The following is a 113775-nucleotide window of genomic DNA, read 5'->3' as shown; positions in this document are numbered from 1 at the left end:
AATTGTCCTATACAGCATGCCTCGGTGAACATACAAGGCATGAAAACATCTATGAATTTCATGCAGAGAGTAATTGGGGACTTCAGGACTCAGCAATACAAAGGAGACCCCCCAGTGTTGTGGAATGACCATTGCTTTGGAAATGAGGGAATCTGGGGTTTCCAATCCAGCTCTCCCACCTACTGGCCTTGTGAGAGAGAAAAGATGCTTCACTTTTAAATGCTCAGTGTTTTGGCCTATAAAATTGCAGGTTTAGGAGTGCAATGGTTCCCAAACCTGTGGAAGCCCCAAATTATTTGTACCTCGTCCCCCTAAATGATGAAAGCAAGGTGGAACAGGTATGAAAAGACCCAGAGGAGGATAGGTTATAGAACTGCAAATGTAGATTTCCCAGAACTCACTAGAAAAGTAAAAGAACAGGAAACCGCAAATTAAAATGGCCAAGAAATTATCCCAGAAGAAACAAAGGGCCTGATTCTCAAGTGCTCCACAGGCAGCACATTATTAAGCCAGAGTAAAACCCACAGAGCAAAGGGCAGTGAAAGAACAATGTCGTGGCAGGGGGACTTGTGGAACAAAAACACTGCATCTCAAAGCCCTAGAGACCCTTCGGTTTGGGGTAAGCACCAACTGCTCTAAGAGCTAAAGCATACAACCCAACTCCTTAAGACAATTAGAAGAATCACACACAAGGCTATTGGATTTATTTTTGGGATGCTTTGGAATGGAATGCTTTCTGGCTGAATAAGGAAACACAGAATGCCTCCAAAGGCAAGGGCTTGGGTAACAGTCATTTGACCAACACCCAAAACTGTAAGCACTTCTCCCAACTGCCAATACTTCCAAATTTTTATCTTCAGTTTTTACACATGGATGATTGCCATACTGTGTGTTGAATGCATTCTGAGAGGAATCTGGGCACACCCTTGGGGGCAGAATGGGCTTATTATAAGCCTCAGTCTGTCTCATTTCCTGGAAGGTTTATCAGTACAAGGTTTTAAGAGTAGCATCACTTCAGTGTCTCAAGGTAAAAAGAAAAGTGCAGGAAAATGGATGAGGCTGGGCAGCTCAAGTCTTCAGTGAAACCAATTCCAGGTTATCGGAAGGCTACTGCTGAGGTTCAAGAGGCTTCCTAGGGAAGTGGACAGCCGTGTCTAAGCGGCAACTTGACTCACATTCAGGGCAGCAAATAGCTTGTCAGATTTCTGGGTGAGCCTCTGCCACTCCTACCCTGTGCACACATGCAGTAGTCTTACTATAACTTGAACCTTGCTTTAATTCTGGCAAGCAAAAAATCACCCTAGGAATCAGAGTGTTTGGAATCACAGGCCGCCCTCCAATTCCTTTCATTTGGAAAAACAAGGCAAAAACCATCCTTGAGAATCCTGTGTGTTTAATGAGTAAACACTGTGGGTGCATGACCAGCTACAGAACCACCTACACTGGTGAGTAGCCTCGGGCTACTACTCTCCAGCCTGCCCCAGAAGGGATCAGTTTGCCCAGTCTGGGCAGTAGTTGTGTTATGATGAGCCCACCAGTTACACTAATGGTTTACCACTCTGGGCTGGCAGCTTCCCAGGAGCAAGTCTTGTGATCACTTAATTCCCCTCTTGGAATATGTCTGTTGAGGGCCCTGCAGGCAGATAAAGATCCTCATCTACTGGTTTTCTGGCACGATTACTATATAGCGGGAGAGCTCAAGTTCAGCATATTAACAACCTTCATTCAGTTTTGTGACTTTTACATATCTAGTTGCCCCAGGCGAAAGAATTCTACCAAAAGAAAAGGCGTATCAAATATACTTCCACATCCACACCTTTATCTCAATATTTACATGGCCTCTGCCAAAGGTTAATTTGATTATACAGTTTCAGCAATATTGTACTTATCTGACTGAACTATGTATTTTGAGGGAAATGGAACACCCAAATCAGAAGGTGTGATAGATCATACATGACCCTAATGCACAATAAACACAGCACCTACCTTGATCCCAGGCAAGTAGCTAGAGGTCAATAAATACTTGAATGTTAATTAAAATAGGTCCAGTAGAGGATTATAGAACATTAATTCAGATCTCTACTTGTGAAACTAGTGCTACAGATTAATTAGTATTCGTCTCCTTGGGGGAACAAGACAAATAGGTGGACCACCAAGTAATATTAAACTCCACTTAAACTCTTTGTATTCGGATTTCTAGTACCATAAAAAACAGTGGAATCTAAGAAACTGTGACTTATTTTTTTTTATGTGTTCTTTGACTTGCTTCTCTAATGTTCCACTATGAAAAGGTCAATTTTGTGATTACTTGGTTTTCATCTGCATTTTCATGGTGGCTGGAATTGAACTGAGAATGAACTAATCTTCCATTGCTCCTACTATATACAGAAACTTAGCAAAACAGCAGCCACAAGAACATAAGAATGAAAAAGTGAAAGAATTTTGAGCAAAGCAGCACACATTTTCATCTAATAAAAGTGCAATGTTTGAACTTTTATTTTTAAATCAATTTATTTTTAATTGGTGTTAAATTTGCCAACTTACAGAATAACACCCAGTGCTCATCCTGTCAAGTGTCCACCTCAGTGCCAGCCACCCAGTCACCCCCATCCCCCGCCCTCCTCCCCTTCCACCACCCCTAGGTTCATTTCCCAGAGTTTGGAGTCTTCCATGTTCTGTCTCCGTTTCTGATATTTCCCACTCATTTTTTTTCTTTCTCCTTTATTCCCTTTCACTATTTTATATTCCCCAAATGAATAAGACCATATGTTTGTCCTTCTCCAATTGACTTATTTCACTCAGCATAATACCCTCCAGTTCCATCCATGTCGAAGCAAATGGTGGGTATTTCTCATTTCTAATGGCTGAGGAATATTCCATTGTATACATAGACCACACCTTTATCCATTCATCCATTTTTTTTTTATCCATTCATCTTTCGATGGACACCGAGGCTCCTTCCAGTTTGGCTATTGTGGACATTGCTGCTATAAACATCGGGGTGCAGGTGTCCCAGCGCTTCATTGCATCTGCATCTTTGGGGTAAATCCCCGGCAGTGCAATTGCTGGGTTGTAGGGCAGATATATTTTTAACTCTTTGAGGAACCTCCACACAGTTTTCCAGAGTGGCTGCACCATTTCACATTCCCACCAACAGTGTAAGAGGGTTCCCTTTTCTCCACATCCTCTCCAACATTTGTGGTTTCCTGCCTTGTTAATTTTCCCCATTCTCACTGGTGTGAGGTGGTATCTCATTGTGGTTTTGATTTGTATTTCCCTGATGGCAAGTGATGCAGAGCATTTTCTCATGTGCGTGTTGGCCATGTCTATGTCTTCCTCTGTGAGATTTCTGTTCATGTCTTTTGCCCATTTCGTGATTGGATTGTTTGTTTCTTTGCTGTTGAGTTTAATAAGTTCTTTATAGATCTTGGAAACTAGCCCTTTATCTGATACATCATTTGCAAAAATCTTCTCCCATTCTGTAGGTTGTCTGAGTTTTGTTGACCGTATCCTTTACTGTGCAAAAGCTTCTTATCTTGATGAAGTCCCAATAGTTCATTCTTGCTTTTGTTTCTTTTGCCTTCGTGGATGTATCTTGCAAGAAGTTACTGTGGCCAAGTTCAAAAAGAGTATTGCCTGTGTTCTCCTCTAGGATTTTGATGGACTCTTGTCTCACGTTTAGGTCTTTCATCCATTTTGAGTTTATCTTCGTGTATGGTGCAAGAGAGTGGTCTAGTTTCATTCTTCTGCATGTGGATGTCCAATTTTCCCAGCACCATTTTTTAAAAATTTTTTTAAAATTTATTTATGATAGAGAGAGAGAGAGAGAGAGAGAGAGAGAGAGAGAGAGAGAGAGGCAGAGACACAGGCAGAGGGAGAAGCAGGTTCCATGCACCGGGAGCCCGATATGGGATTTGATCCAGGGTCTCCAGGATCGCGCCCTGGGCCAAAGGCAGGCGCCAAACCGCTGTGCCTTCCAGGGATCCCTTCCCAGCACCATCTATTGAAGAGATGGTCTTTCTTCCAGTGGATAGTCTTTCCTCCTTTGTTGAATATTAGTTGACCATGAAGTTGAGAGTCCACTTCTGAATTCTCTATTCTGTTCCATTGATCTATGTGTCTGTTTTTGTGCCAGTACCACACTGTCTTGATGACCACAGCTTTGTAGTACAACCTGAAATCTGGCATTGTGATGCCCCCAGATATGGTTTTCCTTTTTAAAATTCCCCTGGCTATTCGGGGTCTTTTCTGATTACATACAAATCTTAAAATAATTTGTTCTAACTCTCTAAAGAAAGTCCATGGTATTTTGATAGGGATTGCATTAAATGTGTAAATTGCCCTGGGTAACATTGGCATTTTCACAATATTAATTCTTCCAATCCATGCGCATGAAATATTTTTCCATCTCTTTGTGTCTTCCTCAATTTCTTTCAGAAGTGTTCTATAGTTTTTAGGGTATAGATCCTTTACCTCTTTGGTTAGGTTTTTTCCTAGGTATCTTATGCTTTTGGGTGCAATTGTAAATGGGATTGACTCCTTAATTTCTTTCTTCAGTCTCATTGTTATAGATATGCCACTGACTTCTGGGCATTGATTTTGTATCCTGCCACGCTGCCAAATTGCTGTATGAGTTCTAGCAATCTTGGGGTGGAGTCTTTTGGGTTTTCTATGTAGAGTATCATGTCATCTGTGAAGAGGGAATTTGATTTCTTCTTTGCCAATTTGAATGCCTTTTATGTCTTTTTGTTGTCTGATTGCTGAGGCTAAGACTTCTAGTACTATGTTGAATAGCAGTGGTGAGAGTGGACATCCCTGTCTTGTTCCTGATATTAGGGGAAAGGCTCCCAGTGTTTTCCCATTGAGAATATTTGCTGTGGGCTTTTCATAGATGGCTTTTAAGATGCTGAGGAATGTTCCCTCTATCCCTACACTCTGAAGAGTTTTGATCAGGAATGGATGCTATATTTTGTCAAATGCTTTCTCTGCTTCTATTCAAAGGATCCTATGGTTCTTGTTTTTTCTCTTGCTGATACGATGAATCACATTGATTGTTTTATGAGTATTGAACCAGCCTTGCATCCCGGGGATAAATCCCACTTGGTCATGGTGAATAATTTTCTTAATGTATTGATGGATCCTATCGGCTAGTATCTTGTTGAGAATTTTGGCATCCATGTTCATCAGGGATATTGGTCTATAATTCTCCTTTTTGGTGGGGTCTTTGTCTGATTTTGGAATTAAGGTGATGCTGGCCTCATAGAACGAGTCTGGAAGTACTCCATCTCTTTCTATCTTTCCAAACAGCTTTAGTAGAATAGGTATGGTTTCTTCTTTAAACGTTTGATAGAATTCCCCAGGGAAGCCATCTGGCCCTGGACTTTTGTGTCTTGGGAGGTTTCTGATACATGAGCAAAAATTCCATGTAACCTGGAAGACGTTACCAATTAAAAGCAAAAAAAAAAAAAAAAGTCTTTAATTTCTTCTTTGAGTCGGTGACAACATCTTAGGTTTGTTGGAGTCTGATACTTAAATCATGGAAAAATTCCCAAACAGAAACTTACAGGCTAGCAGGAAAGTCAGTTGGTCCATAATTCTGCACATGAGATTACCTTATGTGATTCAAGAAAAATAAGTACTCTTATTTTTAACTTAAGTTGTTAACCATATATTTTGGGAAATATAAATCCTACTGACAATAAAAAAGTCTAAGTAGCTGCAGATTTGGAAGGATGTGGATAGCAGGAGCAGAAAAGAGCAAATTCCTTTCCCTCAGAGTGGTTAAGAGCCTACGGACAGACTGGTACCCTAAGGCCAAAAGCAGAGAGATCCAAGTCAGGGTTAAGGGAAAGCAACTGATGACCTCACAGAGTGAACAGGAAAAGAGGAGCCAGGACTAAAGCAACAACAAGCCAAAGAACATTTATTACGTGGAAGAGGCAGATGACGACAAGGAGAGCAGGGCACATTTTATTACCAAGTATTTCAAACATACAAACAAATCCAAAAAAATAAAACTCCTACACATAAAGTAGATTTATCTTCTAGTAACATGAAGCTCGTATTTTCTTCAATACCTTTAAGTCCTAAAAACTTATATATACAGTAGAAAGTCCCTGTGTATCCCTTCTTGATATCCCCATAAACACGGTATGAAACTTTCATGGCAAGATTTATTTGGGAGGAAGAACTCAGAAAAATAAAACTACCCAACCTAACAGAAGAATGGCAGGCAAACAAAGACAGAGGCACAGGAGACAACATTCCCAATAAACAAAAAAAAAAAAAAAAAAAAAAAAAAAATAAGATGCTGTGCTGCCGGGAAGTCTAACCTTCGCTGTCTCCTTTCTTCTACATATTTATCTCTGAGAAAGACTGCTTCTGAAAGAGAAAAATCAACTCTCATTATGCCTTATATAGAAACTCCATCACTATGTTTTTTTAATTTATTATTTATTCATGAGAGACACAGAGACATAGGCAGAGGGAGAAGCAAACTGAACACTTTTAACTGAAAGTACACATTCAAGTCAGGTCTGACAGTTAAAGAAATCCGCCCCGTGCTGTGTGTTAACTACAGCCATTTGTACTATCCTTGGCCAATGTAAAACATAGTTGTACTCTCCCTTTCAGATAGAAAATTTTCTATTAACTTGTGTGTTGAAGTACTTATTTATCATGTCTAAGCCACAGATACCAGTTTTCTCTTCTCATCACAATACTACTTGGGGGGGGGGGCAATTTTACAGTTATTAACAAATTTCTCCAGAAAAAACTAAACACTTCCATTTGAAATCTATTTTCTGTGTGTCTAGGAAGAACAATTTAAAAGGGTAAATTGTTCAACTATACTTTCACCACAACGAAGTATGCTTAAGCAACCGTGTATGTAATTTTTTGTAATATAACCCCCTGGTACCCTGCCCTCCACAACTGATCTAAGAACACTGTAATGGGAAGAGAGCGGCTTGGGGTCTAAGACCTGGTTCCATGTGTGTGCATCCTGTGCAGCTGTTCAACCTCTCTGAGCCTCAGCCTCATCTGTACAAGGGGGTGTGCTTTCTTTTCAGGGGTACTGTGATGATTAAATACGTGACTAGATGTTAAAACGCTTTTAAGATAATATATAAAGTGTTTCACTATATTCAGATGTGGATATAATATTTATTCCCACAGTAAGGGAAAAGTCAGTTCAACTACTATGCTTTATTTAAAACAGCTTTTTTTTTTTCCTTAAAGCAATCTTTGGGGAGCTCCCTGGGTGGCTCAGTGGTTCAGCGCCTGCCTTTGGCCCAGGGTGTGATCCTGGGGTCCCAGGATCTAGTCCCATGTCGGGCTCTCGGAATGGAGCCTGCTTCTCCCTCTGCCTGTGTCCCTGCCTCTCTGTGTGTCCATCATGAATAAATAAAATCTTTAAAAAAAAAAAAACAATCTTCATAGAAACAAAAGAAAATCTACCTTTCATCTTGTGTGTTAGCACTCTCAAAACCCTTATGGAAAAGATAAAGATTAAAAAAAATATGATAATTTGGCACTAGGACTAAATTCTAGAAGTTCGTGTCATTGTATATCCCTTCATCTATGAAGTAATCATTAAATTTAAGATTCTACCTTATTTTTTATTTTTTTAAATTTAAAATTTTAAACTCAAGTATACAAAGACAGCATTCAGTATTGAAATTGCATGTATTAACAAGGACTAAAGGTTGTAACTGCAACTATAGGTCAGCGTTTATTAGAAATAACACAAAACTTGTAAAGGAAATACATCAGGAGGCTCAAAATTGCTGCTCTAGCATTAATGACACGCAACTTAGAATTCAGTTACACTTTCTTAGAAACAACACAACTGCACTGCCACAGTGAACTGAGAAGACGGCTCACAGCAGGCCCTGCTAGAGAGCTATCCCACCCCTGCAAGGCACTACCACCCGCAGAGCCACTCAAAGGGGCTGACACAGGCTGTGCTTCAGCCAACAAGAATACACATACTAAATCATAGTAAATCAAAAGATCATTTGCTTTTGGCAGGAATTTTATCAGTCAGACAAGGCAGGAAGGATGATTTCATTTTAATCAGAAATTCTAATTGGCACGAAGTACTTTCTGAGGGCTATCTTGGAACAAAGCATCCCAAACAGTACAAAAGCAGGGGAACTCTTGTTTAAAACACATTAATTATTGCCTGTAAGCACCAGAATCACCATGGCCAAAGGCGAAGAAGTTTTGTTTGGAAATGAAATACACTATCAGTGCAGCCCCCTTTCTATTCTTGGCCCTTTAGAACTGCTTCACAAAAAGTGCTAAACAGGGGGTGCCTGGGTTAAGAGTCCAACTCTTGGTTTTGGCTCAGGTCATGATCTCAGGATTGTTAAGACTGAGCCCCGAGTCCGGCGCTAAACTCTGTAGGAAATCTTCGGGAGAATTTCTTTCTCCCTTTGCCCCCTCCCCATCCCACTTCCATGCTAATACATAAATCTTTTTTTAAGTGCTAAACATTTTTATAGCAGTATGCGCAAGTGAGAGTTAATTCCACACCTAGATACACAGAATTTAAGGCAGAGCTTCATCTCACAATGTTTACAAGTCCCTCCAGGTTTATCAGTAATGTGAGCATTCAGAATTGAATAACAGTAAGGTGAGTGGCTGCAACCTGAACAGCCCTGGACCCAATCCCATTAGCAGTGCCAAAGTAAGAGTATCAAAACCTAGAAGACAGCGAAAACATTACAACCAGACCTCAGATCATTAGGTCACAAAATAAAGAACCACTGCATGATGTGTTTCACACCATCAATTCTACCCTGACATGCCTGGAGATGTCCTGTTGATGGTTACAGAAGTGGTGAAAACATTAAACTTAACTTACTTAACTTTTTAACAATTTTTTCATTTCAATAAATTTATTTTGATTTGTTGGATTATTTAAGAGGAAGAGAAGAACCTGTTCATGTTTTTCAACCTATGGAAGAAGAAAAAATAGTATTATTTCATTTCTAAAAATGTAATGAGTATTAATTTCACTTCAAGGAAATTCTACCCACTTGTTTCTGTAACTCTGTGCAACAGCAATTCATCCTGCATGTCTTTTCTAAAAGCAAGTACAAAAGACTATTAAAGAATATACACCATAAAGAATTAAAAAATTGAGTCGTCTGAATACACACAGCTCTACCCCTTAGGCATGGGTTCTAACTATAAAAGACTTAATTAACTTCTCCCTTGGGCTTTAATATTTTCTACTACTGAGCCCTGGGTTTCACCAAAGTAACGTCCCCATCTCCAAAATTCTAGGTCTTTTGCCTATCATATGTGGGATATCTCTTCAGCCAAGGGCAAGCCTTCCAAATAATCATCTTAAGAGATAACTATGAGATCCAATCTCATACAAACTCTTCTCACTTTGGTCAGGATCGAATGTAGTTGGAAGTCATTCTGAATGCTAGACATTTCTAAAACTCTCAGAATCAATGCTATCTCCAATGGGATCACTCAACTCTGCTGAGCCTAAGCTAAGGAAAATCTGGACGGGGAGGCCTGCTTCTATCCAGTGGCTCCCCTGAGGTGACAGCATGAGTCTTACAAAGGGGGAGGATGAAAGAAACATGACCACAGAGACTAAGGAAAAACCAAGTCACCTACACTGATTACATCTGTTCTTAATTACGCTTATATTTGTCATTAAACTTGAAAAAATATACGTACTTAAAGTACTTTGCTTTTTAGATGTGATGCTTTTTGCCAGACCATATGTCACCAGCTTATCAGCTAGATTGACAATAACATTTCCAGAGAATTTCTCAACTGACACTGTATGGACATTCTTGGTAATTCCTTTTACAGAAAGCATTACACTCTGATTCAACATGAAATTTTTTAGTAGTTCCATTACTAATTGAGAGCAGCTTCCATTCAATTCCATCAGTCCTGGGGAAAAAAACCTGAATATTAATCTTTGAGCCCCTTTAAACAAGATAAATATTTACATATATCATCTAAAGATAATAAGCAAAAGTCTCACTTTAGCTGGCTTGGGTAAGCTTTGATGTACTACTGCTGTTGCATTAAAAAAAAAATCACTCAATAAATACTCATTGGTCCCTATTACCTGTCAAACACTAATCTAGGTCTAGAGGGAATAAAACAGACAACTGTCTGTTGCCGTGGACCTATGTCCATTATAATGGGAGAAGCAAACAATAATAGTATGTTCCAACTCTCTCCCTGAGTCAAAACCAAGCAAACTAAGAGGCAACGAGTGAGTTTTTATCTGCTAGGACCACTATGTAATGAAATCAGGAGTAAGAGTAAAAAGCTACTTTAACACTCATTCACTTTATTCAACCACCAACTAAAGAGCTAAACATGTGCAGATAGAGTACATAGTAAAGTACTCCCAAGTGGTATTATCTCTGTCTCCAAAGAGAGCACCATGACAGAGCCTAGAAGCTCTTGGATAAGGCTCAGATGGCCTACTTCTCCCCTGGCCTTGCCACTTCTAGCTGTGCAATCTGGGGCCAAACAATCTCTGAACAAATAAGCTACCAATGTAATTTCTGTGACAATGAAATAAAGGATGAAAGATAGGGTTTTTTTTTTTTTTTTTTGTTAGCTCTGCTTGATATTCAGAAGTCTGAGCAGTTTCTGAAATGCCCATTTGATTCAGACAGAGGCTATAAAACAGAGGAGAAAAAAGAAAAATCACACAGATATCCCAATCGGAAAGTGACTTGACTGCCTACCTTCAAGTGAACATTTAATAATTTGGAAAGGAAGCTCCAGGTGCCTGATAGAAATTGGCTGCACTCTGGAAAGAGGCAGAGTTTCAAGGTTTCCATAATCTGCATAGAGCACTTTCACTTCGGCATCTGATGTCCCCAGAACAATGGCACGGTACCAGAAATCATCATCTGAAAATATGATGGAAGCTCAGGTAAGAAGTTACATACAATGACCCCCTCCCCTCCCTTAAGATGGTTATTCACATTTACATCAGTGAGAAATTCATGCCAACATTTCTGGTTAGAGTCCAGATGAAACACAAGCATCACTTCCATTCTTTCCAGATGCTACTAAAAAGATAACTACATGATTAAAAAGAAAATGGCACAAAACCACAAGGATATAGAGGACAAGAGAGAAGACAATGTAATATTGGAAGCTGGAAAGCAGATGGCAGGAATGGAAATGATTTAGCAGAGTTCAACCAAAGCTGGCTATGGGAAAGCAAAGAGGCATCTTCATTTGCATCCTGAATCCCAAGCCCTAATAATTAATGCATTCCAAGATAGTAGTGAGGATGGAGCTGAAAATGAGGGCTGAGTAAAGAAAGCAAACTTACTTCCCAAGACATCTGAATAGTTTATAAACACATTTACACAAAGAGGACGATCAGTTTTATGTTCACGTGTTTTAATAAAGCTTAGAATGTCCTCCCCATTTCCAGGCATCTGCTCCTACTCAAGGGCAAAAGACTAGAGGTTTCTTCTCCAGAGAGGATGAACCAGATAGACTACTAGACTCAATAAGAGGAAGAAATTTACCAAGAACACTGTTGGGCAAGCTATGCACACCAACCAGGAGACAATGATTCCACCAAGTGAAATGCACTTCAAGATACCAACAGCAGGAGCCTCAGTGAAATGGCACAGCTCCATGACCCAACAGTGAAGGCCAGCAGTGTACAAGCTCTGCCCACAAAGAAGCTTCCAATTAACTTTTAAGTGCCCCACTGCAAGTCAACAGCAAAGAATCACCAGACATTTGAAGAAAGCTTCAACGTGACAGAGTAGAACAAAATAGGAACTCAAGAAAACAGGGAGAAGACAGGGACAATTAGAAGAATGATACTAAAATCTGCTAACAAAATCGCCTTCCATCCTTGAAATAAGAGCAAGTCAGCATTAAAGACACACATTTGAAAAAACAAAAAAGCTACTGAAACTAGATATGTGGTATCAAAAGTGAAATACTCAATAAATTGGAAGATAGAATCAAGGAACTCTTATAAAAAAACAAAATTGAAAGAGAACAGGAAACTTAGCAGAAGAATTTCAAGTCCAATATTAGAATATTTGGAGTTCCTTGGGGTACCTGGGTGGCTCAGTCAGTTAAATATCTGACTCTTGGTTTTTAACTCAGGTCACAATCTCAGGGTCTTGAGATTGAGCCCTGTGTGGGCTCCATGCTCAGCAGGGGGTCTGCTTGAGATTCTCTCTATCCCTCTCTCCCTCTACTCCCTCCCCATTGTTCTCTCTCCAAAATAAATCTTAAAAAAAAAAAATTATCTGGAGTTTCTAACAGAATAGGAAAGAAGGTAATAAAAAAAATTTCAGAAAAATTTCTCAAAACCGAAGCTCATCAATTTCTAGACTTCAGGGCCCACCCAGTATGAGTGCCCAACACAATAGTGAAAACTAGTACCAAGTCACATTATGAATTTCAAAACATGTAATAAAGAGATTACCAACAGGTCCAGAAAGGGGAAAATAAAATACAAAGTTTGGAGACTCTAAATGACCTCTCTCTTGACCAGCAACATCAACAGCTAAAAAACAATAAAAGCAGGACACATGGCTGGCTGAGTTAGTGGAGCTTGAGGCTCCGGATCTTGGGGTTGTGATTTCGAGCCCCATGCTGGGTGTAGAGATTACTTAAAAATAAAAAATCTTAAAATAACAAAAGCAATGTTTTCAAAATTTTAAGGGAAAGATGATTTCCAATCTAGAATTCTGTATCTAGGCAAGCTATCAATTAACTATCAGGGTAAAATCAACATTTTTTCAAACATGGAAGTACATGGGGAGATAACAGAAAATTTATCTTACACGTACCTTTTTTCAGCTTCTGGAGGATGGATATAACCAATTATTATAATAAATCCAAAGTAAGGATTTCAGAAAACAAGGTGACACGAGGAAGGGAGAAACGGAGCCAACATGGTGGGATGGGAGAGAAATCTAAACACAAGGGAGTGGTGTTGAAACAACCCCAATATGAGGATGAAGGAAAACTTCCAGGGTGATCACTCAAGTCTGGAGAACAAGCAGTCTAGATAGGAGGTCAGAAGGCTGCAAGCACTAGCAATGTAATAAAAGCTGACAAAGTACATGAAGTGTTCACTAGGAGAATTTTTTAAATTATTTTATTTATTAATGAGAGACAGAGAGACAGAGAGAGAGAGAGAGAGAGAGAGAGAGAGAGAAGCAAGTTCCATGCAGGGAGCCCGACATGGGACTCGATCCCGAGTCTCCAGCATCAGGCCCTGGGTTCAAGGCAGCGCTAAACCGCTGAGCCACCTGGGCTGCTTCTCTAGGAGAATTTATACCAATGCAGAGAACTGGAGATAATCAGTGAGAATATACAAAACACTAATAACAACAAAGGCTGCAAAAGAGATACGTAACCATGAATCTCATAGGTCACGGTATACTATGTAGCTAGGCTGTGAATAGTGTTTATGCAATTCCAATAAAGTAATTGTAAATACTCATCTAACCAAAAATTGCGACACATTTCTATCAGGAAGAAAGGGAGGGAAAGTATAGATCCAGGTATCATACAAAAGAAAAGCAAAACTAAAAATACATTTAACTGTGTATCTAAATTTAAAGACTTTTTTTAAAATTTTTTATTTATTTATGATAGAGAGAGAGAGAGAGGGAGAGAGGCAGAGACACAGGCAGAGGGAGAAGCAGGCTCCATACACCGGGAGCCCGACGTGGGATTCGATCCCGGGTCTCCAGGATCGCGCCCCGGGCCAAAGGCAGGCACCAAACCGCTGCGCCACCCAGGGATCCCAAAATTTAAAGACTTTTTAAATGAATTCCATGTGGGCAACAGATCAAAAGCATTTTAAATCCATTGCTGGCAAGAGAAAGATGACATGGGCCCACTCACACACTTTTGGTACATATGGACATTTCTTTAAGATGCCTACAGACCAATATGCTTCTGAAACTTACAAAACAATTTACATCCTTTGACTCAGGAATTCCCCAAATTTCTGTCCAAGAATTTTTACTCTATTATTTTTATTCCTAAAACATATTTGTTAACTTTTAATATGAAATATTAAACAACAGGATAACGGCTAAAGCATACCTGATTTAACAAGTCTAAGGCACTCATTCCTTTTTTAGCAAATTCATAAAGTTCTATAAATTATTTGCAATTCCTCCACATATATTATCAGTCCACCATATAGAGTTATCTAAAGCTAACTATCTAGAAATACTGATAGATTTGTAGATATCTACCTATATCCTTACCTAAATATAATCTATAATTATAGAACAGAAAAGCTAAATGACCCCAACACATGAATCAAACCTATAATCTTGCTGTTAATCTAACAAAATACACAAAATTTCATGAAAAAGAGAACCAAATAATTCTAATTCCTCTTTAATATTTTACCTAAAAGAACCTTACTTGTGTATTTGGCACAGCACACATCACCAATTTTGGGTCTGTAAGACAATTGGCTTTTCTGAGTATTGCAATATTCTAACAATTCAGCTGTCAATATTTTCAATCTTTCTTGATCTCCTGAAACATAAGAATGCAATCTTTTGTGAAGAAATTTGCAGTGCTGTTTAGACAGTATGTAAAAAGAATGTCAAATTGAATCACTAAAAAAAAAAAAAATCTGTTTACATTTATATTTTAAGAATATATAAAACCAATAGTGCTTACCTTATACAAAAGGGATGTAATACTGGGAGGGAGTAAGAAGGAAGCCTCTGGACAGCTAACTTCTAGATCAGGGTGGTTGTACCAGTGTGTTCACACTACAGAAACTTATTAAGTCATCCTTTGACAATTTTTCAGTATACTTTTCATTTCGGTATGTTACAGTTAATAAGATAAAATGAAATATTTCCAATTCATCAGGATTCAATAACCCTAAGTCCCTGCTTTCCACTACACAAATTAAAGATGATGATTTGGATCCCAGATATAGATTTAAGAGCACTTGTTGGCATCAAAATTTGTGGTTTTACCATTTGAAACAAAGATTCACTTTCTCAGCCTTCAAGTACCTGCAATTATGTTGAATAGCCATCATCCACCTTGCATTAACTCTCCTTCTGACACTACTAGGATAAACTCAAATATATTGAAGAGATTTCTTAATTATAAACTTCCATGAAACAAGAAAGAAAACATTTATATGCTATTTTACTAAGGAGTAGGTCCAGTATAAAACATTTCTCTAAGTTTCTAAGCTATAAAAACGCTGATTATAGACTGATTACAAAGTATTTTCAATATACCAAATTTTTTTTAAAAGGTCATAGAAGGTTAGCTTTGTAAATGCAATTCAACATAGATAGTATCTATTTTTGTGGTGGTATATTTTTAAAAAATAAATTTTACAGTGGTTAAGGACACCATTTCCTTATAAAAAGCTGTAGATTTGACTGTGTTGGGTAGGTGCTAAATGCAAAAGCATTTCCCTTCATGCTCTCATTTGTGTTTGTATAACTAAATATGCCTGAAATATTATAATGGCCAATTTTTCCTTAAAACACTGAACAAAACAAAAATCACTAGCCTTCCCTTCTCTATCACTTCCTAAAGGGTTCAGATAAGCGTTTTATTATACAGTTAAAAAGAGGAGCATAAATGTGTCTCAAATTTTGGTTTCTTACCTGGCATCTCACTTGGTAGAGCATAAAATAAATGTGGGCTTACAATTTCTAATATGCTTGCTTGTACAGTTTTATTAACTGGCAATTCTATCGTCCTCCACTGCTCAGCTAAAGAGATGGCTGAAAACATACAAAACAGATCTTGTATAAAACAGATCAAAGTTGTTATTCTCTTCCAGTTATATATTTAATCACTTAATTTACTCATCAACTAATAACGTTCACAAATCTCTAAAATGACAATCTGTAATTTCACAAAAACAATCTATTCAATTTGAGGGATTCTGTTAAAAAAAAAAAAAAGTCCAACCTAGAATGAGAACCTTTGACCTACCACACTCCATTTCTGTAAGTATATTTAATGTAGTATATTTCCATTTCTGTAAGTATATTTAACTCTTACAAATGATTCACTTTAAGGGCTATGTAACTGTATGATGCAAGATTATCTGATAAATAATTACAGTGTTTAATAAAGCCATGTTTCAATAAATACTATTTTCTTTAAAGACTTATTAATTTGAGAGAGAATGTGCATGTGCAGGAGGAGCAGAGGAGGAGACTCCATGCTGAGCACAGAGCCCAATGTAGGACTTAATATCCAGGCCCTGAGATCCCTCCCAGCCAGAGCTGAAAACAAGAGTCAAACGCTCAACCGACTGTACCACTCAGCCACCCAATAAATACTAATTTTAATAACTTACTATTAACCTACTTCCACAAGCATGTATTCCTTTGGAAAAACTGCATCACTTGGATAGAAAAGGTTTTGTAGCCCCAAAAGCAAAGGATAACATAAATTTAAATAACAAATCAATGGTTTAAATGTTACCTTGAAGCCCGACATCAACTTGAAGATTATGTTTACCCACAGATCTATTATTTGTCAAGTCTTTATGTCGTGAACTAGTTCTTAAAACCAGATATTCATCAATCAGAACATCATTAATTATTCTGGGGTAAGAAGTGGAGAGATCAGTGAGCTCGATTCCCAATCCCTGTCCAGTGATTTCAACCACTCGGGCTTGGAGTTTTATCCCTGCAACGCACATCTGAAATCTTGCTATGGCTTCTTCAGTCCAATGCTTGTTTCTAGGCTGTATATCTGGCAAATAAGAATAGCATTAAAAAGAATTCTGTGCCCAAGCTGCATTTTTGCTTCAACAGTGTATGGAACTGGCCTTGACCAGTTTGGGCCAGGCATTTTGAATATCTTTTTTCAATGTTCGATTACATTTCTACACCTTTCATGCCTGAGTTACAGATAACACATTTGTAAACATACTAACTAGAGTTTTAGGAGGCTCAGAAACTTCCCTTACTTTCTGCACTAGTGTATCTTTACCTGGCATTTTTCCAATAGGCAAAAAATATGGTTAAAAGCCATCACTGTATTCTGTTACACAGACAATGATGAGTTCCTAATTATTCTGGTAGAAGACATCAGCCATACATTTTCACTTCTCTGGACAGTTTTCTAATGATTTCAAAATGTTAAACAACTTAACCAAAAATTATTTTTCTGATAATTTTGGTTTATCCCCTTATTTTAATAATAGCAATCCTCAAACTTGAGTGTGCATCTGAATTACCTACAGGGCTCATTAAAACAGATTTCAGGGCCATATTCTAGAATTTCCAATTTAGCGGATCTTGGTTGGGAACTAAGAATCTGCAGTTTAAGTTCTCAAGTTGATGCTGCTTGTCTGGAGGCCACATTATTTTTTTTTTTTTTTAACATGGAGGCCACATCTTTTTTATTTATTTATTTATTTATTTATTTATTTATGATAGTCAGAGAGAGAGAGAGAGAGAGAGAGAGAGAGGCAGAGACACAGGCAGAGGGAGAAGCAGGCTCCATGCACCGGGAGCCCGACGTGGGATTCGATCCCGGGTCTCCAGGATCGCGCCCTGGGCCAAAGGCAGGCGCCAAACCGCTGCGCCACCCAGGGATCCCTGGAGGCCACATCTTAAGCACAGACATAAAACATGGTAATTAAAAATAATCTGAAACATAGTTAAGTAGAAAGAAAACATGCAAAAGGAAAGATAAAAAGCATCTATGCTTCCAGACATAAGCACTATTAACATTTTGCTATCCAATCTTCCATAATTTTCATGTGCATATGCAAAGATCCACAAGCACATACATACATCTTTTATAAAGAAACCTTTGCAATAATAACAGCTATTATGGATATAATGCCAGGTAGCGTTAAGTGCTTTATATTTTTATCTCTTCTATTCTTAATGACTCTTTGAGGAAGAGGATAGAAACAGATGAGAAAACAGATGCCCCAGAGACTTTGAATCACTTGCTAAGATTCTCACAGTAGGTAGGAGAGTAGGTTCCAGAGCCTGTCCTTATAATTATAATGCTGTCCTGTATCTCTTTTGTAACTTGCATGCTTCATGTACCTCATGAACAATTCTTTACATTAATAATACTTGGTTAACATCCCTTTAATTTCTGGGTGATAAGAGGAAACAATTAAAATCAAACTCTGCATGCCAGAAAAATTGTTTCTAAGCATTCATTTAGCCCTCACAACAATCAACTGAAATAGGTGTTACTATTGTCAATTATATGGATCATCATCTAACCAATCCTCTGTAATTGGCTTTTTAGGTGGTTTTGCTATTATTAACAGAAGTATAATGAATTTCCTTGTAGGTAAACTTTGGGATAAATTGTTATGAGTAAAAATGTGGAAACAAAAAGGAATATTTGAAACTCTTAAATCCTGCAAAATGCCTGCAAGAAAACACACTGGTTTTTACTATCAAGCACAGAAAAGTAGCTGCTTCCCTACTTTAACATCAATACTGAACATTTCAGCAAATACCTTCAAAAATACATTTCTAAATGTTATGAGGCAGGACCTTCTAATTCAAATGTAAAATTATAAATGTTAATACTTAAAAGTGCATATACTCTAAGAATTAGAAAACAGTTGAGAAAGTTTCTTATTCTGCACCATACCTACTAACCAGCACCGTATCCCTTGAAATGGAAGTTTTAAAAATTTGGATGGGATCATTTGGAGTTCATCTGCAGTAACTTCTTCCATGTTCCCATAATCCACAAAATGGACTTTAATGTTTCCATCTGCTAAGATTTCCTTGACTAAAGCACGATACCAATTACCATCACCTATATTTAACACAAAGTTTGTAACATGGAACATTATTTCCCTTCTATTAACATTTGAACTTTCAATCTTCAACAACAACAAAAAACTTGTATCTAAAGTAACCAAGTAAATTTGCTCTCTTCTCCAGATGATGGCTTTATTTTTCATTCAGAAATCCCCAGGAGAGTTCTCAAAATCCATTTTTAGAATACATCCAAAATTTTTACAGCACCACAACTTTAACATCAGATATAAATTAAATATTTCATTTATCACTCATCCAATAATTAAGAACATGAAAGTGAATGGAAGACTTCATAACCTTGAACATATCTGTCATCTGGATGCCTTATAATACTCTTGTAACTAAGGACAATTTTTTTTATTGGTTTTAGTAAAATAATACAAAAACTCATACAGTGAAATTAAAGTGTTTAATAAAATATACTTTCACACTAAACATGCATGGGGTGACCAGAAGAAACAATGAACCTGCAGTGAACAGGTTCCGTTACCTAACTTTAATATCAGAAATTTTGAAAGAAAAGCATTTAACAAAATTTAACAGAGCTGAGGTAATAAAATTTCATTTGTTACAAAGAGAAGACAAAACATGGTATTCTAAGCATTCATTTAGTCTTGATTGTGAGAAATATTTGCTTAAATATAAGGAGGAAAATAAGCATTAAAAATAAGAGATGAATGTCAGGAAACAACAATTTCTATCAAAATCAAGACTGTTTCAACTGCAACTTACCTGCAAAAGAAGCACAACATGGTCTCCCTATTTCTGCCTTAAAATCACTGGGCACCTTCTGCTGGCAATATTCTGCTAATGACTTGTTCAAATCATTGAGTTTCTTTAAGGCTGAAAACAATACACATATTGCATTCAATATTTAAAAAGCATGCAGAATACAGATTTTCCTTTAAAGTTAGGAAATGTTTTGATCATACAATCTCAGGTACATTCCCAAACAACTATTAAGTATAGACGAGATGCTTTTCTCTTTTCCTTATTAAAAAGTTAACTGGGAAAATAAGTCATTATTAGTTCATGCTCTTGGTAATCTCCTACTATGGCACTATTACCAGCCTATCAGAGCATGCACACAAGCCTGTACAGAATGTGACATACAAGCTGTCCTGAAGGAGGACACATAATTACTATGTGGACGCACAGATGTCTGCTAAGGAAATTTAGAGGGATGACCTATGTGTGCTAAGCTTTTATAGGAAATAGGAGAGATAAGGAGAGGGTGCTCCAGAAGGAAGAAATGGCTCTGAGGTAAAGTATACAATTAAGCAGTCAAAACTTACTCGGAGGGAGCAGTTTGGCAAAGTCGGGAAATGGAAGGTGAATCACTCAAACACACCAGCCAGAAGCTGGAGAGCTTTAAAATGCTGAGGGGTGCCTAGGTGGCTCAGTCAGTTAAGCATCCAATTCTTGATTTCAGCTCAGGTCATTATCTCAGGGTCTTAAGACAGGTCCTCCCTCCCCGCTTCTGGCTCCCTGTTCAGCTCAGAGAATGCTTCTCTCCTTCTTCTCCCTCTGCCCCTCACCTGGCTCACACACTCTTTCTCAAAATAAATTTAAAAATTAATCTTTAAAAAAAAAAAGAAAAGAAAAAACTATGTAAATTTGCCTCTCAGTCCAAGACCTAGTGGAGAACGAAAGTGCCTAAGTCATTTACAGTATTTTATCATTTAAGCAAACAGGGATACATACATTCACACAAGCATATGCATAGACTACCCTTCTATTTTTTTTTGCATAGATTTTTTAAAAAATTTATTTATTCATTCATGACAGACACAGAGAGAAAGAGGCAGAGACACAGGTAGAGGGAGAAGCTCCCTCCAAAGAGGGAGCCTGATGTGAGAGTTGATCCCGGGTCTCCAGGATCACACCCTAGGCTGAAGGCAGTGCTAAACTGCTGAGCCACCCGGGCTGCCCTCATAGACTACTTCTAAAAAGATATTTAGAAAATTGAGAGAGGGACTGAGAAACTTACTTCCCACTATATACTCTTTTTAATTTTTGAATTTCCTACAATATGCTTGTATAATCACCTATGAAAATAAAAACTTCAAAAATTTTTAATTTTATATGAAATTGTGGCCTATCTACCAGATGATTCCAAAAAGAGGAATGACAATCTCACAAACTGGGAACCAGACAGGGACGTAGGCACCTAGTTTAAAGTCCCCAAGTGACAGAGAAGAAAATCAAGGTTTAGAAATGTTAAAATTAATAATGCCCATCAGAATACCTCAAATAAAAAGGAAGGAAAATACAAGTATGAGAATGTGGAGCAGCTAAAACTCTCAAACTGACAACTGTCATAATCACCATGGAAACTTTTTAGCATTCATTGGTCAAAGCTGAAAATATATATGCCCTTTAGGATATGGGCCAGTAATTTCATTCCTGGGTATGTATTCAAAAGAAACACATATACACATGCACCAAATTTACATGGAAATGTTTACACCAATATCATTTTATAGCTCAGAACTAGAAATAACCCACATGTCTAACTTTATAAAAGAAACAAATTTGCAATATAGTCAATGTGACAAGAAACAGGATACTGCTACATGTAAAAATGAAGAAATGACCTCACAATGTGAAAAAAAGATGACAAGGCACACAGGAGTACATATTGTATGATTACATTTATGTAAAGTTCAAACCCAGGAAAAACTATGCTATTAGAAGGCAGGAGAGTATTAACTTTTTAAAGTGAAGGTGTAGTCATCAAAAGAGGCACACGGAGGTTTGAAACTTCTGGATTACTGGTAATACTTCACTTCTTGACCAAGATATTGGTTATTCAGGGTTTTGCCTTAGTGTAGTAATAACACATTATCACAATGTGCACTTATATATATGAACGTTATGCTTTAATAAAATCAACCATTATATTTAATTTTCAAAAATGAATTTAAGGGACACCTGGGTGGCTCAGTGGTTGAGCATCTGCCTTTGGCTCAGGGTGTGATCCCAGGGTCCTGAAATTGAATTCCACATCAGGTTCTCCATAGGGAACCTGCTTCTCCCTCTGCCTATGTCTCTGCCCTTCTCTCTGGGTCTCTCATGAATTAAAAAAAAATAAAGAATTTAAAAGACATTCTGTGGAATCCAAACTGATTTGATTACTAAGAGATTTTTTAAAAGATTTTTATTTATTTATTCATGAGAAACAGAGAGAGAGAGAGAGAGAGGCAGAGACACAGGCAGAGGGAGAAGCAGGCTCCATGCAGGGAGCCCGACTTGGGACTCGATCCTGGGTCTCCAGGATCACACCCTGCTGAAGGCGGCGCTAAACCACTGAGCCACCTGGGCTGCCCTGATTATTAACAGATTTTTGAAAATAGAAATAATGGCTTAAAATGGAATAAAAAGCAATTAAGTATAACCAAATCTTTCTTGGAAGTAGAAATACCCACTTGACCCTTCTTGAAAAGACAGTACTTCTATTATTCAGTAAACTCCTCTTCAGTTAGAAGCTATACCACTGTATTTGTAAGAAAAAATAAATGAGAAGAGTCCACTTACCATCCTCTTGAAGCACATGGCAATAAAATTCTCCAGGACTGTACATCATACAGACCACAACATCTACTGTTTGGTCAACAGCAAGTTCAACCCATGTCCACTCCAATGGATTTGGTTTTTCTTCTACACCCAAGGGATCTGTGAAAATAAGTGAACTTATGCAAAACAGGGTCAAAGTGAGGATAAGAGATGGGGCTGGTGAGGAACCTGCTTTTGAAGAACTGAATTTCCAGTGACTTTTTTAAGTGACTTTACAGTAAAGTTCATTGGTATTACAGTTAGCCATAACTACACCTCACTGAATTTCAAATTCACATTTCTGACTGATCCTTCAGCTCTAGTGACCCACAGTTGTTTTGCTTTTTTCAGTTTTCCAACATACTCATAATGTATTTAAATGAAGGCTTGATGCAAAAAGACACAACATCCATTCTTTCTGAGAGTGCAAGAATCCACACATACACAAAACCATCTGAACTCCAGCACAGACATCATCGAGTAGACATTTTACTTACCGTTGGCTTCTTTCATGACACTGGGTTTTTCTGCCAACATCCCTGTCTCCCGAACAGCAAAGCCAGCATCTCTAAGAGCCTGAGCAATGCTGACATGAGGCGTCACAGATTTATCTACAAGCTCCACCAGGGAGCTGTTTTCCAGCTTGTCTGCCACTCTCACCATGATTATTTTGTTCTGCACAATTTTTTTCATCAGACAAATAGCTTCTGGAGTCCAAATTCCTAATGATGGCTTTACTCCTAGCAAGGAATTTTTAAAAGAATATTAAAATCCTTCTTATAACAGGCATAGGAAATTTAGATCCTAGTTTCCAAAAAGTTAAACCTAAGGAATCTGACAAACACCAAAACCAAAAAGTCCCACCTGAGCAGAAGGATTTTCTAATTAAAATGAAGGCAAAATTACAAAGAAAAAGCCTATAGAAAACTGTTGTACTTCTATGTAAACAAACCGTAATTCCATCGATATAAAATGTCCAGAAAAGCAAATCTCGAAGACAATAGATGAGTGATTTCCTGGGGTGCTAGGATTAACTACCACCTGGCACAAGAAATTTCATCAGGGTAATGTCTATACAACTCAGTAAATTTACTAAAAATTACTGAATTGTATACCTAAGACTGAGAATCATAGGTATATAGATTATATCTCAAGAACTTTAGAAAGTTATAAACAAAAATATCAAATGGTCCAGGAAGAAATATTGGTCCTTACAATGACATAAAAAACATCTGCAGCACTTATTGCAAAGGCACTTGCAAATCAATAACCCAAGGTTATGCCTAGTCTTTTCATAAGAATACAAGTAACTCAGGAAAAAAACGTTCAGCCTCACAGTAATAAAGTAATTGAAACGATTTAGTTTTAACTTCCCAAAACTGCCAACATGAAACAACAAAGAGGTGTATTTATTTGGTGTACAAACACATGAAGGAACAGGCGCCCTGCTTGCTACCTTTCTGGTAGATGTGTAAACTAGTTCTACCCTTTTTGGAGAACAATCATAATATATATCAGAAACGTGAAAAGAAACATATCCACAGACACCTCCATTTCACCTAAGGAGGAATTTTGTAGAACGACATTTTGCAGCCAATCCTAACGAAAGGATCTTGGACAGGTTGCAAAATGTAGTTAGAAGAACACTGCTATGGGACGCTTGGGTGGCTCAGTCAGTGAAGTGTCTGCCTTTGGCTCAGGTCATGACCCCAGGGTCCTGGAATAGGGGTCCACGTTGGGCTCCCCACTCAGCAGGAAGTCTGCATCTCCCTCTGTGCCACCAACAACCCCCCCCCACCCGCTCATGCTTTTTCCCTCTTCCTTGTTCTCTGTCTGAAATAAAATCTTTTTAAAAAATTTATTTATGATAGAGAGAGAGAGAGAGAGAGAGAGAGAGAGAGAGAGAGAGAGAGAGGCAGAGACACAGGCAGTGGGAGAAGCAGGCTCCATGCACTGGGAGCCCGATGTGGGATTCGATCCCGGGTCTCCAGGATCGCGCCCTGGGCCAAAGGCAGGCGCCAAACCGCTGCGCCACCCAGGGATCCCTGAAATAAATAAAATCTAAAAAAAAAAAAAAAATCACTGCTAGTAGCAAAGCCTTGGAAATATCCTTCTGATAATCAGAAAGTACTTTAATTTTGGTATATCTGAATGAAGGTTATAGAAGTCAATTTATTAACATGGAAAAAAAGCTCTGGCTCCTGGTGGGATAAATTTTATATACAATAATACTAAGCAGGGATACCTGAGTGATTGTGCTTCAGCTCAGGTTGTGATTCCAGAGTTCCCAGGGTTGAGACTTATATCAGGATCCCTGTAGGGAGCCTGTTCCTCCCTCTGCCTATGTCCCTGACTCTGTGTCTCTCATGAATAAATAAAAATCTCAAAACAAAATAATCCTAAACATATGTTCATAATGTTCATACTGTTTTATTTTTTTATTTTTTTTTTAAAGATTTTATTTATTTATTCATGATAGTCACACAGAGAGAGACAGAGAGGCAGAGACACAGGCAGAGGGAGAAGCAGGCTCCATGCACCGGGAGCCCGACGTGGGACTCGATCCCGGGTCTCCAGGATCACGCCCCGGGCCAAAGGCAGGCGCCAAACCGCTGCGCCACCCAGGGATCCCTGTTCATACTGTTTTAATAAGGTTTTGTCCTACTTTATGTAATGAGTCAGCTTCTATGATATTTATCAATAATGCAGACTCTACGAATAGCAGAAAATAACTTCATAACCACAGATACATTAAACTTATTTATTAGAGAGAGCAAAATAGTCCTGTGTATTTGAAATGTTCTATTAAGGGTTATTTTTGCATTAAGAGAAGTTATATCTAAACACATTCTTTTATTTTCTGGGTAGTTTAATCTCAATTCTAATGCTCTTACTTTAGGTTTTAATATTTTAAGAATATGGGGCCACAAAAACGTCTTACCTGCCAGCACACACTTTATAGCTTGCATTGGCAATTCCAACAGTTTTGGAGTTATGGGACAAAGTCTCGTCAAACTAAGGATTTCAAAGTTTCCATAATCTACATATCCAACCAGTACAGATTGTTCAGAAGAATAAGCTAAAACAGAGGCACGGTACCACTGATCATCCTCTGAAAAAAAGAGGTACTCCATCTCAGATGATTTTTCAGTGCAGATACAAACAAAAACTTTCCCTCTCAAATTGAGACATAATCTTCTGTAGGTCTTACTTTAACAGAATATTAAGCTTTATAGAACAACATATGCTTAGTCAACATTGCTACTTGTGCTTCTCACAAGACTTCAACTCCTAAAATCTCACCTTTATGCATATCTTACTAGACCACTCACGTCCTTGGCAGTCATGCCTTACAACATGCTTTGTCTTCCCCACAGACACTTAACTCCTTAGGACAGAGAGCATGTCCAGATCTTGTGAATGAATCCACAGTGATGCCTAATCAATACAGGAACAATTTGCTAAGCATCAAGCAGGGCTAATTTTAGAATATCTGGCAGTAGGAGTCAACTAGACTCCACTGACCAGGCAATCAATTTAATGGAGGCACATTTGTATCGCCCCTTCTTGTATCTCCCCTCTGTGAGGCCAATGACTTCTTTCCCTTCAGCAGAGAAAAAATGAACCCAGTCATCATAGCTGTGCCATGACAGCTCCATGCTTCCAGGCCCTCTTGCTAGTCCCAAGAAAACTGGCAAACACATGACCTTGGAAGATTATGTTTATATACTGATATAAATGGAATTATCTGCAAAAGTCCACAAAAACTAAAGTGCTAATGAAACAACAGAAACTTCCTTTACCAACTCCTCCAGCATTTACAGGCCTTCTTCCATTACAGAAATTTGTTTCACTGTACATATTTAAAAATATGATTGGTGCACTTTAATACTCAGACTTCGAATGCAGCCATCCAATGCAAACTGAAGATTGTTTCATTTCTTTTTACTTCATTATAAGTTTAAAAAAATTCAGTAATACTCTTCCGTTACCTGAGAATCGCGCACAACAGATATCACCAATGGTTGGATAAAAATCTGAGCGTGGAGACACTTGACCACAGTACTCGCTAAGGGATGCCTGAAGTTCAGCGAGCTTATCTGCAGATATAGATCACATCTTAAAATAAATACAAATCTGTAAGTTAACTTCCCTTTCACTTTTTCACTCTCTTGAAGTATATAAGGCTATACTGATAGCACAAAACAAGAAACTTTACTTACGTCCACTCTGTAGCTGTTGACAAAAAAAGTCTTCTGGAGTCTGAACGTGGGCAACCACACCACAGAACTCATCGCCTACATTCAAAGTTAACACTTTTGGGATTAGATCACTTCTGTCTACAACAATTTTGTTTTCAGCTGTCATTTTTCCAACATCCTCAAGGTCATCTTAACAGAAAACGAAAACAAGGCATTTTGGTTTCATTAATCAACATGTGGAGTTTTTCAGGCCCAATCAGGCTCCTTCCATACTATAAGCTACTCTTCCTTCCCAGAACACACTCCCAATCCCCCAGCAACTTCATCATTTCCTACTCAGTGTGGTGTCACCTTAAAAGGCTTCTCTCCAAACCCAGGTTAGGTGCCTGTCCCAGGTGCTCCCACTGTACTCTGCATGAACTTCCTCCTCATACCATTTTATTATAATCTCTTCTATGTCTGCACTGACCACAGAATAACCGCCATGAAGGCACCTCCACAGTCCCTCAGTGCAGTAAATGCTCCCCAGAAGATTTTTGTTCCTTCCACGGGATACCTCTGCAACACCTGCTACTATTACTGATGACTGACTCCTAGAAGCACTCACCCTCCTGTTGCTCTGGCAACTTCTTCCCCATCCTTTGTCCACCTCTCCCATCATGGCTTCTCACTTGATGTTGTATGCCCGATTTATCTCCCTTTTTCCCCCTCTCTCCGCACTCACCCTAAGATGACATCATTTATGGTTTCAACTATGACTACTATCGGACCAGTGAGTATTTGGTTTTCTCTAAATGGCAAAGAATTACTGAAAGCTTTTCAGGAGAGCTGTCATACCAAGATTTGTGTTTTGGGGGATATCATGTATGTAGTACTATAAGAATACAGACAGGAGACAAAAGGTTAAGTCAGAAGGTTCTTGCAATTATCCATAAATGGTAAGGATTCCTCAACTAGAAAAATAGTAAGAAAACAAGTATTTTAAAACAGAAAAGTCTTATACAAAAGATATTCAGAAAGAAGAACCAATAAAGACTTGTCAACCAATCAGACAAAGCAAAGGACAAGAGGTAGGAATAAGGTAGATTTAAAGATGAGTCAACCTTTTTTATATAAAAGGATGCATCTGGGCAGCCCCGGTGGCTCAGTGGTTTAGCGTCGCCTTCAGCCCAGGATGTGATCCTGGAGACCTGGGATTGAGTCCCACGTCAGGCTCCCTGAATGGATCCTGCATCTTCTCCCTGTGTCTCTGCCTCTCTCTTTCTGTCTCTCATGAATAATTTTAAAAATCTTTAAAAAAAATAATAAAAGGATGCATCTAATCACAGCACCATTAACCTGGCAATCACCTCGGGATGAATAAGCAAGAGACGATGAGGTATGTTCACATCCAAAGTAACTGGCAAAAGGAACAAAGTAAAGAAAAAAACTCTACAGTAACACATAAAACTAGGCAATGAGAAAATGAAATGTTGGTAGCAAAACTTCTTGGGGGGTGCCTGATTGGCTCATTCAGTTAAGCGGCTGCTTTTAGCTCAGGTCATGATCCCAGGGTCCTGGGATGGAGCCCCATGGCTGGCTCCCTGCTCAGCGTGGAGTCTGCTTCTCCCTCTGCCGCTCCCCCCTACTCATGTGCACATGTACTCTCTCTGTCAAATAAATAGAACTTTAAAAACAAAACCAAAAAAACAAACCTCCTTGATTCTCGTTATACTAAATGAAAAACCACACGAGAAGTAAAAACTTTAAGAAGAAACACCATCTTACCAGAACAAAATGTTATACCCCTATTATTACTGCTGGCATACCCAAAAAAAGAAGGAAAAATTTAACTCAAAGTGTCACGATATTTACTACTTTAGAGATTTCTGATAATGTCAAGATTAACATGGAAGACAGGAAGGAAAACAGGCAGGAAAGACTAAGATTAGACATAATGTACTACTAAATGAAAAAGTATCAAAGAATGGATTTCGTTTCCATTAAATCTGACAGTGTGATAGCTCTGCCTTTTTTTTTTTTGTTCAGTAGAGAAGATATTCTTTAGTACCTACAGTCACTATACTGTTCAATATTAATCTGTATACTCACTTGGATCTGCACTTTGCTTCTTAGAATTTTGTGCCTTGGGTTTCAAGCCATATCCCATTTCTATGAGCACATCATCTAAGCGTTTTCCTAAAAGTGATTAAGAAAATGTTTCATAATTGATATTATACCAAGTATTAGAAGAAAGGCATAAACATGAAACAAATGAATCACAATCATCTGATCTAGAGACTATAGCTATTAATATACTGGCCTATTTCTCAATTCAGCTTCTGTGTGCAAAATACAGTTTACTAATGTTCAAACTTAAAAATTGAGTCAAAATTCCAATTGTCATGTGGCAGGAAATTTTATAAAAATATTTCACCTCAAATTCTAGGTAACATGAAAGATTTGGTTACCACCTCACTGGCATGAATATGGCCACCATTTAGGAGAAAAAAATAAATTTAGTGTTAAACCAAGACTACTTTTCTCAGACATAAAGTCTGGCTGAAACAAGAGGTAGCCAGCATGACATAAACTTCAAGTTCCTTGAAACAGCATCCAGAAGCCAGAGTCCTAACACAAAACATACAAAGAAAGAAAATAGATTTTATAGTTAATTTCACAAATGGCTTAACTGAATTTTCTAGCAAGTCACCAAGTGATGTGGGGTCTCTAAAAGCAAAAAATTAATACTTTGGAAACTGAGAAGCGATTATAAGCATACGGTCAGAAGTCACTTTTCAAACATACAGAAAGCTGGAACAGAAGAGTAGGATTCCAAGGCGTTTCCATCTCACACTTAAATACTAGGCACTTATGGGCTCAATACTAACCAAATGCAGTTCTGTAAAATTTCTTCAAGAAAAATGCACTTTGTGGTGAAACCATGGACATATACATAAATTCTTGAGTTTTTCTCCATACATGGGTAGAAGTCAGGAAAAGCGACCGTAATGTCAATATCAAAAGGTTAACACAGTCATCCCCACACACTAAGTCTGCACCTAGCCTCTTAACCCATCCAGCTCCATTAACCTGTGCTGGGTCTCTGAACAACCACAGGAGCAGGGCTAAAGCCATACTTTCATCACAACCTGAATGACTTCCGAGTGGAGCTTACTTGGCCTCACTTCATGTTTCTATTTTTTCTCTGCATTAATGGGTGAAGACTAAACATATTAAATGCTCCGTGTGAAAAAGAAAGATTTTGATCTTACCTGAACTTGGCAGCATAACATCCACAGCAAAGGTAACCACTTCTTCTTTCAAGATGTCGACAATCTTTATAGAGCAATACTGCTCCATTAACAGCGATTTAATAGTTTTGACACATTCATTGCTCCAATTCCCCTCTGCTGGGATAACACTGGCCACAAAGCACTTTATGGCCTGAAAGATTTTACATGAATTACTAAAAAATTAGTGTTTGAAAATGATTTTTACTAATAATGTAAAGAAAATATATTTCATGCTGAAAATTAATTAGAAGTCTTCAAGAACTAACCAAATGAACAATCTTATGTGTAAGTATTGGTCTCTTGTGCTACTCTATCCACAGTGCTTTTCCTTTTGGGACCTGAAGCTTGAGAAACTCATAAAAAGATAATAATTATCCCTCAAATACATATAAATTCAGGTTGCTTCCAGACAATGTAATCAACATAGAAAGAAGATGACTGTTTTAAAAGATGTCCCTAAAAATGCTAAGTTTCTCATCTAAGAAAGTACTTAACTAAATAATGCTTATTAAATGGAGCCAAGAAAGCCATTGAGTACTTATCTATATAGTAAAAGATGAAAAATATACCAATAGGTACTTTTTCATAATAACCATCACAGAATAGAACAGGCAAATACTGTGCCCATCAAAATGGGCTCTTTGGGGACACTATTAGGCATTTAGAAAGTGAAAGACTCACACATGGAGGAAATAAACCAATGTTTCTGTTTAGCTGGTGAATTCTCTTTATTGGAATTATTTCTTCATTTCCATAATCAATATATAAGACTTGTGCCTTCTTCTGTAGCATATCAATTTCTTGTATTATTACTCTGTTCCAGGTCTGAAAGTGGAATATAAGGTGCTCACGTCAAAACAGTATTTCACAATCTTAGGCTTACAAACTCTCAGCCAATCTACAGAACATGCAAGGGAAAGGCTACAGCTCTGTTCTGACATAGTCAAGTTAATTTTCTAAGAATCTGACTAAGAAATCCCTAAATTTGTCAATTTAGGAGACTTTAATATGCACAATTATCCCTGGGTTATTCTAACCCAGGAATTACTATGACACACAATGCCTCACTACAAAAATAAACACAAGCTCCAGGACTCACCATCAGTCTGTAACTGGCAGCAGGGGAGCCTACAAACAGAGCTGGAGGGGGCAAGGGCAGGCAGGAGGTGACCCAACAGACCTAGATTACTGACTGAGGATGAGATAGCCTCTTATTAAGCTGTCAAATGCATTATTAAAAGCTCTGGTGTCAAGTTTATATGACCAAAGTAAATTAAAACAGTGTATTAAATAAATAATGTCATCAGCAGTTACCTGATCAACAGTGTACTTGGCAACACAAACTTCCCCCTTAACAGGAATGTAATCTTCCTCCTGAGTCATATTTGCATATGTTTCCTTGAAGCTCCTAGATAGTTGGTTCATGTATTCTAAAACTTCTGAAGAATATAACTGCACGTAAAAGTCACTTGGGTGTTTGAATTCAGTCACTGTACCCTTTCAAAAGATGGAAAGGTGCAATAATTCACGGAGAACACAAGCAAATGTGAACTTAACACTTTCTAATAATTTAAAAAAGGTATTACAAGACAGTTTTTGCAATCTTTATCAATTTCATCAGTTACATTCTGTAACTATCTTATAAACTCAAACTAAAAACAGGAAACAAGGAATAAAAATCTATAGTTCTTTGGATCTCTGTCTATAGAAATTAAATACCTTTATTTCCATGGTTTTCCTGAGCTGTAGACTTCTCAAATCAGAAAACATTATTTTATCAGTACAAATGGCTATTTCTTTAGTAACTCCAAGAGGGTAGTCACTCTAGGGTTTAAAAAAACAAACACGTGAGTCAAAGAAATAGTGTATACCTTTGAGAGCTGATAAAAGCCACTGTCCGTAGGCAATGTACATAGCACTGGGACCACTCAAGAATCAGGCCATAATGGGCTAATAATGTTGAGTATAAAATAAAAAGAGGGGGTGGGGGGCACCTGGGTGGCTCAGTAGATGAGTGTCTGCCTTTAGCTCAGGTCATGAGCCCAGGGTCCTGGGATCGAGTTCCACATCAGGCTCCCCAGGGAGCCTGCTTCTCCCTCTATGTTTCTGCCTCTGTCTCTCATGAATAAATTAAATCTTTTAAAAAATAAAATAAAAAAGGGGGGTTATTTTGTACTTGTTAACATTTTGTAAGAATAAATATTTAAGGAAGTCAGATCTTAAGCAGAAGCTAGAACCAGCTAAAGAAGGCTAAAAATTAGACAAGCACTAGTGATATTTTTCAGATTATGAATGATTAAGCCCATATAGTCATCTAAATGGAAGAGGGGTATTACAGAAAAAAATGCTTTGATAATAGGAACCTATTAGAACGCAGTACACAAAGCCCAAGAATGTGTTCATCTGGGATTACAGACAGGGGCTCTTTCTCAGGAGTCCAAATGATTTTACACTAAGACACAGGCATCCCAAGTCCTTCTGGGAAAAGTGCTGGTCACACACAATGCTCAAAAACCCTAAAAAGTCACCCAATCGGTTATTAAGGTTGTATAGATTTATTCAACAGGAAACTTTTGTTTTTAAATAAACACTGGTACAGGGGTGACTGGTTGGCTCAGTCAGAGGAGCCTGCAACTCATTCTTGGATCTCAGGGTTGTTGAGTTTGAGTCACATGTTGAGACTGGAGATTACTTGAATAAACATTGGTGAAATGCAGAAATAAGCAATACACATTTTATTTAGCTTAAGTCTTCTTAATTCAATAAAAGGAAGTCATTCAAAATTTACTGTAAAGGCAAAAAAATACATCATACCTCATTTTTCACTTCCATGTTCTTTGTTTCAAAAGGTGATTTACTAGCTTCATGTTTATGGAAACTGAAATAAAGCAGCTGATTATAATACTTATAGTACAGAGTCAGTTAAGAGTAGGGGCCACATGATGCTAAATTCTCAATCAACAAAATCTAGGAAGGAGAAAAACATCTTCCTTCAGAGAGAATCACAGCAGTAACAAAACAAAATAGTACACAGCTAGCCATGGGACAGTCTACCCTGTGTGTGGGCTGGCCTCGCCCACAGCCACCTAATTAAAGGGATATACAGGGCCACGATCTCCAGGCCCCAGCTTTCCTATCTGCAAAATGGAGATAATCACTACAGGTTCTCAACAGTTTTGAGGATCAAATGAGGTTACAGATGTGAAATTGCTGTCTAAACTGGTAAATGCCATGCCTGGAAGAATTTCGTATTTTAAAATCACAACTTAAGAGGCACTGTGAGAGTTCTACCTTCCCAAACTTCAGGAAAGAACAGGTTAAAAAGTAAGGCATTCTAGGGACACTTGGTGTCTCAGTGACTGAGCACCACCTTCGGCCCAGGGCCTGATCCTGGAGACCCAGGATCAAGTCCCACCTCGGGCTCCCTGCAGGGAGCCTGCTTCTCCCTCTGCCTCTCTCTCTGCGTCTCTCATGAATAAGTAAATAAAATCTTATTTTAAAAAAAAAAAGGCATTCTAAAGCTCTGATAACAAACTCAAATTTCTAACCATGAATATGTGCTAATAAAATTATATTCATGAGAACTCAGTCCTGAGTTTGTAAGCTGTTCATTTCAGATTTGAACCCTTTGTTATACCTCAAATAAAAAGTGACAACTTCTACATAGATAGGCCTGCTTACCTCATTTGATCCTTATACTATTAAAAAAAAACCCACAACCCTTTTAAATATTCTCTAATGAATAAAAACATTACACTTACTTTTGTTGAACAGGTTTGCACACAATGCTGTGTGCCGACCAGTCCCTTCTCTGGCATGCTATGGAGCAATAGTATGTCTGCTTGCACTGTGAACACCTCAGCGATCCTACAGAACACAGCCCAGTGTTTTATTCCAAGGATTTGTTGCTGAGAGCAAGACATTTTCAAAGACCAGACATATCAAACACCATTCTATTAACCACATCAAGAAGATCACTTGAAAAAGATTATGCTGTTTATGACTAGGTGCTAAGACTAATTTTTTGCAGCTTTCTCAAACTGCAAATAGGAATGCAAAGATGAAAATGAAGACAGAATGAAAACATAACTGACTTTCCTACAGTAGAGTCCAGAACACCTTATAAAAGGAACAAAGGAAATATAAAATGTGTGGTAGTGAAAACAGACTTGTGCAAGCAGACTCAGACATAGTTTACCACTTCACACTATTAAAAAAAATATATAAGACAAAAACCAATGAAGAGAAATCACACCCAGAAAAACCCAGAAGTTTTAAAAATAAAGTACTAAAAAAATCCTATGAATATACAGGCAGAAAAAAAAATGAAACAAACAAAAAAACACGTAACAAAAATCCAGGCTGGCCTTGAATGCTTCTACTCTAAACAGAAGGAAACAAAAGAGGGGTGCCTAGATGGCTCAGTCAGTTAGGAGGCTGCCTTCTGCTTAGGTCATGATCCTGTAGTGCTGGGATCAAGCCCTCCCTCCCTTAAGCTCTCTGCTCAGCAGGGAGTCTGCTTCTCCCCCTCCCCCTGGCTCATGCTTGTGTGCTCTCTTTCTCTTTCTCTGAAATAAAATCTTTATAAAAAGAAAAAAAGGAGCTAAATATCCAAATAGCCAGTAAGCAATGAAATACTCAAGATCATTCACTGATCATAAGGGAAATGCAAGTTAAAACCACAATGAGATACCACTAAACAACCACGAGAAGGGCTAAAGTTGAAAAGACCAACAAAACCAAATGACAAAGATGTGGAACCACCACATCTTGTCATAAAGATAATGTGGACCCATTATCACTGGGAAGGTAAAATGGGACAAGTACTTTGGAAAATGGTTTGGCGGTTTCCTCTAAAGTTAAACATATATCTAACCTTTGACTCAGCAATTATGCTCCTAGGTATGTACCCAAGAGAAAGGAAAACCTATACCCACCCAAGGACTTATACAAAAATGTGTAGAGAGCTCTATTCATAATAGCTAAAAGCTAAACACAAGCAAAATGTTCAACATAAAACCAGATAAATTGTGATATAATCATACAAATATTACTCAGCAGCAAATAATACTGTGTATAGAACACGGATCAATCTCAAAAAATATTGTTTTAAATTATAAAAAGCTTTATACAAAAGAGTCGATACTCTAAGATTCCATTTATACGTAATTCTAAAACTGGCAAAGTTTCGACGTGGATGGAACTGGAGGGTATTATGCTGAGTGAAACAAGTCAATCAGAGAAGGACAGACATTATACGGTCTCATTCATTTGGGGAATATAAATAATAGTGAAAGGGAATATAGGGGAAAGGAGAAAAAATGAATGGGAAATATCAGAAAGGGAGACAGAACATGAGAGACTCCTAACTCTGGGAAACGAACAAGAGGTGGTGGAAAGGGAGGTGGGTGGGGGGTGGTGGTGACTGGGTGATGGGCACTGAGGGGGGAACTTGATGGGATGAGCACTGGGTGTTATGCTAAATGCTGGCAAATTGAACACCAATAAAAAATAAATATAAAAAATTTTTTAAAATCAAACTGGCAAAGTTAATTTATGGTGTAAAAAAACAGCATGGTTGTCTCTAGCGGGTATAGAGACTCTGGAAGGGGCTAGGAGGGAACTTTCTAAGAAGATGGACATATTCTGTATCTTGATAGGCATGTAAGTTGGTGCATGCCAATGCATGTAAATCTTATCACAAACAAAACTATAGGCAATAAGAAGTAAGGAAGCAGCAAGAGTGGAAAGGTACAGATGAACAAAAACTATATGGTGTTGGATAGCTGAATTTGAGATGGGTATACAGTACATACTATTCTGTTCATACTTAATATGTTTTAAAACCTTTAATAAAAATATTTTTCAAATGTGTGAAAAAATAATCCAGACACGTGAGGGAAATATGCTTACCAAATAGGCCACAGCGATGGCAAGTTGTTGACCGAAGAGGAGGTCCTAAGGAGTTGAAGAGTGCTGAATTATTTATGGACAAGGAATTCTCAACCAACTTGTGTACTTTTTTTGATTTTGCAGGAGGCACATTATTGCTAGGCTTCTATTAAGAAAAAAGAATAGTAATATTAAAACTTGGTAGCAATTGTTTTTAAATACCGTATTTGGGATTTCCTTTTTTGGGCAGATAAAATAGATGTACCTTTCTCTATCCTCCCGTTAAGTGCAACTAAAAAACCCTCAACTTGTGGTTAAACAAATATAAGTTCACTTTGAAAGAAGTCAGCAGGTAGCAAACAAACTTGGGACCCAGAGAAGATAATGAATTTCTTCAGTTTTCTTTTTGCCTCACATACCCCAGACGTGGTTCTGGAGAAGCCAGCAACCCAGAAATGCCAAAAGGTACAGGCAATAAAACCCCCAATAGAAAGTCTTTTCCCTTTAGCCAAAAGACAAGGAAAAGGGCAGCCCAACGATATAGAAAAATTTAGTAAGTGTTCTACCCTAGACAAACACCACAGAAAAAAACGTGGCCCTGTTCTAGAGTAGGGACCTGGCACTTCATCCCTGGGAGTGTCCTCATAAAGCCCATATAGGGAACCTGACTTCTACCCAGCAAGTACTCCCCCTCCCTCAACCATTACTGGGGTGGTGGAAGAGGAGGCCTTGTAGAGAGTCAGGACTTTTCATCACCATTCAAAGGTAATGAGTGTCTCCAAACACTCTAATTCTCCTCCCTGGTACACCTACTCTCTCCCCACTCCATCCCACTCCTTTATCAGTAAAGAGGCACTAATCATTCCCAGGCAGGGAGATGGTACCACATGAGGCCTACCAGGAAGCCGGAACTCCCACCCTCAACCAAACACAAGGAAGCTTGGTCCTTGAGAGCCAAATGAGACTGAATGGGGAACCTAGACATTGACTCCTATCTGGAAGCACCCACTTTCCTCTGATATAGGGTCAGAGGAAGCTGGCCAAAACAAAGTTTAAGATACAGAATTTCATTAACATAATAGCCCAAATGTCCAAGTTTCAATAGAAAGTAACTTGTCATACTAGGAAACAGGAAAATCATAACTGAATTTAAAGAAAAGGATGCAACACCAAGATGAGTTTAAAGCAGCCATTGATACTTCAATAAGCAATTATAAGCACACTTGAAGCAAATGAAGAGTCTCAACAAAGCAACAGAAGATATACAGAAGAGCCAAATAAAAGCTTTACAACTGAAAAGTAAAGTAACAAACATTAAAAATATAATGACTCAATAGCAGAATGGAGGCAATAGAGGAAAGGATCAGTAAACTTGAAGACTGAACAACAGAAACTGCCTAATCTAACAAGAGAGAGAAAAAGTGAAGAAAAAACTAAATTAAAAGAGCCTCAGAGACCTATGACACTATCACAAAATATTTAACATTCATGTCTTTGGAGTCCCAGGAGAGGAGAAAGAAGGTAGGGTAGAGAAGTTCTCCAACAAAAAAATTACCCCAAACTTATAAAATTTGGCAAAAGTATAAATCTACAAATTCAAGCTGAGCAAATCCCAAACCAAATAAAATAAATCCACACTAAGATGCATATAGTCAAACTTCTTCAAGCTAAAGACAGAAAAGCTTAAAAGCAGAGAGAGGAAAACGATGTTTTATCTACAGGGGAAAAAGTAATTCAGAAGAGAATAGATTTCTCAACAGATCCCATGCAGAGCAGGAGGAAGTCACACAACATTCTTCAAGTGCTAAAAGAAAACTGTTAGCTGAGAAACTTACCCAGGAAAAGTGTCCTGTAGGAATGAAGAAATCAAGAATTCTTGAATGAAAGAAAACTAAGAAGTTTTCACCAGCAGACCTATCCTAGAAAAATGGCTAAAGAAAATTCTCTAAACGTAAAGGAAATAATGAAGGAATGTCTGAACAAAAGAAAAGAACACATTAAGCAAAAATACAACAAGCACTACAGATTCATAGAATAGAAAAAACTGTGAAGCAAAATGAAACTGAAAGAAGGAGACAATATAATCATAGCTAGGGACTTTAACATCCCTCTCTCAACAATTCATAGAACTACACAGAAAATCAGCAAGAATACAGAAGAACTCAAGATCATCCCATCAACCAACAGATTCTGTTAGACATTCACAGATCATTCTACCCAACAACAGAAAGGACATTCTTTTCAAGTGCTAACAGAACATACACTAAGACCACACACTGGGCCAGAAAACAAAGCTCAACAAATTTAAAAGAATTTAAATCACACAAGATGTTTTTCAACCACAGCTGACTCAAACTAGAAATAAATGATAAATAATCTCCAAACATTTTAGAACAATACACTTCTAAACTCATTAATCAAAGAGGAAGTCTCAAAGGAAATTAAAAAAAAGTGAAAATAAAATGAAAGTTTAACCATTCAAAATTTGTAGGACACAGGTAAAGCATTGCCAACAGGTAAATTTATTTATTTATTTATTTTCAACAGGTAAATTTATAGCACTAAGTTCACACATTAGAAAAAAGAGAAAGTCTCCTTTCTAAATTCCCATCCTAAGAACCTAAAAAATAAGACAAAAACATGCCCAAAGAAACATTAAAGATAAAAGGAGAAATCAAGGAAATGAAAAATGACCTGGGGGGGGGGCGGAAATCAATGAAACAAAGACCTAGTTCTTTGATAAGATCAACAAGTGGTCAAGTGGATGGCTCAGTTGGATAAGTGTCTGACTTCAGCTCAGGTCACAATCCCAGGGTCCTAGGACCAAGCCATGGTGGGTCAGGATCCCCCTCTACCTGCCCTACTCCAGCTTGCATACACAAGCTCTCTCAACTAAATATAATCTTCAAAAAAAAAATAAAATTGATCTAGCAAGACTGTTTGAAAAATAAGACAGAAATTACCAATATCAGAATGAAACAACATATACCTTATTACAGACCCTGAAGACATAAAAATGATAATAATGGAATACTCTGAACTATATACATACAGATTTCATGATGTTGACAAATAGACCAATTCTTCAAAAATCACAAATAAACACAATATGAAACAGATAATGTGAATAGTCCTATAAATGTTAAAGAAATGGAAACTCCTAAAAAAGAAACCTTCACACTTAACATGGTTTTCACTGGAGAACAGTACCAAATGCTTAAAGAATTAATACCAATCCTATACAACATCTCAGAAAGGTAATATTACCTTGGTTCCCCACCCATATGACGGTAGTTTAAAAGAGAATATTACAAACTGCTCATAAAAACAGATGTAAAAATCCTACTCAAAATGATACCAGATATAATTCAGCAATATACAAAATTAACTATACACCATGACAGAGTGTTTATTCCAGGGATGTAAGGCTGGTTAAATATTTTAAAACATCAATGTAATCCACTATAGTAATAGGTTAAAGATCAATTATTGATGGATGAAGGAAAAACATTTAGAAAAACAACACCTATGCATGATCAAAACCATCAAAAAAAAAGTAGCAAAAGAAAATTTCACTAAGTTGATAAGGATCATCTATAAAAATCCCATAGCTAACATTACACTTAATAGTGAAAAGGCTCAACGCTTTCCCACTGAGTTTGGAAGTAAAGCACAATACCCACCATCACCAGTGCTAGAAGTTCTAGCCCGTGCAATATGGCAAAAAAAGGAAATATAAAATATATTGAAAAGAAACTGTTCCTTTTTGCAGAAGATACAACTGTCTACATAGAAAATCCCAAGGAATCTACAAAAAATTCATTGAATAAGTGACTTTAGCAAGGTTACAGGATACAAGAGACACATGCAAAACCATATTTATATATATTAACAATGAACATGAGGACACATGGGAATAAAAAAATACAATATTTACAATGACTTAAAAACAAAAAAAAGACCCAAATCCAGATGTAAATATAACAAGCTAAAAACTACAAAGTGACGGAAATCAAAGAAGAGCTAAATAAATGGAGATGTTACATTCATGGGCTCGAAGATTCAACACAGCAAAGATACCTATAATCCTCAAGTTGATATGCAAGTTTAATGCAATTACTATCAAAATCTCAGCCAGACTTTTTGCAGCTACAGATAACATTATTCTAGAATGTACACTGGAACATTGGAAGGCACAGGAACTATAGTAGCTAAAACAATTTTGGAAAAAGAAAAAAAAAAAAAACAGTGGGAGAAATCACTGTACCCAACTTCAAGACTTAGGACATAGCTCCAGTATTGCATGATACTGGAAGAGGGATACATTAGATCAATGGAAAAGAATAGACAACCCAGAATAGACCCATACAAATTTGCCCAACTAATTTTTGACAAAAGTGCAAAAGCAATTCAGTAGAGGAAATATAGCATTTTTAACAAATGGTGCTGGAGAAATTAGACATAAAAAATAAAACTTCAAATTAACTCAAAGTAGACCACAAATCTAAATGTAAAAGTATAAAACTTATGGGGAAAAAAAAAAGCAAATTTTCTGGATCTGAAGAAGCAAAGAATTTCTAGACACCAAAAGCATAACTTGTAAAAGAAAAAGTGGTCAGGACATCATTAAAATTAAAACTTGTGCTCTGCTAAACACCCTGGTAAGAGAATGAAAAGACAAGCTACAGGGATGCCTGGGTGGCTCAGCTGTTTAGCGCCTGCCTTCGGCCCAGGGCATGATCCTGGAGTCCAGGGATCAAGTCCCACATCGGGCTCCCTGCATGGAGCCTGCTTCTCCCTCTGCCGGTGTCTCTGCCTCTCTCTCTCTCTCTGTCTCTGTCTCTCATGAATAAAATCTTTAAAAGAAAGAAAAAACAACCTATAGACTGGAGAAATCATTTTTGAATCACATATTTGACAAAAGACTAGAACCCGGAATATATAAAGAACTTCCAAAGCTGAGCAATAAAAAAAAAAAAAAATAAAAAAATAAATCCAAATTAGAAAATGGACAAAAGGAGGAGGGGGCAAGATGGCAGAAGAGTAGGGTCCGCAAGTCACCTGTCCCCATCAAATTACCTAGATAAATTGATAAATTTCAAATCATCCTGAAAACCTACTAATTCGGTCTGAGATTTAAAGAGAGAACAGCTGGAATGCTACAGTGAGAAGAGTTCGCACTTCTATGAAGTACAACTTGTTTTTGGCCACTCTGCACTGAGCAAAATCAAGTACAACTTGTTTTTGGCCACTCTGCACTGAGCAAAATAACTAGAAGGAAAAACTCACCTCAAAAGAAAGAATCAGAAATAGTCCTCTCTCCCACAGAGTTACAAAATTTGGATTACAATTCAATGTCAGAAAGCCAATTCAGAAGCACAATTATAAAGCTACTCGTGGCTCTAGAAAAAAGCATAAAGGATTCAAGAGACTTCATGACTGCAAAATTTAGATCTAATCAGGCAGAAATTAAAAATCAATTAAATGAGATGCAATCCAAACTAGAGGTCCTAACGACAAGGGTTAACGAAGTAGAAGAACGAGTGAGTGCCATAGAAGACAAGCTGATGGCAAGGAGGGAAACTGAGGAAAAAAGAAAAATAATTAAAAGATCATGAGGATAGGTTAAGGGAAATAAATGACAGACTCAGAAGGAAAAAATCTACGTTTAATTGGGGTTCCTGAGGGCGCTGAAAAGGACAGGTCCAGAATATTATTTGAACAAATCATAGCTGAGAACTTTCCTAACTTGGGAAGGGAAACAGGCATTCAGATCCAGGAGATAGAGATCCCCCCCTAAAATCAGCAAAAACCTCTCAACACCTCGACATTTAATAGTGAAACTTGCAAATTCCAAAGATAAAGAGAAGATCCTTAAAGCAGCAAGAGACAAGAAATCTCTAACTTTTATGGGGAGAAATATTAGATTAACAGCAGACCTCTCCACAGAGACCTGGCAGGCCAGAGAGGGCTGGCAATATATATTCAGGGTCCTAAATGAGAAGAACATGCAGCCAAGAATACTCTATCCAGCAAGGCTCTCACTCAGAATGGAAGGAGAGATAAAGAGCTTCCAAGATAGGCAAACAATCCACAAAAACAGGGACTGAATAGGTATTATGATACTAAATTCATATCTCTCAATAGTAACTCTGAACGTGAACGGGCTTAATGACCCCATCAAAAGGTGCAGGGTTTCAGACTGGATAAAAAGGCAGGACCCATCTATTTGCTGTCTACAAGAGACTCATTTTAGACATAAGGACACCTACAGCCTGAAAATAAAAGGTTGGAGGACCATTTACCATTCAAATGGTCCTCAAAAGAAAGCAGGGGTAGCCATCCTTATATCAGATAAATTAAAGTTTATCCCAAAGACCGTAGTAAGAAATGAAGAGGGACACTATATCATACTTAAAGGATCTATCCAACAAGAGGACCTAACAATCATGAATATTTATGCCGTGAATGTGGGAGCTGTCAAGTATATCAATCAATTAATAACCAAAGTTAAGACATACTTAGATAATAATACACTTATACTTGATGACTTGAATGTAGCACTTTGTACAATCAACAGGTCTTCTAAGCACATCTCCAAAGAAACAAGAGCTTTAAATGATACACTGGACCAGATGGACTTCACAGATATTTACAGAACTTTAACATCCAAACGCAACTGAATACACATTCTTCTCAAGTGCACATGGAACTTTCTCCAGAATAGACCACATACTGGGTCACAAATCAGGTCTTAACTGATACCAAAAGATTGGGATCGTCCCCTGCATATTTTCAGACCATAATGCCTTGAAATCAGAACTAAATCACAAGAAGAAGTTTGGAAGGATTTTAAACACGTGAAGGTTAAGGACCATCCTGCTAAAAGATGAAAGGGTCAATCAGGAAATTAGAGAAGAATTTAAAAAGATTCATGGAAACTAATGAGAATGAAGATACAACTGTTCAAAATCTTTGTGATACAGCAAAAGCAGTCCTGAGGGGGAAATACATCACAATATAAGCATCCATCCAAAAACTGGAAAGAACTCAAATACAAAAGTTAACCTTGCACCTAAAGGAGCTGGAGAAAAAACAGGAAATAGATCCTACACCCAGTAGAAGAAGAGAGTTAATAAAGATTTGAGCAGAACTCAATGAAACAAGAGACCAGAAGAACTGTGGAACAGATTAAGAAAACCAGGAGTTGGTTCTTTGAGAGAATTAGTAAGATAGATAAACCATTAGCCAGCCTTATTAAAGAGAGAAAAGACTCAAATTAATAAAATCATGAATGAGAAAGGAGAGATCACCACCATTATCACGGAAATACAAATGGTCTTAAAAACTTATTATGAACAGCTTTACGCCAATAAATTAGGCAATCTAGAAGAAATGGACGCGTTTCTGGAAAACCACAAACTACCAAAACTGGAACAGCAAGAAACAGAAAACCTGAACAGGCCAATAACCAGGGAGGAAATTGAAGCAGTCATCAAAAACCTCCCAAGATACAAAAGTCCAGGGCCAGATGGCTTCCCTGGGGAATTCTATCAAACGTTTAAAGAAGAAACCATACCTATTCTACTAAAGCTGTTTGGAAAGATAGAAAGAGATGGAGTACTTCCAGACTCGTTCTATGAGGCCAGCATCACCTTAATTCCAAAATCAGACAAAGACCCCACCAAAAAGGAGAATTATAGACCAATATCCCTGATGAACATGGATGCCAAAATTCTCAACAAGATACTAGCCGATAGGATCCATCAATACATTAAGAAAATTATTCACCATGACCAAGTGGGATTTATCCCCGGGATGCAAGGCTGGTTCAATACTCATAAAACAATCAATGTGATTCATCGTATCAGCAAGAGAAAAAACAAGAACCATAGGATCCTTTGAATAGAAGCAGAGAAAGCATTTGACAAAATATAGCATCCATTCCTGATCAAAACTCTTCAGAGTGTAGGGATAGAGGGAACATTCCTCAGCATATTAAAAGCCATCTATGAAAAGCCCACAGCAAATATTCTCAATGGGAAAACACTGGGAGCCTTTCCCCTAATATCAGGAACAAGACAGGGATGTCCACTCTCACCACTGCTATTCAACATAGTACTAGAAGTCTTAGCCTCAGCAATCAGACAACAAAAAGACATAAAAGGCATTCAAATTGGCAAAGAAGAAATCAAACTCCCTCTTCACAGATGACATGATACTCTACATAGAAAACCCAAAAGACTCCACCCCAAGATTGCTAGAACTCATACAGCAATTTGGCAGCGTGGCAGGATACAAAATCAATGCCCAGAAGTCAGTGGCATATCTATAACAATGAGACTGAAGAAAGAAATTAAGGAGTCAATCCCATTTACAATTGCACCCAAAAGCATAGGATACCTAGGAAAAAACCTAACCAAAGAGGTAAAGGATCTATACCCTAAAACTACAGAACACTTTTTTTTTTTTTTTTTTTTTTTTTTTTTACAGAACACTTCTGAAAGAAATGGAGGAAGACACAAAGAGATGGAAAAATATTTCATGCGCATGGATTGGAAGAATTAATATTGTGAAAATGCCAATGTTACCCAGGGCAATTTACACATTTAATGCAATCCCTATCAAAGTACCATGGACTTTCTTCAGAGAGTTGGAACAAATCATCTTAAGATTTGTGTGGAATCAGAAAAGACCCCAAATAGCCAGGGGAATATTAAAAAAAAAACACAAACATAGCTGGGGCATCACAATGCCAGATTTCAGGTTGTACTACAAAGCTGTTGTCATCAAGACAGTGTGGTAATGGCACAAAAACAGACACATAGATCAATGGAACAGAATAGAGAATTCAGAAGTGGACCCTCAACTTTATGGTCAACTAATATACGATAAAGGAGGAAAGACGATCCACTGGAAAAAAGACAGTCTCTTCAATAAATGGTGCTGGGAAAATTGGACATCCACATGCAGAAGAATGAAACTGGACCACTCTCTTACACCATACACCAAGATAAACTCAAAATGGATGAAATATCTAAATGTGAGACAAGATTCCATCAAAATCCTAGAGGAGAACACAGGCAACACCCTTTTTGAACTTGGCCACAAGACAGGAAACAACAAATGTTGGAGAGGATGTGGAGAGAGGGGAGCCCTCTTACACTGTTGGTGGGAATGGGAACTGGTGCAGCCACTCTGGAAAACTGTGTGGAGGTTCCTCAAAGAGTTAAAAATAGATCTGCCCTACGACCCAGCAATTGCACTGCTGGGGATTTACCCCAAAGATAGAGATGCAGTGAAACGCTGGGACACCAAGCGTTTATATTTTAGCAGTAATGTCCACAACAGCCAAACTGTGGAAGGAGCCTCGGTGTCCATCGAAAGATGAATGGATAAAGAAGACATGGTATATTTATGTATACAATGAAATATTATTCAGCCATTAGAAATGACAAATACCCACCATTTGCTTCGACGTGGATGGAACTGGAGGGTATTATGCTGAGTGAAATAAGTCAATCAGAGAAGGACAAACATTATATGGTCTCATTCATTTCGGGAATATAAAAAATAGTGAAGGGGAATAAAGAGGAAAGGAGAGAAAATGAGTGGGAAGTATCAGAGAGGGAGACAGAACATGAGAGACTCCTAACTCTGGGAAACGAACAAGGGGTGGTGGAAAGAGAGGTGGGCGGGGGGTGGGGGTGACTGGGTGACGCACACCTAGGGGGGGCACTTGATAGGATGAGCACTGGGTGTTATGCTATATGTTGGCAAATTGAACTCCAATTAAAAAAAAATAAAGGAGATTCTATAAATGTTAATAGAAAAAAAAATGGACAAAAGACATGAATAAACAGCTCACCAAAAAGGACACAGAGATGGCAAATATGCATGAGATGTTTATTATAAACAATTAGGGGAAAAAAAACAATTAGGGGAACATGATTAAAACCACTACAAAATATCACCATACACCTCTAAGAATGGGGACAATAAAAACCACCACCACCACCAAATGCTGGTGTGATACTGCAAATATTCTCTGTAGGAACATAGAATAGTATAGGTATGCTGGAAAACGCTTTAGTAGCTTCTTAAAAAAACTAAATATGCAATACTACATGACCCAGAAATTGCACACCTGGGCATTTATCCCAGAGCAAAAACAAAAACAAAAAACTTATGTTCACATAAACCTTGGACAGGAATGTTTATGAGTTTTAGCTGTAATAATCAAAAACTGAAAACCCTGCAGATGTACTTCAATATGTGAATGTTAAACCATGGACTACTTCTCAGCAATAAAAATAAAACTATTGATACAACAACCCTAGATGAATCTCCAGAGAATTATGCTGAGTGAATATATCCAATCCCAAAAGGTTACACTGAAAAGGATTCCATTTATATAACATCCTTGAAATGACAAACTTTTGGATGTAGATTAGATTAGTAGCTCCATGGCTTAAGGAGGTGGTAGGGGCAAGAGGGAAATGGACGTAACCATAAACAGCATGTAAGGGAAAGATGGAAATATTCTGTATCTTGACTGTTATCACCATCACCATCCTGTTAAACACTAAATTCTGCAGCATGTCACACAGGGAGAAACTGGGAATAGCTACACAGGATCGGTAATATTTCTGCATGTCAAATAAGGCTGCATTTACAACTGTATAGCATTACTACAATTACCTAAAAAGAATGGTTTTTATAAGATACTAGGATAAAGAAAAGGAAGCTTGACCTTGAATAATATCTGAAAATTGAGTGACTCTACATTAACAGAATACATGCTTAGAATCTTTTACCCAAACAAAAACACAAGACAGAAAAAAAAAAAAAAACCAAAAATCTTACATTACTTACTTCTTTGGGTGGTGAACTGTTTCCAACATTTAATGGTGATACTGAGTTTCCTGAAGAGAGAAAATATAAAAGCAAATTACTTTATTCCTGAAAATGTATAATACTGTAATTAGATATTCAAATAAGAAAGCTATACCAAATAGCCTTAAACCTACATTAGAAATAAGCAACATCCTAATTTTCCTAATGAGAAATAAGGATTTGTTTGAAACTTAATTACTACTCCTCTTACTGTAAATTTTTCTCCATTCACTAAGTTCTCAGACTTTTTTGAACTTGGCCTCATTTATACACTTAGAAATTGAGAACCTTAAAGAGATTTCATTTATATGGTCTATGTCTATAAATATTTACTAATATTAGAAATTAAGGGCCACCTGGGTGGGTCAGTCAGTTAAGCATCCAACTCCCAATTTTATTAGCTCAGGTCATGATTTTAGGGGTCCTGAGACTGAACGTGTGTGGGGCTCTGTGCTAGGTGTGGAGCCTGCTTAAGATTTTCTCATTCCTTCTGTGCCCCCCAAAATGTTAAAAACAAATTAAAATTATAAATTTTAAACTTTTAAAAATTAAATACATTTAAAAATAAATGCATTACATTGACATGGTTTTTAAAACAACTACATTTTCCAAAGAAAAAAAAAATTGAGTATCATTGTTTTACGTTTTTACCCATTTCTTTAGGTATAACTAATGGTAGTTGGTTCACATACCTGCTTTTGCATTCAATCCTCTGTGTTGCTTTTGTTGAAGCATATGAATAAAATCTGGCCTCTCACAGATACGTAGTTGCAAAAAGAAGTATTTAATGGCCTTCTCAGATAATTACAGATATTTTCCTTTAACATCATGCCAAAACTCAAGTGATAGTTTAATTGGTAGTTGCAATGTGAAACCTAAGACTTGTTCATAATGTGACACTGGAATCCACTGATTTATCCTGCACTTTGAGTGGATTTTTACCCATGCATGACTATGCATCCTGCATTGGTCATTTGGAAAAGACTAAGAAACTCTGAGTTATGCAGATCTTCCAAATGTGGACAGATTTCATTATATAATATTTTAAAAATCATGTGTGTTAGTTAAGATCACCACTGCATCTCACCAGAAAAGTTTAAGTATTGAAAAGCTGTCCCTATGGAGTGGCAGAATACTATCAAGTATTTTCCTTGAAGTAACAGCCTCCCTTTGTTCATTTTTGAGAAAATGAATGCCAGATATCTAAATCTGAATAACCAACTTTTATCATTCTTTTCAAGTAAAAATGATGTTTCAACAAAAAGTTTCCATATAGCTCACAGCTCAATCACACACATGCTTTTCATACTTGCCTATAAAGCAGAAGTTAGGGGTAATTCCCACTGTGTTACACAAAATACCAAACTGTAACGAGTATCAATATCTAGTAATAATTCTTAGAGTTCTGTCAAGGACATCCCTAAAAAAGGCATTTCTGGCTTTGTCTTAACTACAAGTTCACAGCAATGAAAAACCCAATGACCACTAGCCCAGGCAGGTATCCCTACCTACAATGGAGTTAATGAAGCATCAGTGGTTTACTCACCTTTGCTTCTGCACCATCACTGTAAAGTCAGCACAATGATATTTTAATATTATTGGGAAAACAGTTTTGACCCCTTTCTTGGGAAACCCCAGAGGCCCAAGGGCCAAACACGTGAACTACAATCACCATTACATTAAAAGATCCCATCTGATATATATATTCACTGAAGGCCCAGCTTCCTTAAAAACCAGGGTTTTGGAATTAGGACTAAAGGAACAATTCTTAAAAATCTAATGAAACAATTTAACGTCTTAAATATATCTTTGTGAGCTACTGTATGCGTATAATTTGTACATTTTTAAAATACGGCCAATCTTTAAAAAGCCATAGTATGTCCTTTTTATAGCCCTAGTAGAGTTAGTTCTCCCACTGTGGGGAGAAAGCTCATCTGTAAACATTCTCTTCTCCTAAATCCTTTTTGTGATGAAACTAGTCAAAGGAAGCCATCTGGCATGTGGCTTTTCTAAATCTTTAAATGCAAATACTGTAAGGTAGCCATTTAGTTGTTCTGTTAATAGCCCACAGATGTGTGATCATATACCTGTAATAAGCCAAAGAAATTATCAGACTCAAGAATTAGTAAGCCTATAGTTTTCACTCACCTGCTGACTTCTTCCTATCTCCTTTGGATCCAACCACCTCTCCATTGATGCTGTTAGGGTTTGAAGATACTGAACTGTCTTCTTGACTAGCCAAATACTGTTTGGTTTGCTCACAAAGCAAAAAATTGTTTTTATGTCCATTCTCTGGGCTTTTCAACCGGAAATTAGGGTGGTTAGCATGTCCTCCAGGACTTCTTAAAGAATCAGGTGCTGGAAGTTGGTTTTCATTTTTCTCAAAATTAAATGGCTCTGTCATTTTACACGTAGATGCCTCCAAATTATTTCTTGAGATCATATTATGTGGCAATTTAACATTCACAGAAGTCTATGGGAAGAAGTGTATTTAAAAGGCAATTTTTAGTGACAAAAGTAGAAGCACTGCAGGCCCAGGTGATTTCTTTTTATGTAACAAGTAATGCTCATGAATAATTCCAAAGCAGAGGTAACCATGATATCACAGCCTGGCCTAGAGACACAAACAGAATGATTCTCTATTGGTAAGTATAAACTCCCAAGTTTCACACAATTCAACCACAGACAAAAGGCTAACTCAAGAGACATCAAAAGAGTAATCTCAGAGTTCGACACCATTTTTTACTTTAAAAAGCTTTTCAAACAACAGGAATAAAAAAAAGGACTTTCATGTTTTAAAAGAAATATTTCCAACCCAGAGCATGCAACTTAATGGTGAAATACAATAGAGGGTATTGTCTTCATCAGGTCATCACCTACCTTTCTAGCCTTCCAGAATCCCTCTACGACTCCTACTTTCAACACTAAGATCTTGTATACGCTGAATCCAGCTCCCCAGTGCCCTCTCTCTTCCTCATTGGCCTGGTAAACTCCTTCCTTCCCAGTCATCCCTTAGGGTTTGCCTCAGCTGACCTCTGTTTGGTCTGTTTTTCCCAAGTCCTTTGCTTTGATAATCTCCAGCTGAGCTTCCATAAATTATAACTTGTAGCTACTGCTTTTAAAGACCTAACTTTATGCACCTTTCTCTGAAAATAAGGTACATGTATTGTTACAAATTGCCTTTGAGAAACCTCTATCCAGACCCTATGCCAGCTTGTTTTTCTATTACTCTTAAAGAATACTAAGTGTCCTGCCCAAGGGAAGTAATAAAAGCAGACAAACAACTTTTCTGAGGTTGTGACCTACAGCTTTGTCTGTAGGCAGCAGGTAAAACTGCCTATTGTCCCAAAACTGCTCAGGGGAAAAAAATTAAAATAAAAGAGCCACAGAGAGCTAAACTGGAATACGTAGTATCTAAAAGTGATTTAACATTGTTTTAAAGGGAAGACAGGGATGCCTAGGTGGCTCAGCGGTTGGGCGTCTGCCTCCGGCCCAGAGTGTGGTCCCGGAGTCCCGAGATCGAGTTCCACACCGGGCTCCCTGCATGGAGTCTGCTTCTCCCTCTGCCTGTGTCTCTCTCATTAATTAATTCATAAATAAATAAATAAATAAATAAATAAATAAAAGATAAACAAATAGCAAAAAATCCTTCTTCCTGGTGTCCTAAAATTTTCTTCTAATTTATCAATTTAAATTAGGTCTAGCCTAATCCATGACAATACAGAAAAGAGAATGAAATAATAAAGAAATGCACAGGCACACTCAAAGGTATGGAACTCTCGGGATCCCTGGGTGGCACAGCGGTTTAGCGCCTGCCTTTGGCCCAGGGCGCGATCCTGGAGACCCAGGATCGCGCCCTGGGCCAAAGGCAGGCGCCAAACCGCTGCGCCACCCAGGGATCCCGGAATACTAATATTAATAACTGATAAAACAGAACTCAATTGGGGCAAAGATTTTTTTTACGTTGATGACTACTGGAGGAGAGAGAGCAGCCAATGTCCCCAGATCTATAAAACAAAGCGAAAGAGAAATTCAGTCCACAGTGAGGACACACATGCCTTAACAGTTGTCAACAGAAAACAAGTGGTGATATTTTAGTACCACAATAAACTTGATCTAGTAGGGACCAATACAATCAAGAACATTCATTTTTCCAACACTGGGCATACACTAGACTAGAAAAGCCACCTCAACTAACTCCAAAAACACTAATGCCATGCAAAACACATTCACTTGCCACAGTACACAAACCTCCATCTCAAGTTTTGTTTCCCAGAGAATCAGCCTACATACAACAACCACATTAGTGGGTGAAGGGTTTTGGGTTTTTTTTTTTTTAAGTGGTAAAATATCACAAAGGAAATATCAAACATGACTACAGAAAACAACAAAAAAAAAATCACAAAAAAACAGCAAATAAGCCAGAAAATAAAGATTAACAAAAGACAGAAAATTCAGTATCAAATTTTTTAAAAAGAAGGATAAATAGTAAAAACATTCAGATACTATAGCAGACTATGTGACCCAAAGGCCATCTTCTACCTCTGATTTCGCAGCTTGAGTTAGAGACAATACTGCCCATAATCAATTCTCCTGAGCTGAATTTCTCAGAAAGCTCTGTCCTTTCCTGATGAACAGGAACATTTTTGGCTGCATTTACCCCTTTCTTCCTGTAACACAATCAGGAAGCAATAAACAAAAAGTAAGAGAGCACACCCTAAGGATAGTAGAACCAAAAAGAGCACCTGATGTCTCTGGCAGTGTCCTCGAGTTGCTACACCAGCCCTGATCTGTCTATGCATAGACTCACTGTGGCATCAAATAAACCCATAAGTTTTCTGCTATTTGCAGCCCAATTGATACAGATACCACTAAAGTGTGAGCAAGAGGCATGAACAGAATGCACAAAACATGAAGATTACTTGATAAACATATGGGGAAAATATTCAACATCATCTGTAATAAAAAAAATTCAAATTAAATGACTATTATTTTCTGCTCAGCATGAGTGTAATTAAGAAGGACACCATCAGGGAGCCTGGGCGGCAAAGTCAGTTACCTGACCAACTCTTGATTTCAGCTCGGGTCATGATCTCAGGGTTATGAGATTGAGCCCTGTGTTGAGCTCCATGTTCAGGGCAGAGTTGGCTTGAGATTGTCTCCCTCCCTCCCTTCCTCCTCCCACCCCTCTCATGCACAGGTTCTCTTTCAAATAAATAGATAAGGGGCACCTGGGTGGCTTAGTTGATTAAGTATCTGCCTTCAGCTCAGGTCATGATCCTCGGGTCCTGGGATAGAGCCCCAAGTCAGGCTCCCTGCTCCCAGGGAGCCTGCTTCTCCCTCTCCCGCTCCACTCGGCTCCTCTCTGCTCATGCTCCTTCTCTCTCAAATAAATAAAACCTTTAAAAAATAGATAAAAATCTTTGGAAAGTAAAATGGACACTCATTGCAGGGAATATAAATATGTTCTTATGGGAAGACAGTTTGGATATACACATACACATCTGCATGTCTATATATATATATATATTTTAAGTTTATTTGCTAGAGAGCACATGTGTACACACAAGCAGCAGGAACAGCAGGGAGAGGGAGAAACAGGCTCCTCACGGAGCAAAAAGCAGGATGCAGGGCTAGATCCCAGGACCCTGGGATCATGACCTGAGCCAAAAGCAGACACTCGACTGACTGAGCCACCTAGGGGCCCAATAGATATATACACTTAAGGTATACATGTATTCTTTTTATTTTCTTGAGAGAGCGCGCACAAGAGAGAGAGAGAGACAGCACACAAAGGGCAGAGGGAGAGGGATAACCTTAAGCAGACCCCACACTTGACAGGGAGTTCGACAAGGGGCTGGATCTCACCACCTGAGATGCAACCAAGAGTTGGACACTTAACGGATCATGCCACCCAGTCACCCAGGTTTTTCGTGTATTCTTAAAAATGTTCCTAGCCACTCATCTGGTAACTCTACATCTAGAAATCATCCCATTAAAATCGGGGTGCCTGGGTGGCTTGGTTGGTTAAGTGTCCAACTCTTGATTTCCGCTCAGGTCATGATCTCAGGGTTGTGAGATGGAGCTCCTGGGGCATGAAGCCTACTTAAGATTCTCTCTCTCCCTGTCCCTCTGCCCTCCACCCTGCCCCTCATCAAAAATAATAATAATCCTGAACATCTAAAGATCCTATTTAATATAGTAAAAGAAAAATTGTGAAGAAAAAGGTTAACTGTGATCTCTCTACCAGAGAGAATATTAACACTACCATTTAGAATCCTAGTTTCCAAAATTATACAATATGTTAGAATAGAAATGAAGAAAATCAGAAACACTACTTTCAGAATAACTGCAAAAAAGAAAAACCTCTCCATGTAATAAGTAAGATCAATGAAATACATTAAATTTTAAATAATGACGAGTGTTAATGGGTAAGTAGGCTGATGAATCTTTTTTACAGTCTTTTTCATTTTCCAAGTGTTTAAAGATTACTTTTATAGAAAAAGGCATTTTAAAGACTAAAATATTAATATTAACATTTAAAGTAAGCTATTTTCCCTTAAGTGTTGTTAATTTCAAACCAAGTAAAGGGGACACCTGGGTGACTCAGTGGCTGAGCCTCTGCCTTTGGCTCAGGTCGTGATCCTGGGGCCCTGGGATGGAGTCCCACATCAGGCTCTCCCCACAGGAAGTCTGCTTCTCCCTCTGCCTATGATTCTACCTCTTTATCTCTCATGAATAAATAAAATCTTTAAAAAAATAAACCAAGTAAAGGATTAAGTAATATTAAAACCACAAAATTAGGGGGATTCCTGGGTGGCTCAGCGGTTTAGCGCCTGCCTTTGGCCCAGGGCGATCCTGGAGTCCCGGGATCGAGTCCCGCGTTGGGCTCCCAGCATGGAGCCTGCTTCTCCCTCTGCCTGTGTCTCTGCCTCTCTCTCTCTATGATAAATAAATAAATAAATCTTTTAAAAAAAAAAACACAAAATTAGGGTATGGTCCTCTTCAAGACACCATTGGGACCCTCAACACATAACTCTTGAAATAGCCTTTCCTTTGTCTTTATTCAGTAAGGCTGATGGAAAGGCAATTCACAGCTTTCTATCCTGTATCATAGCCATAGACAGTTATGTCTACATGCTAGATTTTAAGTAGCTTGTGCAGGAACCAGGTCTTACTAAAAACATTAACAACAAAAACCCTGGTTTCCCATAGCACCTAACATAGTGTTTTGTACAATGAGGCATTAAAAAGATAATTATATCATGAAACTATTTAAAGTGCATTATTGCACTGTTTTCATGACAATCTGGAGAGTGAAAATGAAATTCATGGTCTAAAGTTACATGTGGCAATCTTAAATACAGAATTACATCACCTTATGAGGTTTTCTCCAATTTAATAGCAGAATTTCAAGTCTTACATCTACTCCTCCAAAGTCCAAAAATTAGTAAATAAGTTTGACTCAGAAAAAAAACCAAAATCAGTCTTAAACCCAATGTAGAAGTTTAAGCACCAAATAAAGATTTAAGCTTAAAAGCAGCTCCACCTAGAGTGGAATATGTAGGTTAGAAAGACACCTCACTTGCCTCACCCTATTCAGGAATTTTCATTACAACGCCCAGGGCAAACAGACATGTAGACCTGTTCTATAGCTAGAAGCTTATAACTTCAATTTTAGACAGCCAACTGTACTGCATTTTTATAAAATGGTTCACTTCCCAATTGACTGACTCCTGTTGCTGCCCTGTAACCATAACCTTTCAAATATCTGAGATATCTACCATTTCCACTTTGTTCCAGGTCCTTCACCAGCTGTTATAAACATCTTTGAGAGTCCTCGCAAGTCTGGACTTTCTCTAGTTCATTAGAAACCCTCACATAGATAGACATCCTTCTCCTAACTGAACACTGGACTGCAGATGTGAGCCAACAGCTGACCGGAATAATCATTATACTACCCCTTACTTTGAACACTATTTCCCTTATGTACCAGCTTCTGGAATAGCAGCCAGGACTACTGTGAGTATACGTAAAACTTGCAGTTAACCTAACATCTTTTGGAATTTTTTTTTTAAGATTTTATTTATTTATTCATGAGAGATACAGAGAGAGAGGCAGAGACACAGGCAGAGGGAGGAGCAGGCTCCATGCAGGGAACCTGACGTGGGACTCAATCCCGGGTCTCCAGGATCACACCCCTCTTTTGGAATTTTAAAATGTGTTATCACATAAAAATGGCCTTTCTTTTGATTTACAGTCCTCTGAATTCTAAAATGTATTTCAACATTAAACACCTGTAAGAAATTGAAATGGTCCCTGCTTGGCTTTATCCTATGTCAGCCACTGGGCATATCTGAATCTGGAATGGGCAGACACTATTCCATAATGCTGTGCTTTCCCACCTTGGTCTGCTTCCTTCTGGTATACAGGTATAGGGGTGTTACAGACATTGCTGCAAGAGTCATGATACCTCATAGGCTAATCCTACTCAGTTTTAAAACAGTTCCCCCATATACAATCTACTATTTTTTACATGCTGCTGGTGATGAATACTTATTCCCATATCCACAATGATTAGATATTTAACATAAGAGGTTAATTAGGAGGGTCCCCAAATTTCTTCATGTTAAAGGAATCACTGATGTAATAAAAGACCAGTGGAATGGAAGTAACTATCATAGTTCTACAGGCAAAAATAAGGTCTTGACTTTTGTTCTGTGCTTCATGATTTGACACCAACAAAACAGGAAGCTAAGGGGCAAGCCCTGTCTTTTACTCCCTTGGAATCCTGTTACCCCTCCTCCATCTGGTCAAAAGCATCCCAGGATACACCTGCAACCAGTGACTGTAAGCCTTCTCCTTCTTTCCCAGAAGACTAGAAGCTAAAGTTAATTTTTACCACGGTGAGTTAATTCTTTTACTACCAAAAGTACTTGCAGCAGACACTTAGCTATGATTTTTTTTTTCTTCTCTAATGTTTGTTTTTGTTTTTCTGGTAACCACACGCATTCAGTGAGAATGGCTACTCAAAGGAAACATTCAGTTCATTGAGGTTTTTATTTTTTTATTTAAATTCAATTAACATATAGTGTATTATTAGTTTCAGAGGTAGAGTTCAGTGATTCATCAGTTGCATATAACACCCAGCTCTCATTATATCACGTGCCCTCCTTAACGCCCATCACCCAGTTACCTCATCCCCCTAACAACCTGGCAATCCTCAGTTTGCTTCCTATGGTTCAGGGTCTCTTATGGTTTATCTCCCTCTTTGATTTCACCTTGTTCTATTTTTCCCCCTCCCTTCACCTATGCTCCTCTTCTGTTTCCTAAATTCCACATGAGTGAAAGCATAATTATTTTTCTCTGATTCACTTATTTCACTAACATAATACCCTGTAGTTTGATCCATATCATTGTAAATGGCAGGATTTCTTTTTTTGATGGCTAATATTCCACTGCATATATATATGTATATACATACACACGCACACCTCCCACATCTTCTTTATCCATTCAAATGTCAATGGACATCTGGGCTCTTTCCATAGTTTGCTATTGTGGACATTGCTGCTAACCGAAGAGGTAAAGGATCTGTACTCTGAAAACTATAGAACACTTATTAGAGAAATTGAGGAAGACCCAAAGAAATGGAAAAACGTTCCATGCTCATGGATTGGAATAACAAATATCTACCTAGAGCAATCTACACATTCAATGCAATTCCTATCAAAATACCATTAACATTTTTCCCAGAGCTGAACAAATTATCCTAAAATTTTTATGGAACCAGAAAAGATTCCGAATAGCCAAAGGAATGTTGAAAAAGAAAACCAAAGCTGGATGCATCACAAACTATATTGCAGACTTCAAGCTACATTACAAAGCTGTAATCATCAACACAGTATGGTCCTGGCACAAAAACAGACACATAAACCAATGAAACAGGGCAGCCCTGGTGGCGCAGCGGTTTAGCGCCGCCCGCAACTCGGGGTGTGATCCTGGAGACCTGGGATCGAGTCCCGCGTCAGGCTTCCTGCATGGATCCTGCTTCTCCCTCTGCCTGTGTCTCTGCCTCTCTCTCTCGCTCTCTGACTGAATAAATAAATAAAAATCTTTAAAAAAAAAAAAAAAGAAACTTCTTAAAACCAATGAAACAGAATGAGAACCCAGAAATGGACCCTCAACTCTATGGTCAACTCATCTTCGACAAAACAGGAAAGAATATCCAAAGGAAAAAAGATGGTCTCTTCAACAAACGGTGTTGGAAAAATTGGACAGCCACATGCAGGATGAAACTGCATACACAAAAATAGGCTCAAAATGCATGAAAGACAAATGTGAGATAGGAATCTTCAAAATCCTACAGAACACAGGCAGCAATCTCTGTGACGTGAGCCACAGCAACTTACTAGATACGTCTCCAAAGGCAAGGGAAACAGAGGCAGAAATAAACTAAGTCCAAAAGTTCATTTATCTTTTAAGATAAAAAGCTTTTTGCACAGCAAAAGAAATAATCGAAAAAAACAAGAATGGGAAAAGATATTTGCAAATGCTTTATCAGATATGGGGCTGCTATCCAAGATCTATAAAGAACTTACCAAACCCCACACCTACGGAAGCATTCAGTTTTAAAGCTATGGAGCTCAAAGGTTCAGCAACACGTGAGCTTTAAAATGGGTCATACCCAAATGTAAGCAGAGTCTCATCTTCCTCATTCAGCTATGTTATCTGAGGCAAAACAAACAAACAAAAAAACAAAAAAAAAAAACCCTTCATCTTTCTCGGTTTGAGTTTCTGTAAAATGCGGCCCAATCTTAGTAACTTCCTCATAACACTTAACTGTGATGATTAAATTCAAGAATGTATGTAATCTACTTAGCACAGCAGCTGGTGCTTACTAAGTTCTTAAGAGGCAGCTAGCATTTCAAACTTTACTTTTATGCCATTCCCACAAAGAATCTCCTCCACTCATGTGTAACTACTTTGGCACACTGAAATAATGAGGATTAAAGTATTCCTGAAAAAATAATAATAAAAAATAAAATATTCCTATTTCCTTTATTCGTCCACATAAGTGAGACCTGAGCAGGTGGAGGAACTTGCCAAACCCCACCAGGGCGAGCGCTCTTGCACAGCTGAGCTGAAAAATCCAGGTCCTTTCCCATGCAGTACCTGGAGGACTCAACAAGGGAACTAGAAGCATCCTCTCCTACTCCAGAGGCCAAACAGGGCCAGCATGTTTATAGCAGGAACCCAAATAAAAAAATCCGACTGGCACACAGCAGCAGACACGCTACAAACACTTGCAAAATGAACCAGAGCCGGCTTACCGTATCTAGCTAAAGCCGTGCTGCACCTGCCTTTCCCACAGAAGGTAGGAAGTTAAGGACACTATTAAGTGTTAGTGTTGTCTGCACTGCAGCTCTGAGTTAAAACGCAAGCACTGACCGAATCCACAAACTAGTTTCTTTCAGGGACAAGAGAGCAAAGAGCTCCTCTGTTGGGATGCCAGCGGACGTTCACACTTTGCAAAGTCATGCCTGGAAGTACAAAATATTTTCCAAACCTGCGACAGCCCCCCCCCCCCGCCCCCAGGCCCAGGGGGCTCAGTTCTTTTTCCTTTCGCCCCTCCCCCACCACAACCTCCAGCCCTAGGCCTGCCCTTCCCAGCCCCGGCTCGGCTCCAAGGGCTCCTCCACCCTTCCATCCTGTCTCCCACTTCCAGGCCCCCGGTGCCCGCTCAACGCCCGACCCCAACGCCCGACCCCAACGTCCGGCGCCCAACGTCTGGCGCCCAACGACCGAAGCCCCGCAGCCCTCACGCAGCCCCTTCCACTCCCCGCGCCCCACGCGCCCCACGCGCCTAGGAACCCTGACCTGGTTAGAGGCTGGAGGGCCGCTGGCCCCGAGCCGCCTCCGCAGCCCCGCCGTGGTGGCGCCCGCCCCGGGCCCTGCAGCCTCGCCGGCCGGAGGCGCTCCCCGCGCTCACCTCGCCTCCAATGGCCAGCCCCGCGCCAGCGCTGCGCCTGCGCACTCCGCGCCCACGTGCGCCCTGCGATGCCCTCGCGCGCCCTCCGCGCGCTGCGGCCTCCGCGCCGTGCCCCAGGGCTGCGCGCTCGCCGAGTTCCTCCGCCCAGAGAACGGAGCGTAGAGCTCTCCGGGCTGCTCCCCGGTAGGTGGCCCTGCGGATGCCGGGGCGAGTTTTGAGCGCAAAGACGCAGACTCTCTGCAGTGGTCACTTGGGTTGCATTAACCGCTTAACATCTTACGAGGCTTTCCAGATTGATCTACCTCCGCCTGGAAACTAAGCACAGGTGATCACTTTTCCCCCCTGACTACGGGCACCTGGTTCTATGTTGATGCTGCTCAAATATTTGTAAAACTAACTTTTCTTTCTTTCTTTTTCTTTCTTTCTTTCTTTCTTTTTCTTTCTTTCTCTTTCTTTCTTTCTTTCTTTTCTTTCTTTCTTCCTTCCTTCCTTCATTTCTTTTCTTCCTTTCTTCCTTCTCTTCTCTTCTCTTCTCTTCTCTTCTCTTCTCTTTCCTTTCTTTTCTCCTTCCCTTCCCCTTCCCTTTCTTTTCTTTGGACTAGGAAACTTTCAAAGTCAAGAGAAAAACTTATCACCTAATTTCAACATTGTCAATTCACCAGCATCAGTCTTGCTCGCGTCTGTACCTCAAAACACGTTGTTCCCGTTGTTCGGAAGCAATTTCTGGCCTGCATCTTTTTTTCTTTGTAATAGATTTTTTTTTTTAAGAACAGTATTAGATTCACAGAATAAATTGAGAAGAGGGCGCAGAGTTTCCCCACATTAACCACACCCAGGTTCCTCTGTTATTCATATTTCATTAGTAGGATACATTAACTACGACGAAGGAACCAATATTGATACATTATTACTAAAGTCCAGAGTTTATGTAGATTTCCGGAGGCTTTACCTATTGTTCTCCTGAGCCAGAATTCCATTCAGGATACCACATTATTACATTTAATTGTCATGTCTCCTTAGGCTTTTCTTGGCTATGGCAGTTTTTCAGACTTTCCCTGTTTTGATGATCTTGATAGATTCCAGAAATACTTGTCAGGTATTTTGTAAGATGCCCCACTGTTGGAGTTTGAGGTTTTTCTCATAAGACTGGAGGTAAGGGTTTTGGAAGGAAGGCTATAGAGGTAAAGTGCCATCTGTATAGCACCGTATCAAGTACATGATTCATGACAGTTGATGTTTTCCACCTGTAGGGAGCAAGATGGTGTCCCTCGTGTCAAGTAGTGACATATCAGAAAAGCAACTATGTCCAGATATCACCAAAACTAGTATAGACGGGGAGTACTAAGGACTAATAACCCATAAGGCCTGGAAGAACTAGGAGCTGATAATCACTAGAACCAAAAGAGGCCTGCAAAGCTCAAGACTGATTAAACTGTAAAAAGGAAAAAAAAGTAATAAATACATAAATAAACAAACTGTAAAAAGGGAGGATTTCTGCAGCAAACTGCCAGACTCTGAGCGCTGACCCTTCCTCATCTGACCACATCAAAAGGCAACTGCTGCTAAAGACTGCCTGATTGATCTCCCAACATAATAAAGCTCCTCCACTTTTTAAACATTAAGCAGTAAGTGCCTAGAGCTGGCCCACACCTGACCAAGTCCTCATCTTAACTGTGCTCACAGACTGACTTGCTTTGTTTCATTAACTTCTTACCCTTATTGTATCTTGTTTGTTGCATAACTTTGTATTGTACTTTGTGTAATGTATATGAAGCCAAGTTAAATACATAGTGAAATGTCATTGAGTTTAGAATCCTGAACCTGCTTGCTATTGTACTAACCGTATTTTATGATTGAATAAAGCTGACATTGTGGACACAATGACACAAAGTCACAACACAAAAGACACAACTTTTACACACATCTTTATTTTTTTATTTTTTTAATTTTTTTTTTTTTTACACACACCTTTAAAACATGCTCAAGACACCACCACCTGACTGGTGTTCTTCAGTTTCTAAAATTAGTTGCGTTTTCCCTCCCTTTGCTTATTGTATACTTTGGTAGGAAGTCATTAAACACAGTTTACACCTAAGAAAGAAGTTATGCTCCCCCTCTTTGAGGGCCGGATATTAGAATTATTTCAGATTTGTTTGCATGGGAGATTTGTCTCTTCTCCGTTATATATATGACCATATATACTGTAAATATATTAGTATGAACTGGTGTTTATTTTATGCTTTGGGTTGTAATCCAACACTACCTTATTTTCTTGCTCAAATTTTTCCAACTTTGGCCATTGGGAGCTCTTTTAGTTGGCTCTTGTTATCCTTTGACATATTCCCATCAATGTGGGGTTATTTTTATTTATTTGGGTTTTTTTTAGTCACTTTTACTTTTGGGGACATTGTATCTCTATACATATGTATCTTTCAAAGATCATAACTTTAAAAAACATCATCAAAACTTATTCCAAAAAAAACTTATTCCACCTTTAACAATTTCTTAATATCATTAATATTTAAAATTTCCAGAGTCTCAGATGATTTTTAATAATTGGTATGCTCAAGTCAGGCTCCAAGCAAGATCCTATTTTGTATTCAGTGATGTATTTTATTTTATTTTTTTTCTTTTTAATTTTTATTTATGATAGTCACACACACACACACACAGAGAGAGAGAGAGAGAGAGAGAGAGAGGCAGAGACATACGCAGAGGGAGAAGCAGGCTCCATGCACTGGGAGCCCGACGTGGGATTCGATTCCGGGTCTCCAGGATCGCGCCCTGGGCCAAAGGCAGGTGCCAAACCGCTGCACCACCCAGGGATCCCTCAGTGATGTATTTTAAAAAGAGATTTCCTTTTAATCCCGTTCTTACAATTTATATGTTGAAGTAATGGCAGTTTTTCTTAAATTTTGAGCATATCCCCTGTGGCAAGAATACTTCACAGGTGGTATTGTGTTCCTCCAGTGCTTCACATCAGAAGATACTTAATATCTCATTGTTTCTCTTTGGGGAATTATTAAAATTCATCTAACAGGTTCCAGTGTTGTCAGCCCCATTAATCCATTATAAAGTTTTCCACTGGCTTTTTGTCTAATGATTCTAGACTCTCTGATGATCCTTTTTTTTAAAATCAAAATGATGCATTTATTCAGGGCAAATCTTAATTTTCTTCGTCTTCTTCAGAACAAAGAACTGCAAGAATGCCTAGAAGACCTGAAGTAATGCTGATTTACCGTCACCTTTATTGAAACTTGATTCCTTGAGCCAGAGGAAGGTCCTTACTGTAGTTGATAGTACAAGTGGATCTTTCCATGTACTGTTTCCAGGCATCACTCCCGGACTCCCGACCACCACCAGTGTGCTTTTCTCCTCCAAATGCACCTCCAATCTCAGCCCCACTCGTTGGGATATTGACATTTACAATGCCACAGTCGGATCCTTTCGATCCTAGATCCATTATTTCAAAGGGGTTGCAAATACCTGGTAGTCTATATTCTGTATTTATTATCTGGAATTCTTTTTTTTTTAAAGACTTTTTTTAATTTTTTTTTATTTATGATAGAGAGAGAGAGAGAGAGAGAGAGAGAGAGAGAGAGAGAGAGAAAGGCAGAGACATAGGGAGAAGCAGGCTCCATACACTGGGAGCCCGACGTGGGATTCGATCCCGGGTCTCCAGGATCGCGTCCTGGGCCAAAGGCAGGCACCAAACCGCTGCGCCACCCAGGGTTCCCTGGAATTCTTTAAATAACCTTTCCACATTGACTTTCCGAGTGACATTCAGTTTGTAACAGAAAGTTATGATACTTGATTCTTTTACTTTTCAGACAGTGATGATTCTTTTTTTAAATTTTTATTTATTATTTATGATAGTCAGAGAGAGAGAGGCAGAGACACAGCAGGCAGAGGGAGAAGCAGCAGGCTCCATGCACCGGGAGCCGACGTGGGATTCGATCCCGGGCCTCCAGGATCGCGCCCTGAGCCAAAGGCAGGCGCTAAACCGCTGCGCCACCCAGGGATCCCGACTGTGATGATTCTTTGGCATCCTCCCAAGGTGACCAATGATGTTTTGAAAAATCAATACACATTAATTTTTTTAAAGATTTTATTTATTTATTTATTCCTGAGAGACAGAGAAAGAGAGAGAGAGAGAGAGAGAGAGAGAGAGGCAGAGACACAGGCAGAGGGAGAAGCAGGCTCCATGTAGGGAGCCTGATGTGGGACTTGATTCCAGGACTCCAGGATCACGCCCTGGGCCAAAGGCTGGCGCCAAACCGCTGAGCCACCCAGGGAATCCCAATACACATTAATTTTTGACATAGTAGAGGAGTCTCAATTGCTATTATTTTTTTAATGCTATATTGTCTTTTGGCCGGTGGGCACACTTTTGAATTGGCTCCTGAGTCTTTGACACAACTATTATTTTTCTTCTTTGCTTTCTGCTACAACCAACATGTCTTAGATTTTCTTGCACCTTTCCTGCCCCAGACTAAGAATCTGCCCTTGATTTTACAAGGGGAGTCCAAGTGACTTTTTGTGGGAAAACATACTTAGAAATGATGGAGAAAAGGATGTGCATTATGTTGAATGATATTCCAGGTCTTTTCAGTGGACAGACTTCTAATTTAAAAAAAAGTATGGGACACCTGAGTGGCTCAGCATTTGAGCACTTGCCTTGGGCCCAGGGTAGGATCCCGGATACCCAGGTTTAAGTCCCACATGGGGCTCCCTGCATGGAGCCTGCTTCTCCCTCTGCCTGTGTCTCTGCCTCTCTCTCTCTCTCTCTCTCTCTCTCTGTGTCTCTCATGAATAAATAAATAAAATCTTTAAAAAGAAAAAAAAGGACCATGAGTTCATGCTGATATTTCTAAATTCAAATTTAGGGTTTCAGAATTTTTACTTAACTTGTTTGATTTTGTATTTATATTTCCTTTATCTAATACTGAAAATCTTGGTTCCCAGAACCATAAATACTTATATGCTTATACTAATATATATATATTTTAAAAATAACAATAAGGATGTTATTACTGAAACTATGAGTTGAGAAAAAGGCTTACTCCCCCCCCCTTGGAATAATATATCTCACAGGGAATGTTTGATCAAATTTAAAGTCAAATCATTTCTTCACCGTCAAAAACACTTTTAACTGCAAAGTGTGTTTTACTGCAGTATTTTCATTTAAGGAGGGAGGCGCGATTTCCTGTTGAAAAGGAAAGAGGAACAAAGTTACACAATGTTGAACTTTTCTAGTGATTTTTTTTCTCCCAGCAGTTGGTATCAAAGAAGCTTCACATAACAGGAACAAGCTTTGCTTTACAAACTCTCACGTTGACAACTTGACAGAATTACTATTTTCACTCATGAGTTGTGAGTAGGAAGCCCTAAACCAGAGAACATCACCACTGGACAGCGCAGATTTGCAAAACCCTCACAGACTGAAACCCGATCAGGCAACCGTATGCAATACACTTTTTGTTGGTAATTATTGAGCAGCTCCTGCATGTCAGTCCCCATCCTTTTTTTTTTTTTTTTTAAGATTCTATTTATTTGATCATGAGAGACACACAGAGAGGGAGAGAGGCAGAGACACAGGCAGAGGGAGAAGCAGGCTCCGTGCAGGGATCCCGATGCGGGATTCGACCCCGGGTCTCCAGGATCACACCCAACCAGGCGAGGACACTTCCTGCGCTCAAGGCTCTCACAAGTCTGGTGCCAGAGACGAATGCACGAATAGTTTATTATTAAACAATGGCAGTGGGCGTCAGGCTGTAGACAGGAACGCGGTGTTATGGAAACCCTCAGAAGCTGTCCCAGGGATGAACTGTCAGGCGACCAGGTAAACTGCTCCTGCTGATGCCGCCTAGGTCAGGTGCAAGGTTTGCGCATCGGAGCAAGGAAGTCACAATTTCGAATTCTTTTATTGCTTTATGCCCCTGACTAATACGAGAGGGGTCAAGGGTGAGGTGGGCTTCTAGCCAATGAGAGCGTCCTGGCTTGGGGCGGGAGAGACAGGACAGGACTGGCAGGATCGCCCGCGAGCCAGGTCCGCCCGGGCGTGGATGCCCAGCGCGTCCGAGCGCGGGGCTGGGGACTCCGGGGGCAGGAGGCGGCGCCGCCCTGGCCCCGCCCACCGAAGGTGCGTTGCGTCACACCGCCCGCGACTCGCCGATTGGCTCCTCCGGGGAGCCCCGCCCCCTCAGCTGTAGCGGGGCCGGCTTCGGCGTCGCCGCCATCTTTGTTGATGTGTCAGCTCCGCGGGGGTTTGGGGACGCGGAGACGGAGGGAGCGCGGTGTCGGCCCTGCCCCTGGTCGCTGTTCCCCGCGCCCCGTTGCCCACCTCCTGGTCTACCGGAGCCCACAATGGAGAGATTAGGCGTTCAGCCGGAGCTTCAGCGGCCTCGTTAGGGGCGCGGCCCGGGGCTCGGAGAAGTGGGGTGAGTGCTTCGGCCGCCCGGCGCCGAGAGTCGCGGTGTCTGGGCGGAGGGATGCTCACCGCCCCCGCGGCTCGGCGGGTCCCGGCTCGGCTCGGCTGGGAGGCCGGCGAGCGCTGGGGGGCGCAGTTAGGAGTCCTCCTTCCCTCCCTCCCTCCCTCGCTCCGTCGGGGGCCGCGGCCGGGGAGCCGGGAGGGGAGCGGGGAGGGGGCCGGTGGCCTGGCCCCTCCCGGCGCGAGCGGCCGCCGAGCCGCACCTGCTCGGCCAGATTTCGTGTACTCCATCGCCCGTCTCTCTCTCTCTCTCTCTCTCTCTCTCTCTCTCTCTCTCTCTCTCTCTCTCCCCCCCCCCCCCCAGGTTGACTGTGGGTCTTGTGCTTTAACTGTTGGGGCGACTCTTTCCAAACAACTTCTTCCGTCACTGTGATCTTAAGTAACTTAAAGACGGTTCTTTGGGATTTTTTTGGGGGGTGGGGTGGGGGGAGTCTCCCGAGAAATGAGTGTTCTTGGTTTTTATGTCGCCTTTACTTCCAAGGACATCGAGGGATCCGACGAGCCCTGGCCGGTAAGGACATTTCAAATTCGTGCCTATCAAACTGCGAGCAAGGAGGGGAATGAGAAAGCCTGTGTCTTGCTCGTCCCCCCCCCCCCCCCCCGCAGCAAGCCCGGGTAGAGCGCAGGTGCCGCGAGCGCTTAGCTGTTAGCAATCTAACAACTGCAGCTAACGTTGACTTATACGTCTTGGTTTTTGTTTCGAGTAAAGAAGCCTGGATTTGGATTCGGAGCGCCTGGATTAGAATCTGCCCCCCCTCACCCCCCCTTTGACCTACTCGTTTTGTGACCTTATGGGGGATAGTGGTGTATAGTGCCAGGCGCTTGGCAGTTTCCTCCGTGTGTGTGTGTGTGTGTGTGTGTGTGTGTGATGTGCCTTGATGCTAGAGCGTTTTTTTACTTGTTACCGAATGATGGGCTGGAAGTTTTTTTTTTTTTTTTTGTAAGAAAAGCGTGCCGTAAATCAGTGGAACAGTATTTCAAAAAATGTGCTGGTAATCAAAAAAATCAAAAAATAAAAAATAAAAAAGATTGTGTTGGTACACTAATCGTGGGTGTAGCTTTCCCAACTACAGACTACAACTTTCTATTTGCACAGTTGATCTCGTGGGAAAGATTAAGGTTCAAGAGACGTTGACAGTAAAACTGAGCAATCTCCGTGTGAATAAGGCCTGTTTAGTCTCTGTACTACTACTTTTCAACTTTTATTCATCATTACAAAAATAGAAAAGTGATGATTGGCCTCTTTTTTTTTTTTTCTTCCTTTTCAGTCTTTCAAGTTCAGTGAAGGTGCTGAGTAATTCGCAAATCTTACAAAGAACTAAAATCCTTTTTTACATTGCAGCAGGCAAACATGTACAAACAAGGAAGAATCTACCTGGAAATTTCGTTTTTCCTGGAAATGCATGGATAGTGTTTATGTCGATGTTACTATTCTTGAAACATTGTCAAGTTCAGAATACCAGCATATAAACGTGGAGATTTCTTTAAACAGTGAAAGTTCGAGAGAGTGTCATTGGTGTGTCCCAGTCTTATTGCTAACACGGTATATAGCACAGTAACTACTTTGTAAGCTTTTAGTTCTTTCATCCATAAATGCAAGAGTTTTCCTTTAGTGCTATTCAGTGAGAGCCTAACTGATGGCAGTTGCTTTGTATATTAAGTTTAAAAACATGTTTACAGCTACATGCTGACATCATCAAGTGAAGGTAAAACAGCATACTTTTTTTTACTTAAATTCAATTTGCCAACATACAGTATAATGCTCAGCACTTATCACATGCCCTCCTTAATGCCTGTCACCCAGTTACCATATCTCTCCACCCACCTGCCCTTCTGCAACCCTTTGTTTCCCAGAGTTAGGAGTCTTTGATGGATTGTCTTTCTAATTTTTACCCGCTCAGTTTCCCTCCCTTCCATTATGGTCCCTTTCAGCATTTCTTATATTTCATATATGAGTGAAACCATATGATAATTGTCTTTCTCTGATTGACTTATTTCACTGTGCATTATACCCTCTAGTTCCATCTATGTTGATGCAAACGAAGAGATAATAGGTTGAAGCAGCCTCATATAGAAATTTAGAAAAATCGGGGATCCCTGGGTGGCGCAGCGGTTTGGCGCTTGCCTTTGGCCCAGGGCGCGATCCTGGAGACCCGGGATCGAATCCCACGTCGGGCATCCGGTGCATGGAGCCTGCTTCTCCCTCTGCCTGTGTCTCTGCCTCTCTCTCTCTCTCTCTCTCTCACTCTCTCACTGTGTGCCTATCATAAATAAATAAGAAATTTAAAAAAAAATTAGAAAAATCGTCTTTGCCTTTGAAGAATGACTGGTAATCTGTAGAAGTTTTCCACTAACAATTTTTTTTTTTTATTATTTATTCATGAGAGACACAGAGAGAGGCAGAGAGACATAGGCAGAGGGAGATGCAGGCTCCATGCAGGAAGTCCTGATCCCGGGACTATGGGATCACATGCTGAGCCAAAGACAGAAGCTCAACTGCTGAGCCACCCACTATCCTTCCACTAATAATTTCAGGTTAGAGTGAGAATCCTTGACCTCAAATTCTGTTTGCTTTTTTCTTTCAGTAAAATTTAGGTTTTTCTTTTATCCCTTATTTCCAGCTTTAAATAATAAAACTGAGGGACACTTGAGCGGCTAAGTGGGTTAAAGCATCTGACTTATGCTCAGGTCATGATATCAGGGTCCTGAGATTGAGCCAGCATCTGACTCCCTACTCAGCAGCGAGAGGAGTCTGCTGCTGCCTCTGCCCCTTCCCTCGCTCGCGCACATGTGCGCACCCACTCTCATCTCTCTCTCTCTCTAAAATAAAATCTTAAAAAAGTTAAGCTGATTCTTGAATTTCTCATAAACGTTCACTGGGTTTAGGATATTGCAAATGTTAATATTTAGTGTTTTAGGGCAACACTGGGAGTTATAGATCATTTACATTTACAAATAACCCTCTAATTTATTTTTTTCAGACTTCTTGAACTTTATTTCTTAGCTACTGAGATTTTAAAAATCTATTAGGCTAAGAATTAAACAGAAGGAAAGATATCGGCATAAGGGGCAATAGACACAAAGTCAAAATTAAACCCAACAAAGGAAAGTGTTGATTGGATTGTGAGTGTATTTGTTATTAAGACACATGAACTGATAGGCTGGTATAGGGATGATTATGGAGTAATTACTTAATGAATAATTTTTTTGGTAAACTTTATCATGCCATATTAACTGAACGCAGGCCAAAGGTGGTTTCAAAATTTAAACATTAACCAGAACCTCTTAATAGAAGTGAGATTTACAACTTACCTTTAATTTTTTATTAGTGTTCCTTTTTGAAAAGGGATCTATAGGTCATCTTTTTTTCCCTTTTATTTTCAGATTTGGGAAAAAATTAGCCAAAAATACTTTTTATATTTTCTGAGACTTGTTAAAGTTTGTATAGTGATCTCTCTGTAGATAGCTTAAAAATATCTTCATTAACAGCTTTTTGCTTTTAAACTTATTGGATGGGTCTAAGTTAGTAAAATGATAATATGATACATGGTTTGATACTGTGATAGATGGTGTGGCTCCCTTTTTTCCTGGAATTCTGATGAGCCATAATTGCTCTTTTTCCTGTTATTCTGTCACAGGATTTGGTACTATTTTCAGGGACTCCTGCATCTAATGCCCTGAGTCTGTCTGGGGTTTTGTTGTTTTTTGTTTTTTAAAGACTTTATTTAAGAGAACAAGATAAAGCACAAACAGGAGAGGAAGATAGAATCTCAAGCAGACTCCTCACTGAGTGTGGAGCCTGACTTGGGGCTTGGTCTCAGGGCTCTGAAATCACAACCTGAGCTGAAACCACAAGTCAGACCTTCAACCAACTGCACCACCCAGGTGCCCCGAGTCTGTCTTTTTAACATCTTTTTTTGGTAATGTAGTGCACATAACCATAAAATTTACTCTGAGTCTTTCGTGCAAAGCTAAACAATCCCCCACAGGGATAATTGACCTTGGCTTCACACTCTTTAAACTGTAGAATAAAGGCAACTTTTAAAATTTAGTGATGTTTCACATAAAGGAAGCTCAAGGTATTAAGGTTAAATTTTACCTACGAACTTAATTAGAAAGTGAGTACTGTACAAAATATTTCTCCCTTTTGATAGAATTTAACCTAGAGTTCTTTGAAATAGGTAATTTTTTTTTTAATTTTTATTTATTTATGATAGTCACACAGAGAGAGAGAGAGGGGGGCAGAGACACAGGCAGAGGGAGAAGCAGGCTCCATGCACCGGGAGCCTGACGTGGGATTCGATCCCGGGTCTCCAGGATCGCGCCCTGGGCCAAAGGCAGGCGCCAAACCGCTGCGCCACCCAGGGATCCCTGAAATAGGTAATTTAGGGGCAACTGGATGGCTCAGTGATTGAGCATCTGCTTTTGGCTCAGATCGTGATCCTGTAGTCCTGGGATCGAGTCACATCAGGCTCCTCAGAGGGAGCCTGCTTCTTCTGCCTCTCACTCTGTGTCCCTCGTGAGCAAATAAATAGAATCTTAAAAAAAAAAAAAAAAAAAAAGAGCTAGCTTAGTTTTTAAGTCTTTTTCTTAAATCTGATTTGCATATATTCACTTTCTGTGAACTTCAGTGTCTGATATTTTCATCACATGAAACAAAGTTTTCGTGTTTCTTACACAGGTTCCTTTCTATTCTATTAGTTTATTCTATGTTTAAAACCTTATCCAGAAAGTGTTTCTATTTTAAAGGTAATGTTCATCAAAAATCAGTTACTCAGGATTGTGATCAGATTATGTTGGATTATAGATGCATTTTTGATGTAATATATTCCTTCTGATTTTAATTGTCATCAGAACTGGTCAGACAAATTATTCTTTTGTTCATGTTGCTTTCAAAGTGTATTTAGGGAATATGTGAAAAACTTGTCAATGTACTTTGCCTGCAAAGGACAGGAAGCCATTATATTGAAGAACAGGACCAGTCTCACGGACTCAACTTGCTTATTGGATGTTATTTGAGAAATATACGGGTGGTATTTGAGATTCACATGATATAGTTTGTAATTTAAAAATTTATAGTTTGTTGTAAATAATATTTATGCTGTACAGAGCCAAATTTTTCTATTGGATTTAAAACATTTACGCATATCTTATATAGCTTCTGAGGGAACACTAACAGATGTTAATATTAAAATACTGTGACCACAAAGAGTAAAAAATTTAACATAGAGCTTTTTTTTTTTTTTTTAAACATGGAGCTTTTATATGTATTGGTCCACAATTCCCTGAGGGATGCATGTTTTCTTCACTGCCATGTTCCCAACACCTAGAACACTGCCTGTGCACAATACATGTTTAATACATGTTTGGGGAATGAATTAATAGTTAGGAAATATATTTGTGACTTGGTACTTTTGTATGAGGCTGTTGCCAAATATCTATGAATTGGATTCATTTGTATTTGCAGTTTCTTGAGTAAGTTTTTTATTGTTTGTATATACTGCTAACTACTAAGAGAACAAGTATTAGTACTAAAAGCTGTTAATGTTTTTTTTTTAAAGATAATGTTTTTATTTGTAAGGCTCTTAATATGGAAATAATTTTGTAGAAATGTGAGTTTTTTCATGAAAAAATAAAGGTGGATAACAGTTGGCTTTAAGGCAGATAAATGTTTCTTGACCAGTTGCCTACAGCTGATGAGCTCCAGTAAGAGCGAAACCAATTCTCACTTTACTGAAACAGTATTGAAGTGTGAATTGGTCCTGTAGTACTGTCAGAAACAACTCTGAAAAAAAGTGCTTAAATTGAAAGGAATTTTGTGACTGTTAAGTTTTAAATATAGCATTTTTCCCTAATGAGTAAGAGTTGCTAAAAAGTCAAATAACCTGTGGCTTGTTTTTTTTTTTTAACCTCCAAAAAGGAATAGATGTTGTAATCTATATCATCACTACATCTTCATATGTGAATGTGGATTCCATTTGTAGAAGCACTTATTTAAAACAGTCTTGTAAGCAAGTGTCTAGTTTTATATCCTCTTCCTTTTTTTTTTTTTTTTTTTATCCTCTTCCTTTAAACTACTCTTAGGCTATTGGATCTTCAGTGATTTTGATAACTACCCCCAAAGAAAAAACTTGGACAACAACCAAACTGGCCTACATCTGTATGGCTAACTGGAGGCCTACAAGAGGGCTCAGCTGACTGTTTTGGTTTTTTCCCCCTCTAGTTACCTGGTTAATAGTGCACACAATCAAGCTCATTGTGGTGCCCCTCCTCCCCACCAATTTTTTACACTTAATCTTTGTTGATGGCTTTGTTGCACATGTATACATAGATTTTCCATAATCCATTTCCTTTTCTTTTGTGTCCAATTAGTATTCATTTGAGTTTCAGAAAACTAAGTTTGCAAGCTAAGTGGATACCAGATATCAATTTATGTGAAGATTTTTTTCAAAGTCGGGCGTATTATTGAGCAACAGTATAGAAAGTACTTGTTTTTTGAGGTTGAACAGCTTTCTTTAATTTACAGGAGGATAATATATAAAACAGTTTAAGCTAAGGTTATAAAAACAGGCTTTTTTTTTTAACGTAGACGAATATTCGGAATGAGATAAACTTCTATTGTTTTGCACTGTTTGTACATTGAGTCTCAGATCATTGTATAAACTCCGTGGACCCCACCCTCATTGAGAACTACTGAACACCATTTAACATTTACAAGAATGAATGTAAATGTAGTAGAGCTTATATTTGTTTTGTTATCAGGATCATATTGCTAGAGATTTAAGAGGTTTGTTTAGTTCAAAAGTGATGTTCCTTCTTGCAAGTACGAGATCATTTAAAAAGCTGAAGACTGATCAGAAATGTCACAAGGAAGGCTGTGGCTGTGTGCTTAATGAGTATAAACTCAGTATGTTTTCATTTACATGAGAGTATTTTTGTACTTAAAGTGAGAGTAAATTTGGAGGAAGATGTGGCTTTAAAATTGGACCTTTGAATATAATTTGGCTCTGGATAGACTGAAGAGAATGACATTGTAGATGGGAGCAAAGCCATGGAAATGTTAATGTGTAGATTGGAGGAATCTTGAGTAGACAGCTCAGAGACTGGTAGATTATGGTGAAGGCCTAGGGTTTTAGAAATGTGTTGAGAGATAAGATTGGGAAAGTAGGATGACTGGTTTACTGAGGGATTGCAGCATAAAATGGTTTTAGTTTTTCCTTGTTGGGTCTCTCATCGTACTGTGTAAAATGCTCTCATCCTTTCCACTTCCCTTTGAAGTACAGCCCCCTAATAATGTACTAGTTTGATGTTGTATCTTTCTGCCAGTTTTGATTACTAGAGAAAATTTATTCCAGAAATTAAGACAGGTTTCAATCATTTGAAAAATAAAATAAGCAACACAAAACATTAATCACAGACTCCTTGTTCTACCTGAAGAAAGGTTGAAGGTATTAGCTTCTAGCTGCTTGGATTAAAGAAGAGGTAATTTGGCTCCAAAATATGTCCCTTCTTTTTCCTCTAGCTAGCCCTTTTGGAGTTGGGGGAAGGAGACCACCCAGTGGAGGCAGAATTCTTAATTCAGAAACCTCTAAAAAGGGAAGAGATAGGGCCTCAGTCTGATTCATCTGGTTGCATTTGGTGGTGGTCTCTGTGGAGGTAGTGTGTGGATTTTTTAGGGGCAGTATTGTAGCTTCCTGGTCCCTTCTGCCATCTAGGGCCGGCCTACTTCATAGGGCAGCTGCTATTCCTCTTTGGCAGAGTTATTATAGTATATACTCCAACCCTTTCTCTGGATTGGGTGACACTTGACCTGGTGCTGTCTCAAATCACTTGCCCATTTCATGCAGTGAGATTGAGAAACTAACATTTCAAGTGTTACAGATATGAAGTGATTACATCTGGATTGGGTTGCAGGTAGAGGACAGTGGCAGTAGAAAGGAGGGTATAATTGGAGACATGAAATTGGTAAAAGAATATGAGGACAAAGGAAAGGAAGAAATCATAACCAAGAAAAATGATACCATTGACAAATGGGATTAACTGGGAATGCTCAATTATAGGAGCTATCATTTTGACTTGGATTTTATGCCATTTTGAGTTTGAGGTTATGGTAGAACATCCATTCGAAATGTCTATATTCAGGTGAAGATTTGTTATCTGTAACTCAACACAGGACTGAAAGTAACTAATGTGGGTATCAGTGAAGAGCTGTTCAAATTATCAAAGTGCTTGAATTCTAAGAGGGAAGATAAATGTTGAAGACTGAATTGTGGAGAATATGAAAGCTGGATAAAAGGATAATTCTCGACAATTAGTGCCTTTCTCTTGACAAAGCATGGCACACAGTCTCTAATGATAAAGTTTCTTCTCTATGCTGGAGAGTCATAATACCTTTATGTATTCTCATTTAAATAGATTCTTTATCATTTTGGTCAGTTGCTAACATTTACTGGTTATGTTTAAAACCATTCATTTTTTGATTGATTTCTAAATTAAGATTTCAAATTCAGCAACACATTTACAAGTTATATCTTAAAGTGACTTAGTTTAGGGAGAACTATATAAGTGGCTAATATCCCTATATGAGAATTATTTTACTTTGTTCTAGATTTTGGAATGCAGCATGCTATGAGGCCTTTTATTAATTTGCTGCATTAATTTGTGTTATGTAAACCAAGCCTTTAACACTACTGTGGGCTTCGTCTTATATATAACATGTATGCAGTAAGATAATGATAATTTCTATTTAGTGGTTTGGAAATATGTTAATACAGATGGGTAGTTTGTGGTAGTAGGGCCAAGGTCCATCCTAGCTGATGCCCCAAAGGACAGACTAAACTAAAAATGAGGCGTTTAACAAACTGGTCTGTCTTTCTTAGTATTATTCTTCCCCATTTTTTGCATTCCTAGAATAATGTTCCTCAAGTAACAGTTTTATCACATCACTTCTGTACTTTAATTCAATACTTGAGAATCTACTATGTGCTAGAAACTATAGTATAAAAGTATACAAGTCTATTATGATTTATTGTCATAAAATTCACTCCTGCAAATCAAAGCATTCTACCTGACGGTCTTCTCTCCCCCTCTGACCAGACCAGCATTTCCATCACAGACCGATATAAATGTATATCTTTCTGTTACTCAAAAATTTTATATTTGTTTCTTTTTCATAAGTACATCTTCCATTTGAAATTATTTCTTTTCTAGTTTCAGAACTATGATGTCCCCCCTTTTTTTAATCCAACCTTATGTGACATTGATAACCACCCTACATATGCTTTTTGGTATGTGATGAAAGAAGTTGACGATTGTTTTTCATCAAGATTGCTGGAATATTTTATATTTATCTGTCTTGGGATAATTTTTGGAGTTGGCTAATTTTCAGAAAGTAGCTAAAATAGTAACCTTCATAAACAGCCTAAAAATGTATTAATTTAATTAGTTGTTAAATTAGTTTTGCCAGTATTTCTTTTATGATCTGGGCAGCGTATGTGGGCTCCATTTGAGTTGCCCTGAAAATTATGTATTCTTGATGAGAATGTTTGAAAGTCACCATGGTATTTTCCTAGATTTTTGCCTGGATAAAAAAACCAAATTCCTATCAGGGATCTTTAACGTCCAGACTTCTTTTAGCTCAGCTTCAGGTGCCTGGGCTGATACTTGTGTTTTGTTATTTTCCTTCTCAGTAAATTTTTATTATCATTAATGTGTATTGTTTTATAATCATCCTCTTGTGTGTCCACTGCTGTCGTATTTCCTCAATATTTTCTTATAGATTTTTGAGATAGTCATTTTCCCCTCATGGAGTTAAGGAATTCTAAACAAGTCAATTGAATTCTAACAATTTAAACTCTAGCTATTTCATACCCAACATCTTATGGGGGGTGTTAAGAAATGCCAAATTGTAGCTAAAGTGAAGTTGTATGACTCAAAGGAGAAAGAGTAAGACTTTGTAGCACCCTACTGATTGCAGCACACTCGGATTGACTGTGCTACTCAGGTTTTGGATTTTTCCGTTCTCGAAGTCTTAAAAGAGTTACTAGTGATAAAATTTGTAGTCTTAGTTATTCCACATCATGGAGTTTGTGCAAATACGTATGAGGTCTTGGTTTGAAAAAACTTTAACTTTTTAAAATTTTGATATTTTGACTTTTTTAGATGTCAAACGAAGATCAGGAACAAATTTGAAGAAGTGCAGAGTGAGGTGGTGTCAATCAGCATGTCAGAGACAGAGCACATAGCCTCCATTTCCTCTGATAAAAATATTGGGAAAACATATGAATTAAAGGAAGACTCCAGCAACTCATTTTCTGGTGATGAAAGCAGCTTAGAAAATGAATCTAAACTGTCATCATTAAACTTTGATAAAACTTCATATCAGCCTAATGAACATAATGAAATCGAAGCACAGGAAAATTATATTCAGGATCATAGTGGAGGTGTGGATTCTTGTGCTAAAACAGACATATGCCCAGAAAATTCTGAACAAATAGCCAGTTTTCCTGGTGGAGATTTTACAAAGCAAGTTTTGAAAACAAATGAAACCGAGCAGACAGTAACACAAATATTGGCGGAATTAAGGTCATCTACATTTACAGAAGCAGCAAATCAAAAGACTTACTCAGAAAGTCCCTATGATACAGACTGCACCAAGAAACTTATTTCAAAAATCAAAAATGTTTCAGCATCAGAGGATTTGTTGGAAGAAATAGAATCTGAGCTCTTATCTACAGAGTTTGCAGAACACCGAGTACCAAATGGAATGAATAAGGGAGAACGTGCATTAGTTATGTTTGAAAAGTGTGTGCAAGAGAAGTCTTTACAGCAGGAACACACCATAAAGAAGTAAGTTTTTAATTTTGAGGGTTTTTTTTTTCCCCCTGCCAGGATTAAAGATTGAATTCTTTAAAGGAACGTATCATTTTGTCCATTTTTAATTCCACAATCAATGGACATGTATGTTGTAGTTGATCAACAAATATGTAATTACCAAATAATTCAGCAAATGTCAAGTTTGTCTGATGATTTAATATATGTCTAAATGAATAAATACTAATGTGATTCATTAAAGATCTAGAAGCATTCATAAAGACAACTCATGTTTTTCAGTTTTGAAAGAATATGGAGAATAGTGTCAAAACTATGAGAAATTCAAAAGAAAATGAGAGTCATATAATTCAAAAAGATTTTCTTAAAATTCTCCTTTTAAATTCATTGGTTTTACAAATTAAAATTTAGAGAAGAATTGTTTGGTTATTAGTAATGAGAATGTAGTTACTTCTAGACTTCCCTTGGATTTATAGAGTTAATGATAGTTCAATTTTGTTTCATCTTTTCCTAATGGTATTATAACCTCTACTTTTATTCTAGATTTTTGTATCTAAGTGTTTCAGATGTTTGGGTAGTCTTTTATAACTTTTAAAGGAAAATAAAATGTACTGACCTTCACTATAAAATACAGACTGATTCTCTTTTTTAAAAATGGTATTTAAGAAGAAACTTGGAGTGCGATGTCTGTCCATAGGAAAAGGGGAGGAGAAAGTCTCTATACTAGAGGAGGGTGACAAAAAAATAAACCATAATCCAACTATTGCTAGATATGTAACTGGCTTTTAATGATCTCCTTGCTACTAGTGTTTACTCTTCTAGACTTTCTTTCCTTTTTTTTAAAAAAAAGATTTTATTTATTTATTCTTGAGAGACACAGAGAGAGGCAGAGATAGATGTAGGCAGAGGGAGAAGCAGGCTCCATGCAGGGAGCCTGATGTGGGGCTTGATCCCGGGACTCCAAGATCACTCCCTGAGCCAAAGGCAGATGATCAACTGCTGAGCCACCCAGGTGCCCCTCTTCTAGACTTTCTTGTTCAGTGGATCAGTCTTCCCCAAACCAGCTTAGCCTTCATTGGTTTATCCAGTGAACTTTAATCTCTTAAGTGTCCAGAGCCCTTCTTTTTTTTTTCTATTTTTTGTTTTTATTTTAGATGATAACAAAATACACATAAAATTTACCATCTTGTTTTTAAATGTACTGTTCAGTAGTGTTAGGTTTATTTACATTTTTGTGCAATCTCCACAGCTTTTTCATTTTGCAAACTGAAGCTTCATACCATTCAACTCCCAGTCCCCTGCCTGACAACCACTGTTCTACTTTGTTTCTAAAAGTTTACTCTTGGTACTTTATATAAAGTGGAATCATATAGTATTTGTCTTTTTATAACTGGTTAATTTCACTTAGCAGATGTCCTCAAGGGTCATCCAAGTTGTAGCGCCTGTCAGAAATGCCTTTTTAAGGACAAATAATATTTTATGTATATGCCATATTTTGCTTATTCTCCGTGAGGGGGACGATACCTGAATTGTTTATAGACATTAAGGCATTATAAATATATATATTTTTAACTAAGTCTTTTGTTATGCACAGAATACTTTTAATTCCAAATACAATGCTTTGTGACTCAGGTTAGCTGTAGAACACGCATTTTTTTTTTCTTTTGCCTTCACTTAATATTCTATAAAGAAAACTATCTTTTAGTTTGTTTGGCTTAAATTTTCATGAGTGCATCTATTTCCTAACATCACTATTTACACATCCATTCCTCTATTTTCTTTTTTTTTATTAATTTATTTTTTTATTTTTTGTTTATTTATGATAGTCACACACACACACAGAGAGAGAGAGAGAGAGAGAGAGAGAGAGAGAGAGAGAGGCAAAGACACAGGCAGAGGGAGGAGCAGGCTCCATGCACCGGGAACCCGACGTGGGATTAGATCCCGGGTCTCCAGGATGGCGCCCTGGGCCAAAGGCAAGCGCTAAACCGCTGCGCCACCCAGGGATCCCCCCATTCCTCTATTTTCTAACATCAGTGTGTTGTCCAAGGTCCCAACCAGAATTCTTAATTAAGAATGGTTAGTTGTGCATCGGATGTGACAGTTTGAGGGTTCGCTGTTCTTCCACTTCTGCCTTCCTAGATTGCTTACTTGTAAACTACAGCCAGGATCCTTCGCTTCAGGTAGTTTTCTGCAACAGCTTGAGTGTACACCAAATCAAATAAATAATCTAAGTTAAACCACTGTGCCAAAAAGGCTTGAAGAAACTTGCATGGTATGTTTTTCTCCTTCCCAAGTAATTGCATGATTTGCTTTCTTGCTGTGGTCCTGTGCTCCTCAGAGAGGCCCACCCGGACTACCTTATCTACATTCACTGCCTAAGGGCGCCTGAGGAGCTCAGTCAGGTGAGCGTCTGACCCTAGGCTGCACTGGTGATCTCAGGGTGGTGATAGCCTGTTATCCAGCTCTGAGCTCAGTGGGAAGTCTGCTGGAGATTCTCTGCCTCTGCCCTCCTCTGCCCTGCCGCCGCATCATGTGCAGTCTCTCTCTCTCTCTCAAATAAATACATCTTAAAAAAATAAAATCACTGCTCAAGTCGCTCTCTGTCCTCTTGCCCTTTACTTTTTTTTCTTTTTTACTTAATAGGACATGATCACTGCCTGACATTTTATTATATTGTGTTTATTTTCATTTTCTCCCTTTGAATATAACCACCATGAGGGCAGGGATGGTTTGCTAACATAACTTTTAGCACAGTGAAGAATATAGATACATAGTAGGTACCCAATAAGCATTTGTCCAGTGAATGAGCATCTTCGAAGAAGGGAAAGGCCTAGACTATGGAATTAGACCTGGGTCCAAATCTCACTTCAGCCACTTAGTAGCTGTGTGACCTGGAACAAGTGCTGGGCTTCAGGTTTTTTGCTTTTTTTATTTCTTAAAATTCATAAAATAGATAATTTCACAGGCTTCGTAATTTCATAAACCTGAATATTAAGTGAAATTATGCACTTAAGGATAAACCTAGTGAATAGTAATTGTGCAATAAGTATTAAGTAATAGTTATTGCTATTAATAATTCAAAAATACTAGTTGTTAACTTCTTGAGGTATCTTATGTCAAAGTCCTGAATACTGCACAGGTAACTTTTAAGACTTTATTTATATTTTTCTAGGGGACTCAAAATGAAATTTCTGCTTGAACTTTTATATTTTTTAATTTTATTTCAGTGTCTCTTGTAACTATCATTAGAACATCGTTGAAATATTCTTAAAATCTAAATAAAGCAAGATTTTTCACCCTCAGCATTATTGACATTTAGGAGATCACTCTTTGGTGGTGGGGGGTGCTGTACTGTGTATTATAAAATGTTTAGCAGCTTCCCTGACCTCCACCCAAAAGAATCTAGTAGCAATCCCCCCACCTCTGTTGTGACAACCAAAAATGTTTCCAGGCAAATGCCTGGAAGGACTTTGCCTCAGGTTGAGAACCACTGACCTGGAGGAATTCAAATACAGAAGGGATGAAGTAAATAGCTGAGATACCCAAAGTGGTAAACTTAAAAGAATGTGGTTTTCTTTATCTGATTATATTTCAATTGATTTGAAATATGCAAATTTCTGCAAGAAGTTAATAGCCTGACCACCAGAGAATGTTCTATAAAATACAATGTCTCATTACAAAAGGATTACTTAGGAATGTTGATATATTAATCATAAGTATATCTAATCTGCAAACACTGTATTTCACATCTCCATTTTTAATTGTGTTTTACTTATACTGCTGTTTTTGTATTTAGGTTAATTAAAGAAAATAAGAAGCATCAGGAGCTCATCTTAGACATTTGTTCAGAAAAAGACAATTTAAGAGAAGAACTAAAAAAAAGAACAGAAACAGAGAAGCAGCATATGAGCACAATTAAGCAGGTAAAAAGGCAAAAAAATCTTTAAACACTATACTTCAATTTGTAAAATAAATACCTTCTTGAAAAATCTATGTATAAATTGAAATTCTGTAAGCTAAATTGTATTTTAAATTCAGAGGATTGTTTGGTATATAAAGCATTCTTTTTTTTGAAATGGGAATCATCTGATTTTTTTCTCGTGTAAAAATTTGTATTTTTATAGGATATGTGTGAGTGTATTCTATATGTAATAGAAATCTGAGGAAGAAAAGATTTGATTTGGCAAATAGACTTTCCACTACTTAAAGAAGAAGCAATATATACCTTATATATTATATATATATATATCCAGCATTAGAATATTTTTAAGCTTATAGTTTAAGATGATTCCATTCTCAGTGTTATTGTGTACTATACTGGAAAACTGGCTCTCTTTCAGAATTTTATCTGGCTAGCTAGCTTCTCCAGTTTGTCTTTCCTCTTTTTCTTTCCTTTTTAAATTTTTAAAAAATGAATTCTGATGTATGGATCAACAAAGTGAATATTCAGACTTGTGGCAAAGCTGAGCTGCTCTTTATCTTACTGAGCTGCTTTTTTTCTTCTGTAGACAGGATTAGAAGCATTTTAACCTTAAAGTCTTTCCTTTTTTCTCATCCATCACCAAAAACTATATAATGAAAAAAAAAAAACAATAAACAATTGATAATAAAAAAATTAAACCAAGTTTTACTTGCTTATGTCTTGGTATATTTAATGTACCATTACATAGTTGGAAGGTGATAGTATTTATAAATTTTACTTGCTTAATCCTGACTTTTATGTACTTTAGAGCTATAACATAGTAAAAACAAATTTAAAACTTTAAAGTGTAAGGGAGGCTTACAAATGGACAGAAGCCAGCTTTTAGTAGGCAGGTCACTGCTGATGATCAGAAACTAAAGACCAAAAATAGGGGAGAGAACTCAAACTGTTCTTTTCATGAGCTTGTTAGTGGTTGTGCCTTTTTATTTTTTTTTTAATTTTTTTTTTTTTATTTATTTATGACAGTCACAGAGAGAGAGAGAGAGGCAGAGACACAGGCAGAGGGAGAAGCAGGCTCCATGCACCGGGAGCCTGATGTGGGATTCGATCCCGGGTCTCCAGGATCGCGCCCTGGGCCAAAGACCGGCGCTAAACCACTGCGCCACCCAGGGATCCCTGGTTGTGCCTTTTTAAAGGAGAAAATTGGATTCTAGTTTCTTTTGCTAGCCAATATAGCAGGATTCTTTTTTCTTAGATTAATCTCTAGATCTTCACCTTTCAATATGGCAGCCACTAGCCACATATAGCTATTGAGTACTTGAAAGGTGGCTAGTCCAAATTAAATACTTTAAGTATGAAATACACAATTAATTTTGTGGACTTAGTATAAAAAAAGTAAAATATCTCAATTTCTAAAGTAAATTGATTATGTGTCAAAGTGTTAATATTTTGGATATATTAAGTTTAATATTAATTTCACGTTTTGCTTCTTAAAATGTGTCTACTAGAAAATATAAATTACACATGTGGCTTGAATTGGACACTGTCACTCTAGGTAATTTTGTCATAAGGGAAATTATACACATGTTCTATGAGCTAACATTTTATTTATTTTTTTAAGAGATTTTATTTACTTATTCATGAGAGACACAGAGAAAAAGAGAGGCAGAGACACAGGCAGAGGGAGAAACAGGCTTCATGCCGGGAGCCCGATGTGGGACTCGATCCCAGTACTCCAGGATCATGCCCTGAGCCGAAGGCAGACACTAAACTGCTGAGCCAACCAGGGATCCCAATATAAGCTAACACTTAGGGTTTTTTCAGCAGCTTTATTGAGATATAATTTACATACATTGCAGTTCACCCATTTCAAGTATACAGCTTAATGGTTTTTAGTAGTACAACCTTCACCACAATTTTAGAATATTTATCAACTACCCCCAAAGAAACCCCATATCCATTGGTAGTCCTTAGGATTTTCTGTATATAAGATCATGTCATCTGCAAATAGAGAGTTTTACTTATCCTTTCCAAGTGCCTTTTATTTCATTTCTTACCTAATTGTCTGGCCTGGACCCTCCAATATGGGGTTGAATAAAAGTGGCAAGAATGGTTATCTTGTTCTTGTTCTTGATCTTAGGGAGAAAGCATTTAACTTGTCACCATTAAGTATAATACTAGCTGTGCTAGCATTCACAGATGCTCTTTATCAGGTTGAAGAAGTACATTTTTTTTTAAAGATTTATTTATTCATTCAGAGAGAGCGAAGAGAGAGGCAGAGACACAGGCAGAGGGAGAAGCAGGCTCCATGCAGGAAGCCCAATGTGGGACTCGATCCTGGGTCTCCAGGATCACACCCCAGGCTGCAGGCGGTGCTAGACCGCTGTGCCACTGGGGCTGCCCAAGAAGTACATTTTTGTTCCTACTTTGCTTAGTGTTTTTATTATGAAAGAGTGCTGAATTTTATCAAATGCTTTTTCTGCATTTATCGAGGTGATCATATGTTTTTGTTCTGTTGATATACATTACATTAATTGGTTTCTGGATGTTAAGCCAGCCTTGCATTGCTAGAATAAATAGCTTTGGGTCATGGTATATGATTCTTTTTATATATTTCAGGATTGGTTTGCTAGTGCTGTAATTTCCATTGATTGAGAATTTGTCTATATTCGGAAGAGATACTGGTCTTAGAGTTCTTTTTCTTGTGATTTTCTTGGTCTTAGTGTCAGGGTAATACTGAAGTCATAAAATGAGTTGAGAAGTGTTTATTTTGGGGGGAAGTTTGTGAAGAATTGATAATTCAGGGCATCTGGCTGGCTCAGTCTGAGGGGACTGTGTGACTCTTGATCTTAGGGTCATGAGTTTGATTGAGCCCCATGTTGGGAATAGAGATTACTTAAAAATAAAGTCTTAAAAAAAAAATAGGTATTCTTTAAATGCATGGTAGAATTTATCTGTCCAATCTCCTGGGCTTAAATATTTCTTGGTAGGTTTTGTTGTTTATTATTATTTTTTTACTAATTAAATCTATTTATAGTTCTCCTCAGATTCTCTCTTCTTGAGCCAGTTTTGGTAGTTAGTGCCTTTCTAGGAATTGTCCTTTTATTTCATCCAAGTTAAATTGGTCATAGTATTCATTTATACTGTTTTTATTTCTATAAGGTTAGTGTGTCTCTTTTTTATTTCCATTCTAGTAATCTGAGTCTTTCTCCCACACCCCCTTTTTTGCCTAAAGGTTTGTCAATTTTGTCAATCTTTTCAAAGAACCGTTTTGTTGAATTTTCTGTTTATTTTCTATTTAATTTTCATTCTAATATTTATTATTTTCTTCCTCTTGCTGGCTTTAGGTTTAGTTTGCTTCTCTTTTTCCAGTGCCTTAAGATGAAAGTTTGGTTATTGACTTGAGAGATTTCTTTTTTTTTTTTTTAATATAGTTATAGCTGTAAATTTCCCTCCAAGCACTGCTTTAGGTATATCCCCTAAGTTGTGTATGTTGTGTCTCTGTATTCCTAATTTCCTCATATTTTCTAATTTTCCTTGTGATTTTTCCCATTGTTTATTGAAGTGTTGTTTAATTTTAACGTATTTGTGAAAATCTGAGATTTCTTGCTGTTACTAATTCTAGTTTCATTTCATTATAGTTTAAGAACATATTTTATAAGATTTCAATCTTTTAAGTTTATTGAGGTTTATTTTATGACCTGGCATATATGTTCAGTCCTAGAGAATATTCCATGTCCACTTGATGAGCATATATATTCTCCTATTGTTGGATGGAATGTATAGATGTGTTAGATCCAGTTGTTTTATAGTTTTGCTCAAGTCACCTGTTTCTGTCTGGTTCTGTCCGTTATTAAAAGTAAGGTATTGAAGTCTCCCAACTATGAATTGCCTCCTTCATTTCTATCAGTTTTTGGTTCATGTATTTTTGTGCTATGTTATTAGGTACATATATACTTAGAATTATTATTGATTGACTATTTAATCATTATAAAATCTCTCTCTCTCTCTTTCTGGTAACATTTTTTTTTTTTTTTGTAGTTTATTTTGTATATTAGTATAGCCACTCCTATTTTCTTATGGTTATTTGCTTGCTGGATCTTTTTCCATTCCTTTTCTTTCAGTCTATATCTTTGAATCTAAAGCATGTCTTACAGATCGTGTCTTGTTGGATTGTGTTTTTAATTATATCTGATAATCTCTGTGTTTTGATATAGTTAATATAATCTCATTTAATGCTGTTATTGACAGTAGATTTATGTCTGCCATTTTTTTTTAAGATTTTATTTATTCATGAGAGACAGAGAGAGAGAGAGAGAGGCAGAGACATAGGCAGAGAGAGAAGCAGGCTCCTCACAGGGAGCCCAATGTGGGACTTGATCCTGGGACTCCAAGGATCTGAGCTGAAGGCAGACCCTGAACCGCTGAGCCATCCAGGCATCCCATATGTCTGCCATTTTTTCCATATGTCTCATGTCTTTTTGTTCCCCTATTCCTCTCTTACTGCTTTCTTTTGCATTATGTAAATATCTAACATTTAAATTTCTTTCATTAAAAAAATAAATAAATTTCTTTCATATTTTCAGTATATTTTTTGAGTTATTTACCTGGTGATTGTTCTAGAGCTTGCCACATACATCTTACCAGAAACTGCATCAGCTTTATACCTTAATTCTAATAAGATTTAGAAGTGGGACACCTGGGTGGCTCAGCGGTTGAGCGTCTGCTTTCAGCCTAGAGCATGATCCTGGGTCCAGAGATCGAGTCCCACATCAGGGTCCCTGTGAGGAGCCTGCTTCTCCCTCTTCTTATGTCTCTGCCTCTGTGTCTCTCATGAATAAATAAATAAAATCTTAAAAAAAAAAAAGATTTAGAAACATTGCTAACATTTACTTTTGATTTCTGTTTGAAGTATATTCATTACATTCTTTATGTTCCCTTTCATTGTTTATGTTTATTTAAAGTGTTGGTAGTCTCTTTGGTATAGCTATAAAAATAATCTGGAAATAATTTTCTTTACAGTTAGAATCAAGAATAGAGGAACTTAGTAAAGAAGTTAAAACTTCCAAAGAAAAACTAGTAGCTCAAGACATTGCAGCTAAAAATGCAGTTCAGCAGTTGCATAAAGAGATGGCCCATCGAATGGAACAGGTATTTTTCAAATCATTATCATTATTAGCTTTATATTCTGGTGACTTTTTCTTGTTTATTATAAACTAATCTGTTAAACTATTTTGGGTATCAGTAGTATCTAAAGAATGGGTAATTTTAAAAAAATGCTAAAGCAACACATAAATATATGCTAACCACAAAAATATTTTTTTAATAAATTGAGGAAGTATATAGAACAAAAAGTGAAAATCCTCCTTCATTTGTACTTCTCTCTTCCTGTGCCCAAATCCTTGGTATCCCATTCCTTGTTCCAAGGTTAACTGTTGATATTTTGGTTATGTATCTTATCATGTATACATGTATAAGGCACAGAAGCTTATGTGTATGTATTCATAAACATATTCTTCCTACTTAATTAGAATCTTACTGTGCATCTTGTTGGATTTTTTTTCCTACTTGGTATACCTTGATCATCTCCTTGAGTGGTATATATAGATTTCAGAAGAGAGCATTTAAGCATTGTTTTTGTATTACTACCTGAGCTCTTTTCTTTTTTTTTTTTTTTTTTAAGATTTATTTATTTATTTAAGAGAGCATATGTGAGGACATGAGTATGGGGCTGGGCAGAGGGGAGTGCAGAGGGAGAAATGGACTCCCAGCTAAGCAGAGAGCCAGAGGCAGCAGGGCTTGATCCCAGGACCCTGAGATCATGACCTGAGACTAAGGCAGATGCCCAACCTACTGAGCCACTGGGTGGCCCTGAACTCCTTCTCAAGTATGGAATCTTACTTATAGTCAACTTCACTTCCTAGCATAGTGCCTGACTCTTGGTTGTTATGATGAATTGAATCAGGAAGTATTAACTGACTATATAGGTAGAATGAATTTGAACCTTATACTTGTAAGAGGGTAGATTTACAAATTCTCAGGTAATTTACAGCATGTTTCCTCCTGCCATATCCTCATGGCCTGGTATTGGGAAATGTCTACAGGGCAGTTCAAGCTCAACATACCGCTCTGGATTCCTGCTTCCCCTTAGCTTCTTTGGCCCTGGGGAGTTTCTCATACTTTCTTGAGAACTTACCTGTTTATTAAAAGGATGTTTGTGGGGCACCTGGATGGCTCAGTCTGTTGAGCATCCAACTCTTGGTTTCAGCTCAGGTTGTGGTCTCAGGGATATGAGATTGTGGGATGAAGCCCCAAGGGGGCTCCAGGCTCAGTGGGGAGTCTACTCTCCCTCTCTATCTGCCCCTCCCCTCTCTTTATGCTTGCTTGCTCTCCCAAATAAAGAAACCTTTAAAAAATAAAAGGATATCTGTTGCATTTCATCTAAATATTTTGGATTTTGGATGGGGATCATTTTTCTGCCATGTTTCAAAAAGCAGTACTTCTTATGTTTTAATTTTAGCAGGCTGTTGTATTTTTTTTAAGATTTTTATTTATTCATGAAAAACACCAGAGAGAGAGAGAGAGAGAGAGAGAGAGAGAGAGAGAGGCAGAAACCTAGGCAGAGGTTAGAGGCAGGCTCCTCGCAGGTAGCCTGATGTGGGACTCCTGCCCCTGGGATCACGCCCTGTGCTGAAGCCAGACGCTCTGTCGCTGAGCACCCAGGTGTCCCAGACTGTTGTATCTTGATTATCTTATTCATGCTTTCTTTATGTTCATCCAAGTCAATGATAAACATCTTAAACTGGTCAAATGCAAAGACTTACTGGCTTTTCTTCCTTTATCTATGCCATAAATGGACTTTCTAGGGAAGCTTAAGTAGTAATTACTATATTACTGTATAGTAATACTATACTATATTATCTTGTTTAATACTCCCAGCAGTTCTGGGAAGCAAGTGCTGCCATGGTCTGAGTTGAGACCTAGAAACATGAACTTTAAGCACCCCAGGTTATTCCTTTGCAGCTGATCCACGGATGACTGGGTAACAGGACATCCCTGCTATAGTCAAAAACCTTACAGTTTTGGGCAGCCCCAGTGGCTTAGCAGTTTAGCGCTGCCTTCAGCCCAGGGCGTGATCCTTGGAGACCCAGGATTGAGTCCCACATCAGGCTCCCTGTATGGAGCCTGCTTCTCCCTCTGCCTGTGTCTCTGCTTTTCTCTCTCTCTGTGTGTCTCTCATGAATGAATAAAATCTAAAAAAAAAAAAAAAAAAGAAAAAAGAAAAAGAACCTTACAGTGTTTAACTTTATCTACTTTGTCTCTTTTCTGGTTTTTCCACTTCTCATCTCTCAAGTTCAGTGAAGCTTCCATCCTGCCATCAGTTAGTTATCTTACTTAAACATACGTTTAATAAAAGGTTCTGATGTATAAATCTTTTGGCTTCCCATTGCCTGTAGGATAAAATCTCACCTCATAAGCGTGATAAGAGAAGCCCTTCTTCCTTTGAAGATTTAATCTCTACCAGTCTATTTCATAACTACTTCCTCCCCAGTCCAACCAGCATGTCAAATTTAAATCCTATAAAATGTCTTGATAGCCTCCAAAAAATCATGCTATTTTATACCCTTAGGCATTTGCACATTTCTTTATATATTGTATGTATATATGTTAAGGTAATGTATAAATGTTTTAATATGTTGTTCATACTAGGTAGTGAGCTCTTCTGGGACAGAAGCCACAACTTTTTGTATTTCTAAAAGCCAATATGTTGTCTGAGGACTAACTTATGAAACCAGACTTCTTTTGAAGTGAACGTTACCATTAATTGCCTTTTCTAAGAACAGTTGTTCAGTTATCTAAAAGTATAGCTAATTCAGTTAACCAATTCCAGTACAATTTTCTCAGTCCTTGTCCACAATTACATTGTGAAATCCTCAGGGATCTCTGATATTCCTATTCTAGTGATTCCCTTAATTTCTCTTGAAAATTAGCAGGCTGTTTCAGTGGGGGGAAAAAATCCCAATTGGCAATTTTAAAAAGTGTTTGTATAGTATTCTGAGAGTCTATCAGATGTACCAGAACTTCATGAAACATTCTTAGTCAATTTTCATCAGAGCATGAGAGCTTTTCCTACATTCTCTTAACATTATACATCTTCAATTCAGTTATAGTATCAGTTGGCATTTACCACTAGATACCACTGAAAATCCCTAAAATTTAAGGTTCCATCTTTTATAACATGAATATGTGCCGCATCATATTTGCAAATTGTGAATTTAAATTTACTTAAATAAAAGGCTATCTGTAAAAGTTTAATTGCATGAAACTTCAGAATATGGAGTACCAGCTTATATTAATAGAGAATTTTGAGGCCATATAGATTGTCACACTTAGTCCAGTTAGGTATTTTTTAAGTAAAATATTTTTTCTTTTTTAAGGATTTTACTTATTTATTTGAGAGAGAGGGTGAGCGTGTGGGGAGAGGCAGAGGGAGAGGGAGAAGCAGACTCCCCTACTGAGCAGGGAGCCCAATGCAGGCTTGATCTTAGGACCCTGAGATTATGACCTGAGCCAAACACAGCTGCTTAACCGACTGGGCCACCCAAGCACCCAATGAAGTGAAATACTTTAGAAACCTTTTCATATACAGAAAATCAAATGATTAATTAGCTTTCATATGATTGCTTTTTGCAAGAACTTGATCCTGAACTTGATCCTGAACTTGATCCCAGGACTCTGGGATCACAACCTGAGCCACCCAAGTGCCCCTTGAGAAACCATTAAAACTCTTCAAGCTAAAGGAATGAGAAGAGGGAACCAGTAGTGCGGTTCAGAGGAGCTAATTATATAATGAGGGCACCTGATGTGAGCAGTGGCCTTCAGCCAACCTGTGGTGATTGGAGAAGCCAGATGTCACTCTGCCTGTACTTGTGGTCTGCCAAGTGCCTCCTGTTGGTGGCCGAATCTAACTGGAAGTTCTGGGCAAGGAAACTTGATATAGTCCATGATAGTCATTTCCCCAAAGCACAGGGTGGGATAGGATAGAGTGGAAAAGTAGATCTGGAGGAGTAAACAAAGTGGCAATTATGTAAGCCAAAGTAGAAGAAATAGGAAAGCATAAAAGCAAATACTAGTGATACTAATTTGTTTACTGTATCATTTTTCTCTAATTTTGAATATTTCCTTTCATTTAAAAATTTCCTGATACAGGTCCTGGGGATGTTGTGCAAAACAAACAAAACAAAACAAAAAAAACCCAGAAAATACATTGGTAACATTATAGGAAATATTTATTTTGATTTTGACTTAAAAAAAATTTATTAATGCTGGATATTTTTTCAAAGGCCAACAAAAAATGTGAAGAGGCACGCCAGGAAAAAGAAGCAATGGTAATGAAGTATGTAAGAGGTGAGAAGGAATCTTTAGACCTTCGAAAGGAAAAAGAGATACTTGAAAGGAAACTCAGAGATGCGAATAAAGAGTCTGAGAAAAACACTAACAAAATTAAGCAGCTTTCTCAGGAGAAAGGACGGTTGCACCAGCTATATGAGACCAAGGTATAATTTGTGCTATTGTACTATAGTTGAAATTCATTCCTTTTTCTTTTCCTTATCGTATCAAACAATCATAATTAATGCGGTTAAAGTCACTATTAAGCATAAAATTGTTTTTGTTAGTTTACCTTCTAAGAACATTAATGCTTTAAAAGTCTTAGTATCTCATTACCTGTCTGCAAAAAAAGTCTTTGCTAGGAAAAAAAAAAAAGATATCGACACATGTTGTTTATTAAATAACTTTTTCCTGATATTTTCTTAAACCTTTTAATATCTGTACTTTGAAGAAATGAGTTTCTGGTTCAAAAGAACATTTTATTTTGGCAAAATACATGCATAGTGGGATCAAGATGTGAATAGTTTCTCAGCCAGAACTATGTAATTTGACTAGAATCTTAATGTAATACTTATTTGTTATAGGATAGAACATACATTTTTCTTGTAGAAAAACATGTTCTTTTTAGATGCTGCCCAAAGAAATTTAATTACTGAGCTATTCAGAGTCCTTGGTGTTAACTAGCAGCCTCTTAGCATGGTCTTATTTCTAGCCCATTATCATTTCTTGGTAATGAATGTTATTTTTTCATTAACTTTTAGTTCAGGAATGTTTTCATTGTTCTCAGGAATTCTGGAAGATTTTAATTTGTATTTCGTCTTAATACCAGCCAGTTGAGAAGAATCATACTTAATGCTTGCTTGCAACATATCTAGTTGGCTGAAATATAAATGTTAATCATCTTATGTCTGTTAATTTGATTTAAGATTTTGGTCCTCTCTTTCATTTGAACTTTGAATTAGGTTTATGTATGTTATAATATACTAAACCCTGAAATATTGTGTTATTGAATTGATTATTTTGAGGAGGTATGAAAGATACATAAATAACTACTTGATTGTTCAGATGAAAAAATATGACCTAGTATTACTGTTTTAGGAAAGTGAAACTACTAGACTCACCAGAGAAATTGACAAACTAAAGGAAGATATCAATTCTCATGTCATTAAAGTAAAATGGGCACAAAACAAATTAAAAGCAGAAATGGATTCACACAAGGTAAGTACTATATACTGCAGTGGAAAAATTATTAGATTCAGTTTTAAAAGCAAATACAGGGGAACCTGGGTAGGTCACTTGCATGAGTGACTCTTGGCTTTAGCTCAGGCCATAATATCAGGGTCATGTGATTGAATCCTCCATTGGGCTCTGCACTTAATGCAAGGTCTGCTTAGGGCTCTCTCCCTCTCTCTCTCTCTCTCTCTGCCCCTCCCCACTGCACGTGCATGTGTGCTCTTGCTCTCTAAAATAAATAAAAAATAAGTCTTTTTAAAAAGAGAGCAAATGAAGTAATAGTTAATGAGACATAAAGCTTAATTTTGTGACTTCTGTGGGATAGGTTGGGCCTGAATATTTGATGAATGTGAGAAGATATTTCCTTGTGTGATTTACATATTAAATTAGAATGCTAAATTTTATCATGAATTTTAAAAAATATTGAATCTTATCATTCATTGCTAACAACTCCAAAATTGATTTTGTTGTTCAAGGATAATTTTGGTAGCTATATTTGATATTATACATTGTCAGAAATTTAGGGGGAGAAGCATAGTCTGTATGTTATCAAAATTGAAAGTAAACTCTGGAAATTAAAAAAAAAAACCCAGTGATACTAAGATTCTTATAATCAAGAAATATAAATTCTTATTTAAATAAGAGTGTAATAAAGATCTTAAGAGTTTCCATATCTATTTGTTACGATATAATTCCATTGATATTATGCCTAATGAATATCATTTTTTTAAAAAAAATTAATGAAAAGTGATCATAAAGGCTGGTACCTGATGCCATAATTTTAAGCACTAACTGTACTGGTATAAGAGTTATAAAAATCTGGATATGATAGAATGTGAAGTAAAATAACAACTCTGAAATACTTAAATAGAAAAGCAATGTTATTTATAACAGATTCCAGGTTTTCAAAAATAGACTTGTTAGTCTTTAAAACCATAATCATAAGTTATCTCATTAAATAATTCTAAGTTAGTAGAATAACCTTTGGATATTTACATATATTATCAGAGAAAACTGTAGGGAGAGGTGTCTGTGTTGACAGTGGTCAAAGAATAGAGACTAGCAGCTCTCCTCAAGTTCTGGGCTGTTGATCTGCACCCAAGTGTTAGGGAGCCACACATTTAGAGAAGGAATTGCCAGAAGGGAATACGAGCAAAAATCTTTGCAGTTCACATAGGGCTATAAATCGTTTAAAATTTCCTGTTACTTTCAGTTACAGAATGAAGAATTAAAATTCCAAATCCTAGATCATGGTAATGATTTCTGAACTGCCTGAGTTGCTTCAGGATCTGACCATAATACTGGGTCATAACTAATGTCTGTGGTACTTTTCTGCTCATCATCTATAGTCCTAAGAGACAGGAGCCTGAAACCTATTTGCTAGCACTGGAGAGTGAAAGACTAATACTTGGTCTTCTGTGACCACATGTATTAAAAAATATGGGTGATAATAGATATTTAATGGCAGTTTTGAGGTCAGATGAAACTGGATACTCTAAGTAGGTTAGAGAAATGGTTTAAGGCTGAGATACTAAAGTTACATGGTTTGGATTGCTAGAAAATGAAAATAACAAGTATTTTGTCCTAGTATGTGAAAATTAGAAATTTACCAGTTATTTTTTTTCTTTACATTTATTTTTGTAAAGGTTTATTTGTTCATTCATGGCAGACAAACAGAGAGAAGCAGAGATACAGGTAGAGGGAGAAGCAGACTCCCCATGGGGAGCCTGATGCAGGACTCAATCCCAGGACTCTGGGATCACGACCTGAGCCAAAGGCAGATGCTCAACCACTGAGCCACCCAGGCGTCTCTTTTCTTTACATTTTTAAAAAGATTTATTTATTTATTTGAGAGAGAAAGTGTGTGCACACTTGTGGCAGGGAAGGGCAGAGGGGGAGAGGGAGTTGGGAAGGACAACTGTACTTCTCAAGCCAACTCCACACCAAGTGTGGAGCCCAACATGGGGCTTGATTCCAGGAAACTTGAGATCATGATCTGAGCTGAAATCAAGAGTTGGCTGTTTAATCAACTGAACCACTCAAGCACCCCTTTACCAGTTCTTTTTAAAGACATTTTTTAACCAGCAAGCATTTCGGCTTTCCTCTGTGCACAGCATTGTATTAAATAGGTTATATATAGTGAATAGTAGGGGTCTTGATTGCTCTCAGAGAGTATCTGGGATGAGTTCCTGGTGACCAGTTATATGTATTTACCTAGTTGATGTGAGGAAGAGTATCTGGATCAAAGGGTACAAGATTTAGTGAGTATCCACACAGTGTTGGCCACCTGCAAAAATGTGGACAAGAGCTAGGACTCTTGCAAGTTTTTCTCCAGGTACCCTTTCCAACTTCTAGTCCCTGCGCACCTAGTCCTAGGCATTAATACTAAAGTTCTGGAAGGTAGTGGATTCATTGTGAACATTAGCTTCTGATCAGGACTCCAGGCCTGATTTCCAGAATTTAAGTCTCAGACTCAGTAGATTGGATTGCTCCATCATCAGTAGAATTATCAATTGGACCAAACAATAGGAACAATTTCATTTATTCCCTTTCCTAAACTCCCTCAGTAGTTAAACTAAAATGTGTTTTTAACACATAGCCTCTAAAAACAAGACTATTGAGTGTAGTAAAGGACTTCCCCCACAGTGTAAACCTTATATACTTGTTGACCAATCTGGTTGCTACCTTTAGGTCTCAGGATAAAATAATCTCACTGGGAGCATAGATGTGGCCAGTAACGGATGTGGCAGTAGACTGTGGTTTGACTCTGCTGGGTGCTTGCCAGTCATTTTTGCTTCAGAGAAAGCTTGAGAAATAGGGTCTTGGGTATCAAGGCAGCATCTAGACAAGTAGGAAGTAAGAGACTGTAATACACTGCAGACCTAATGTGCAACTAGGGGTTGGTATATTTTATGATGTATTCCTTCAACAAGACTCTGCTACTTACTATCTATGCTTTTCTTCAAAAGTTATCACATTGTCAACAATAACCTCATTCTTAAATGGTTTACTCATAAAGCCCACTGATTAGAAGCTAGAGCTCACTTTTAATTAGCTTTGCTGTTATCTCACTTAGTAAAACTATATGTTCAGTTCAATAACTCTTCCATAACTATAGTCTCTTGTATTATGGAGTAACAAGGTCCAGGTTTACCCTCCCATCTTAAAAATTAAAAAAAAAAAAGACAAAATGTATAAAATGAAGGTTTTTAGGCTTGGGCAACAAAGGCAGGACAGGACAGTGATCTCTGAGAATGGGAAAATAAGCAAGATGTAATGCCTGCAGTTTCCAGATTGCAGCAAAAGAAGAGGACCCCAGCCAGATCCCAGTAGTCTCCAGGAATTGAGGAGACAAACTGAAGTATAGAAAATATGGCAGAGTACCAGAGAAGAGAAAGGTTTGGAGATCTGCAATGTGTTCCCCTCAGCTCTTCATTCGGCTCACTACTCACTGATGAGTGTATGTGTGTGAGAAAGATAGAGGTGGAGAAAGGACTATCAGAAAGGAGTAGGCGCAGCAGTTCCTGGGGCTCCCAGAGGGCTAATGGAAATCGTTCATGTTTCCTCCAGCCAAGAGGAGCCATCTTAACATACAGGGCATCCAGTGGTCCTCAGAAGGGTGTTACTTCAGTGAGACTCCAGTCTGTTATGGACCCATTTACAAAGCTTTGAAAGAAAGCCTCCAATCAAATTGTTTCAATAACCATGTCCCAGAAGAAAGCCAAAATATTCAAGTGAGTTAAAGAATCTCCAGGATTTAAGAACATAAAATTCACAATGTTTAGTATCTAATAAAAAATTAAGAGACAGGCAGAGAAGGAGGAAAATATAGCCTATAATGAGATGAAAAGAAAAATCAGTTGATAAAAACAAAGCCAGAAATAACACAGATGAAAAAAGTAGGTAAAGATGTTAAAACAGCTATTATAAAAATATACTCCATATGTTCAAGAAGATGAGTGAAAGTGGGAATATGTTAAGGAGAAACATAAAAGATTTTTAAAAGGCCAAATTGATAGAATGTTTGAAATGAAAAATACATTGTATAGAATTAACAGAAGATTAGATGTTCTAGAAGACAAGATTAGTGAACTTGAAAAACATGAAACTTTAAAAACATATGAAAATATAGCATAAAAAATTATGCTAGGGATACCTAGATTTATAACTTATACACAGAATTCCAGATTCATATATTCACTTGGCTACTTGACATCTGACATCTTGGATGACTTACAGGCATCTTCAACTGAGCATATCTAAAACAGAATAGAAAATGTGCTGGCCCTCCATTACTCCTCCATCTCAAGAAATCGCAATTCATCCTTTTAGTTGCCCTGGCCAGAAATCTTAGGTTTATCCTTGATAAACCTATGGTTCTCAGTCACCATATCCAGTCCCTTAGCAAATCTTGCTCACTTCTTTCAGGTCTTTATTATCTGTCACCTCTCAGTGACACTTTCCCTGGCTCTCTAAATTTGCATACCTCCCCTCAAACCCCCACCCCCGTGTGTCCTAACTTTATTTTGACTCCTTAACATTTGTCATTATCTAATATAACATATTTTTACTTAGATATTATATGTATTATCTGTGATCATCACTAGAATATCAGCTTTGAGAGTAGAGATATATTTTTTTAAGATTTTATTTATTTATTCACAAGAGACTCAAAAAGAGGGACAGAGACATAGAGGGAGAAGCAGGCTCCCTGCGGGGAACCAGATGTGGAACTCGATCCCAGGATTCTGGGATCATGCCCTGAGCCAAAGGCAGACAGACACTCAGCCACTGAGCCACCCAGGCATCCCGAGAGTAGAGATTTTATCTGTCTTCTTACAGTAATATTTCTTCAAAGCTTTGAACAGTGCCTGACATGGCAGGTGCTCAGGGAATAAATGAAACATAGTCCCTTAACCAAAACTTTTCTTTTATTTGGTTATTTACTTAATATATATTTAGCATTATGGGAATCTCTCAGTTGCTATTTTTTTAATGAATAGAGTGAATACCTACTGTGTACCAAGCTGTTTCAGTTATTGATGCCCTAAAAGATTTGGGGCACCTATGTGGTTCAGTCAGTTAAGTGTCTGTCTTCAGCTCAGGTCATGGTCTCAAGGTCCTAGATCAAGTATTGGCATCCCTGCTCATCAGGGAGTCTGCTTCTCCCTTTCCCATTGCCCCTCCCCCTGCTTGTGTGCACTCTCTGTCTCAAATAAATAAATAAAGTTTTTTTTTTATTTAAGATTTTATTTTTTTTTTGTTAATGAGAGACACAGAAAGAGAGGCAGAGATGTGTAGGCAGAGGGTAAAGCAGGCTCTTCACAGGGAGCCTGATGCAGGACTCCATCCCTGGACCCCAGGATCACCCCCTCAGCCAAAGGCGGATGCTCAAACACTGAGCCACCCAGGCGTCCCAAATAAATAAAATCCTTTTTTTTTTTTTAAAGATTTTATTTATTTATTCATGAGAGATACACAGAGCAGCAGAGACGCAGGCAGAGGGAGAAAAGCAGGCTTCCTGCAAGGAGCCTGATGTGGAACTCGATCCCAGGACTCTGGGATCACACCCTGAGCCAGAGGCAGATGCTCAACCACTGAGCCACCCAGGCGTCCCTAAACAAAATCTTTAAACAAAAAACAAATCAAGTTCTTATTTAAAAACCAGCAGCTAGATATATATAGCTAAGTACTTAATTATATGATAGAGTTATCCAAAAATGACGTAAAAGAAGTAGTGTGTGAAGATAGATGCAATTTAGATGGTTCAAAAGATGAAGAGAAACATTTCAAGTGGAGGAATAGCAAGAAAAAAGGAAAAACAGGAGATGAGTATTTCATATTTAGGAAAACAAGCCTTCTTAGAGGGGATGTTTATATTAGTGATTCCTTCATAGATTCAGCAAATATTATGTGAATAATTAACATATGGCAAGTGCTAAGCTAAGTATTGTTCAGAAACTATGTTCTCAATGGGGGAAACACGTAAGCTACAGACAAAGTATTAGTTGTTATGATCCAGGAATGCCCTGGACTCTGCCTATAGGAAAGCAAGATAGTAGCTTCTGCCCTTTTCTGAAAGGCAGCTACTAGGAGAAGATACCTAAACCCTCATTTCAAATCCAAATAATAGCCCAGGCCATGGGACTGGATAGGTCTGAAGAACTTTGGAAAAAGAGCTACAGAACAGGGCTTTATCTGGAGAATTGCCACAGGAAACAGGAAGCCAATTGAGACAGAGAAGACAACAGTGGAAAGGGGAAAAACAGTAGTATGTTGTCTTGTAATAGGAACAGAGGAAGGCTATCCAGAGAGTCCCGAGTGGTCAGAACTGGAGCAAGTAAGTCAAGAATAGAAAATGAGAGAAAGTCATTGGATTTGATGAGAGAATAGTCACTGCAAACCTTTAGAATTGCTATTTTAGGAGTGTGGTTAGGAACAGAAACAAAATTGTAGCATGGATCTATAAGACAGTTTTGAATAGATACCATGGCCATAAAACAAAGAATTATCTTTTATGTGTGTACAAAGAGCTGTTTAACACTTTCTTCCTCTTGTCTTACCAGGTTAATGACTTGCAGTGATTTACTGAAAACTATCAAATTTAACTTTATTTAATGGCTATGAATTAACTGCACAGGCTACTTTGGTTTTTTGTCAGAGCTTGAAGTGTTATTTCTAGAATAGTATCCAACCACTCAGTGGCAGTACCAAGGTTACTCTGGTCATTGTTCTTACCATTTATCACATTATTGAGACCAGTCATGTCACTGTCTGTGAAGGAAAAACTGTTCTCCTCAAGTGTAGGAAAGAACCCAGTTCTTCTTACTGTGTTTCATCCCTGTAAGTCTAGTTTATTTTTACGCAGAACACTTCACCTCTGACACTTCTGGTCATCAGATGTGTGCAGGTTTTCCCCCACGACAAGTAATTCTCTGCAATACCACCTACAGTTTCACTCGACTCTGACGTACCTACCTGGAGATAGCATCGAATCCCACAGATTAAGGGCTCAGTCCTATAAGAATGCCCCTTGTTCTGCACCACACACACACACATTACAGATGCCAGCCACAAGCCCAGGTGTGCTTGTGACCAACCAGCTATAGATCAGAAGTTCCAGGGATCCCCTCCTTGGGTTTGAAGGATTTGCTTAAAGAACTCAGGGAAACAATGTTTATCATGTTATTAAAGGATATGATAAAGGATACAGACGAACAGCCAAATGAAGAAATATATAGGGCGAGGTCTAGGTGGGTCCCAGGTGTAGGAGCCTCTGTCCCCATCGAGTTGGGGTGCATCACCCTCTCAATGTGGTTATACTTGACAGCCTGGAAGCTCTCTTAAGCCCCATTTGGGATTTTATGGAAGATTCGTTATGAAGGCATGATCAATCAACTCCATCTTCTGGCCTTCTTTGGGGACTGAAAATTCAAGACTGCTAATCATGACTTGGTCTTTTGGTGACCAGCTCTCATCCAGGAGTTCACCCAGAGTCGCCTCATTAGAAGAAAAGATACTCCTGTCACTTGGGAAATTACAAGAGTTTCAAGAGCTCTGTGTCAGGAATAGAGGTCAAAATCGGTATTGCAACCAGAGATGCTCCTAGTGTTCTTGTGACTTAGAAAATTACAAGAGTTTTAGGAGTTTTGTGTCAGGGACCAGGGGCAGAAACTAATATATATTTTTCTTTATCTCACACTATCTTTTTGTCAATGCAGGAAACCAAAGATAAACTCAAAGAAACAACAACAAAGCTAACTCAAGCAAAAGAAGAAGCTGATCAGATACGGAAAAACTGTCAGGACATGATAAAAACATATCAGGTATGCTTAACTTTTCAAACAGATTAGTAGCAAAATTACACCAAATGTCAGTACCCTTGCTTCATTAATATTTTGTATCTGTAACATTTGAAGCATGGAATGGATTTGGTAGGGCAGTTAAATAAATTACAGGTTATTTTCTGTGTTAAAGAACATGGAGCTTAACTAAAGACCTTAGTAGAGAAATTAACTAAATAAAAACACTAGAAAGTGTCAGAAGAATAAAGAGTACAAGGAACTCTGTATTATGTTGCATATCTTAAGTACTATTCTTGTTCATGCAGAATTGACATATTTAAGATCTTTCAATGCAGTCATTTTTAGATATCTAAGGTTTGCATTTCACAATCTGTAAAGTTAACTGCAAAAGCCTACACTTTCCAAAGTATAAAACTTTAAAAATTCAGTCATACTTTTTTCATTTCCTTTACATTAGGAGTCAGAAGAAATTAAATCAAATGAGCTCGATGCCAAGCTTAGAGTCACAAAAGGAGAACTGGAGAAACAAATGCAAGAAAAGTCTGACCAGCTAGAGGTGAGTGGCTCTGGCCTTTTCATTACCCTGGATTGGGTAATAAATTGAGGAGGAGAGAAGGGATGAATACTGTCTCCCATTTTAAAGGCCCTTTCGAAGGAACAGGCAATCAACTTTAGGTCTTTTTTTAGTACATAATGATTTGTGGTTTCTTTTAAACTTTTTAAAAGATGCATCATGCCAAAATAAAAGAACTGGAAGATCTGAAGAGGACATTTAAGGAGGGCATGGATGAACTTCGAACACTGAGAACAAAGGTGAGGAAATCTATAGTCAGGATTTCAAAGGAAGGGTAAATAGCTTCAATTTTGGACTCCTGATTTTTTTAAGTGTTGGGGAAACACTTTCATTCCAAAATGAAAGAACTCAGAGGAGTAGAATATCGATTTTCTAGCAATAAAATGGACTCTTATTGAAATGAAAATGTCTTCTACTTTGGTCCCTTTGAAGTATTTGCCAAAAGTTCCTGTTTTATAGCACATTTGCTGTTTCTGTCACTTATCCTTGGGCCTCTCATGTAAGACAGTTGTATCAGCAAAATAATTGGAAAGATAGTTGGACACTAGAACTGAGTGACAGAAGTTAATGGATTTTATATTTCTCCTGTATAGTCTTGTACAGTTTTAATTTCTAACAATCTAGTATAGTCTTCATTGTAAAAATAGTATCCCTTTTAATATGAATGTGAAATATCATTGTATATCATTCATTTATTTAGAAATAGGCTTTTAAGTAGCCACCTTGACTTTGCCATCATTTAACAATTTTCAAAGTGTCCTTCATGTGCCCTTCCATTTGTTCTCTGTGACAGTTCTTTGAGGTAGGTGGGGAAAGTATATCCTGTTGGCAGGTTAAGAAATGGAGATTTAGCCAAAACAACATGACATGCTAAAAGTCCCGTGACTAAATCATGAGAAATCTGAGACTGAACCCCGGCATTCTTATCATCCCATTATGTTTTCTTCACATTAATTAATTCTGCTCCAGAATTTAATTTAGGTGTTTGTTTTGTTTTGTTTTGAGCAAGAGAGAGAATGCATGTGTGAGCTCATAAGTGGTGGAGGAGGAGCAGGGGGAGAGGGAGAATCTTAAGCAGGTTTCCTGTATAGTAGTGTGGAGCCTGATTGGGGGTCGACCCCATGACTCTGAGATCATGACCTAAGCCAAAATCAGGAGTCAGGTGCTTAACCGACTGTACCACCCATGTGCTCCTAGCTTGAATTATTAATATATAATCACTATATGAAATAATTAAGGAACAAGTAAATTTTGTTTTTAGTCTAACTTGGTTATGATTTTTGATAGGTGAAATGTCTAGAAGATGAACGATTAAGAACAGAAGATGAGTTATCAAAATATAAGGAAATTATTAATCGACAAAAAGCTGAAATTCAGAATTTATTGGACAAAGTAAAAATTGTGGATCAGATACAGGAGCAGCATCAAAGGTATAAACCGAGCAACTTCTGTTTATGCTAATCAATAGGCTTTTTAATTCTATCTCAAGATTCTGTTATTAAATGTAATTATTGCATTAAACAGGAATAATTTTACTAGCTAAAAAATTTTAAATTTCTATCTTCATTTGAACTTTTTTGGCTTTATGGCTTCTAAAAATCCAAGTTTATATTCTCTAAATATTGGAATTAGCAATTTGCAAAACACAATGGTTTTTTCTTAATCCATTCTTTAATATTCAAATTATGCTACTTAAAGTACTTCTTCTAAAAGGTATATATAGATATAGATAATCTGTATCTTTGCATATATTGTAGAGCAAAGCAGGAGCTGACGTTATTCCTTGGCTTTTTGTAAAACCATTTAGCTAAACTCTACCATGATATCACCTGGCAAAGCCTGGATTCAGCTTGAATCCTTCTTTTTCATACTGTACCAATGTTTGCTGCTCAGTATTGCTAAAAATCTCACCATCATCCAGGTTGGTGCTGTGATAAATCCATGGTTAGCAGCCTCAACTGGAAATGTTAATGACCTCTAATCCATCCATATGTCCTTAGTCACAGCCTCTCCAGAACCTTGAAGCATCTATTTCACATCCTCCTGCTTTGTTTTCACTTCTGGTCTCCCTCCCCTTGCTATTTACTCTTTGCAGGTGATTACCTCTTATTTACTTGAGAAGAAACGGGAGCTGCAGGTATCTATTCTTCATAACCTTTTTCTGTCTGTTCTATGAACTTGCAACCATTCTTTTTTCTCTTCTTTCTTTTTTATAAGGAATATTCCTGTTCCCCTCTGAACTGAATTGTTCTCTCTACTTCTGTGGATCCTATGCTCGTCTGCCTTCTCAGGGTCTTTCTGGATTATTTCTTCTTTATCCTTTATCTCTTACCTCTCTCTACTTAACTTTTTGTTTTTTCTACATATCAATATTAAAAACGTCAAAACTCCTATAACATTACCTCACCTTTTTCCTGTCCTTCACAACCAAACATCCTTGTAGAATCATCTAAACTCTTCCCCCTTGCCTTCTCTTCCTTTCTCCTTCTATCCCTCTCCACTGCAGTCTAGCTTCTATGCCAGCATCCCATTAAAAACTGCTAATACCTCTTAAATCTAACAGTCACTTCTCAGACTAAGCCTTTCTTGGATTTTCAGTATTAAAACCATTAAGCACATTGTCTTTCTTGACATGCTTTGTCCCTGTGACTTCATTTCCTATCATGCTTTCCTGGTGTTCCTCCCCATTTTCTGGCTACTCCTTTTCTCAGTCTCCTTGGCAGCCTTCTCTTTATCATAAAACTCTTTTGTTATTATTTTATGATACTCCTGAGTGATGCTAACTATTTCTGTAGTATGCTGCAGGACCTCATGTCATTATCTTCAGCCCTTTTCGCTCAGCCCCAGTCACACAGGTGTCAAAGCACCTTTTTCTTTAACATGTCCCATACTGATTCATCCTACCCATATACTCCTTTGATGTTCCTCAGATGAGTGGTGAGTATAGCATCTACATGATTTTCCATCCCAGGAACCTGGGCGTCCTCCTTGGTGTTCCTCTTTTCCATCACATATCTAACCACTCACAGAGTATTATTGATGCTAACTCTTCAGGATCTTTCAAGTCCATTTATTTTTCACACTCCCACCACTGCCAACATTGTCCTTTCATCTGGAAAACTGCCACAATTTCTAAACTGGTTTTGTTTTGTTTTGTTTTTTACTTCCCTTGTTGTCCATTTCCTACACTATCGGTTAGCATAATCTTTTTCAAAAGGAAATCTCAAAACTTTTCAGTGATTTCCCATTGCCTCAGGGACTAGCCAGTAAGTTCAGATGCCACAGGATGGCTTGGAAGATCTTAGTGATCTTGCTTCTCCCTCTGTGCCTTCTCTTTTCACACTCTTGGGTTTCAGCAGTAGTTATTTACAAATGTGGATGGATTGTCTCCTATGTGCATGCGCTGTGTTAGGTGCTGGGGATGTAGTGCTGTCCTGATTGTCATCAGTGTTGAACATGTGTTCGTTAGTACCAAGAAAGTCATTCTCATTCCCTTCCCAGATCTAGCACGTACTGTTTCTTCTACCTGGAACATATTTTGTTGTCCCACTCACTCCTACTTTTCTTCAGATCAGGAAGTAGCAAACTGTGGCCCAGGAGCCAAATCCAGCCCACACTGCCTTTTTCTGTAAATAATTTTTTTTGGGACACAGCTCTCTCATTCCTTCGTGAATTATCTATGGCTGCTTTCACACTGCAGCAGCAGGGTTGAGCAGTTGCCACAAAGACCATATGCCATAGAAACTTAAATCGTTTACCATCTGGGCCTTTCACCAGAAAAATTTGCTAACCCCTACTTTAAGTATTAGTTTAAACATCACTTATACTAGTTAGGCAATCCGCTCTGTGCTTTCATCATCAAAAATGTTTCACCACATGTGTAATTTCCTTAGTGACTTGAAAACTCTGAAAGCAGGGCCTGTGTCAGTCTTACATATTCACGCTTGAAGCTCTTAGTTCCTAGCATATGTTAGGTAGTTCCACAAATCCAAATAAATAATTTGAATAAAAGTACCTTTATAAAGTATTTTATTTGATGAGAATCCAAAACCACTAATTTACTGTCTTTTATTTAATAGTTTATTTTTTTCTTAAATATAAACTTTGTTTTTTAGAGGTAAACAAGAAATTGAAAATTTGAAAGAAGAAGTGGAAAGTCTTAATTCTTTGATTAATGACCTACAAAAAGACATCGAAGGCAGTAGGAAAAGAGAATCTGAGTTACTACTATTTACAGAAAAGCTCACTAGTAAGAATGCACAACTCCAATCTGAATCAAATTCTTTGCAGTCACAATTTGATAAGCTTTCCTGTAGTGAAAGTCAGTTACAAAGCCAGTGTGAACAAATGAAACAGACAAATACTAATCTGGTAAGTATACATTTATATTTAATTTTTTTAAAATTTTTTTTAAAGTTTTTTTTTTATTTTTTTATTTATTTATGATAGTCACACACAGAGAGAGAGAGAGGCAGAGACACAGGCAGAGGGAGAAGCAGGCTCCATGCACCGGATGCCCGACGTGGGATTCGATCCCGGGTCTCCAGGATCGCGCCCTGGGCCAAAGGCAGGCGCTAAACCGCTGCGCCACCCAGGGATCCCTTAATTTTTTTTTAAATTTATTTATTTATGACAGTCACAGAGAGAGAGAGAGAGGAAGAGACACAGGCAGAAGGAGAAGCAGGCTCCATGCACCGGGAGCCCGACATGGGACTCGATCCCGGGTCTCCAGGATCGCGCCCTGGGCCAAAGGCAGGCGCCAAACCGCTGCGCCACCCAGGGATCCCTATATTTAATTTTTAAAGCAACATATGAAGCACAAGTTAAATTTTCCTATTAGTATAAATGTACTGGTAGTTAAGTTGAGCTCTCTTTTTTATTGGCCTGATTTTCTGGTAATTTCAAATGCTGTGAGAAGTGTCAGTTTTTCCTTCCAACTTGCTTAAAATGTCCTTTTTCCCTTCCTATTTATATAATTTGTAGTAAAATATCTTCCTAAAATGCTTATGAAAAAATATTTCACTTTTAAAAGAAAACCATGGTCTTTGTCATTCGTTTTTTTTTTTAATTTGTTATTTATTTATTAATTTATTTTGGGTGGGGGGGTTGTCATTCCTAACTGGAATTACTGTGTGTATGTGTATTTTTAAGATTTCTTTATTTGAGAGGGGGGTGGCGGGAAGAGGGAAAGAATCTCAAGCAGACTCTCACTGTGTGGTGCCTGACATGAGGCTTCATCTCATGACCCTGATATCATGACCTCAGCCTAAATCAAGAGTTGGGCACTCAACTGACGGAGCCACCCAGATACCCCTGGAATTACTATATATTTTTAAAAGTATTTCAAATTTCTGTATTTTTATAGTTTAAAAGTGGTTTAATATTTCTACATTATGAGAGTGTCTTCAAGTTACTCATAAAAAATGATTTGAGATTTCAGTTCAAAATATACAGAGCCCTCTGACAGACTGTGTTGCATGTATAAAATGGCAGATGCATTAATATGCCCCCCTTCATTCCTATACAAGGAATTTGAGGAACACAGGAAACAAAACCTGGTAAGGAGCAATTCTAGAAGAATGTACCATCAAGGACCTTGTATTTTCAGGTTTCAAACTGTGAACAATAATGGAAACAAACAGGTATTAAAATTGGTGGGTTTTTTTTGTTTTATTTAGGAAAGTAGATTGTTGAAAGAGGAAGAACTGCGAAAAGAGGAGGTCCAGACCCTGCAGGCAGAACTCACTTGTAGACAAACAGAAGTTAAAGCATTGAGTACCCAGGTTGAAGAACTAAAAGATGAATTAGTGACTCAAAGACGTAAACATGCCTCCAGTGTCAAAGATCTTACCAAACAACTCCAGCAAGGTATAAAATTCTTTCCCACCTAGACCTTAACGTGGCATTCTTTTATTCATTAAGGATTTATAGAAAAAATACATTTTACATCAGATTGTACCACACTGATTTGTTCCGTATGTTCTTTTTAATGTATTAAAGTTTATAAAGCAAATCACTAAACCTCTTGTAGTTCCATGGATAGTCCATAACATCTTCTATGCTAAAGGACATTTATTCACAGAATCCCAAAATGTGAGAGTAGGGAATATACTTGAGGGCAGTAGTGTCTAAACTTTTTTGATCACTTACCCCAATCAGTAAAAAGTATTTGTTTGTTCTGATTTATATATGTTTATAAATTTTAAACATATATTACTCTACATTAAAGAAAAATAGAAATATGAAAAGATCAGATGAAATGTAAGTACAAATGGAAGTTCTAATATTTTCTCCGTATACATGCTATGAGTTATTTTGTACAGCATCTGGGATTCTTGCACCCCACTTTGTAGACCTCTTAGAGATCATTGAGCCCTAACCCTTCATCTTTTTGTTTTGTTTTGTTTATTTATTTGAGAGAGATAGTGAGATACAGTGGAGCAGGAAGGAGTAGCAGAGGGATAAGCAGACCTCCCACTGAGCAGGGAGCCTGGCACGGGCTCAGTCCCAGAACCCTTGGGTCATGATCTGATCCAAAAGCAGACACTTAACCAACTAAGCCACCCAGGCTCCTCTAACCGTTCGTCTTATAGGAAACTGAGACCCAGACAGGTTACATGTACCTGTATATTTCTAGATATTATTTTATATGAATGACAACTATAGTCCTCCTGTCTAAAGTATGCATTCCATAAATTTCTCTTATATTTAACCCATTTTTGCCAAAATGATTTTAACAATTAAAAATCAGAGATAGTGGGGCAAATGATTGCATGGTAATTGTCACAAGTAGTTTGTTTCTTTTTCCTGTAGCACGAAGAAAATTAGATCAGATTGAGAATGGAAGCTATGATAAAGAAGTTAGCAGCATGGGGAGTCGTTCTAGTTCATCAGGTAAAAAAACCTCGTTTCAGTTATCTAGTGACGGTAAAAAAAAAAAAGTTCCTTTTTATGTGTTAAAAAGTGTTGATAAGCTTTTTTTTTTCCATTTTGAGTTATAAAAGGTATTATTTCTAGTTAAATAAGTTTTTATTATTACCCAGGGTTTCATGTTTGTCATGGGTTCTGGATGATTTGTCTCCCTACCCTATTATCTTACCTGCTTCTTTATTCTATATGACAATTTCTTCTTCCATGTTTAAATTCAGATTTATATCAATCCATATAGAGATTTATTATAATATGGTCCTTTTTTTTTTACTTTTATATTACTTTTAGTACCTGAAAACTAATGAAATGGTCATCATTGTATATCAAGATTCTTTATGTATACATGCATTTTTAAACCTTTTAGTTTTTCCCATGGTAAAAAAGCCTGTGGTCTAAAGTGAAAATGAATAGAGCCCATAAAATTATGATTGATATCACTGTGGTAATGCTAATTAGAAAAATATCAGTGTATTTATCATTTTGGAATGCCAGGAACCATGCTGAGAACTTTAAACATATTATTTACTCTTCAGAATAGTCTTGCGTGGTATTAAAATTCACATTTTAGTGATGAGGAAATGCATGATTCCATGACTTGCCCCAAATCTACAGTGATAGAACTCTCAGACTCGAGTCCTTGCATGCCATGACACTACACTCCCTCCCAGGAATTGCACATTAGGGGAAAAACATCAACTATTACAGTAGTGGAAGATCCCACAGTAGGAAGAACATGGGTTGAAATTACATATAGGTATTTAGAACCCAGGTCTGTCATTTATTAGTGTGTGACTTTGGATAAGGGTATATTTATTACTTGTCATAAGTCTACAAAATGGTATTAAAAAAAGACTTATTTGTAGGATAAAGACAATCAGAAATTTTTCTCAACTAATGTTGATTAAAATAATAGCTGACATTTACTGAGTGCTTACTTATATGCATATTGACATATATTAACTCATTTAAATGAGGATAACAATCCTGTGGGGTAAATAATGATATTATTCTTATTTTAAGAATAAGTAATCAAGGTGCAGAGAGGTAAATAACTTGTCTAGCATCACGGAGCAAGAAAGCAGAGGATAGGATTTGAACCTTAGGAGACTAGCTTCAGAGCTTAACCCGCTGGCTATATTCTGTCTCTTCTGTCTGTCTGTCTATGGCTCTCAGTTTCACTTCACACTTGTTATTCTGACGTTTTGTTGAGTTTCTTGTTTCTCTATTGCCATTTCCTCATCCTGTTCCTGAGAGACATAAATTGGCCCTTTTTGGTACTTCTGTCATTCATGTATTCAGAAATAAGAACTCAGGCCAGGTATGACTTGTGTTATCTGCCCGAGTCTGTTAGATTGAGTATTTGGAAGTCATACTAGAAGAAAAAATAGGTAAGATTAGAGATGACTCTAGGCTGAGTATAACATCTAAACTGATTTCTTTGTCTTCAGGGTCCCTCAATGCTCGAAGTGGTACAGAAGATCGATCTCCAGAAAATACTGGCTCATCGGTAGCTGTGGATAACTTTCCAGAAGTGGACAAGGCCATGTTGATTGAGAGGATAGTAAGGCTGCAGAAAGCACATGCCCGGAAAAATGAAAAGATAGAATTTATGGAGGATCATATCAAACAATTGGTGGAAGAAATTAGGAAAAAAACGAAGTATGTATTAGTATGATAATACAATCTGTATTCGAAATACCATTATTTATATGATAAAGTTACTGTTTTAAAAGTCAGTCATATCAAGAACCCATCTTTCAAGAACTAATTCTTAATTTTAGCCATTCAGTGCCCAGTCTTTTATTGATCACTTACTATGTTCTAGGTTGTGGGAATACAGAGATGGAAGAAAACACAGGTCTTTAAGATGATCTAGAGTTAAATAGATGTTAATTTTTTTAAGAGACTAAAATAACTTTGGATTTAATAAAAGTGCTGTACTTAGCTTTTGGTTTTCATGACTGTGGCTTTAAGAGAGAGATGGGGTTGTAGATTTTCTTTCCTGTTGGGGAGGACATACTGGGTAGTTTTGGGGGCACCTGCCAAGTACCAAGATTTTGTGCCTGTGACTTAACAAAATTTCATTGGTTTCTTACAACTCAGGGATAAATAAATTAACTGGTGGTGGTCAGGTCAAACTACAAAATGTTCCAGAGTCACCAGTAATCCAGTAAGTGACAGAACAAGAGCTGGGGACCTGGGCCCAGCTCTGACTCCAGAGGCTGTGCTGTGCAAAATCCCTCTTAAAAATACCATATTATTTTAAGAGGTTTTTAAAATATATTGCAGCTCTTTACCTATGACTTTTTAATTTTTATTTTGAAATAATTTTAGACTTAGAAAAAGTTGGCCCATGATTTTTAAAAGAAAAAGAAGAGGTGTCTGGGTGGCTCAGTTAAGGGTCTGCCTTCGGCTAAGGTCATGATCTCAGGAGTCTGGGATCGAGCTCCGAGTCCAGCTCCCTACACAGTGGGAAGTCTGCTTCTCCTTCTCCCTTTGGCCCTCCCCACTGCTTGTGCACACGCTCTGTCCCTCTCTTAAATAAATAAAATCTTTTTTAAAAAGACACCATCTGTTCAGCCCCGGTGGCCCAGCGGTTTAGCGCCACCTGCAGCCCAGGGTGTGATCCTGGAGACCCAGGATCGAGTCCCACATCGGGCTCCCTGCACGGAGTCTGCTTTTCCCTCTGCGCCTCTCTCTCTCTCTCTCTCTCTCTCTCTCTCTCTCTCTCTTTCTCTCTCTCTCTCTCTGTCATGAATAAATAAATAAAATCTTAAAAAAAAAGACACCATCTGAATAAGAAAAGTTATTTTTGGACATATTACTGTTCCTAACCTAATAGATACTTGTTTTATGCTAATCGTCTTCATGCTTAGGATTAGTTGGCTTTTGTAAATTTTAATGTTTTTAATTCTGCAAGCGTATAACTGACAGTGTCATTTTATTTTGCAGAATAATTCAGAGTTACATTTTACGGGAAGAATCAGGCACACTTTCTTCAGAGGCATCTGATTTTAACAAAGTCCATTTAAGTAGACGGGGTGGCATTATGGCATCTTTATATACATCCCATCCAGCTGATAGTGGATTAACATTGGACCTCTCTTTGGAGATCAACAGAAAATTACAAGCTGTTTTGGAGGATACATTACTAAAAAACATTACTTTGAAGGTATTTGTATTTCTCATTTACTTACCAACCAATAAGTAAGTATGGCTTAATGGTGCCTCTTTCATAGTGTGTGCTGGCATATAAATGGATGAGTTCTGTAATGCAAAGTAGCCGTTTTACCTGGAGATAAAATTTTTGTGTATTTCGTATCGAAAAATACAATTTTTTTAACAAGGAAAGGAAAAAAGAGCAAAAAATCAGCTTAGCTATTGGACAGTTGTTTACTTTGTATTGTGTGGCCTTTGACTTACGTTCTAATTAGTTAAAATTGATCACTGAGACAGTTTTAAAAAATTGAGGCGTTCATATTCTAATGTATTTTCCAACTTTCTTTTTGCAGCTTTTATCTGACCCAGCTATTCTGTTTGTTCTGTGTTTGGGTCTTGATAGTAAATAAAATTGTAAATCTAGTAGCAAACCAATGCAGCAAAATTTGCTGTAGCTTCAGTAAAAAGGTCCTGAAATTCACAGAACTTCTTTACTGAAAACCACCATGTACCTCGTTTATGTCACAAAGCATTGAAGACTAATCTTCACCCTCTCAGTGTCAAAATTTAAGCAGAAACTGTTTGAACTCAATTTATATACTTATGATACTTAATAGTTCTGTTTTCTTTCCCCCTTTTACTAATTGGTAAAGGAAAATCTGCAGACACTTGGAACAGAAATAGAACGTCTCATTAAACACCAGCATGAACTAGAACAGAGGTCGAAGAAAACCTAACACAGAGCTCTTGGTCATTAAACAGACAAAAGCCACACAAAAGGAGCAGGTGCCACATGCCCAGTATTGGAAACTTCTCCCTGCTTTGTGTGTCAGCCAGTAAAAAATTGTTTTCCTTCATCTGTATAAAAAAGTATCCTTTTACAACACAAATGCATTGCTGTGTATACTGTAAGAGTATAAACTTTGATGAAATTTGTTTTTGTATAGTGACAACCTGTCACTGAATCAGAACAACTGAAATTGCTAATAGTCCTTTGAAGTGCTGAACATTACTACAAGGGCTTTTCAAAATCCCTTTTCCATATTTTTCCTTCTAAAATATATAATGTCAAAAATGATTCAGCTTTTTAAAATTACGCATGAAAGGACATGTGTTAATCATTCAGTAATATGCTATTTCTCCAACAGGAAGAAAACTAAAGTGAGGAAAATTTTATTTGACATTCAGAATAACATTTGGTTGCATTTTAGGGATGCCAAATGAGTCCTCAAATCTTTTAATTTTAATGGAAGCTAATAGAAAAGTCAGCTCTTGGTAGCTCGCAGTGGTCAGATATTGCATGCCTCTGTCAGGTTTCCTTATCTGTGTTAGTTACATTTTTTCAGATTCAAACTGTTTGAGTTAATAGTTGAGTTTTTAAAATTTTTAGTTACATAAAATATGATTTTAAATAACATGTTTATTTAGAAGATGTGGAATTCAGTTGTATTTAAAAATGTAAAATAGATTAGTCATTAGAGAGGCAAATAATTCTTTGAAACTGAAATGCTTTCGTTTTACTGACATCAACTGTAAAGATAAATGTTTAAGATATTTATGAAGAAGCAATTCCCAAGAGAATCCAGCATATGGCTCTGTTAACCATTTAATTTGAATACCATTCTTTAGCATTGACATAATTATATATTCCAGTGGAGTGATCTTACAGTCCCCAAATGTGATGTGTTTCAGTATATTTATTTAAAATACAAAATAATTACATCTCTATAACCAAAGGAATCTTAGAACCAAATTAATGTATCCTGTTGGATTTTTACAATATTTATCTAAGATGTGCACTTAAATGTTGCCATAGTATCAGTATTTCCACATCGTTGAATTTTGTTCCTTCCTCTTGTAATTTTTCACTTATCATTTCTGTGTGTGGTTTTTCATATTTCATTATATTCAGATCATTTCTCTAATAGAATACCTTGGCCGATATGCAGATGTTGTCACAAGCGTCATTTTTGTTTTGGATTTTTGCATCCTTTTTTCTTCCCTTCAGAGAAGTAAGCTTTGGGATGATGAATTAAAAAACTGTAGAGAATTGTATGGCTCTAAAAGCTGGGCTCATGGTGGCAATGTCCCAGTAATGTGTTCTAACATTTTTTTTAATCAGCATTCTTTAAAAAGATAATCTACTAATTTTTTCCTGAGGATTCAATGTAGCATCTTATTTTTTCTGTATATCGAGTTATGTCTTGCCATCCAAAACCAAAATCTTTTAAAAATGGAAATATAAGTTCAAAAAACTCTTTTTAAATAACTTTAACAAGTGTTAGTCTTATCATAATGTGTGGTGTTCTTTTTACCAATAACAATTTATCAAAATAAAGTAAGAGGGTAAGTGCAATCAAATCTGGATTACTTTCCCATTTTCTAGACATACTATTGATCATCCTAAAGACTACTTAGAGTAGCCAGCATAACTAAATTTCATGGCTACTTCTGTGATGGAGATTTGTACACTACAATATTTGTTTTTTCCTCCAACACACAAAATATATGAATGGAGACCAAATAATGATCAGATCTGTAGTGTCCTATGTTTGTTTATACACTTTAAAAAATATGTACATTTACTATATACAAAAGTGAAACATTCCAATATTAACATTTGTGCAACCATTCATTTGGAGTAGTCAAATGGTGATGCAACTTTATAGGAAAGCTATTATAAATATATTCTGACACTGCTACTCCCTCCCCCCATAAATGTCAGAAACTATGGAAAATTTTTGAAGAAAATGCTCTATTTCCCTTTGTCCTTCAGTTTCTACTGTATCTTTTTGTGTATGGATTAGAACCAAGCAAAGTAACATACAAAGATGTGCATATATCAGATCTTTATACTTATTCACAAAAAGCTCCTAATGTAAGGATTTAGAGAGTCTTCTCCTCTTAATGTATTGAATATATAGAGAGAAGAATGGAGTGTCTGGAAAAGGAAAAATGGTCCGGATAAACCTGAGATTTGGGGGAAAATTTGTTCTGAGTTGTACACATCGAAGGCTGTTTTGTTTAGTTACACTATTTTGGTTTCTTTGAGCAGGAAATTACTTTTGTGTGTGTGTGTATCTGTATATGCTTTTCTAGGTTTTAATTTTGAAGTGAATTCTTCCTGTGACTCCCTTTTTCCCCATACCTTTTCAAACTCTAGCCTGTTAAGTGGTAAGGATTGAAAATAGTGAATTTGAGTGAAGCAATGGATTTGAACTTTGGTGTGTTTTTTTTAACTTTCTATCTTCATTTAAAGTGATTTATATTGAATTCAGTTTTATCAGGCTACCAGCATTTTATTTATTCACTTAAAAAAACACATGTATTGAAAACCTGCTATTGCCAGGCAGCATCCAGAGTATTGGGATCTTTTGGGGGATCAGATCAGACAGAGTGTTTGCTGTCCTCATGGAGCTAGTGACAGTGGTGGGGAGGCAGTGGGAACAGCCCTTTGAGCCTCTGCAGCCTTACAGCCAGACTCTGTAAGAAAAAGGTTAATCCATTTGTGCAAATAGTGGCCCAGAAATCTCACTGTGGCATGCAACTTTGGGAAATGAATCCTTGCTCTGGGGTGTGCTGAGAGCAGATGACTGTTTTCATGGTCTACAAATTCATTCCCTACCTGTCACAGTTTGAGGTTTAATTATTCTTTAAGAAAAAAGGGGGAAAAAATCCAAAGACCATAAAAAGGTATTTGATTTTTGCCATTTTAGTAAATTGTTAATGCCTACTTGATGCTCATAAAGCTAAATCTAATCATGTTTTCGTGTGTGTTCCTAAACTTTGTTTTACCAGTATATTATTTTCTAAAGATTTTTTTCATATAAAGGTAGACCAAGATTTACTGGTAGAAAAAATCCAAAATGTTAAAAACTATTAGTATTGTAAATGTTATATATGCTACTGTGGTGAAAAGATTTTTATCAATCATGTTGCTACTCAGTATGGTTAGTTTGCCTTATGAATGTTGACTCTAGTAGTCTTGTTTTTCAATATCCTTTTTTTTTTTTAACAAAACAATCTTTTTTTGACACTAAGATTGTTAATTTTTAACGCCAGTTGGTGGCACTAGAAACCTGAAATTATTCAAGGCTCTGAACAAGAGAAAATAATTGAATCCAAATACGAAGAATTTTCAGGAAAATAAATGAAAAATATAATTGTATATTAAAGATGTATTTTCTGGGATGGAATCCTTTTTTAAAATGCATATGGCTGTCCATTTTGACTACAATGATGAAACTTGTTTATCTTCCAGAAGTTCATATATATATATATATATATATATATATATATATAAATATATATATATATATATGTGTGTGTGTGTGCATTGTACAGATAATCTTTAATTTGATTACACTGTTCATTTTGTAAATGTTTCTGTATAAAATGAAGCTTTTCAAGAAAACTCTATGTATATATTGTACTTATTAAATAGGTAATGCTTGTTTACCAAGTTGTATTTTAATAGCATCTTTGATTATTTATTTACATACACCACTTGCTAAACAGACTGATTCTCCAGACTGTTGGCAAGGCTGCTTCAGATTGCTTGAATTTTCTTTTTTAAACCACACTAGGAATTTTTGCTTTCTACAATTACCTTTATTATACCAATTATTATTAAAAGTCAATGAACAATAGCAAGCGGATTAAATTGAATGCCAGGTTCTATTCCAAATTTGTGTTTTAATTATTGCTAACAAAATTAGGCATTTTACAAAAGGCAGATTTTCACATGCCTGTTTTCACATAGGCTGTACTGATAAAGCCAGTAATATATTCACGTTTTTCCACAAAACTGTG

General features: G+C 37.8%; 2 protein-coding genes across 2 annotated transcripts; one reads left to right on the top strand and one right to left on the bottom strand.

Moving 5' to 3' along the window:
• Positions 1–8869: 8869 nt before the first annotated feature.
• TDRD1 (tudor domain containing 1) lies at positions 8870–62090 on the bottom strand. The gene is made up of 27 exons (XM_055299889.1): positions 61916–62090; positions 58628–58820; positions 51178–51305; positions 50599–50642; positions 48784–49108; positions 46606–46664; positions 35761–35905; positions 33609–33714; positions 32662–32725; positions 31567–31671; positions 31162–31344; positions 30529–30672; positions 29827–29998; positions 28664–28750; positions 26594–26761; positions 26363–26470; positions 25312–25482; positions 22868–23110; positions 22353–22490; positions 19548–19658; positions 18640–18810; positions 16489–16761; positions 15657–15776; positions 14434–14550; positions 10743–10910; positions 9045–9091; positions 8870–8962 (listed from the first exon to the last, which is right to left on the bottom strand). The coding sequence occupies exons 1-27, from the start codon at positions 62088–62090 to the stop codon at positions 8870–8872; spliced, it is 3858 nt and encodes a 1285-aa protein (XP_055155864.1).
• Positions 62091–64854: 2764 nt separating this feature from the next.
• Positions 64855–113437, top strand: CCDC186 (coiled-coil domain containing 186). The gene is made up of 16 exons (XM_055346337.1): positions 64855–65067; positions 75279–75965; positions 79747–79873; positions 84895–85023; positions 89217–89429; positions 90361–90480; positions 98217–98321; positions 98758–98856; positions 99027–99113; positions 100162–100304; positions 102990–103245; positions 104553–104742; positions 105688–105768; positions 107253–107463; positions 108757–108976; positions 109617–113437. Exons 2-16 carry the CDS (start codon positions 75340–75342, stop codon positions 109698–109700), a joined length of 2691 nt encoding a protein of 896 aa, XP_055202312.1. The 5' UTR covers positions 64855–65067; positions 75279–75339; the 3' UTR covers positions 109701–113437.
• Positions 113438–113775: the final 338 nt, after the last annotated feature.

Source organism: Nyctereutes procyonoides, unplaced genomic scaffold (genome assembly GCF_905146905.1).
Source record: "Nyctereutes procyonoides isolate TBG_1078 unplaced genomic scaffold, NYPRO_anot_genome, whole genome shotgun sequence".
Lineage (NCBI taxonomy): Eukaryota > Metazoa > Chordata > Mammalia > Carnivora > Canidae > Nyctereutes > Nyctereutes procyonoides.
Note: the sequence above shows the minus strand (reverse complement) of the source record. Positions and strands in the feature narration are given on the sequence as shown.

Excerpts from the sequence above, each read along its gene's own strand:
- TDRD1 (XM_055299889.1), bottom strand. The coding sequence starts at position 62,090 with ATGGATCTAGGATCGAAAGGATCCGACTGTGGCATTGTAAATGTCAAT. Across the intron at positions 28,751-29,826 it reads TGTTATGCTGCCAAGTTCAG|GAAAACGCTTAGATGATGTG; the intron begins GTAAGATCAAAA and ends AATCACTTTTAG. Across the intron at positions 9,092-10,742 it reads TATTAAATGTTCACTTGAAG|AAAAGACATGCAGGATGAAT; the intron begins GTAGGCAGTCAA and ends ACTTGCTTTTAG.
- CCDC186 (XM_055346337.1), top strand. The coding sequence starts at position 75,340 with ATGTCAGAGACAGAGCACATAGCCTCCATTTCCTCTGATAAAAATATT. Across the intron at positions 79,874-84,894 it reads ATATGAGCACAATTAAGCAG|TTAGAATCAAGAATAGAGGA; the intron begins GTAAAAAGGCAA and ends TTTTCTTTACAG. Across the intron at positions 90,481-98,216 it reads CAGAAATGGATTCACACAAG|GAAACCAAAGATAAACTCAA; the intron begins GTAAGTACTATA and ends TTGTCAATGCAG.